Source organism: Hemiscyllium ocellatum, chromosome 45 (genome assembly GCF_020745735.1).
Source record: "Hemiscyllium ocellatum isolate sHemOce1 chromosome 45, sHemOce1.pat.X.cur, whole genome shotgun sequence".
NCBI lineage: Eukaryota > Metazoa > Chordata > Chondrichthyes > Orectolobiformes > Hemiscylliidae > Hemiscyllium > Hemiscyllium ocellatum.
In genome coordinates this window covers 8,675,918-8,782,006 of record NC_083445.1, presented here as the reverse complement: position 1 = coordinate 8,782,006, position 106,089 = coordinate 8,675,918, and the positions used below count along the sequence as shown (strand labels likewise).

Below are 106,089 nucleotides of genomic sequence, written 5' to 3'. Positions count from 1 at the left end.
CACCATCTCTGTCTCCTGCCATTAAACCAATTTTATATCCAATTGGCAAACTCACCCGGAATCCCATGTGATTTAACTTTATTAAATTAGTCTACCAAAGCCTTTGATAAGGTTCTGCACAGTAAAGTCCAAGTAACAACGTCTACTGCTCTGCCCTCATCAATCTTCATGGTTACTTCCTCAAACGCCATAAAGTTTGCGACACGCGATTTCCCTCACATAAAACCATACTGACTATCCATAATAATTCCTTGTCTCTCCAAATGCATATAATTCCTATCTTCCAATAACTTATCACAACTGAAGGCAGACTCACAGGTCTATAGTTCCAAGACTTCTCCCCACATCTCTTCTTAAACAAAGATACATTAGACACTCTCCAGTCATTCGACATATAGATGATGCAAGTATTTCTGCAAGGGGCCCGCAATTTTATCCCTAATTTACCACAAAGTTCTGAGACACACTTGGTCATCTTCTGGAGGTTTATCCACCTTTATATTTTCTAAGACCACTAGCACTACATCTTTTGTAATATGAAGTTTTCAAAACATCAATATTTATTTCCCAGAGTTCGATAGCCTCCGTTTCTTTCTCCATAGTAAAAACTGGTGCAAAATAGTCATTTAATAGTCATTGGCTGTGATTCAACACAAAGATGGCCTCTTTGGGGCCATATTCGCTCTCTAGTTGGTCTCTTGTTCCTAAATGTACTTATACAATCTTTTTGTATTATCCTTAACCTTATTTGCCAAGGCTCTCTCATACCCTTTCTTTTCCTTCCTGACCTCCCTTTTAAGAATGCACTTAAACTCTTTATACTGTTCAAACAATTCATTTAAATGCAGTTGTCCATATCTAATATATAATTGCTTTTTATTCTTGACTAGAACCTTAATATTTTTATTTATCCATTGTTCTCTAATACTATCAGCCTTACCTTTCACTCTAATAGGAATATAATGACTCTGAACTCTCGTTATCATACTTTTGAAGACCTCCCACTTATCAGACATCCCTATACTTGTGAACAATCTACTTCAATCAATTTTTGAAAGTTTTGTCTCATATTATTAAAATTTGCCAAACTTCAATTAAATATTTTAATTTTTATGGAAGTCTCAGGTTTTTCATAATTACTTTAAAAACAGAGTTATGATCACTGGACCCAAAAGTTTGCCTCTACTATCACTTTAGTCAATTGCACTGTCTTATTACCCAAGAGAAGGTAAAGTTTTACTCCTTCTCTTGTAGGAACATCTGCATACTGATCAAGAAAATCTTCTTGAACAAGTTTAACAAACTGAACAAAACGGTTGCTAGGATTAATGTCAAGATTATATGAGGATCAAAACTCACAAGTGCGACCAGCCTAGAAGAAGGAGGGCAGTAGTTACATTGAGAAACCACCAATTATAAGTTATATTCCATCCTCACTTGTGAACTTGCTGCCATTCCATCAACATCATTGGGTCCAAGGCCCAGTACTTTCTATTCAATACCACCTTCACTATGAAGGCTACAGGGGTTCATCTTCCTTAACTGCACAAACCATTTACAATGAAGAACGGGCCATGGGATTTCAGGTTGGCAGCTAAAAAACAAAATCGTTTTGAAACTTTAAAACTTAACCTCTGCTACTCCCAAGTAAAGCAGACTGGCAAAATCAACCTGAATCTACTGACCTAGATGAGGCCATGAAGGAACAGGATGCAGGAGATGATTTAAGGATTTTGGATGAATTCACTCTAATCTCATCCCTGTCCCTTGAAAACCAATGCTGGCCCATTTGTAGCTGAACAAATAATGGCAGCATTGGACACCAAATGAATCAGCAACACCAATTTCTCTCCACATCCATTCCTGAAATCCAACTGGGGTTTGGAGACTTTGGATATTGCTGACCCAGCCTGATCCTCTCCTTCATTTTAAAATCTTTTCAGTAACACATTAGTCTGGCATTTTCTTTGTCACACGTGGAAAGAAACATTGGGCTTGACTATCCAGATTGGAAGTGCACATTAATGTAAAGCTCAGCATTAGAAAGGGCATTCATCCAGAATACCATGGGAAAAAAGGTACATTTAGAACCTAAGCATTTGTACTATAAACTTCTGTACCTCAGATGATTTTATAATTTTTTTTTTCAATTTTCTATTAAATGGGTCTTTGAAAAATGAAAATCAAGCAAGTGAAAGCTTTTGCATGTATAAATGACAGGGATGGATTTTTCAAAGGTGATCAAATACTATATCACTGGAAATGTAATGACACTGGAATGTGGAAGTTGTTCTATCACTTATTGCTTGTGCTTAACTTATCAGTAACGCTCTTGAAATGATAATAAAGGCCGATTACGTTGCTTGGCTGTCCTCGAACAATTTGATTCCAGGTGTGATAGCCTGATTAAGTCTGGCAAATATTGGGAGGGGCTATACTGTTACCAAAAGGAAATATATCACTGGGCATCCCCAGGGGTTTAGTGGTGGCTCTGAAAAGTATAATTTCCCTTCAAGTTGCTTGGCTCCTTTTCTTAGAAAAACATGAACCTACAGTGAACAGTGAAGTTCATTGAACGTATGAATGTTAATGGATCAAAATATTTCAATCCTGATTCTCTGACCACTTCCCTAATCCATCAACTCCCTCTACATCTCCAGCAAGCAACCATTCACACCAGGTTAAGAAAAATAGTTCCGTTCTCGTGCAACCCCGTCTTACAAGAAAATTGCACAATAGCAGCACCATTTAAACAAATAGGGCCGGAATTGTGTTATAACCAACAGACACTTCAAAAATGTGCACTTTGGAAACAGTGTCCCCAGTTTGTCAATAGTGTTATAGTGAATTTGCATTAATGAATCGCATGCTTATAGCAGAAGGACCAGTATTCTATCATAAGTAACTTGAAGAAGAACAGTGAATGCAAATAATTAGTAATTTATGCATCATACACGCCTGTTCAAAATAAACACACACAGACAAAGTCAGATTATGACAGATAAAAGACAAATAGTTTAGAAAATAAGCGACGAATTGAGATTGGGTAAACAAAGTTCCACAGATCAAATTTCAGATCACAAGGTGGAAAGTTACCCTCCTCACTGTCCTCTGATTTTTGTAGATGCTGTTGACTATAGGGTGATGGTCAGCTGATCAGCTGAACTTATGTCTTTGCTTGTGTAAATTCTTTAAGCTTTTTTGGAGTTTCTGTCTTTTTAACCACATGGAAAAGAGAGAGGGCAAGACGGAGACAGATTCTGTCTGTCTGCAGGTTCTGGATGGTTTTCATTTTTTGTTGCTCTTGGCATGTCCTTTAAACATGCTAAAGCTTAACCAGAGGGCTGTTGCCGGGCAGAACTTCTTCAACTTGAAAGACTTTAGATGCAGGAGAAAGTGAGGTCTGCAGATGCTAGAGATCAGAGCTGAAAATGTGTTGCTGGAAAAGCGCAGCAGGTCAGGCAGTATCAAAGGAACAGGAGGTTCGACGTTTTGGGCATAAGCCCTTCTTCAGGAAAGAAGAAGGGCTTATGCCCGAAACATCGAATCTCCTGAAGAAGGGCTTATGCCCGAAACGTCGAATCTCCTGTTCCTTGGATGCTGCCTGACCTGCTGCGCTTTTCCAGCAACACATTTTCAGACTTTAGATGCAATTCAGTTGAGAAGTCTCCTTCTCATTTCTTCCAAAAAGGAAAGTTGTGTTATATACCTCAACAACAGGCAACACTTGATTATCAAGTTGCAAAAACATTTCAGTTATAGCAGTCCAACGTCCACTTCAATTTATTGTCTCAAAAAATAAAAAACATGCGGTCACTTACAATGCGATTCTGAACTTTCACACCAATATCTCTTAGTCTATCCCAGTTTATATCAGCAACGTGGGTGTTCCTACACCATGTGGACAGCATGGTTTCAAGATGGCTCACCATCACCATTTCCTTCTCAAAGGTAAATTTGGGATAGAAATTAACAGTAACAACAAAAACTCAATCAAAATGAAAAGAAACTTGAAATATTATGATCATTTTAACTTCATGCTATTCAACACATTAATTTTTTTTTTACAAAATCAATGCACTAGAATGTTCTATCCCTTTCAACACCTTCCATACACATAGGACAGTACAGTAAAAATTACACAGCATTGTTATTAAGAATTTAAAAAAAAAAGTCAGGCAGCTACATATAAATAAAGGACACAAACTTTATTTAAATTAACAAAATGTAGGACAAAATTATAGAATCTAGACTCCATAATACCTTTCTACGCGCTGTGTTGCGTACAGCGACACATTCCATTCAATTTAAATATACACTAAAGTATTTTCTTAAAGAAGAATTCAGTTTATCTAATGATTTCTGATCACTTTCACAGGACTATCCCAAAGTGCTGAAGATCAGCAAGAAAATCATAAAATTTAATTAGCCATAAACTGAGTAAAATTCAGCTGTCCTAAGTTATCTAGAAACAGAGAACAAAACCTAAATCTGCATTGAGTTCTTCCAGCAACAGGAGACAGAGAATACTGTATCAATCGCGGGGGATCCATGTCCCACTACCTTCATTGAGATGGACAAAACAAACTGTTCCATTTCAACACAAGCTTGAGCTTGCATGTCACCACTCAAATTAATCAGAATCAATTAGCTAAAGTGCAAGTACCTTGGGTATAAATCGTGCCAGTAAGGTTCCAAAATGCAGCAGCCTAGTATTGTCAGTCAGATCTACAACTATCGTAACTAAATAGGATTCAGGACACTTGTCCCAAAGGACACCCCAATTTGAAGGACAGCTCTTAAAAAAATAAACATAACATAAGAAATTATTGCCCGGTGAGGATTAGTATTATCACAGAGGGAAGATCATAACCTCTATTTGCAGACAGTACCTCCATAGCTTCTCGTCAACTTTGATATACCTGGATTTAAGACTGAAACAACCTGTGTGAGCAGGGAGAGCTGACGGGAGCAGGGATAAAGGGGGAGGTGGGTGATAAAACAAAGGGAGAAAAAAAACACTCAGCCAGAAGAAATGAGTGAGAACTCAGCGGAGAGAGCAAATCATTCCCCAGATCCCGGGTAATGGATGGCCCTGCACGCTTTTCAGATTCCCTTGCACAGTCAGCCTCCTATCCCTTTTGTAGTTCTCCTCACAGAGATTATCGACATTTGGGATGGTTTTATGAACAGGTCCTAATGCCAAACCAAAACCTTGCAACTAATTTTTAAAATGGTCAGGAGGAGAAGACACTGACATATTTAAAAAAAATTCTACCAGGTGACTTAAAAACCTCAAGCGAGAAAATAAATGCGAGATAACCATTTGGAAAGGACAGATGTTGCTTGTTTTTTTTGGGCTGTAATGGTGTTGAGGTACTGTAATTGCTCTTGAAGCTTGCAGGGCAGGGTTGGTAGGTTATCTCGTCACAGATTGGTGCAGCCGATTTGGATGTACCCGACGTGCGTTCGTTGCCTGTCTCTGCTGGGCCAGGAATGACTGGGCTTGACCGTGGCCCCGAGACCTTTCCTCTGTTACCTTCTGGTGAAGAGCCATGCCCTGGGAGAGCAAAGCAGAGGTGAGGCAAGCTAAAACTTTTAACACATAAGTCAACAAATTTTGAAAACAACAAAAAAAAAGATAGCTTCCGACAACACTCCCATGTGTTAATTAATCTAGTTTTAAGGATTAGCCTCGATGCAGTTGCCTGTGAGAGAAGAGTGTATGTTCAACCCTCCTTTAGAGAACTTGAGGATTTATCCTAGGTTGCCATTTCAGTCGAGATCAGTGCTAAAAGTGTCAATATTGCTGCCTTTCTGGTGAGGAATTAAATGGAGGTTTTCAGGTGGGTGAGAAACAGCAACTATACAAAGAACAGTTGGGTAGTTCTCTCAGAGTTTGGGCTCCCAGTTAAGCGACAACTGAGATTAAAATTCTCATCCTTGTTTTCAAATCCTTCCGTGGTCTCTCACCCCTACTCAAAATCCATAGTCTCCTCCAGCCCTACAATCTTCCAGGCTCTATATTCCTCGTGATTCTTTGCATGGTTCCAAAGCTGAACACTTGAGCATTCCTGATATGGATTGCACTAGGAGAAAGTGAGGTCTGCAGATGCTGGAGATCAGAGCTGAAAATGTGTTCTGGAAAAGCGCAGCAGGTCAGGCAGCATCCAAGGAACAGGAAATTCGACGTTTCGGGCATAAGCCCTTCTTCAGGAAGGGCTGAATTCCTGAAGAAGGGCTTATGCCCGAAACGTCGAATTTCCTGTTCCTTGGATGCTGCCTGACCTGCTGCGCTTTTCCAATGGATTGCACTACCCTTGGTGACTCCGCCTTTAGGTGCTTGGACCCTAATTTAAGGGATTCCTTCCCTAAATCCCTCCCACTTTTTTTCTCCTTTAAGATATTGTTTAAGAATCTACCTCTCTCACTGAACCTCTAATCACCTGTCCTAATAACTCATGTGGCTCAACATCAATTTTTAGTTGATAATGCACCCAAGCATTGGTTTGGGCTCGGGTACAACAGCTCAAACCTGGCATCCTCGAGACTGATGCCATATTGAATTATTGGACGTTACCGGGTTTTGGATTGTGGGCAGTTCTGGTGAAGCCAAGTAGCACGGGGTTCAGGATCACTTGTATCAACTGATGAAACAGCACATGAAGCTGGTAATTATTCTGGAGGCAGACTGTGCCAATGCAGCACCTAATGAAATTGCCCGGGCAAAATGTTTCTTTTTAGTTTTACTCAATTAATTTGATTCATGGATGATAGTGATAACATCCAGTATTCTGGTAGTCAGATCTGTGGTACCCTATCTGTGTTCTTGTTTGGTTGGCAGGGCTGGGGCAGAGGGTGGGAGGAGTTTATGTTGTTAATAAGGCCACACACTCTACTACAAGTGTAGAGGCAACATCAACATGGACTGGATGGGATGAATGCACTTTTACTTATTAAACCTATCACTAAAGACACTTCAGGAAGTAGTTAGAACATAGAATATAAAACAGTACAGGCCCTTCAGCCCTCGATGGTTCCACAGGTCGGCGCAACAATCTGAAGCCTATCAATCCTACAAGTATTTAATTGGTTGTGAAGCTGAATGCCCTTTTCCTTATTAAACTTACCACTAAAGACACTTCAGGAAATATTTATTTGGAACATGTGAAGGTGTGAAAAGATCACAAGAAAATTCATTGGAACGCAGATGGACCAGCGTTTGAAATTCTTCTCTCGCTTCCTTATCACTTGAAAACTTTGTCTAAAGTCTATGGCTGAGGTGACATTTAACCTTAAAAGCTACCATAGTCCCAATACTGAAGTTATTTTTGAGTTAACTGCCTGACAAATTTAGTCTCAAATGTACCATCACCACCACCTAGTGGCACATTGGGGTGATGCATGGGATCAGGAAACCAGAGATTAAATTTAAACTTTAGCTAGGACATCAGGTTTTAGTCTGCAGAGAGCTGTGGGTAAGAAATTTACTTTATCTGAACTAACTGGCATGTCGTATACTTAAAGTGTTGAAAATAGCGTTTTATTTATTCCCTTTCATTTCTCTGTCACACAGATTTGTCAAGATACTCTTCAAATTCAGTGGATGTAGCTTATTGTGTATAAATGAATACTATATTAAAGAAAACACTTGTTGTGATTTTACTGATTTGAGGAGAAAATAAATAGGGTGTGGCTATTTGAAAATTTCTAGACTTACCATGTTGTACCAGGCACTGATGATCAATTTCTCTTCTTGCTCTCTCTGGGACTTGTTTTTTTCAAAGTCATTCTAACAAGGAACAGGAAATTTCTTTTTTTTAAAAAAAAGGCACATTTGAACAAAGCGAGCCAGTCAGTGGAAGAACAGTGCGCTCGAGCTCTTCCGGACAGCATAATGCATTATCAAACAGAGGGCCACGTGTGCATGCAGCTATTACAGGCAAATTAGGAGTTTGACACAGTCAATATGGGATATTTTGTGTTTTTTTTTAATTGGTTCAAGGGATTTGGGCATTGCAAACTAGGCCAGTTTTTATTGCCCATCCCTAATTACCCTAACTGAATGGCATGCTCTTAATCCTATTTTTTATGTCTATGAAACCCACATCTGCAGAACGAACATCCGCTTAGTTTCTGGGTTACTAGTCCAGTGACAGTACCACCTACAGAACACAGGGAATGTTAACACTAACAACGTAATTTGAGCCACTCCAATGTATTTGCTTAATAAAACTATATTTGCCTGGTGACAAGACATTCTACATTGAAGTTGCAACCTGAGTAATCAGGTACCTTACAGGCCCTAAACAGTAATCTTGAAATAGCATTTTCTCATGGAGACCAAGATAGCCCTCAATAGTTCAGTTACTTAACAGAGTGAGCAGTTAGTTGCTCGATGAAGAACAATGATTCTGAGTTAGGTCCATAATTTGGGACCCATCAACTGCTGTAGCCAGTGAGTGGCTAGGAATAGGTTAGTGTTCAATGTGAACTCCAAACGCTGTTGTGCAAGTAATTTTCTACCAGGCTTCTCATTTGATAATTGTTCACAGTGGGAGCATGAGCCTGTCCAGGACGATCTGCACCTCACACCCCAGTAGAAAAATCCACTGGGTCGCTTCATGGCTGCTGGACACATGTGGAACAAGATCACCAGGATTCTGATCGTGCCCTTAGCACAGTAGGATTTAAAACCAAAAAGTGTTTCACAGACATGGGCATCACTGGCAAGGCCAGCATCTGTTGCCCCATCCCAAACTGCCCTTGTATTGAGCGACAGCCAATAGTCAAACACATTACTGTGGGCCTGGAGTCACATCTAGGATAGTACAGATAAGATGGCAGATTTCCTTCCTGAAACGACATGAACAAATTATATGGGTTTTTAGGACTGTCTACAGTGGCTGCACTTAAGCTAGTTTTCAATTCAAGTGTTTTAAAATTTAATTCAAATTCCACCATCCGCCCTGATGGGATTCAAACCCATGTTCACTACAACATTAGCCTAGGCCTCTAGATGACTAGTGCAGTAACTATGTCACATCTAGATATACAAGACCACTGTCACCCCAACTTCTCTTGGCTTGCAATTGTAATGTCATAACCAATTCCAATGATGCTGCAGGGAATTAAAAGTTTCTAAAAGCTTTTAGAGAAAAAAAAATTGCTCAGTAAAAGATAGCAAACTGTTTAGTTTGTTCTGTTCAAATACAATTTTATACAAGGCAATATGCATTGCAATCTCTTCTCTCTGGTGTGAACATTCCAGCCTCCGCATTTGGCTGCATACCAATAATGACAATAGAGAAACTAAATTAATGCAAAAATAACTAGAGCAAGGAGCTGCTGCTATCCCGAATACAAAAGGCATCGTGCACTCCCTGCATGACCTCTCGATTTGGTGTCACTACTAGGGAGCTTGTGTAACATGACTGTTCTAGTCAAACAATTAAATAGCACTAAATACTTCCAAATCCAAAGCCATAAAAAGAACTGCTTTTTCACATGGATGGTCAGAGGCAAACAAAATCCTAACGGAACATATTTAGGAATGATGTTACATGGTAGTTCATCCATTTGGGAATATCTGAAAAAAAAACAAAAGCTAACATCCGACAACACCCTAACCAAACTAGCTGAATTTTTGCAATTCAGCACTAGCCTGATTACACTTTGCAGGAAAGTATGCCATGAGGCTCCGCTCAATAGCCCCTCCTCGGCTTCTTGCCCTTGCAAACATCACTCCCCCACTGAGTCGCTGACTGGTGAAAATATACAAGTTGATTGAAAATATCCATCCGGTATCCCGCTCCACGATGATCACCATCTCAGTCCACCTCTTGCCTACCTCCCTTTTAATGCTCTATTTGCATGAACATTCCTGAGTAACGTCTATCAGGTGACATTTTTTTGCATCAAGGAAGGAGTCGCTAACAAGCTCCTCCTGACGAACCCCATTTGTTGACAGACAGGCTTTGAACTACTGCTGTAAGAGCAATCCCGACTAAACAGGCTCAGACCAAACCTGAGCCACTGTACAACCAACTTCCACCAGATGCCTCAATTCAAACCCTTAATATACATGGGGAGACAGCCAAACAATGCTCTACGGTATTGAGTGTCCCCTTCACAGAATAAACAATGGACTTAGCAAGTGAGGACGATTTCATTTTGATCGGGGAATTTGCGTTTGCTCAATAAATAATGATTAGTCAGCAAGAACTGTAAGACAAGCTTCTTGAGACACCTCTCAATCTAAAACGAGAGCAATTTGACATTTTGAAGATTCAGCAAGTCGTTCTCTTGCTCTTGTCAGGGCATTTGCAACAGGGAGAAACTAACTCCAGTGGCAGGAGAGATGATCACCACAGGAGACAGATTTAAGGAAAAGCAGCAGGGGGAAAATGAGAATCAAAAACCAGGTATTACTACGTATTACGATACATGAAAAGGGGGGGGAAATGGAGGTAAAAACATTTAATAGTAACTTGCAAAAGCGAATTAAATAACTTTAAAGGTTACATTTGCAGGGACACAGGGAAACAACACAGCAAGTGAGATTAATTGGACAGCTCTTGTTCACTAACTCTTCAGAGACGTTTAATTAAAAGCCTCACCTCTAACAGCTGAATCTTAGCTTCTTTCTCATGCAGCTGGTTTTTCAGGGCTTGAACCTCAGGAGCGGTTGTTGGTGTTTGTTTCGGGTCGAGGGTCTGAATTACCTGAGAGATAAAAAGGAAAATAAAAAAAAACGTTTTGAAGGAACCAGTCAAACATCAGCATTGGAAAATGTTCAAAACGTCACGGTCAGTCTCACTTGTGGAATTTCAGTCACTTTTACCCTGGGTTAATCTGAATCCACCCAAAGTTAATTGAAAAAAATCTTAGGGAACAGAACAGATGCTAAAACTTTTGTCCAACTTAACTTTGTTGCTTTGTCTCTTAAACCATCGGGACAGTAACACTGTCGGCTAGCTAGAAATGTTCAAATTTACTGAAATCTTTTTATTTTAAAACTGGTTTTGATCTGAAAACTATACTTGTTTATTCCTATGAATTATAGGATGACACACAGCAGTGTTCAAAAGACTTACCGTTCTTGCCTTCTCTAGATACCTCTTGTATCTTTCTTCCATGGCCTTCATGTCTTCATCTTTTTTCTTCAAAACTTCTTGAAGTTCGTCAATCTTTCGGGCGGCTATAAAGTTAGTTTAAAAACAAAAAGAACTGTACTTGAAAATGTTTATGTTCAGGGTCCAATGATGCATTTCATAGTAAATAAGTCTTCCGAACATTTTCTGATTTTCCAAATATTGCTTCAATTGGTGGTTAATCATGCTTCATATTTCAAGGGTGCTAAATACACAATGTATCCACTTACACTTTTCTCTCCCACTTCCAAAGTTATCCACTAAGCTAATTTTTGAAAACAAAAAAACTCATGGGAGGTGAATGCCAATGGCAAGGACAGCATTTGTTGCCCTTGAACTGAATGGTTTGCGAGGCCATTTAAGACAATCACATTGCTGTGGGTCTGGAGTCACAATACAACCAGATCAGGCAAGGATGTCAATCTCTCTTACTGGAGGTCATTTGTGAATCAGTTGAGTGTTTACAGAATACATGGTCACCATTACAGAACATTAGCTTTTAACTCCACAGTTCGGAACTGAAACTAAATTTAACTGACTGCTGCAGTGAGAATTTGAACCCATGTCCCATTAGCCTGGGTCTCTGCATTACAAACTCAGTATCATTAAGACTACCGTCTTGCCATATATGGGTACTTTGGTTCAATTTTTCTTTGAAGCATACATACTTCACACAGGGTTCAGCTGGGTAGGTGCAGATGGACCAGAATTGTGCAAATGGTTCACCTGGTCAACATGAGTCTGCAAACAGGGACAGTCCCAGGATAAAGTTTAAGACAGATAAAGAAAAGTTTCTTCACTCGGAATATTGTGAATTTTTGGAATTCTCCCCCAAAAGGATTGTGGAGGTTGTCATTTATTAGATAGATTTCTAGGTATGACAGATAGTGCAGGAAAATGGTGTTCAGGTCAATGATCAGTGATGATTCAGTTGAATAAGGAAGTGGCTTGATGAGCTGAATGTTCTATTCCTGCCCATAATAAAAATGACACCAACTGATGCAGCTTCAATCCCTGTACATATTGCAGTAGCTTATGGAAGCCCTCACTCTTGACCTTATCCCACACTTGCAGAATGAAGGTTTGGTCTGAGCCGGTTTAGTAGGGACTGCTCTTACAGCAGAATGAAGCCCCTCAAACTATAATGTAACCAATGATTTCCTTTCAATGAGGAAAGATGACTCTAGCCCTTATGGACCACGGTTAACTACTTAGTACCAGCCTTCATTCCAGAGACCGTCAAGAGCATGACTTGAAAAGATGACTGTCTACTTAAATCCTAATCTAACAACACAGCCACAATGGAATGAGGATGCGTAATTTAGACTGATACTTAAGTCACTATACTGGCATAGTAGTAACCTGTCAGAGGTTAAATTGACTCTCTTTTGGATCCACAACATAATTTGAAGAGAAGCAGATATTCTCCTGCGTGATTTGGCCAGAGCCATCTCTGAGGTGGTGCATAGTTTGGGGGCAAATCACATTGTGTAGGACCCATCTCCCCCATGGTTCTTCACCTTAGCTTCAAGTTCCTCCCAATTGTTTACGGTCTTATCACAGAGGGGTTGCCCCAATTCGTCCTAACTTAGGAACTGTTCTGGTACTGGCCAACATTGCTCCCATAATTAAAACCTTCAAACCAAACAAGAAACCTGCTCACTCAATCCTTGCTGTATGTAGATTGCAGTTAATGTAAAACACAGTGGTTAGCACTGGTGTCTCACAGCGCCTGAGACCTGGGTTCAATTCCTGACTCAGGCAACTGACTGTGTGGAGTTTGCACGTTCTCCCAGTGTCTGCGTGGGTTTCCTCCGGGTGCTCCAGTTTCCTCCCACAGTCCAAAGATGTGCGGGTCAGGTGAATTGGCCATGCTAAATTGCTCGTAGTGTTAGGTAAGGGGTAAATGTAGGGGTATGGGTGGGTTGCGCTTCGGCGGGTCGGTGTGGACTTGTTGGGCCGAAGGGCCTGTTTCCACACTGTAAGTAATCTAATCCAAAAAAAAACATGACAGTAAACTTATTCCAAAGTTTAAGTGTGCAAAGTGCATCAATATGTTTTAATGCACTGAGGAGATTCACTAGTAAGGATAATTTGCATTTCTTACACAAAAGTCTTACCACATCCAACACTTACTGTGGCTATCAACAGTTGGTTCCAGATCATCAATGTACTCTCTCTTTTTCTGTAGCTCTGTGTGGGCTTCATGAAGCTTCTCTCTGTAGTAACATGAAATGACTCAATTTGGGTTTGCATCACCTTTCTGCACAAGTTAGGCACATAATGAAAGGTGGAAGAAATCAAACTGAGCATCAAAGAGACAATTTTAATAATGTATGCAAGCAGAGGAAAAAGGCCCCAATTTCAGAACCACCTGAGGCAGCTTCAACCAGCTATTTCATTGTTGCCCCAGAGGTGATCACCTTATTTCAAAGAGGACAAGTAGACAATAGGGGGAAATTCTAAAACAACACAAATTGCTGGAAAAGCTCAACAGATCTGGTAGCATCCGTGGAGAGAAATCAGAGTTAACACTGAGTGACTCTCCCTCAGAACTCGACCCAAAACCTTGAGTTCTGAGGAAAGGTCACTTGATCTTAAAAGTTAACTGATTTCTCTCCACAGATGCTGCCAGGTTTGAGCAGGTTTTTTGAGCTTTTCCAGCAATTTTTCTTTTTGTTTCTGATTTATAGTATCTGCAGTTCTTTTGATTTCTATTTAGGGGGAGATTCTTAGGGGGAAGTTTGACCTTAGACTGTTTAAGCACACTCACTATTAATCATCATCACCTGGTGTGAAGAGCAGCCAAGAGCCATTGGAGAAGCAGAATAAAGTCTCGCGGATTGTGTTAGCACCAATGTCAATGGACAAAATTATCAGTCTAAACAACGTAATCACTTTACTACAGGACACTACTTCAGTCTGGGGAGGTGAGAGGAGGTCTAAACTGTACTTGTATTGCACATCACTGTCAGGGGTGTTTGGTCGTTAAAGTCCATTGAGACAAAGGCAAATCAAAACTTACGTCAATGTAGAGATAATAAAGCTTCTCTGCCTTCCAAGTACGCAATACGGCGGAGGCTTTGCAGTTATAAACTGCACTACAATACTAGCAAAGGTTTACCAAACCGGAAAAGGCAGGGCAAGATTTAAGAGCACATCAAAAATAAAATGTATTTGTTTTTAAGGAACATCATTTTTTTACGTTTTCAACTGGATGACTGCAGACATTTTGGGGAAACTATCATTTTCTAAATTCATCTGTGACGGCAAACTTGTGATGAAGACTCTTTTTTTAAACTTACAAGTGTTCATCCAGCTTCCGTTTCAGAAGATTAGACTACAAGGAGAAAACAAAAAGAAGGAGATACAGTTGAGTATATTCCAAAGCAAAGACATACAATTGCCTCCTCTTCAACGATCCACTGAAATAATTCTCATTTCTACATGAATTATTCACATGGGGAGAGAAATGAAAGCATAGTTAAGTACAAAATCAGAAAAATAGTTGATCATCTATATGGACTCCTTGTCCGAAAGCACAACTCTTTCACTTGCCCATCAAGTTACAGTATATCTTTTAACAATGGTTTAAATCTGAGTTCAGTACTTATTCAAATACCACTATCCAATCAGACTGCAGACACAGCTAGTTTGCAGTTTCTAGAATATCTATAACCCAATAATGGACAGATAATATAGTTACCCTACAATCGCTCTTCAACTTCACAACCTCCACTCTGTTGACAACCTCTGAGAGGTGTTTTTTTGACCTCTCCTCTAATTCATTCACAAAACTCTGGAACTTCTTACTTCCCTCGGCCTTGGCCATTCTTGTATAGATACTTTGTATAAAGTCTTGTACAAAACTTACAACACAAATTTAATCTCTCAGTACCACTATTTCTTCTCTTCTCTTTGCACACAAACACTTAACATCCTGTGCTACAGGGCCTTGGATTTTCACCTTGGTTTTCCAATTCAACAGATGTGGAAAAACACATCATTGACTGAACAGCGGTTATGGGGATACCTAAAGTGGCCAGGAGGATTCAAAAGTCACTTAATGCTTTGTTAAGCTGCACCTATGTACTGATATCTTAAAGTGCCTCAAAAGGCAGCTTTCACATCAGAAGAGGAGACAAAGACCTAAAACGAAAGAAAAATGATCCATAATATTGGAAAGGTAGCTTCGATACAACAAATGCTTAGATTTTCAGGAAATGTCTTTAAAGCCTCAAAGTGGATTTGAAATCTCTGATTGCGGGGGTAAAGGGAACATTACTTGTTGCTAGATGCAAGTCAACATTTAGGACAATTGATAATGTTATCCACGATTACCTTCACATTATGCCTGGAGTACACCCCTTATATAGAGTATTAGTCAGGCATTTGACAGGAGTGTGGGCATTACATTTTTGTTATTCTAAAGAAAACTAGTAATCTTATAAAAACAGAAACTGTTTTCCTTCAGATTTCCAGCATCTGCCTTTTGGTTAAAACCATTCAAATTCAGTTCATTACATTCAAAGTATTATTCTACTCAAAGTAGATTTGCACTCAAACTGCGGCCTTTGTAAGCAAAAATGGGATCTCTTGGAAGATTTGCAGATTTCTGCATGCTGTGAATTATTATTTATTTTTAAATCAGCTGTGGTTTAACAATTAATCGTTTTCTGGAATTTAAACACTGTTTAGGCGTGAGCAACAGATAGTCTTTGCAGATGTTTGTTGCTGTTATACAAAACCGGAGTTAGACCACACCTACAGTGCTACGAGCAGATCTGGACATTACTTCTTAGGAAGGGTGTTGTGGCCCTGGAGGGAGTTTACAAGGACTTCAGGGGTTAAGTTGCGAGGGGTGGTTAGACAAATTAGGTCTTTATTGTCTAGTATTTAGAAGGCTAATGGGTGATCCAATTGAGGTCTAGAGGATATTAACAGGGAAACACAGGGTAGATTAGGACAAACTATTTCCACTGACTGAAGATTCTAGAACCAGGGAATATTGTCCAAAATTGGGCTGGGCATTCATGAAGATATTAGAAAGCATTTCTACATGCAAAGAGTAGTGGAGGTTTGTTAATTTGATGTTAGATTTAAATCTGAGATAGACAAACTTTTGTTATGCAAGAGACATGGGCTCAAGGCAGGTAAATGGAGTTAGGCCATAGATCAGACATGACCTTATTGAATAGCAGCGCAGACTCGGGAATTGCATGGCCTATTCCTGTTCCTATTAGGAAATTCTCGGAAGTCTGTCAATATTAATATGAACTTGTCCTTATCCACACATACATACACATAAAACCTAGAAGATTAATGCTGTACTTTGCCAAGGATGCAGTTCCACTGAAAAGTAGCTGACACAAAACAGCCGAAACTCCAGTAGCTCATGAAGGCACTTTCTGAAGTTTGAGATCGTTAGAACTGCAGTTGCTGGAGTTCAGAGTGGATAAAGGTAGAGCTGGATAAAGAACAGCAAGTCAAATAGTATCAGAGGAGGACGACAGTCGACGTTTCAGGTTGGAACGTTTCATCAGTCCTGATGAAATGTTGTGACCTGAAACGTCAATTCCCCTCCTTCTCTGATGCTGCTTGACATGCTGTGCTTTATCCAGATCCACTCTTTATCCACTATCACCTTCTCAAGGGCCATTATGGATGGGTAATAAATACTCCATTGGACAGCAGTTTTATATTCTTTCACATCAGTTAAAATAAGAAAAGTTACACGATTGAAATCAAGGACTATGCTCAGCTTTTCCAGATTACAAAAGTGGCTGCTTTTCAATTTGGCTATATAAACTACTCTGGAATGTCCTCATGTGGAGATAGACAGTATCCAAATTCAAGTTTTTGGTAGCAGGTGTTGACCTTATCTGATTTGACTTACCGGTACAAGCAAAGGAAATCTTAAGTCCATTCACAGAAATTGAAATTCCTGCCACAAAAGGAATTTCCACATCAAAATATCACTGCCTATACAGCACTTTCTGAATATGGATGTAGGTTTGCTCGCTGAGCTGGAAGGTTCACTTCCAGACATTTCATCACCCTACTAGGTAACATCTTCAATGGGCCTCTGGGCAAAGTACTGCTGATAATTCCTGCTTTCTATTTATATGTTTGGGTTTCTTTGGGTTGGTGATGTCATTTCCTGTGGTGACAGCATTTCCTATTTGTTTTCTCAGGGGGTGGTAGATGGGGTCTAATGTGAGACACGCACAATAATTCCCGGAAGCATGGCATTCCAACCAGAACTCTATCAACAAACACATCAAGTTAGACCCAATCTATCACCCCCTGAGGAAAAAAAAACAGGAAATGACATCACCAATCCAAAGAAACCCAAACATATAAATAGAAAGCAGGAATTATCAGCAGTGCTTCGTCCGGAGGCCCACTGAAGATGTTACTTAGTATGATGATGAAACGTTTGGATATGAACCTTCCAGCTCAGCAAACAAACCGATGTCCAGAACCTCAACCTGAACTACAAGTCTTCTCAAAACTTGCTACTTTCTGAACATGCAATTATGACCTCCTATTCCCCCATAAATCCATTTCTAACTCTATGTAATCCACTTTATAGCCAATTGTTTCACTTCGTATTATTCAGCTCGACAGTTTGGATCATTTTTCAAAACTCCAAAACTTTTTGTTCTAACCCTGGATACCAATTTTAACAAATTCTAAATTTGATATCTCTCCCAGCTCTGTCCTTCTGTAATCTGTTGAAGCTTCTCTGCCCTGAATTTGAAGAACTTACTTTGTTATATATCCTTACTGGTGTAAAGTCCATGACAATCCAGCAAGTTCAGAAATCCTAAACAAATACAAAGCATGCCAAACCTTCGATGGAGACTTTACTTAACATGAAGGACTAGTGAAAGAGCTAGGTGATGATTTTACAACCATAATAACCAGGAATGAATATTGTCTACCGCATTTAACCCTTTGAAAAGTTTCAGATATCACACACCTGTACTGAGAAAATTTTTAATTGGGGGCGTTGTTGAGAGTTAAGTAAAACATCCTTGGACTTAATCATTCTATAATTCTATACAAACAGCTTAGTTCTGTGGCATGACCTTATATTCAGTTACTGATAACTGGGACATGGGAATGTACAATAAAGGAAAAATTTACTGTGGGCCACTGGCCAATGCTAGTAACATCAAACATGTGATGTAAAAATCCATAGATTGCAGCAGCAGATGGTGGTGGTGGTGGTGGTGTAATGTTCATTGTTTTAAGCTCCTACTAAAGGATGGGTCAAGAATCAGAAAGACAACATACAGGGTGGACAATGAGGTATGTGAAACAAATTTCTAACATTACCCAAACAAATACAGGAGGAGTTCAAGGAATATCAGTTTTATAATCTGTTAGCGTTGTCAAGTCATCTTCAGCAAGAAAGAAATTGAGTTCTGCATTCATCTTAGTAGGAAAATAACCTTCAGTCTTCAAAGGGTTAAAACCATGCCCAAACCATAAATCAAGGGAAAAAGAATTAGCACTTTAAATGTGAACATTGAACCTTGGAAGATTTCAAAATTAAATGGTGATTCAGCATCAGCAAGCAAAAAATTTGCTCCGTGTTTCAATAGTGCATCAGGCCAAACAGTCCATACAATTTTTCCACTGATTTGCGTTTTTGCTAATTCTGGATGAATGTCTAATGCTGATATACTTACAATGGCCTATTGCAGATGAGAACACAAAAGGGAAAAGAAAGAAATACATTAGACATATACAAAAAGTTATTCCACATTAATCAGTGCCACATTGTTCCCGTTACCCTCTCATTAACAAAGATATGATGTTTGAAACTTTTGACTTGGCTGCCCTGTGAATGCAAGAACTGAAATTGATCTGTATGAAAATTACACATTTTGGTCTTCAATCTTAGATTTCTCTCTCCCTTTGACTGCATGAATGATTCAGATTCCTTTCAAATTAATCCTTCTTCTCTATCACTGTAATCTCCTCCAGTCCGTAATGCTCCTGTCCTATTGAACATATCCGATTTCAATTACTCCACCACCAGTGGCCTAGTCTTTAGCTGTCAGGGGCCTCAGCTTTGGAATTCCAATTTTAAATTTTATCTCCCTGCCTCTATTATTTTCAGCAAGTTTTCAGCTACTATCTGAAAAATTGATGTTTCGGGCAAAAGCCCTTCATCATGTTAAAGGGCCTTTGCCCGAAATGTTGATTTTCCTGCTCCTTGGATGCTGCCTGACCTGCTGTGCTTTTCCAGCATCGCTCTAATCTTGACTCTGATCTCCAGCATCTGTAGTCCTCACTTTCACCTTTCAGCTACTATCAACTAACGTATTGGGTTGTCAAATTTTGCTTCATAACAATGAAGCTTCTTGGGAGGTTTTATTAGGTTACATGTGCTGTGTTAGTATGTGCTTTTGTTTGTTACAACTGATTTCTAAGTGTAGAATGGAGGAAGATAATAATTCAAAGCACAGATTTTCTTCTTTATATTTGTACAAACATCATCAGCAAACTTCTCCAACAACATGCTCCAGCTGCAATCACAGAAGGGAAAATCTGACTGGCTTCAGTATCTTGGCTTTATTTCAAATCCCATCTAGCTCCACAGGCAAAATTAATGCTAATGATGTGGGCCCTTGAGAAGCAGATCAGGCTAAACTTCACTACAGACACGATACAAACAGGAAGACGGGATTGGACGCGGGGGATGGAACAAGCGACAGCAAGAAAGACATACACAGATGAAGGGCAGGGCACTGAATTAAGAGATTTCAGGCTTCACCTGACACTGTTTGCCTCCAATATTTCAAAAGCACAAAGTATACTCATTTTCTTTATTAAAAGGTCACCTGATGCATTTTGTTCTTTCCTGAAGGCTAGGGTAAGATAATTATCCAGCATTTGTACTCACATCTTCAGCCTTGCTTCCCTGCTCCTGTAAAGCCCTTTGGAGTTGTTCCACTTGTGACCGTAACTCAGTGATCTGCTGTTGATTCAACCTAGAGCACATTGGTTACAAGGGTTAAAAATGCACTCTTTAGCAAGTTGCCCAAAATGTTTGTGTTGACGGCCCTTGCTTTTGAGAAAAATAATTTTAAAATTCCATCCCTAAAAACACCAAAATCTGAGTGATCAGCAGAGGAGAGTTTTGCTTCAGAAGGTAGGAGTGAGACTAAGGACAATTAAGACTATCAAACCTGCATCTGTACTAATTGCATGTATACTGAAGTGTCAAAGACCTCGAGGGATTTAATGTATCTCAAGTGATGATTCCAACAAATCTTGCTGATCGTGGTGGCTCAGTGGTTAGCACTGCTGCCTTACAGCACAAGGGTCCAAGGTTCAGTTCCAGCCTCAGGTGACCGTCTGAGTGAAGTTTGCACATTCTCCCTGTGTCTGTGTGGGTTTCCAGCGGGTGGTCCGGTTTCCCCCGACAGTCCAAAGATGTGCAGGTCAGGTGAATTGGCCATGCTAAATTGCCCATAGTGTTAGGTGCATTAGTCAGAGGGAAATGGGTCTGGGTGGGTTACTCTTCAGAGGGTCGGTGTGGACTGGTTGGGCCAAAGGGCCTGGTTCCACACTGTCGGGAATCTAATCTAATCTTCATTGCAGGGATAGCCCATTCCAAACCTCCAGCTTCACAAAGTTCAAATAGGGCAAACAAGAGAACGGAGCTGCCAGAGCTTTTGGGATTGCACCACGAAAGGCTGAAGGGTTATACCCTGGTGCCTAATTTAGATTTGCAGGTCTCTGATGTTGGAAGGGTAAATTGTAATGCAGCATTAAGAGGTACTTAAAAGAGAGCCAGATGATACATCATCTGTACACAGCAGCTTCTTACATTCTCTTATCTTTCACCTGCCCCACAAAACAAAGACAATTCCACTGTAACAAGGAATTGCCATTTAGTCAAATTATTTGTGTTCGACATTCAGATTAAGCCTGGATCATGCTGAACTTCCGTACGGCAAAATCATTCACATGAACACGTACAGTTATATTCGATACTTGAACAGGTGTGTGTATATATGTGCACACTACTAATTACTCCGGTGGGATTTTCAGATTTCCACAGAGATCTCTTTGTGCAATGACATTCAGTTTTCTTGGGGATACTGAGGAAATGCAGAGTTTATTTGCTGCAACACAAAATCCTGCAACCACAGGGCTCAATTCTCCATAGCAAGAAACAACACTATTCAAATACGTGCTTGCATAATTCTTGCAAAGACACACTAACAGGGACGTTACTGTCTTACGCCTGTAACTCCTTCACCCAACCCACCAACGTTTTCCTATTTGCTACTAACCTGTTTTCATTCTCTAGCTTGTTTTTGCTCCTGTTGGCATCATCTAGCATACTCTGGAACTCTGTCAACCGGTTGTTGTACGTCTCCTCTTGTTGTACACGTAGCAGCTTATTCTCACTTTGCAGCTGCATGATCTTTTCCCTGAAAGCATGACAGGCCACACATCGTTATCGTCAAGCTAAGTACTCAGGTGACTCTTCTGGAAATTAGTTTGAATTACAGTTGAGTTCTTTTAAAAAGAACAAACGTGTATTTATATCACAGCCTTCACGTCATCAAGTTGGCCTACTGTGCTTTGTAACTGCAGGTTGGAATCGCCTACGGGCAGTGGGTATGCATCACAGAGGAGCCGAGCGAAGAGTAGGGGGATTAGAAGAGGTCTCTCAGTTGGCAACCCCTGCACCATGTTCACGCGCTCAGTCAGGCACTGATGCTTATGATTGAGCCTCCCCACCCACAGCTGACAAGCAGCTGCACTCACTGTGCATCCAGAATGCCACGTCAGCGAGCTCTTTTGCAGATGGGTTAATCACAGCAGCAGTGGGCTGAGGCCTTTAAGTGGTCCTTAATTTGTAGGTGAAGGGTGTCCACTGGCAGCAGGACAGGAAGATTAACTATGGCTTGTCTGTAACTTAGTTCCAGTGGAGATGGAAAAGTGACAGAAGTTGACTAAGCCAACACCCTGCCTAATTAAGTGGCCTTCTTGTCTCTGATGCTGCCTGGCCTGCTGTGCTTTGACCAGCAACACATTTTCAGCTGTGATCTCCAGCATCTGCAGACCTCATTTTTTACTCTTGCTTTGCTGCTTCCAGGGGTACAAGACTCCACCCAGAGGATCTGACAGTACAGAGGGATTTCATTTGACCCATCATGCCTGTACTAGCTCTTCAAAAGATATGTGTAAATAATCCTAATCCTTGTTATTTTGCTTGCAAAATTCTGATCCCAGTGCACGGTTTGGGAATTGTGCTTCTATAGCACCTTGTCATTGCCTTCCAACAAGTAAAGTGCTTTATTTTTCCTCACTCTTATATAATACTCACTGTTTCTCAGTACAATCATCCCTGTACAGAGGACCCCACAAAGTGTAAATAAATAAATTGTTTCAGCGATATCGATAAATGCCAAGACGGGGGTGTGAGGTGAGGAATACTCTCTCACTTCCAACAGCATCAGGTTAGCCTGCAAAATTTTCCGAGGTGTTATCATTTGCAGTGTAGGGTCCACTTTGTGACCTCTGGGGGTTGGGTCAATCAGGAAAATAAGGTGGCAGAGGAAAGGAAAGCCAAACCACATTTGCAGAGTACGGTCTAAACTGTGACTGAAACCAGGTCTTGAAACCAGTGATGAGTTGTGCTCCTGCAACAGCTAATGTTAACTGCTGAATCACTTATGTAACTTACTAAAAAAAAACCTACAACTAATTTTGTTTTCCATACAAAATCACATCATTGCTATTTTGTCTTGAATCAAAAAAGTGAAAATAGATTTGCACTTCTGCAACTTCAGATTTTTAAAACTATGTTTGCATTCGAGTGAAAGCTAGTTGCATAGAGCAATTTCTATTTAAAACTCAATTATGTTCACTGACCACATCAAAGGCATTAATTTCTCATGGCATACACCACACCAGATACTATTACTGCATTTCGCACTCAGTACTGTACCACAGTTAAGTGAGCATATTTTATAAAAATCAAAAGAATTGCAGATGCTATCCTGAGGAAGGGTCACCGGACCCAAAACATTAACTCTGATTACTCTTCACAGATGCTGCCAGACCTGCTGAGGTTTTGAGAATATGTCATGTCAGTTTGGGTAACAAAGTGTATTTCAAGGTATTTGATGGATGTGTTGCTCTTTACGATCCATCTCCAGTACCTCAGTAGAGAAGTGGAGAAGAGCATGCAACACCAGATCATCGAAATTATCAACTAGAGCAAGTTCAAACAAACCTAGCAGAATACACTGGAATAAAAGCAAAATGCTACGGATGCCGGAGATCTGAAATAAAAACAGGAAGGCGAAGCTTTAACTTCTTTTTCTCTTAAAAGGAAGTGCCACATTGGACTCGAAAGGTAAACTCTTTTTCCCTTTCTGCAGCATGTGATGTCAGACCAGTTGAGTTTCTTTAGCACTTCCTCCTTTTATTTCAAAATACACTGGAAATTTGTTTCAAGTGAACACATGTGCAGAGGTAATCTCTTTACTTCGAGTATGAGGTAATGTTCTTTGTAAAATTTAATGCGTGTTGTAGCTCATTCAATGCAGTGGTATCTTCACAATCTAAGGCCTGTGCATGGTCTTTCACACTGCCGTGTGTGTTGCTAACTGGCTACACTGCACCATTCACAACAGCATATTGCCAAATGGTGAAATTGACATTGACATGGGTGCTAAATATTAAATAAACCAGTAGAGATGTAAACACCGCCATAAGAAACTGTGCACAGACAAGGATGGGTCATAGAGGTAGCAAACATAGACTTACTGTAAACAAAAACAGAAATTGCTGGAAACACTCAGCAAATATGAAGAAGGAACACTGAACCTGAAACATTAACTCTGCTTTCTCTCTTCAAGTGCTGCCAGACCTGCTGAGTCTTTTTTCCAGCAATTTCTGTCTTTATATCTGATTTCCAGTATCCACAATTCTTTTTTTTTTGTTATGGACTTACTGGAGCTCTGCAGGAACCATCTCAGCTGCAAGGTTCCCTACTGACAGATCTTGATCAAGGGCTGTATCTGAACCAAAACAAAAACACACAGATCAAAGAAGTTATATGCAATGCACAAATATCATAGCCTTAGGTATAGATATTTCCTCACATTACAAGTGTATAGGACCAGTGATTTCAAAAATCACATTACTGTACTGCTACATAGTGCTCTTGGCTGTTTAAATACTGATCATACTTTCCAAAAGCAAGGGCAATCTATACAATTTGTGTTTTAATTGAGTTTTTGGTTTGAGAAGCAACAATGACTGTAAAGATGACAGGAAACAGAAAGTAGGAACAATAGTGTGAACAGAAAGGAATAATTTTTTGAAACTAAAGTAGTCAAGGCACAAGGGAAATAAAAGGTTTCATTGATACCAAAGTAAAGTAATTACCAGAAAACACAATTTTGGAGAGATAATATTTTCTAATGAGTACACATTTAATAGGAAACATTTACCTCACGTTAGAGGAAATTTTTGTTGGACTGTAGGAAACAGCATGAAATAAAGTGAATGAAGGTCTAAGATTCCTGAGGAAAAAGGTGGCTTTTCTGGTTTGCACTTGATGTTCCATTCTTATTGAGTGCGGCCGGTTACTCTTTTTTTAAAATGGACTATGCTTCTAATCCAATGAGATCGTACACTACACAACACAAGAACAGGCTATTTGGCACACCCCAAGCCTGCGCCAATTCCTAATCCTTATTGTCTTTACGTGGGTCCTATCCAACTATTTGTCTCCATACGTGTGATACACAAGAAATACCTTAAATGCTGCTAACATGCCTGCCTCCACCACCTTCACTGGCAGTGTATTTCCAGACAACCACCACCCTCTGTGTGAAACATTTTTCCCACACTTCTCCCATAAACTTTCCTGGACCTGTGCCCTCTTTTGACTGACTTTTCCATCTTGGGGAAAAAAAGCTTCTGACTATCCACCCTATCTATGCCTCTCATAATTTTGTAGGCATCCATTATGTTGTCCCTCAGTCTCTATCTTTCCAGTAAAAACAATCCTTTCCTCATAACTAAAACCCTTCACACCAGGCAACATCCCGGTAAACTTTCTCTGCATCCTCTCCAAAGTATCCACATCCTTCTGGTAGTGTGGTGACCAGAACTGCATGCAATATTCCAAATGTGGCCTAATTAAAGTTTTATACAGGAGCATCATAACTTGTCAACTCTTACATTTGATGCCCCAGCCAATGAGGGCAAGTGTGTTGTATGCCTTCTTGACTACTTTATCCACCTGTGTTGCAACTTTCAGGGATATGTGGACATGTATGCCCAGGTCTGTCTATGTCAACACTCCTAAGGATTCTGTCATTTACTGAATGATTTGCAGCTGAACAGCTGATCTTCCAAAACGCATCACTCCATCTGCCATTTCTCTGCCCAAATCTGCAATCTATTTATATGCTACTGTACCCTTTGTCAATCCTCCTCACGATCTACAACTCCATCAATTTTAGTGTCATCCGCAAACTTACAAATCAGATCACCTACATTTTTCTCCAGATCATTTCTACATATATCACGAACAAAGGTCCCTGCGGAACATCACGAATTACTGATCTCCATTCTGTAAAGCACCTTTCCATCATTACTCTGTCTTCTTTGACCAAGCCACTTCTATATCCATCTAGTCAAATACAACTTCTTGATTCTATACAAAAAAAAGTGTTCCAAATGCTAAACAGATTTTGACCCTTACAGTATAATGAGAAGCGTGGGGAGGTTTAATTAATTTACATGCATATGGTCATCAATGACAAGGCCAAAGTCTGTCCTTAAATGTTCCCCGGGTGACAAGCCTCCTATTTGAATGCAACAGAGTTGTTTTGGGCCATTGTAGCAGGAAATAAAGAGTTAATCTGTGGCACCATTTTCAAGCCCAGACCAAATGAAGCTGGCAAATTTACTTCTCTGAACGACACCAGAGAAACAATGTTCTGTAGTTATATTTTCATTATTACCAATAATGTTTAATTGCAGATTTAACTAAGTTGAAGTAAAATACCCAGATTTTAAATCTCTCCCTCAAGATCATTTACCTAGCTAATTGGATTAGTAGACCAGTAACAGAACCACACGCGTGCGCACAACACCAACAGGTTTACCTGCTTTGTTCAGGAACTTCTGCTGCACTTGTGCACACCTCAGCTCTTCGTTGTTTTCCCTGAGGGCATCTCGTTCTACTATCAGCCTCTGAAAAAAACATTCAGTTAAACTCACTAAATGCTGAGTTTAATATTTTGCATTTGAACCACTGCTGTTTAATGGCATTTCAACATGAAATTTTTACAGTGTATTCATTTCATGTTTGCAGCTGTTTCTATAACACTAATGGTATGGGCAAGGCGGCAGTTTGGCTAACAAATTCCTTTGTCTTGCAAAGCTCTTCCCGAAAAGTCCAGCTTCCATTTAAGCTGGTGTTTCTGGTTGGATTCTCCTATTAACAAGTGGTTCCACAGCCAGTCTCTGTATTTGGTCCTCTTCTTATTTGGAGGATGGAACCTAAAGACTGATAATGGAGGCAGAACTTTCTGAACCACAGCTATTCCAAATTCAAACGGTGAAATTAGCCAGTGGTGTTAAAACAAAATCTGCAAGTGCCACAGAGATGTTAATGAAAACATGTTTATGATATGTAATCTCTTTACTTCTGAAGAATAGTCATATTGGACTCGAAACGTTAATTTTGTTTCTCTCTCCACAAGCTGCTGCCAGACCTGCTGAGTGTCTTCAGTACCTTTCAGTAGTTCATTTCATATTCCTCTTCAATGTCTCATTTTCAGCCCATCCTGACCTAACTTTCCTAATCATCTGCTTGTGGAAAAAGTGACTATTTTCATCATTGTTGTTGATGCACTCAACAAATTTACACAATCAGATTCAAATCTAAAATAAAAACAGGAAACGCTCAATATGTTCTGCAGATCAGGCAGAACATCTTTAAAAAAGAAACAGAGTTAATCTTTCAGGTCAAAATCATCCTAAAATGTTAAATTCAGTTGTTCTCTCCACAGAAACTGCATGCCCTCAGCATTTTACCAAGATCCTGGTCTGAACACTTGAAATGCTGGTCCTTCTTTCACTCAGGCTGATGGGCATATTTTGATTTCCATTGTGGCCTGGGTATAAGTTTGGTTTTCAGCATTTACCTCTTTTTCTTTCAGCAGCGCATCATGTTTCTCCTGTAAGTGCTTGAACTCAAACTGCCATTTCTCTGTTTTCATCGACTCTTCTGTCTGTTTGTTGTGAAGCTCATGAACCTTCATAGTTACAGTGAGAAAGTTAAAAAAAAAGGTCAGAGTTTTTAACTCCAGCTTGACAGGAAAGCAAGCTTAAACATGTCAAAAAGTTCAACAGAACTGCTGCAAAACAGTCACAGGCAGTTCCCAATATGGATGGGCCCACATATAATTTAACATCAAGACGGTTTCGGTCAAGTTACTTTGAGGTGATTATTGTGAAAAATGAAATTGCTGTTATTGTTCGGTTGGGAGAGATGGTGCTGGAGCAAGTTTGACATTGGCAGAATTTTCAATGGATTAAAGTGCGATAACAGCATGTTTCACATTACCTGTCTTTTGTAAGCCTCCAGCTGACTACGTACTGAGTTTGCTTTTTTCAATTCTTCCTCCAGGTCAAACGTCTTCTGCATATACACAGTGTTCCTCTCCTCCAGGAGTTTCACTTGTCGACGCAGATCTCCCAAATCCTCAAGCTTCCTCTTGTAAGCCTCCACGGTAGCCTCCAGCTTACTGACTTTGTCCGAAGAATGCCTGTCAACAACATCTGCAAAACTCTCATTTGTTCCGATTTCATCAGTATTTTTTAAAAAACCCTGCTAAAGCCATTTGTATACTTGCAAATAGAAGCCCCTTACATTAGCCAGGAAGTAGAAAGCATATGTTGCTGCAGCAATTTAACAATAACATATTACCTTCAGGTACAAATTATGAATTTTGTTAATCTCCCAGCTAGATGCTGCTGTATTTACTGTGCTATCTTAACATCTTTACTAGGTACTCACATTGGGAGGTTAGGCAATACTACACAGCTGAAACAGAACAAAAGTCTAGAAAACTAGGCAACTCCTAGTGTTAGTTGTAAAGCCAGGAGTTATAGAGTCATAGAGATGTACAGATGGAAACAGGCCCTTCGGTCCCACTCGTCCATGCCAACCAGATATCCCAAACCAATCTAGTCCCACCTGCTAGCACCCGATCCATATCCCTCCAAACCTTTCCTATTCATATACCCATCCAGATGCCTTTTACATGTTGCGATTGTACCAGCCACTACCACTTCTTCTGGCAGCTCATTTCATACACCTACCACCCTCTGTGTGAAAACGTTGCCCCTTAGGTCTCTTTTATATCTTTCCCCTTTCACCCTAAATCTATGCCCTCTAGTTCTGGACTCCCTGACCCCAGGGAAAAGACTTTGCCTATTTATCCTATCAGGTGAAACTTCCTCCCCCTTGTGTGGAAATTCACGGTACCATCCTCTGTGTGAAAAAGTTGTCCCTTAGGTTTCTTTTATATCTTTTCCCTCTCATTCAGGACTCCCCTACCCCATGGAAAAGACTTTGTCTATTTATCCTATCCATGCCCCTCATGATTTTATAAACCTCTATAAGGTCACCCCTCTGACGCTCCAGGGAAAACAGCCCCAGCCTACTCAACCTCTCCCTACAACTCAAATTCTCCAACCCTGGCAACATCCCTGTAAATATTTTCTGAACCCTTTCACAACATCTTTCTGATAGGAAGGAGACCAGAATTGAATGCAATATTCCAACAGTGGCCTAACCAATGTCCTGTACAGCCGCAACATGACCTCCCAAGGTAGTAGTTAAGTGCACAGCAAATTTTTCCAAGAAATGGTACAAGACAGAGTGCAACAGAGGGAGACAAAAATCATGAGAGTTTCAAAGTTGATAAATTGCTTGGGATGGAGAGAGAAAAAGCTTATTTCAAAATGCCTTGTGTATCACTTGAACATTCCCAAGAGGATGTCTGGAATGTATATAGCACAAGAGCTTATACAGTACTTGTTAACTGAATGTTTCATCTTGCTGACTTGGAAAACTTTTGTTTTGAGTATTTAACAGTAGGACTGGTGTGTTCATGAGCAAGTATTTTCCAAAAATCCATCCCTACTAAAATAATTGGTCTATCCCAAGAACTGAAGGTCACAAAGAAAAATAAAACACTGGCGAGGAATTGTGAGATAATGAGGGAACGAAGGGTTTAGATTCCTGAAGATGAACAAAAATAACTCTGACCATTAACAAACAAGCATATCAGCCACAACCCACTACTGTAACAATAGTCTTGTGAACTGTTGTGTCGAATGAACGGCCCTTCAGCTGGTATTCCTGCCAATTGCTGATTGCTACTCTGTAACACAAGCAATGAAGAACTAAGACACAACTTGACTCAAGTTGCAAGTACAAAATGTTGCTATCATGGAATTTAAGTTTGCAAATTAGCAACTAGGAGTTGTAAACTTACCTCAAAACATCCATTTCATCTTTGAGAGACTGGGACTCCTCAGCCAGGCTCGTGAGCTCATCATTCCTGCGCTGCAGATCATACATCTCCTTTTCCATCTCCTCACATCGAATACGAAAATCATCCTTCATTCCTTCCAATCTGGGAAAGGAACAGGAAGGATTTAAACTTTTCTTAAGAATAAAAAATGGGGTAGTAGGCTGGAATCTTGGATGTTCCTTGTCCACCCAGAATTTCCCAATTGACAAGTACAAGGTCTGTGTTAGGTCAAACAGGAGAGCATTAAAATGGAAGGTGAGTGGAGAAGATTGTATCAGTTTTAATCTAAACTACTTTCCTTCTACAATCTTCCGATGTCTCAAGATATTTGGAGTTAATTAGATTTCCATGGAATACAAGCTCTTTAAAAAAAGATGCAACTCTTGATCAGTTTGGCTGCGAGGAATGGTGTCCACTTACAAAGTAATTTCCTGCAGCTGATTTTGAAGTGCAATTTGTCTAAACATTTTCAAAGGCCAGGATTTGCTGGTTTCCACCACCCCCTAGCTGCCTGCGATAATTTAGTAGAATAAGGAGAGCTACCTGAAGTTTTCCTCCTGTAGCTGCTCCAACTGGCTCTGTAGTAAAAGGAGTTTTTTGTTGGTGACACTGGTGGATTCCTCAAAGGAATCAGAGCGGGTCATCCGTTCACGTAGCACTTTGTTCTCAGCCATCAAGCTGTTCTTTTCATCCAGAAGAGTCGCAATCTGAGGGGAAAACTTGAAAGGGTCACGGCCTTGGAAGTGCGAAGAAGTGTGTTAGGAAAATCAGTGCCAATTAGCAAAGGTTAGTGGGCTCATCTGCACCGCTCCAAACCACTTCGATAAAAGCCATTTGATAATGATGGCCTCCTAGACCAGGAATAACAGCTTGTTTTTTGCTTCCCACTAAGTTTGCTTTCAAAATGAAATGAACACATGGCATTAGAAGTGCCTTTATGCACTGGTTGATTCTCAATCTAACATGCTTATCAACTTCTACAGAATGTGGTGTTCCTAAATTAAAGCTGCAGCTGTAGTGTTATTATATCCCTGATGGTATTATAAATAAAGGTTGAAATCGGTTTCTCGGCATAGAATTTACATATATAAAACCTCTTCTCTTCTGTCTTCAGGCTCAGAATAGAAAAGCATAACAGAGTTAGATATCTCTACAAACATTCAAATTATAGTTGCTTTTTCAGTAGCAACAGATTACCTCCCTGTATCCAATGTCTCCCTTGGTATGTATAGTGAGGCTCAAGTTGAAACATCGTTTGTCCAATGCTTTAAAGGAACAGAACAACCACAGGCAATAACATACATGGCACAATGACAGGAAACAGGAACATCAGGACAGTACTGTGATTCGTGGTTCATAAATATTAACTGCACTTAAGCAGCACTAAATCAAGTTAATCATGCACAGCCATTTTCAGGCAAATGACGATTATATGTCAGGTCTGACTCCTGCCAACCTCTTGGCTCCTTTACAGCTAGGAAGGCAGATGAGCTGGGTAGTACTCTTCTCCACAGCAGCTAACAACACTTCTGAATCATACACAACGTCTTTCGTCATTGGTTAAGTATTCTTTTTCAGTCTTCCTCTTTCTTACCCCCAAGCTTTGCCTGAGATATGCTCCTTGACCAATGGCTGACAGACATGTCAGATGCACTGCTTCGTGACTTGTTTTAATTGGGTGTAGGTGTCCAAGACTGCCCATCCCCAAGTGTATTTGAATTGAGAAACTTGCTGGACCGTTTCAGAAGGCAACTAACAGTCAACAATATGTGGAACTGTCCCTAGAGTTCAGCAATCAGGGCCCATAGTGGGACTACAGACTGCTGGGAAGAATCGGATGTCAAGGTGGGAGTGATCTGGACAAATCACAAGCAGAAGTATGGCAGATTTCTTTCCTAAAAGGATATCAGTGAACCAGCTGGACTTAGACAAAATTGTCCATAACCTTGGTAATGGATACCATGAAACTGCATTTCAATTCCAGATTTATTAATTGAATTTAGATTTCATCAGCTGCTGTGACAGGATTTGAACAGGTGTTCCCAGAATTTTAAGTCTCTGGATTACTTGTCCAGTGACATTAGCACTACGTCACCATCTCACCCTAAGTATTGAACAAAGTCATAAGGACCAACTAAATATTCTGGTGATGCCACATTACCCATTTCTAATGGAGTGATAGAAGGGGTGTTACAATTGTCTCAGTAACTCTTGAGCTGAGGAGGGAGACGTGGGAAGGAGGAACGTAAAAACGGAGGAATTTGGTCTTGAAATGACCAAGTTATGAAAGCTTTCACAAATGAAAAATTAGTTTCACCTTATTACACCCTCCTTGAAATGTAGGAGCTTCAAATTAACTTCATACGTTGGAATAATTTGCAGACAACTTATAACTTATGGCATTGCAACAGAACATTTAAGCCACTATGATGATAGCCATGCTAAGGGTAGCATTTAGGTTACACTGTTAATAGGAGTTGTGCTCATGCAGAACTTTGACTCCAAGTAGGTTAATATACTGCACAGCCATGTTGTTAAAACTATATTTTTTAAGAAGGGATCTACTGTTTTTAAAACCTTACCTGAACCTGGCTCCCTTAGAGAGTTTTTTGTCACTTATTCTTTAGCCCTTATGAAGCAAATGTATTAGACAAATTACTGAACTGAATAATTGAAGTAAGATTGCATGGAATGGTACATCGTACTTGTGATGCATACACAAATACTCAAAACTGAAACTGATCTCTACACTAGGATATTTTATCCAGTGGGTGGTTCAGGTGATTTTGGAACCCAACTTATGGGCAAACTTTCATCTTAAAAGATACAGTACCTTGCATTGTCACAAAGATGCTCTCTCCCAACCCCACATACAAGAGGGGTATGATTGCAGAATAAGTATCACTTTTTAATAAAAAGGTGGTTCCCAAGTTCAGGATTGGACAATGTTGGACACTTGATGAGATCCGTATTTTCCCCAAAAGTACTTTGACCTTGAAAGGTCAAATGAATACGGTGCAAAAAAAAACTTGCTGCAACACCAAAGTCCTAAGTTACCTTAAAAAAAACTGGATCATTTTGTTTTTAAGCACCGTCACTGTGCAGATTTATGCCAAGAACCTCACATTGTTGTAGGGAAGACAGGGACATAGTTGGACTGATCATTAAAACCTTAATAGTGATCTCATGTTTTACCATGAGATGTACTGATGATTGGATGAAATAAAAAACACAGTTTGGCCCTTATGGGAAACTGGCCTACTGTCAAATCTTTGCAACATTGATTTAGGTAAACGTTATCTTCCCAAGATCACAAACCAGTTTCTGTCTTTCGGCAAATTTGCTGTTTTATGTTCTTTGCAACCGTAAGTTTACACGTACCAGACTATAGGTACTCAAACCACCTTTATGTGGGCTCTGCCTGGAGGCAGGCTCTTGGATCATAGTTTTCTTGATACCTCTCTGCCCTATCTCAGCCTTCTCATTTCCCAATAAAAGAAGCTAAGCACATGGTGTGCTACAAACAAATTACCTGGGCTTGTTTTATTAGTGCAAGTTTACATGTAAATGAACACAGATTTAAGACACGTATTATTCTTTACTTGTTTCTTTTCTTGAAGATACATGTATAGCAAAGCATTCCAGTAGATCAGTCATCTTTTTGATGAAATTAATTAAATTCGCTGTACTTAAACACCAAGGCCATTAGATGACAAAATTGTTGTGGTTCTGTTCGCCGAGCTGGGAATTTGTGTTGCAGACGTTTCGTCCCCTGTCTAGGTGACATCCTCAGTGCTTGGGAGCCTCCTGTGAAGCGCTTCTGTGATGTTTCCTCTGGCATTTATAATGGTTTGAATCTGCTGCTTCTGGTTGTCAGTTCCAGCTGTCCGTTGCACTGCAACTGACAACCGGAAGCGGCAGATTCAAACCACTATAAATGCCGGAGGAAACATCACAGAAGCGCTTCACAGGAGGCTCCCAAGCACTGAGGATGTCACCTAGACAGGGGACAAAACGTCTGCAACACAAATTCCCAGCTCGGCGAACAGAACCACAACAACGAGCACCCGAGCTACAAATCTTCTCACAAACTTCGATGACAAAATTATCAGTGGAGCACATAGTTTTAAAATCAATGTTACTATGGAATGGCTATGTTAGAAACTTTAAAATTAAGAAATTAGAAAATCACCCCGCTTTAAATAGTTAAATAATTAATTCAACTTTGGAACAGCATCATCATAGCCAGAATTCCAATATTGTTAGATGATCAATGACAATAGTGCATATGCAAAGGAGGCAATCCTACCACTTGGCATGCTTTTCCATCTCCAGAATTAATAAAAAAAAAGCAATTTCCACATCTTCCTACAGTTACATTAATTAGACCTGGCATAATCTTTATGGGGAAATCAGTTCACAATTAACAGTAATCAAATTATTTTTGTTATTACGTTCTTGGTTAAAGGAATGCAATGTCAGTAGCAGCATGTGCATGGTTTCACAAGTAAATAAATCATTGCCGCAGTCATCATAACTACAAGTTGATTAAAGTCTCTCAATAAAGTTAAACTCAATAGTTCAAACTTACCAGTGCCATACTTCATTCATGATCTAGCAAAATATTTTCTTTAAAATACCTTTTTCTTTTAAATCATATTATTTATAAACTTTTTTCCCCATTTGTCCTGACACTTAGTGATAACAGAGAGCAACAGCCTACTACCACAGCAGCATGGGTGTTATAACTCCCTTGGATCTCATGACACCAAGAATTTAGCTTGTTACCCCACCTGGCGTCCCGATCCACACTTTAAGAAACCCTGCCTTAGCCCAATGCGAAATATTGTCAAATTGCTACTGTTTGAAAAATGATAGTGTATAGACTTTTAACTTTGTGCTTTTAAAATAGTGAACTGTAATGCGAAATACCTTCTTTAAAAACAAGGATCGCTAGATGGTTTGAAAGCAAGTAATTTATACTTATTGTGAATACAGTTTGTATAGCTGTGGGCTACAGCAATGTTGGCAGATGAAAGCATTGCTCCTCGAGATGTTTTCTCCTGATGTGTGGACCTCCAAGGTTTGTGTGCAGCAGTGATTTCTGGAACAGAAATCAAAGCTGTGAATGGTGTCAGAGTGCTAACTACAATGCACAGGCCTTCAGAGAGGCTGCACACACAACTTCAAGGAAGCATTGACTGAAGGGTTGCATATAGGTGAAGTTTTATCTGGCAACAAGAAGCTGATTAATCTATAAACCAATGACTAGTTATCTGCCTGCCAACAATCATGTGGCTAGTTCTCAAGTAACCCAACAGCTTAGGGCTGGAAACAAAATACAAACTAGGCATTAGGTCTCTACTGCCAGAAACTCTCACTCCATCCTTCTGAATAAACCACTTTCAACTTGAAGAAAAAGCAATTGCTGTGAGCTATGATTTTTAATTGACAAGTCAGAGGTATTTTTAAAAGTTAGCTAGTGACAGTCTTGAAAATCAGTAAAAGCATCTGGAGAACAACGACTGAGAAGCAGCATCTGATCAGGATAAGAATCATGTCAGCAATCTTTGTGATTAGGAACCACTGAACTGTTCTTCCAGTCCCAGCACTCTCCCAGTCCATATTCTACATTTCATTCCCTGCGTATGTGCATGTAAGGGGGAAATTTATAAGAGGATTAGCATCTTAATTAGTCCTGTTTTATGCCAAAAGTTTATAACTGCTTATCTGTAGCTAGAGTTTAATTACTTTTAATAAATAGCAATTATTGTTAAGTACAGAAACTTGGTCTGTGCTTTCTGTAAACTTGGATCAAACTTGGGAACCTTTGCATAACTCATTTTAAAAACTTTAACTTTTGTGACACCTGTGGGAATAGTTGGGTAGCACACTGGAAGTCCAGCCCAAGTCACCATGACATCAAACAAAGCTGTCTTGCTCATTCAGGAATGAATTATACATTAATGGTTCACCTTATAGATAAACTGGTTTTAAAAAAAATAGAATCCTTGCGAGGTACTTACTATTTTGGAAATCTATTTGCAGGTCTTTGCCAATGTTGCTTTCTTGCTTTTGGAAGAGGGCAGTGGAGAGGTCAGCAAGAAACTGGGACAACCCCACATTTTAACACAAACAAACTCGCCTCTTATTCAGTTAGATTGAGGTTAAATAGGTTTGTTATGATGACATGGATGTCTTTCAACTGAGAGTATGAGTGACAGAAGATATCAACTAGTCCAAACTCGAACCTACTTCTGATAACAAAGACAGTGCTATACATCAGGGTTCTCCTTCCAGCTACTTATTCAATGGTTTTAGTGGGCTCCATTATGAAAACAGTGATGTACAAATCTGCAAAAGGCACAGAGGTTTTAAAAAGTGCCACCTACTGTAATCCATAAGCACTTTTTAAATCCGGTTTAATTTTAAGGAGTTAATCACTGGGTTCTATTAATAGAAATAATCTTGGAGGGGTGACCTTACAGAGGTTTACAAAATTATGAGGGGCATGGATAGGGTAAACAGACAAAGTCTTTTCCCTGGGGTTAGGGAGTCCAGAACTAGAGGGCATAGGTTTAGTGTGAGAGGGGAAAGACATAAAAGAGAACTAAGAGGCAACTTTTTCACACAGAGGGTGGTACGGGTATGGAATGAGCTGCCAGACAAAGTGGTGGAGGCAGGTACAATTGCAATATTTAAGAGGCATTTGGATGGGTATATGAATAGGAAGGGTTTGGAGGGATATGGGCCGGGTGCTGGCAGGTGGGACTAGATTGGTTGGGATAAATGATCGGCATGGACGGGTTGGACATGCTGTACATCTCTATGACTCTATGACGTGTAAATGCAGAAAAATGTATGTAAATTCTCTATACGTGAAAGCAAAAAAACAGAGGTTTGCAACACAGGACAGGCTGAACGAACATCATGTGTAGCATTATCTCTGCAGCCTCAGGAAGTAGTAACAAGAGGAGTTGGGCCAGTCACACAAAATAGCTACTAGAATCACAGTTTTGCTCAGTAAAAATAAACTTCTGGAGGTGTTGCACTTGAAGTGAAATGTTTTGTTAAAGGAGAAACAATCTTTGATTTTATCCCCTGTTCACAAAGCATAATCTGCCTTTCAAATAATGAAGTGTTGAGGAGAAAAAAAAGGTTTAAAAAAAAAGCTACGGCATTTGCCAATTGAAAAGTTTTTTGCCCAGGAATTTAAAGAAATTTGAATCTTCCTTTGTATGAGGTTGTTGCTGATGGGGTAGGTAGACGGTGTGGACTGGGAGGTTGAGAAACACACAGCTCAGTCACAACGTTAAAAGATGCAGAATTATTATCTTATTTGAGCAACGTTGTCAATAGGAGTTACTAGCTCCTTTCAAACATCCTGAGTTCTCTTGAGCGATAGAGACTTTAACAATGCATAATTTATTGATTAGCACATACCTGGAGATCCAATTCATGACAGCGCTGAGAGAGCTCATCCTTCGAATCCACCTCGTCACACAAAGTGAATCTCTTCAACTGGAAGATGAACAATTACTTTAATTCAACAAGCTCAAAATGTATTACTTCATTCACTTTTGGGTATACGAGATTAGCCATGGCGTGAACCAGACAGCAATATCAAAGTCTAAATTAACTATTAACGCAATGTATGAAGTAACTAAACTGTTCAATAATCTCCACTGTAAATGTCTGTCAATAATTTATTTTTGAAACAAAGTAACACTTATTCTCCCACCTCAGGGTATTGGAGGTAGATAAATCACATGATTATGTTCATTTCCATAGCTACATTTTCTGGAGGCTATGGAGCCAGAGGCTATTGTTTGAGATGTATCATTCCAGGGCAAGCACAATTAACCAGCAGACTTTCCCACTCCTGCTGCCTAACATAGGGTATCGGAAGGATTAATAACTGATCACCTTGTTCAGCCATCATTATGTATGCACCTTCCTTGGCCATCAGGTTTTGGGATGGGATTCGAACCTGGAGTTTCTGGCTCAGATGTAGGGACACCAAGGCACCACAAGACCACCATACTTATCAGCACAATCTTTGTAACTAGATTACCATTAGAAATAGCTAAACTTAAAAGTAACTTACCTGGTAATCCAAGTCAGTGTAGCTGCTGCTGTGCACAGATTCACAAGGGTCTCTGGTCAACAACTGAAGGAAAGGAAGATTAATGATTAACAGTGGAGTGTTACATGCAAATTGGCAGCAACAGGAAATCTAAAGTGGATTTAACGAGAGACGGAGACAGAACTGATCAAGGGGTTTATAATCTGTAGGGAGGCCTCGAAGGACTGGATTCGACACATTTAATTAATTGTTGTTAGATTATTCCTAAGTTCCGGTTGCTGAAGTGCACAAAGAAGGGGCAGCATGGTGGCTCAGTGGTTAGCACTGCTACCTTACAGCGCCAGGGTCCCAGGTTCGATTCCAGCCTCGGGCGACTGTCTGTGTGGAGTTTGCACATTCTCCCCGTGTCTGCGTGGGTTTCCTCTGGTTTACTCCCACAGTCGAAAGATGTGCAGGTCAGTTGAATTGGCCATGCTAAATTGCCCATGCTAAATTGCCCATAGTGTTAGGTGCATTAGTCAGAGGGAAATGGGTCTGGGTGGGTTACTCTTCGGAGGGTCGGTGTGGACTTGTTGGGCCGAAGGACCTGTTTCCACACTGTAGGGAATCTAATCTTAAAAAAAAATCAACAACAGGATGACAGGGTAGGAAAATTTTTAAAAATGTAGATGAAGGAATATTACTACAATCTCACAGAAATATAAACATCCTTTATTGACCACTGAACTTCTATTAAATCTGCGGTTCCTAACTATAATATAGGGCAAAAATACTATGAACAAAACCAAGCAGAAACTTAGCTCTTGCCTCAAAGGGTAAAGGTCATGTATTTGAGACCCACTCCAGAATTTGAACGCTTAAAACGATCAATATTCTAATGTAGTTTTCCATTGTTGGACGACTTTCATTTGGAACGAGACTCTAAGACAAGAGCTCTGTCTGTCTGTTCAGGTGATTACAAGAGAATTAATCTAACTATTTGGAAGGATAGAGTGTTCAGCAGGGTCAGAGCGAACATACGTGTCCCATTGCCCCAGAATGAAACGTACTGGTGCCCTGAAGCCTTGCATTACCTAGATGTTCCAATGTTGTACCTATTGCAACACTAGACTGAATGTGAAGCTGAACCAGATACATCTGCTATACAGTGCTCTGCTTGTATGTTTCCATTGGAAACAGATCAGTTAAATGTTACACGGGCTGAAGGCAGTTTGAAAGAAATGCTTTGCTTTCATATATTGCCCAGCGACAGTCAGCTTTAGTCTGCTTACCTCCTGAATGGCCGTCATGACAACATGTTGAACAGACTCCTCCAGGGTCATGATATGCTGGATGTATTCTGAAAGGGAAAAGTGTGTCAGTCGACAAACAGTGTCTCATTCATTGAGCTCAAAACAAGCACCAAATAAATCACTCTGAAGACATCTCAGGGACAAGAATCTCGATTACGAAGTGAACCTTCAGAAAAAACCCAAAGATATCCAGAGCCTGTAACAGAGAATAAAAAGTCTGTCTTCTCAAGGGCAGATTTCTAATTCAAGCTTTGACTGCCATTTGAACTTTACACTCTGTCTGCTGGATTTTGTCAGTGAGCAGCTGGGCTGTTTAATGGAATGCCACATGCCAGCACAGCATTCCATTTGTGGGCTGGGTTACAGGCAGAAAAAGAAAAGATTTTTCAAATGACAAATAACCGGCTTAGTGACCGCTGCAGATAGAGCCATGATCTGGAAAGTACCGCAACCCCGTTGAGGAAGAGGGCAGCAATGAAAAACAGACAAAATTTTCCTGAAAAAAACTATAGCAATTTTTTTTTCAATAAAACAATTAGAGCAAAGAAAAGCGCAACATTGCAGAGAGGCAAGTTTGTAGATTTTTCCCATTACATTTCCCAACTTTCAAATTCATTTGAAGCATCAACTTATAATTGTATTCATTATTTATGCACTTCTTAAACCTTCATCAAGTTGGATGCTATTGAGAGAAGATACCATCATTCAAAGAACTATTAAAAGAACCCAGTCTGCCAGCGTTGAGCAGTCCAGATCCTGTAAAGTGAGAGTTCATGCAGAGTAAAGCCCTATGTCACTCTACTCTTGATTATATGATGACCCTTTTGAAGTTGATTTAGGAGAACATGTTTCATTACCAGCCAATTGTCAACGTGCTATACCCAATGACAGGTAGCTTTGTTTTGGTGAATTCTCTCGGAACTGGACTGGCAGTATCTGATTTCAACTCATCAACAGACTCTTAGTACCAAGATTGGCTGAACAGGCTTTCAATTCAAACATGTCTGAGATGGCATAGATGACAGGGCAGCATTTAACACTGGAGCGTCCAGTTCCACCGGAAGATTGTGGTAAGTGCCCATCAGAAAGCTGAGGTAGCTATCGTCGGAAAGGCGTTAGAATTGATCACAAAGGTGGTTATAGCTGGGCACTTGGGAAAACTCAAGGTAATCAGGGAGGGTCAGTTTTGTTTTGTGTAAGGGGAATCATATTTAAATAATTTATTGGAGTTCAGGCAAATGCAACATTAGCATTCATTTTGAAAGGACTTGAATGCAAGAGGCAGGGTGGTACTACTGAGGCTACTCAAGGATCAAGTATTTGGAATACAGTGAGGGTCCCGTATCTAAGGAATGGTGTGCTAGCCTTAGAGGGTGTCCAGAGGATGTTTGTAAAAATGATCCTGAGGATGAAGGGCTTGTCATATGAGCTGCAGATGGGGACTCTAGGTCTGTACTTAATGGAGTTCAGAAGGATGAGGATTATTCCATTCAAACTTACACCAAGGGGCCTGGATAGAGTGGGCACGGAAAAGATGCCTCTCAGAGGACACAGCCTCAGCTTACTTATGTTCCTGATTCATATGTTGGCATGGCTCACTATAACAACTGGCATCTTACCTTGCTTCTTCTCACAACTGATGGCACAGCCAAGTACAAGCTGCAACATTCGCCCAAGCTCTGCTGCATCAGAGTGCTCTCCTATCAGATTGACCTCTGGCAGATTGTACTCTGAAATCTGGTGACCCAGAACCTGAACAAAGAAAGTTATTTTCAAAACAAAGTTAACTTAAAGGACTCTTTAAAGTTAGAAGATGGTTTCGTAGTGACAACATCACTAGACTAACAATCCAGAGGCCTAGACTAATGGGCTGGAAACAGGGGTTCAAAACCCACCATGCAGCGCTCAGAATTAGTAATTCAACAATATTAAACAATATAACAAAATCTGCAACTGAAAAGCTAGTTATAGGTAATTACAAATCCCAATACAAAACAATTATCATCTGGGTCACTAGCAAACCTGCTATTCTTACCTGTCTCCATACAAATCCAGTAGCATATTAATATGGTTCATTTTCAATTGCCCTATGAAATGGCTTAGCAAGCCACTCAGCTCAGAGGCAATTAGGGAAAGAAATGCTGGCCTTGCCAGTGGTGACCACTTATCCCGTGAAAGAAATCAAAATCAAATTCAATACTTTCAGGGCAACAAACTGCATCAAAATCTAAAATGCTGCTATAAATTGAACATTTGGAGAACATCTTTACAGGTTGGTGTAATGCCTTATTTTTCTCAGGTGGATTTTCAAGGGGGCACTATTCACTTCTAAAGTAAGTTGTTAATGGGGATTGTTAGGTTTAGGGTTACAGGATACCGGAGAACTGATACTTCAAGAGATGAAGTAGCCTTTTCTCCCCAAGTTTAGTGTTCTTTTTTGATCAATTTTCTCATTTAATCTTGCCAATGCAAACTGGCCAGTCTGTTCCAGTTTTCTTTCAATGTTTCCATCATTTTCATCTTCTCTCAAGAAAGAACTCAAGATGCAGTTTTACACAGGGTTCAACTTTAGACTCAGTAGCTTTTTGTTTAAAAAGTCTTTACTGCAAGAATTGGTATGTTATTTAACATTGAAAATTCTACAAGTATTGCAATGATCACTGGTCAGTAAATCAGGAACACTGGATGACTTTCCTAGTCTGAGATAACAATGTCAGATGCAGGGTCACAGTTGAAGCCTTAACTGAAGTGAGCCAATTCAACATTAGGTGTGGTGCTAGAAAAGCACAGCCAGTCAGGCAGCATCAGAGAAGCAGGAGAGTCGACGTTTTGAGCATAAACCCTTTTAATCAGGAATGCTTATACTCGAAATGTTGACTCTCCTGCCCCCGGATGCTGCCTGACTGGCTGTGCTTTTCCAGCACCACACTTTTTGACTCTGATCTCCAGCACCTGCGGTCCTCACTTTCTCCCAATTTAACATTAAGCATACGGTGAATCTGGGACTCTGTTCTATATGTAGTGGAACACCCCACACTCACACTAGTTCCTAGTTAGAGCTCCATATTACTCTTCAAACTGGTAACTTCAGGAAAGGAGGGCATTTACATTACATAGTACCCCATCTTTACAGCAAGGTGCTCTATAACGTAAAAACCACCAGACAATCTGCAATACTGGTTGAAGTATCAGTCAGAAAGTCCAAAGGAACTTCTTGTTCTTACTCGAGTGGTACAATTAGACTTTAAGCTCAAATGAGCAAACAGAGCTTCGGTTTAACTCTCACACACCCAATAATACTGACAGATCAACTGGTAATGTACATTAATATCTACTGTAGGCTCAACACAGGTAGCTCTGAAATACAGAGGGTGCATGGTGCCCAGTGATTCAAGGTAATTGACTACGATCGATGCTCCTTCACAGACTGCCTTCTCACAGTGGTGCCAGGGGAAGGAAGAAAGGGAGCAGAGAGAACCATTAAACTTGTGGCCTTTTGAATTGCTTAACTTATACTTCCATATGCGTAATGCAGCAAGGTAAGTCATTTTTCATGAACTTAAAAGAGTAAAAAAGAAGAATCTGTGCCTTTAATGTGAACAAAGTGGTATTAAATAAACTTGGCATAATTGGTCTAAGGTGGGAGATAATCAATTGGGGTTGATAAATTTAGTCATTTTGCAACCCAAATGGCTCATGGGTTGCAGGCTTTCCTGATAAGGCCAGTATTTATTACCTTTCCTCAGCTGTCTTTGGACTGAGTAGCTTGTTGGGCCACTTCAGAGGACAGTTCAAAGTGTCAATGTATATTAGGGAGAAAATCGCAACTGCTAACTATGTAGAAAGTCACTGAAAGAAAATGTTTATAATCTCTTCAGTTAAGTAAATTAAAGATGCTACACTGGGGTTGAATAGCTGTAAAGAATATTGCCAGGAAAAGGACTGAAATTTTATTTTTGCTGCTCACATTCAGACCTTTTTAAATTGTCACACTTATATTGTGCTCTTTTGTTAAAAGAGCATGAGCAATCCGGTGGAAATATATTTCAGGAAACTAAATACATGACCTATCAAGCTAGGTTTCACTCTGAGATCTGACTTGCCAATTACAACCATCACAATCACAAATACACATTCATAGTTCCTCATTATGTACAGCAACATTGTAACTTCAAATTGTTTATGTACTCTGTAAACAAGCTTTAGGGATACTCACATCATGATAATATTCCATCATGCTCTGAAGGATTTTCTTCAGGTTGCTCACCTGGAATATAAGAAATTTAAACTGTTAGAATCCTTCATAGATGCACAAAGGAAGAGACTAGTCAGGAATTTGGCTCTTCATTTACACAGAATCCCTACACAGTGTGGAAGCAGGCCATTAAGCCCATCTAGTCCACACTGATCCTCTGAAAAGCAGCTAGGTAAAAACAGTGACTGCAGATGCTGGAAACCAGATTCTGGAGTAGTGGTGCTGGAATAGCACAGCAGTTCAGGCAGCATCCGAGAAGCAGTAAAATCGACGTTTCGGGCAAAAGTTCTTCATCAGGAGTACAGGCAGAGTGCCTGAAGGGTGGAGAGATAAATGAGAGGGAGGTGGGGGTGGGGAGAAAGTAGCATAGAGTACAATAGGTGAGTGGGGGAGGGGATGAAGGTGAAGTGGATAGGTGGAAAAGAAGATAGGCAGGTAAGACATGTCATGGGGATAGTGCTGAGCTGGAAGTTTGAAACTGGGGTGAAGTGGGGAAGGGGAAATGAGGAAACTGTTGAAGTCCACATTGATGCCCTGGGGTTGAAGTGTTCTGAGGCAGAAGATGAGGTATTCTTCCTCCAGATGTCGGGTGGTGAGGGAGTTGCGTTGAAGGAGGCCCAGGACCTCCATGTTCTTGACAGAGTGTGTTGGGGAGTTGAAATGTTGGGCCACAGGGCGGTGTGATTAATTGGTGCGGGTGTCCTGGAGATGTTCCCTAAAGCGCTCTGCTAGGAAGCGTCCAATATCCTCAAAGTAGAGGAGACCGCATCAGGAGCAACGGATACAATAAATGATATCGGTGGATGTGCAGGTAAAACTTTGATGGATGCGGAAAGCTCCTATGGGGCCTTGGATTGAGGTGAGGGAGGAGTTGTGGGCGCTGGTTTTGCAATTCCTGCAGTGGCAGGGGAAGGTGCCAGGACAGGAGGATGGGTTGTCGGGGGCGTGGACCTGACCAGGTAGTCATGGAGGGAACAGTCTTTGCGAAAGCCGGAAAGGGGTGGGGAGGGAAATATATCCCTGGTGGTGGGGTCCATTTGGAGGTGGCGGAAATGTCGGTGGATGATTTGGTTTATGCGAAGGTTGGTAGGGTGGAAGGTGAGCACCTTCTATCCTTGTTACGGTTGAAGGGATGGGATCTGAGGGCGGAGGTGCGGGATGTGGACGAGATGTGTTGGAGTGCGTCTTTAACCACATGGGAAGGGAAATTGCGGTCTCTAAAAGGAGGCGGCCATCTGGTGTGTTCTGTGGTGGAACTGGTCCTCCTGGGAGCAGATACAGCGGAGGAATTGGGAATACGGGATGGCATTTTTGCAGGAGGTAGGGTGGGAAGAGGTGTAATCCAGGTAGCTGTGGGAGTCGGTGTGTTTGTAAAAAATGTCGGTGTCAAGTCGGTCGTCATTAATGAAGATGAAGAGGTCCAGGAAGGGGAGAGAAGTATCAGAGATGGTCCAGGTAAATTTAAGGCCAGGGTGGAATGTGTTGGTGAAGTTGATGAATTGCTCAACCTCTTCGTGGGAGCATGAGGTGGCGCCAATGCAGTCATCAATGTAGTGGAGGAAGAGGTGGGGAGTGGTGCTGGTGTAATTCCGGAAGATCAACTGTTCTACGTAGCCAACAAAGAGATAGGCATAGCTGGGGCCCACATGGGTGCCCATGGCTACCCCTTTGGTCTGGAGGAAGTGGGAGGATTCAAAGGAGAAATTGTTAAAAGTGAGGACCAGTTCGGCCAAACGAATGAGAGTGTCGGTGAAAGGGTACTGCTGGGAGAGGAAGAAACGGAGGGCTTGGAGGCCCTGGTCATGGCGGATGGAGGTGTAGAGAGACTGGATATCCATGGTGAGGATGAGACATTGGGGCTCAGGGAAACGGAAGTCTTGGAGGAGGTGGAGAGCATGAGTGGTGTCTCGAACGTATGTGGGGAGTTCCTGGACTAGGGGGGATAGGACAGTGTTGAGGTAGGTAGAAATTAGTTCAGTGGGGCAGGAGCATGCTGAGACAATGGGTCGGCCAAGGTGGTCAGGCTTGTGGATCTTGGGAAAGAGGTAGAACCGGGCCGAGCGGGGTTCCCGGACTATTCGGTTGGAAGCTCTGGGTGGGAGATCTCCTGAGGTGATGAGGTTCTGTATAGTCTGGGAGATGATGGTTTGGTGATGGGGGTGGGGTCATGGTCGAGGGGGCGAGAGGAAGTGGTGTCCTCAAGTTGGTGTCTGGCTTCAGCGGTGTAGAGGTCAGTGCGCCAGACTACCACTGCGCCCCCTTTATCTGTTGGCTTGGTGGTGATGTCGGGATTGGAGGGCTGCGCGTTGTGAGGGTGAGAGGTTGGTATGGGGGAGGGGGTAGACACGTTGAGGTGGTTAATGTCCCGGTGGCAGTTGGAGATGAAGAGGTCAAGGGCGGGTAATAGGCCAGCACGAGGTGTTTTTGCAGGTGGATGCAGTGTGTTGGAGGTGGGCGAAGGGGTCCTTGGAAGGTGGGCAGGAGTCCTGATTGTGAAGGTAAGCTCGGAGGTGGCAGTGCAAGAAAACATCCCAGCCAGACCCACCTCCCAACCATATCCCTGCGTCCGTGTATTTCCCATGGCTAATCCACTTAGACTGCACATCCTTAGATACAACAGGGCAATTTATCATGGCAAATCCACCAAACCTGCACACTTTGGACTATGGGAGGAAACCAGAGCAACCTGAGGAAACCTAAGCAGACACGGGGACAATGTCTGTGTAGAGTCTGCACAGTCACCCAAAGCTGGAATTGAACTTGGGTCCCTGGCGCTGTGAAGTAGCAGTGCTAACTACTGAGCCACTCTGCTGCCTCAATTTTCTCAATCATGTTGTAAGTTCACAAAATTACTGTAATTTCAGAAAAGGAATCTCATGCCAACCAGTTAGAGAATAGAAAATGTATTTTACCTTGTGCATTGCTATGTACTTCAAATTAATTTACTTACAGCATTGATGTATGATTCTGGGTTTTTAGCGCAATTATTAGGAACAGGAACAAAAGATACATTCAGAGATTGCAATTTATCATCACAATTAACATTTGATACCCTTGCTCATTTACGAGAAAATTCTTGAATATAAAGCATGGATCTCTATCCTCTTGAACAATATTAAATTGAGGAAATAATTACTCAGATATACAAGGCTTGAGTTTTGTATTTAAAAATATAAAAAAAACCAAGTCTGAAGTTTACAATTTGTCTGAAAAGAACATTGAAGTACATTCATACTTGCCTTGTTGATAATGAACATAATTATGCTCATTAACTGACTTCTTTTCATAGGCTTGAAGAGACAGGTGAATAGCATCTTGCAAGCTTCTACTTTCAATATTCAAATTTTATAATTACCAGAGCAGATTAACATCCAAAGATGGATTTGAAAGCAAGCAACTGAACTGACTTGAGAGAGTAAAATCTAACAATTACACTGCGGTACTATGTGAAAGACACCAATTTGATTTGGATCCTCAAAATTGAAGTTCATGGTAATAGTTGCAGTTGTCCATTTTTAAAAATATTTATTCACCTAGCCAGCGATGTGCTCATCGCTAGCTAGGTGAGTCCCAAAAACAATTAAGAGTCAATTATATTGCTCTTGGCCCACAGTAGCATATAAGCCAGGCCAAAGATAGTAGATTTCTTCCTGAATGGACATCAATGTACCAGATGGGTTTTTAACAATGATTGACAATGGGCCAGATTTATTTCAGATTTTTACTGAATTCAAATTTCACCACCTGCCATGGTAAAACTTGAACTGATCTTCCCCCTAAATATTGATCTGGGATTCTGGATTACTACTGCAGTGACATTAACAACATGCCATCTCCTCCCCATTTAATGTACCATAGATGTCAGCATCAAACAAAATCCTTTCAAAAAGGGGGTCAGCTTACTGACTAAGCACAAAACTGAACTATTAGCATGGGAGAGCAAGGCAATCATTTTGAAGGGTCATAGGCATCCAATTCAAAGAGTCTTTGAAACACAGGCCGTATTATCTGCTTGATCTCATGTCCAGTTACATGCGGTCTTGTGTCTTTGGAAAAATGAATACAGGCGTGGACTATTTCCTAAACAGCGAAAAAATTCATTAAGCCAAAGTACAAAGGGATCTGGGAGTGCTAGTCCAGGATTCTCTAAAGGTTAACTTGCAGTTTGAGTCTGTGGTTAAGAAAGCAAATGTAATGTTGTCAATTCTCTCAACAAGATTGGAATATAAAAGCAGCGATGTGCTTCTGAGACTTTATAAAGCTCTAGTTAGGCCCCATTTGGAATACTGTGTCCAATTTTGGGCCCCACACCTCAGGAAGGACATATTGGCATTGAAGCGCGTCCAGCAGAGATTCATATGGATGATCCCTGGAATGGTAGGCCTAACATACGATGAACAGTTGAGGATCCTGGGATTGTATTCATTAGAGTTTAGAAGGTTGAGGGGAGATCTAATAGAAACTTACAAGATAATGCATGGCTTAGAAAGGGTGGACGCTGGGAATTTGTTTACGTTCGGGGACAGTGACCACAACTCGGTGACTTTTACTTTAGTGATGGAGAGGGATAATCGTGCACCGCAGGGCAAGAGCTATAGCTGGGGGCAGGGAAATTATGATGCAGTGAGGCATGACTTAGGATGTGTGGATTGGAAAAACAGGCTTCAAGAGAAGAACACTAATGAGATGTGGGGATTGTTCAAGGAGCAGCTACTGCGTGTCCTCGATAGGTATGTACCAGTCAGGCATGGTGTAAAGGGCCTTGTGAGGCAGCCGTGGTTTAGTAAGGAATTGGAGTCCCTTGTGAAAGGGAAGAAGGCGGCATATGTAAAGATGAGGCGTGAAGGTTCAGTTGGGGCGATAGAGAGTTATAAGGTAGCCAGGAAGGAGCTAAAGAGGGAGCTAAGAGAAGCGAGAAGGGGACATGAAAAGTCTTTAGCTGGTAGGATTAGGGAAAACCCAAAGGCTTTCTATAGGTATGTCAAGAATAAAAGGATGACTAGGGTAGGTATCGGTCCAGTCAAGGATAGTAGTGGGAAGTTGTGTGTGGAGGTGGAGGAGATTGGAGAGACATTAAATCAGTACTTTTCATCAGTATTCACTCAGGAACAGGACACTGTTGCTGATGTGAATATGGAATCACAAATAATTAGAATGGATGCCCTGGAAATATGCAGGGAAGAGGTTTTGGGAATATTGGAAAGGATGAATATAGATAAGTCTCCTGGGCCTGATGGCATTTACCCCAGGATCCTATGGGAAGCTAGGGAGGAGATAGCAGAGCCATTGGCCTGGATTTTTATGTCGTCATTGTCAACGGGAATAGTACCAGAGGACTGGAGGATAGCGAATGTGGTCCCATTGTTCAAGAAAGGGAGTAGGGATAGCCCTAGTAACTATAGGCCAGTGAGTCTGACTTCAGTGGTGGGCAAAGTCTTAGAGAGAATGGTAAGGGATAAGATTTATGAACATCTGGGTAGGAATAACGTGATCAGGGATAGCCAGCATGGTTTTGTGAAGGGCAGGTCGTGCCTCACAAACCTTATTGAGTTCTTTGAGAAGGTGACTAAGGAAGTGGATGAGGGTAAAGCAGTAGATGTTGTGTATATGGATTTTAGTAAGGCGTTCGATAAGGTTCCCCATGGTAGGCTAATGCTAAAACTTCGGAGGTATGGCATTGAGGATACATTAGAGGTTTGGATTAGGAATTGGCTGGCTGGAAGGAGACAGAGGGTAGTAGTTGATGGATTATGTTCATCTTGGAGCGCAGTTACTAGCGGTGTACCACAAGGATCTGTTTTGGGACCATTGCTTTTTGTTATCTTTATAAATGATCTAGAGGAAGGACTTGAAAGCTGGGTAAGCAAGTTTGCGGATGACACAAAAGTCGGTGGAGTTGTGGATAGTGAGGAAGGAAGTGGTAGGTTACAGCGGGATATAGATAAGTTGCAGAGCTGGGCGGAAATGTGGCAAATGGAATTCAATGTAGCTAAGTGCGAAGTCGTTCACTTTGGTAGGAATAACAAGATGATGGATTACTGGGCTAATGGTAGGCTACTTGGTAGTGTGGATGAGCAGAGGGATCTTGGTGTCTATGTACACAGATCTCTGAAAGTTGCCACCCAGGTAAATAGTGCTGTGAGGAAGGCATATGGTGTACTGGGCTTTATTGGCAGAGGAATTGAGTTCCGGAGTCCTGAGGTCATGTTGCAGTTGTATAAGACTCTGGTGAGGCCTCATCTGGAGTATTGTGTGCAGTTTTGGTCGCCATACTATAGGAAGGATGTGGAAGCTTTAGAACGAGTGCAGAGGAGGTTTACCAGGATGTTGCCTGGAATGGTAGGAAAATCTTATGAGGAAAGGCTGAGGCACTTGGGGCTGTTCTCATTGGAGAAGAGAAGGTTTAGGGGAGATCTGATAGAAGTGTATAAGATGATTAGGGGTTTAGATAGGGTAGATACTAAGAACCTTTTACCGCTAATGGAGTCAGGTGTTACTAGGGGACATAGCTTTAAATTAAGGGGTGGTAGGTATAGGACAGATGTTAGGGGTAGATTCTTCACACAGCGGGTTGTGAGTTCATGGAATGCCCTGCCCGTATCAGTGGTGAACTCTCCTTCTTTATGGTCATTTAAGCGGGCATTGGATAGGCATTTGGAAGTTATTGGGCTAGTATAGGTTAGGTAGGATTTGGTCGGCGCAACATCGAGGGACGAAGGGCCTGTACTGCGCTGTATCCTTCTATGTTCTATGTTAGGCGGGGAGACTAGGACCCATGGGCACAGCCTTAGAATTAGAGGGGGTCAATTTAGAATGGAAATGAGGAGACATTTCTTCAGCCAGAGAGTGGTGGGCCTGTGGAATTCATTGCCATGGAGCGCAGTGAAGGCCGGGAAGTTGGGTGTCTTCAAGGTAGAGAATGATAAATGAGAATGGAGGGCTACGGGGAGAGCATGGGTAAGTGGAGTTGAAATGGCCATCAGCCATGATTAAGTGGCAGAGTGGACTCGATGGGCCGAATGGCCTTACTTCCACTCTTATGGTCTTATGAGGGGGAAGTGGGTACAACTGCTGTTTAAGTGCAGAATACTGGGGTCACCTACTCAGTGATTTATGGCAACCATTTGACAAGTGCAACATTTCTTCCCGAAGCTATAGGCACTTGCTGGGATATGAGCCGATTAAGAACATTTGGACCATTGTAAACTACTTGTGTCTTGGGTGAATATTAGCATACCAGCATGTGATACAGGTGACACACAGGACATCAAGAACTAACAGGAGGAGGAAACAAATACTAAACAGATTTACAGAAGCAGGAGGCAGGAATGTTACATTAGTCTGATCATTTCCATAGTTTACAATCAGATAATAGAACATAGAACATGGAACATAGAAAGATACAGCGCAGTACAGGCCCTTCGGCCCTCGATGTTGCACCGACCGAATCCTACCTAACCTACACTAGCCCAATAACTTCCAAATGCCTATCCAATGCCCGCTTAAATGACCATAAAGAAGGAGAGTTCACCACTGCTACTGGCAGGGCATTCCACGAACTCACAACCCGCTGTGTAAAGAATCTACCCCTAACATCTGTCCTATACCTACCACCCCTTAATTTAAAGCTGTGTCCCCTAGTAATACCTGACTCCATTAGCGGTAAAAGGTTCTCAGTGTCGACCCTATCTAAACCCCTAATCATCTTATACACCTCTATCAAATCTCCCCTAAACCTTCTCTTCTCCAATGAGAACAGCCCCAAGTGCCTCAGCCTTTCCTCATAAGATTTTCCTACCATTCCAGGCAACATCCTGGTAAACCTCCTCTGCACTCGTTCCAATGCCTCCACATCCTTCCTATAGTATGGCGACCAAAACTGCACACAATACTCCAGATGAGGCCGCACCAGAGTCTTATACAGTTGCAACATGACCTCAGGACTCCGGAACTCAATTCCTCTACCAATAAAGCCCAGTACACCATATGCCTTCCTCACAGCACTATTTACCTGGGTGGCAACTTTCAGAGATCTGTGTACATGGACACCAAGATCCCTCTGCTCATCCACACTACCAAGTAGCCTACCATTAGCCCAGTAATCCATCTTCTTGTTACTCCTACCAAAGTGAATGACTTCACACTTAGCTACATTGAATTCCATTTGCCACATTTCTGCCCAGCTCTGCAACTTATCTATATCCTGCTGTAACCTACCACTTCCTTCCTCACTATCCACACCTCCACCGACTTTTGTGTCATCCGCAAACTTGCTTACCCAGCTTTCAAGCCCTTCCTCTAGATCATTTATAAAGATAACAAAAAGCAATGGTCCCAAAACAGATCCTTGTGGTACACCGCTAGTAACTGCACTCCAAGATGAACATAATCCATCAACTACTACCCTCTGTCTCCTTCCAGCCAGCCAATTCCTAATCCAAACCTCTAATGTATCCTCAATGCCATACCTCCGTAGTTTTAGCATTAGCCTACCATGGGGAACCTTATCGAACGCCTTACTAAAATCCATATACACAACATCTACTGCTTTACCCTCGTCCACTTCCTTAGTCACCTTCTCAAAGAACTCAATAAGGTTTGTGAGGCACGACCTGCCCTTCACAAAACCATGCTGGCTATCCTTGATCACGTTATTCCTATCCAGATGTTCATAAATCTTATCCCTTACCATTCTCTCTAAGACTTTGCCCACCACTGAAGTCAGACTCACTGGCCTATAGTTACTAGGGCTATCCCTACTCCCTTTCTTGAACAAGGGGACCACATTCGCTATCCTCCAGTCCTCTGGTACTATTCCCGTTGACAATGACGACATAAAAATCCAGGCCAATGGCTCTGCTATCTCCTCCCTAGCTTCCCATAGGATCCTAGGGTAAATGCCATCAGGCCCAGGAGACCTATCTATTTTCATCCTCTCCAATATTCCCAGAACCTCTTCCCTGCATATTTCCAGGCCATCCATTCTAATCATTTGTGACTCCATATTCACATCAGCAACAGTGTCCTGTTCCTGAGTGAATACTGATGAAAAGTACTGATTTAATGTCTCTCCAATCTCCTCCGCCTCCACACACAACTTCCCACTACTATCCTTGACTGGACCGATACCTACCCTAGTCATCCTTTTATTCTTGACATACCTATAGAAAGCCTTTGGGTTTTCCCTAATCCTACCAGCTAAAGACTTTTCATGTCCCCTTCTCGCTTCTCTTAGCTCTCTCTTTAGATCCTTCCTGGCTACCTTATAACTCTCTATCGCCCCAACTGAACCTTCACGCCTCATCTTTACATATGCCGCCTTCTTCCCTTTCACAAGGGATTCCAATTCCTTACTAAACCACGGCTGCCTCACAAGGCCCTTTACACCATGCCTGACTGGTACATACTTATCGAGGACACGTAGTAGCTGCTCCTTGAACAATCCCCACATCTCATTAGTGTTCTTCTCTTGAAGCCTGTTTTTCCAATCCATACATCCTAAGTCATGCCTCACTGCATCATAATTTCCCTGCCCCCAGCTATAACTCTTGCCCTGCGGCGCACACTTATCCCTCTCCATCACTAAAGTAAAAGTCACCGAGTTGTGGTCACTGTCCCCGAAGTGCTCACCTACCTCCAAGTCTAACACCTGGCTTGGTTCATTACCTAGAACCAAATCCAGTATAGCCTCACCTCTTGTTGGCCTGTCTACATATTGTGTCAGGAAACCCTCCTGCACACATTGGACAAACACCGACCCATCTAATGAACTCGAGCTATAGCTCTCCCAGTCAATATCTGGGAAGTTAAAGACCCCATAACAACCACCCTGCTACCTTCACTCTTTTCCTGAATCATCCTCGCAATATTATCCTCTACTTCTCTAGGACTATTAGGAGGCCTGTAGAAAACACCTAACAGGGTGACCTCACCTTTCCTATTTCTAACCTCAGCCCAAACTACCTCAGATGGCAAGTCCTCTTCCATCGTCCATTCCACTGCTGTAATACTATCTTTGACAAGTAATGCCACACCTCCCCCTTTTTTACCCCCATGTCTGATCCTACTAAAACATTTAAACCCTGGAACCTGCAACAGCCATTCTTGTCCCTGTTCTACCCACGTCTCTGTAATGGCCACAACATCGAAGTCCCAGGTACCAACCCACGCTGCAAGTTCACCTACCTTATTTCTTATACTTCTGGCATTGAAGTATACACACTTCAATCCACCCTTCTGTTTACAGGCACCCTCCTTCGAGATCGCTGCATTATTCAAAACCTCCCTACACTCAATAATGTGAGTAACAAAATTCTCAAGAGAAAAGAAAGAGTTCTAACCATTGTTGAATAGACTGCTGGGCACTTATGGGCTGTCAATGAGAATCTTGACCAACTTATAACAACTGTTTATTTCAAAGTGAGGCATTGTGTTGCAACCTGTTTAAAGAACAGACCTGTTACATTTGTTATTTGTATACTACAGAATTGAGTGCTATAGAGATCATGCAGAAAGGTGGCATTAATGTAGAAGATTAGCCATAATCTGAATTACCTACTCTTGCTCCTGTTTCTTATATGCTAATCCTGCCCTCAGTGCACCAATCATGTGTAGGTATTTCGATTAACCTGTTCAGATACATAACAACAAATATCTATGGCAGGTGACACTTGAACCTAGACCTTGTGGTCAGAAGTAAGAATACTATCAATGTGCTACAAGACCCTTGTACCCCATGTGTTAACTTCCAATAAAAACCAATGAACAGAGAATATAAGTGGGGACACACGGGAAATTCTCCTTTCTCTATCAAGAACTGTAAAGTAGCTAAGATTCTCTTGGCTTTTTGGGATTTAGGATCTAGAGAAGGGGGCACAATCTCAAAAGGTACAGGACAGGCTATTTAGATCAAGAGGAGGAGAAATGGATGAATCTGTGGAATTCTCTGCTGCGGATGCCAAGTCACTGAATATAGTTAATAAAGAAATAGACATATTTCTCGACACTAAATGCATCAAGGAGCATTGGATGTGTGCAGGAGTGTGGCTCTGAGATAGAAGATCCACCAGGCTCATTTGAATGGTGGAGCAGGCTCAATGGCTTGTGCCTGCTTTGTTTTTATTGTCATTCCAATTGTGATCTGCTAACTCAGTCAAGACTTTGGAAAGAATCTTTCATTATCAGCCAATATGGCATTTCATTGAAATGACAGGGTAAGGTGACAGTTTCTTGTTAATAGTGGTAAGGCATCACCACATAAGAAACCAACACCAATACAAAAAGATCATCTCATATGACATGCAGTCACACTATTTGTCATCCCACTTCGTTCTCAGTATGTATGGAATAAACTATGAATCAATCCTTTATCCAAAGCTTGCTTTGATCTTCCTGCAGCCCTGTGAATTGCTAATACACTGCATGGATCAGAATCTTATTAAGTCATGTAACTCAATAGCAAGCTGTATTTTCTTTAGAATTGATCTGTTGCACAGCTGTGGTACTGTGCAGGAAAATGGGATCGAAACTGCTTCAAGCTCCAGGCTGAGAGAGAGAGAAAACATGATCCAAATAAGTGTCAATGAATGGGCACATATACAATGCAATAGTAAGAAAAAAAAACAAATCCTTTGACATTCTTTGGGATAATTAATGGGCTGTCGAGTCAGTACGAACAAGGGGCATAGAAGTTTCAGGGTAGGACAACGGGAGTTTTGTTCTGCTCTCTCCTCTACTGCTTTGTAGTTAGCATGGGTCCACTGATGTTCAAAGGTCTCCAGAGCACAATCTAAATAGCTGTTTTCCCAGACGGTAAGGCTATTTGATTTTGAGTGAGATTCACAGCCATGGTGGACTCCCTGTTGCGTGAGCAATTTCCAGCAAATGGCTCCAGGTAATGATCCTCAGTAGGAATCAGAGGCAACTGCTGCTTATGTTTGCTGAAGGACTTTGATGACCCAGTGTCCCCAGTTCAGCACAGAATATGCTCTCTATGTAAGTGGAGTCTCCCAATATTCTGGTCCAAAGATGTTCTAACGGACAATCATTTCTACATTATGTAGAAGAGCCACGCAGCACAGAAACAGACCCTTTGGTCCAACTTGTCCACGCCTACCAGACATTCGAAACATCTTCTTTTGCAAACATTTGGTCCTTTGATCCTCTAAACCGTTCCTATTCATATACCCATCCAAATGCCTTTTAAATATTATACCCATCTCCATCATTTCCTCTGGCAGCTCGTTCCATACACACACTACCCTCTGAATGAAAAAGTTACCCCTTATGTCCTTTTTCAATTGCTCCTCTCTCAACTTAAACCTGTGCCCTCTAGTTTTGGATTCCCCTACCCTGGGAAAAAGACCATGGCGATTTACGTCCCTCATGATTTTATAAACATCTATAAGGGTTGCCTCTCAGCCTCTGATGCTCCAAGGAAAAAAAGCCCCAGCCTATTCAGCCTCTCCATATAACTCAAACCCTCCAGTCCTGGCATAATCCTTGTAAATCTCTTCTGCACCCTCTCATGTTTATGAGCAGGTTCCTACAGCCCGGCAACCACAGTATTCTAAAAGTGTTCTCACCAACGTCCTATGCAGCTGCAAAAATAATGCCCCAACTCTTATACTCAATATTCTGACCAATGAAGACAAGTGTGCCAAATGCCTTCGTCGTCACCCTGTCTACCCGCGACTGCATTTTCAAGGAACTTGCCCTGGTGAGTCTTACCGAAATTACACACTTCATATTTATCTAAATTAAACTCCATCAGCCACTCCTCAGGCCATTGGTCCTTCTGATTAAGGTCCCACTGTACTGTGAGATAATTTTCTTAATTGTGCACTGCATCACCTATTTTGGTGTCATCTTACTAGCTCATTAACCATACTTCCTAATTTCACATCCACATAATTTTATATAACTGACAAAAAGCAGTGGATCCAGTACCAATCCTTGTGGCACACTGGTGGGACAGGCCTTCAGTATGAAAAGCAACTCTCTACAATCACCCTCAGTCTCCTAACTTCAAGCCAACTTTGCATCCAATTGGCTAGCTCCCCCAGATCCCATGTGATCTAACCTTACAACCAGTCTATCATGCGGAACCTTGTCAAACATTTCGCTGAAGTCCATATCGACAATGTCTACTGCTCTGCCTTCATCAATCTCATTTGTCAACTTTTCAAAAAACTCAATCAAGTTCGTGAGACCTGATTTCCCACACACAAAGCCATGTTGACTACCCCTAATCAACCCTTGCCTTTCCAAATCCTGTCCCTCAGAATCCCTTCCAACAACTCACCCACCACTGACGTAAGGCTCACCACTCTATAGTTTCCTGAATTTTCCTCTCAACCTTTCTTAAATAATGGCATATTGGCCAACCTTCAGTCTTCCCGTCACCTCAGCTGTGGCTGTCAATAATACAAATACCTCATCAAGGGGGCTCAGCTTCCCAAACCATTCTGGGAAGCACCTGATCAGATCCGAGGGATTTATCTACTTTTATGCCTTTTAACACCTCCAGCATCTACTCTTCTGTAATACGAACTCTTTTCATATTTATTTCCCCAAGTTTCCATGTCCTTCTCCACAGTAAACATTACTTTGCTTATTTTGTATCATTCACATTTCAGAAACAGACTGGATACATTTTAGCACTGTTTGACTGTAAAACACATGCTTGTTTTGAGCAGACTATTAAAAAAGTTGAAAGCATTGTATTCTACCACAATACCTTCAGCCGCCAGTCACTGATATCTTCCTTTATACGCCCTAACCAGGTCTCATTAAACCAGGAAGGATCACTGGAAAAAAGCAATAATTGAAAATTATCACACAAAACAATATAAAAAATTATGTGAATTATTTAAGAAAGTCACGATTAACAAATAACAAACCAACAAACTCAAGAGCGAGTTATGGTTCAGGTTTAATGCTAATGCTTTATGCACAATGATTAATTCTGTATATCTGCAGCAAAGAACAGTAGCATTTTGATTTTGTTAATGAACTAGTCACACAGTCATGGTTCAAATCCCACTATGGCAGCTAAGGAATTTAAATTCAATTAACTAAATAAATCTGGAATAAAGCACCAAATAAAATTTTAAAACTGTCAAAAGTGACAATAACAAATAATTGTCATAAAAACCTCATCTGGTTTGCTAATGCCTCTTCTAGAAAGAAATCTGCCATCCTTACACAGCCTGGCCTATGGGTGACTCCAGCAATGATTGGCTGCTAACCATTATATGAAATGGCCTAACAAGCCACTCAACTTTATTCAAGAGTGCAAGCTCACCCCAACCTTCTCAAAAGCAATTGAAGACTAGCAATAAAATATCAGGGCTGCTTAAGTCCAATGAACGAAGAAATAACAAAGCTTTTAAATGATGCATTGAAAATATCAACCCACTTTTTGCAATACCAAGGAAAACTAATCTCCTTATTCTTATCATAGATAAAGAGTACAAGGTCACCAGCTCCACATAGTAAAGCAGATTTAACATCTCTACATTACACAGGCATAGCACTGCTTTTCAAATGGTCATCTATGGCAGCACAGAGTGAATGCAAGATTGTTAAATATATTTTCATTCATTCCAAATTCGTACTGTGTGTTATGGAGTAGATTAAAGTGAAAATGGAAATAATTGCATGTGCTGGAGATGCCACTGCTCATTCTCACAAATGCTATTGTGGACGAGGTTATTTGATAATATTGGAGGGAGGGGGAAAACAGTACTGCTGTCTGGCATGGGTATGCTGTTTAACCAATCCCTCACCACCATGTTACCTCCTCCCAACTATTTACTGTACCAAAGGAGAAGACCACCTCAAATTGTAGGCAGGATTGACAATTTATCTTTCCCAATGGCAGCAGTCAGCCCTCCTGACAGGACCGAAACAATTTCACAATGTGCTACTTACTGTCCCGCGGAAATTAAAAATATCTCATTTCTATTAGAATATTGACTCCAAGACAAATTAATATGTTAAAAATCTTGTCTGCACAGTTTCTGCTGAAAGCCTCCCCTCTAAATTCCCTTTTGTGCATCCGGTGGTACCTGACTGTGCACAACCATAATCACACTCCCCTGACAATGGAAGTAATATGGCATACATATGGCATACTTCATTTTAAAAATGTAGAAATAGGAACTTATAATATAAGTACAGTGAAGTATAAGGATACAATTACATCTGTGCATCTTAGTTCAACATATATTTTTATTTCTTGAGCAAATGCAAATCTCCAAAAATCAAGTGATAGCCTTCTCATTTGCTGATTTTAATATGATTAGTCTGGAGAGGGAACACTCCTCAATAATGGGGAGCAGTGCTTATGTCTCCCAATAAATGTATAAGAGCTTGTATTGAGGCCTCAGCAGTGGATGCTGGCTGCATGGGGGCCTGTGTTTGTTTTGAACTTGTTTAGTAAGGACCACTTGCAGTGTAGTTCAATGCCTGCCATGTGACAGGCATCACATGAACTTTATTGATATTTGCAAAGATGTATTGAAACTGTTGAATCAAGCACAAGTGTCCCCATTGTTCAGGTGCCAATTATAAAGCCATTATTAGCTTTGTCCAAATCTAACTCAATTCTGTAACTCATTTACAAAAAACTGCACAATATTACATATTAATATCAACGTATGCAAAAACATTTCACATCAGCAATTCACAATTCCAAATGTTAAATTTGAAACACACCCAAATCTTCTTTTACAACTTACATATGATTAAGGACTTGAGCAATTGCAACTCCGCTGGTCAGCTGCTCTTTGGTAGTGCAGGGTGATGGAACGTGAAATGTCTGGAGCTGAAATATGACGGAGATATAATTTTATATCAAATAGAGAAAAAAAATCAATAGAAAGTAAAAAAAAGTCTATATTTTTGAACGCAGATTCACTTAATACTGCAAATTCTGTGAGGGTTGAGTTTCAAATTATATAGGAGAAAGTGAGGACTGCAGATGCTGGAGATCAGAGCTGAAAAATGTGTTGCTGAAAAACACAGCAGGTCAGGCAGCATCAAAGGAGCAGGAGAATCGATGTTTCGGGCATAAGCCCTTCTTTAGGAATCAGGATTCCTGAAGAAGGGCTTATGCCCGAAACGTCGATTCTCCTGCTCCTTTGATGCTGCCTGACCTGCTGCGCTTTTCCAGCAATACATTTTTCAGCTTCAAATTATATTCCAGCACTTGAGCACAGAAGAGAGGAGGATACTAAATTGCAACAGTGATGCTACAATTTTGACAAATGCTGTCTCAAGGTTAGAGTCTCAGTGTCCTACAACACAGAGACAGGCCCTTTGGCCCAAACTGGTCCATGACGATCAAAATGTCCATCCATGCTAACCCCATTTCCCTGCACTTGGCCCACCTCCTTCAAAACCTCTCTTATCCATGTATTTGTCCAAATGCCTTTTAAAATGTTGTTAATGTACCCACCTTGACCACTTCTGCTGGCAGCTAATTTCACATACATTCTACCCTGTAAAAAGGTTGCCCCTCAGGTTCCCTTTTATTCTTTCCCCTGTAATCTTAAATTGATGCCCTCGAGTCCTTGATTCCCCAACCCTGGGAAAAAGACTGAGCGCATTCACCCTATCCATGCCTCTCAAGAGCTTAATACATTTCTATAAGATTCCTCTTTGGTCTCCTATGTGCCAAAACAAAATGCTCTAGCTTGTCCCACCTCTCCCTATAACTCAGACTGTTGAGTCCAGGCGACATCCTTGTAAATTTCTTCTGCACTCTTTCCAGCTTAATAACATCCTTCCAAGAGCAAGGTGGCTAAAACTGAACACAATACTCCAAGTACAGTCTCATTAATGGCCTGTAAAACTGCAACATAACTTTCCAACTTCTATACTCTGTACCCTGACTGTTGCAGGCCAGTGTGCCAAAAGCCTTTCTCACTGCCCTGTCTACCTGTGCCTCCACTTTCAGAGAGCCAAGCACCTGAACTCCAAGTTCCCTCTGTTCCACTACGCTCCTTAAGGTTCTATCATACACCATGAAACTCCTACCTTGATTTGACTTTCCAAAATGGAACACCTCACACTTATCTATACTAAACTCTATTTGTCATTTCTTGGCCCACTTCCCCAGCTGTTCTTATGCACTTATTTGGACAGCCATGTTCTATATTGAATAGGCAGTTTTTAAAAAATTCACATTAAAAATAATAGTAACCACATCAGGAACAACAACCATTTCTCCCCCACGCTGTGCAGGGAAGAAAATGGTTGTGGAAATCTGAAGTGAAAGCTGCTGGGAGAGGTGTCCCACTATCTCTTTATAAAAGAACATAAGAAATTTGAGCAGGAGTAGGCGATTCTGTCACTTGAGCCCACTCCACCACTGAACAAGTGCATTGCTGATTTGATTACGGTCTAACGCTTCTCTCCTGCTTGGTCCCATTCACCCTCGCCTCCCTTGTACACTATAAATCTGCCCGACGTAGCCCTGAAGATATTAGATGACACAGCCTCCACTGCTCAGAGGAAGAGAATTCCAAATAGTCACAGAGTCATAGAGATGTACAGCATGAAACAGACCCTTCAGTCCAATTGTCCAGAGATCCTAACCCAATCTAGTCCCACCTACCAGCACCTGGCCCATATGCTTCCAAACCCTTCCTATTCATATACCAATTTCATCATCTCTGCTTTAAATGGGAGAACCTTTATTTTGAAACTGTTCTCTAGTTCTCGATTCCCCCACGAAGGGAAACATTTTCTCAGCATCTATCCCAAAGCTTCCCAAACTTTCTCCCACTATGACAGCTTGAAAATTATCACAACCCTTCTATGAGAGTGAAGGTCTGTTGGAGTAGGTGCACTGCTTTTGTAACTTGCTTCAAACTCCACAACAGCCATTATTGCCTCAGATTTCATGTATTCAAAATTTTAGCTTTTCATTCAACTTGGGGTCCCAATACCTACTTCGGAAAGTCCCAATCTAATGTGACAAGCTACCCCAGAATCTTGTATGTTTCAATAAGATCACCTTTTATTCTTACAACTTACCAGTACACTGAGACCAAAGTTAAACAAATAAACAATAATAGAAGACAGATCTTCAACTAACTTCAACTGGACAGTTATAATGCTCAATATGGATATGACCATGTTAATTTATTATGGTCATTTCGTGATTTAAGAAAAAACAGATAATATCTCAATCTTAACCATGAGTTTGATGGTTTAATCATAGAAATTGTTACTGCTTTAAAAATAAAATGTGTCATTATTACAGACCAATGATCAATTACTTGAGTGCAAATGCTGTAAAAGAGAGAAACAAATTGCACATGGTAATATCATATAACAGTAAGGATACTTGTTGAAGGAAGAACACCAGTGTGATAGGATTGCGAAGATCCTTAGGTACAGGCAAATGGGGCCTTGTCAGACCAGTATTCCTGACAAGGTGGTACTTTCTCAATGTCAAACTGAAATGTGAGAACTTGAGCTTACAGACAAGGCTTACAGGCAGTTTGAATCCAGAACCTAACTCAGAGGTAAAAGTACAACTAACAGAGTGAAGCTGATACTCAGAGCTCACAAAACAAGCTACTCAGCCAGACAAATCTAGGTCAGTGTTTATACACTGCGCAAGGCTCCTCTGCCATACTTTCTCACAATAGAACACCTTCTCTTCCTTTCATCTTAATGTAATTATCCAACTACCTCTTAAATACATGCATGCCATATACCTCAAATATTCAACGTGGTAGCAAACTTATGGAAGTTTTTATTTATCTATCTTTTCTACATAGCAGAATTCTGTAGTGCTGCTTTCCACAAACTTGATAAGACAAGCCACTTATTTTCTATGTGTGGCATTAGTTGATGAGAAACTTAAGCTAAACCCCTGCTCTAGTTCATTGGCATCTTTAATATTCACTTAATATTAATTCAAAGCCACGGTTTAGTATTTCATCCGAAGGTTTGCATCTGCGATGATGCAATAGAGTAAAAGCCTGACTTGTCAGCCCAGGTTATGCTCAAGAATACCCACAACTCCCCAGTAACTTTTGGCTCCTCATGCACGGTGAAAGTTCCCTTAACTAGAATGCTCAACACCAGGATTTACTTCAAACTTAAAATTTATTACCAAATTGCAAATTCTGTAAGTAAAATTCACTCTACAATGTTCCAACACTTTCAAAATCTCACATTTCAATAATGAAATAGTTAAATTGTCTGTTTCAAACACAATCAAATGCCTTATATATCAAGCGTAGTTATAGAATCAGATATTATCACAGTCAGGAAGAAGTAGCTGTAACATGTCAAAACCTGTATTATTTTCTCGACCTTGCACACTAACTAGCCTTTTTAAATCACTCCACTTTAACAAGAAGGAATTTCATATATATTAGAGAAACTAAAAAACTCATTTTTAAAGATCTAAACAAACTTTTAATATTTAATCAGATACTGATTTTCAGAGAAAACACAAAAGGGCAATGTTACAATTTTCCAGGTATAAGAAGCTTATCTAGGAATATTTACAGCAATCAAGGGGAAACAAAGTTAGGAGTGGACTGAGGGGAAGACCACATGAACAGAAAACAGAAAAGAAAAACTTTACAGTTTTTAGCAGAGCAGGGAAGACATATATGATGGCAGGATCATGATAGAAGTAGGACAATTGGCAGAAGCTGATCAATTGAATACAGAAGGTTTTCACAGAGGATTGGTGGCCCTTGTCTTCAGGCAAAGAGGGTGAAGGTTGAGAGCCTCAATGGATGGAGGTCATTTCCTAAGCTCAGGTGCAAGGTGGCACTATAAAGACCAGAGGAAAACTGCAAGAAGCACCATCGGGAGAAGAATAATCCAGGTAGCTCTGAAAGTTGGATTTATAACAGATTAAAAACAAATTATCCCCAGAGGAAAAAGGGAGACCACAAAGACATAACAATAGAATAATTATAGCACAAAAGGAGGCCATTCAGCCCTACAAGTCAGTGCCAGCTGAATAAACTAGCTGCCCATTCTCATCTGACTTTCCAACCCTTAGTCTGTAGCCTTGTAAGTTACAGCACTTCAAGTGCAGATTCACATGTTTTCAACAATGTGAAGGTTTACTGCTTCAGTCACCAAACTGGGCAACAAATTCCCAACACCCATCATGCTCTGGTGTCCTCCATAATCCTTGTATGATTTGGAGATGCCGTGTTGGAATGGGGTGTACAAAGTTAAAAATCACACAACACGAGGTTATAGTCCAACAGGTTTATTTGGAAGTACTAGCTTTCAGAAGGAGCAGCACTCTGAAAGCAAGTACTTCCAAATAAATCTGAAGGAGCAGCGTTCCAAAAGCTAGTGCTCCCAAATAAACCTGCTGGACTATAACCTTGTGTTGTGATTTTTAACTTTATAATCAATCTATCTATATTTTTTTTCGCTACACTGGCTTTGCTGCTTTAACTATTCATACAATATGCCACTCAGTTCAGCATCAAGAAAGTCTGAGGGGCCTTCTTTCAGATTATACAGTAAACCTAGACTGCATCATGAGGTCACTAAAGATCACAAGGCCGCTAACCCGAAGAATTAACCCTAACATCCTGACCAACAGTAACTCTTCAATCAGCAACAGTTTTTTAAAAATAGGAATAGATTCATCTGTGTCATAGAACATAGAAGATTACAGCACAGTACAGGCCCTTTGGCCCTCAATGTTGCACCACCCCGTCCAATCAATCTGAAGCCCATCTAATCTACACTATTCCATTCTTGTCCATATGCCTATGTTTTCGTTAGAGAGAAGAAGGTTGAGAATGACTTAATTGAAACATATAAGATAATCAGGGGCTTAGATTATTTCGAGAGAGAGCCTTTTTCCTCAGATGATGATGGATAGCCCACGAGGGGGCATAGCTTCAACTTGAGGGGTGACAGATATAGGACAGATAGCAGAGGTAGTTTCTTTACTCAGAGAGCAATAGGAGCTTGGAACGCACTGCCTGCAACAGTTGTAGGCTCGACAACCGTCATGATCACATTGTTGTTTCTGGGAGGTTGCTGCACGTAAATTGGCTCTCCGGTTTCTCCTAACAGTGACTGCTCTTCAAAATGCTTCATATCCATAAATTGTTTTGGGCTATCGAGAGGTTGTGACAGGTGCTAGGCAAATGCAACTTTTGATTCACTTCATCACTCTGGACCCCTCAATTACTCTCAGCCTCTTTTCTTAAAATAACTTTTCAGGTCATATGCAACTTGCTGTTGGTTTTCACCCAAATTTCTTTGGGACTCAGAATCCAGCCCCTTTAAACCCACTCCACCTCTGATGTCTTCAGGCTCCGCTGGAGAAAGGATGGCACCTGAAAAAAAAGATTGACTTTCTTCCTGAAAACACCTTATTTCTTTATTTTCTGGGTTCCCACTTGAAGCGTTAGCTCTAGGAGTTGTTGCAGTGAGTGGAAGGCAGGTTGTGGGGAAGGGAGGAGGGGGCAGGAAGGGCAAGGGGTACGGTTGAGAATCTCACCCATAGTAAGAGGCTATCGCAGAGCTCAGCTTTATCCAAGCTCATCCTTTTTCCTTTCCCGTAACGAGCGGGGCTTAAACGACGACGCCACCTCCGCTGCCTCCTCGGTGCCAGCTCACCCTCTGTCTCTCCCTCCCCCCCGCCCTCCCCCTTTTCGTTTCGCCTTCGCTCAATCCGTTCCACTCCTCCCCCACCCCCCCCAGGCTTCCGTACCAACCGCCAGCCACCTCCAATGCGCCTGCGCCCACCACCCCGAACCTACCAACCCCGCCCCTTTACCAGCGCGCCCGCACTAACCCACCACCTCAGCCCGCCCACTATCCCGGGCCCCAAACTGCCGGTGCGCACGCGCCGACCAACAACCACCCGCCCATCTCAGGCCTCTGCGTCAGCCGCAAGACTACACGCTAATGCGCTTGCGCAGTCGTGACCCTGCGTCCCCCTCCCCCACTTTTGCGCCTGCGCTGTCCGCGCTGAACGCCTGCTGCTAATTTCTGAGGTAATGGAGGTGTCAGCCAGAGGCCTGAACGGTTCTTAACCTTAGGAAGAGTGAAATAACTTGTAATTCCAATTTTTAATAAGAGCAGAAGAAAGCTCTTAATGAGGGGTATGGAGGGGGGACTGGAGGTAGTTTGACCTCAAAGCTACACAGGTAAGATGCTTCCAGAAAGTTCTGTTTATTATTATTCTCTCCTTATAACTACATTTACTTCGGTCCATTTAAGGCCCATTTCGCTCTGCATTCTTGCTTAACAGGTGTGCCTACGTTTTGTAATGTTTTATTGAATCAAGTTGCCCCCTTTTTTCTGTTAATTGCAGTGCCCTGTTTACCATTTGTTTTTAAAAGGAACAGTTTTCTGTTTATCCTTTGTCCACAGTGCAAACTGGGTTAAGGCTGTAGTCTGAGGAAGGGTAACATAACTGTCTTGTTGCCGACCCTCCCTTTCTCCCAACTTCCAAAATATTTAATTCAACTGATAATGTGCTAAAATAGCTGTTACCAATCCCTTGTCCCATGTTTTACGATCTAGACTAAAATCTGCATTTCTGTGTGTTTGAGTTTGATGTATGTCTGGCAAGCTTTGTCCAATTCTAAATGATCTCTTTATCAGCATGTCATAATTATTCCCTCCCTACTTAAACACAAACAATGTTTGAAAGATTAGAAGGAAATTGGTGTAAAATATATCAGGTATTTAGCTCTATAAGACTGTTGTTTCCACTCATTGATCAGGACTTGGTATATTCTTTCAGGGAGATTTACAGTAACAACTTTTGGAATCATTTAAGAAATGGCTGGCCCGACCACATTTGGTGTGTAGTTTTGGGCCTCATATCTCAGGAAGGATGTACTGGCTGAGGAGCACGTTCAGAGAAGATTCATGGGAATGGTCCTAGGAATGAAGAGCTTAATTTATGAGGAATGTTTGAGGGCTCTGGGTTTATACTTGATGGAGTTTAGAAGGATGAGAGGGGAATCTAATTGAAACATACAGAATACTGAATGGCTTGGACATTGGGAGGATCTTTCACTTGGTAGGAGAGACAAGGCGCTGAGGGCACTGTCTTAAAGGGAATACCTTTTAGAACAGAGATAAGGAGAAACTTCTTCAGCCAGAGGGTGGTGAATCTATGGAATTCATTGCCAGAGAAAGCTGTGGAAGCAAGGTCATTGAGTACAGTTAAGAAGGAGATAGCTTTTTGAGGATCAATGGTTATGGGGAGAATGGGGTTGAGAAACGTATCTGCCATGTTTGAATGATGGAGCAGACTTGATGGGCTGAATGGCCTAATTTCTGCTCCTGTGTCTTATAGCTGCATACCATGAGTATTTTTGAGAATCTTTCTGAATGGTTTGCCTTATCAATTTCCTTTTTTTACTTTCAAGGATTAATGACTAGAATATTTCAGTAACATCTGTGAATTTTCAATCACAGATCCATTCGGTAACAACAATTATAACTTGCTTTCTGACTGAAAAGAAACAACTATAGATTTACTTGGAGAAGGCAGGAGTTTGATATTAATAGAAGTTGCTCATTTAGTGCATGAGTTTCATGAGCTAATGGCTTTTTTTTTCTGTGCTACTACTATTCTGTGCACTGCAAACTGGTGTTTTCACTTACATAATATTTATATAAAACAAACCTTTTTGAGTTAAAGTGTGGTGCTGGAAAAGCACAGCCAGTCAAGCAGCATCTGAGGAGCAGGGGAATTGAAGTTTCAGGCATAATTCCTGATGAAGGGCTGATGCCTGCAATGTCGATTCTTCTGCTCCTCGGATGCTGCCTGACCGGTTGTGCTTTTCCAGCACTACGCTGTTCAACTCTGATCTCCAGCATCTGCAGTCCTCACTTTCTCCTAGTTGATTAAAACCTTTTAGAGTGACTTAATGAAAGGGTCAGAAGGCCAGGGAAGTTATTTGGGTGGAACTAAGAAATACAAAAGCGATGATTACCTTATTGGGATTGTACGTCCCTGCCCCACACAATAGTCAACAGAAAACTGAGAAGCAAGTTTTAAGGAGATTTCAGTTATCTGTAGGAATAATAGGGTGGAAATGGTAGGGGATTTTAATTTTCCAAACATAGTGTTAAAGGATCGGATGGAAAAGATTTTAAATGTGTATGAGACAATTTTCTTATTCAGTATGTGGATGTACCTACTGGAGAAAGAGCAAAACCTGACCAAGTCTTGGGAAATAAAACAGGGCAAGTGACTGGGGTGTCAGTGGGGGAGCACTTTGGGACAAATAATCATAATTCTATTGATTTTAAAATAGTTAAGGAAGAGGATAAATTGATCTAAAAGTCAGTTCTAAATTGGAGAAAGACCAATTTTGATGGTATTTAGCAAGAGCTTTCAAAAGTTGAAGGGGGCAGATATTTGCTGGTGTCTGAGTTGGCCGGAAAGTGGGCAGCCTTCAAAAATGAGATAACGAGTGTCCAGGGACAATATGTCCCTTTTAGGGTGAAGGGCATACTGGGTGTCTAGAGAAATTGAGGTTCTGGTCAAACATAAGGAAGCATATGTCAGATATATACAGCAGGGATTGAGTGAGTTCCTATGGGAATATAAAGGTAGGATTCCACTTATGAGGGAAATCAGGAATGCAAAAAGGGGACATATTTAGGCAGATAGGCTTCAGGAGAATCCAAAAGGTTTCTACAAGTACATTAAGATCAAAAGAGTAACCAAGAGAAGAGAGCCCCTTAATGATCAACAAGGTTGCTACTGACTGACTAACTGCATGTTAACCATAAGGAGTTTGTACCTTTTATTCAAGTTACATAAAAGTGTAATGTGGATCTAACTTGCCATGAGTAATGCCACTGAGTGCCCCACAAGTAAAAAAGATACATATACATGCACTTTGGTCTTCAGCTAAATTTGTTTCCCAGAATTAAATCCATCTTGGCTTATGAAAAACGAATCACTTAATCCTTCTGACTTGGACCCCTGAATTCAGAACCATATCCACTAGGTTTCCTTGTCAATAGTAATTACCAAATTTCTGCTTTTATTCCCAATGTGAGGATCTGTTGCTTTCCCAGCCAGGGTCAGTTGATTTAGCACAGATTTAGAAATAATCAACACTAACTTTAATTTTTAATTCATGTGTGGTATTCCACATATTACAAAAATAGTCTTAAAATAAAACTTGCCAATGCAGCAAGTGATGCTGAATCCACTCCTTCGTGTGGAGTTCCCATGCTGTATGGCCTATAGGGACTTACAAAGTTTTGTCCTAATGTTAATGAAAGGACTTCAATAAATTGTGCCATATTATGTTTTGGATATGAATGGGAAGTTGGGAATTTTGCTGTTGTATGAACCATGTTGCTCATATTATTTGTATCAGAGGTAGTGGATTTTGATCATAGATGAGAAGTTTTTCCTTTTTGAAAATGTTTTTTAAAAAGTATACCAAATTGGTTGACTTCTCAGGAATAGCCAAGAAATGGTGCCTGATGTAGGAAATATGGTGCAAATGGGAGGAAATAGATGAAGAAGGTTTATAAAATCATGAGGGGCATGGATAGGGTGAATAGCCAAGGTCTTTTTCTTAGGGTGGGGGAGTCCAAAATAGAGGACATAGAGGGGAATGATTTTAAAAAGGACTTGAGGGGTAACATTTTTCACTTGCAGGGTGGTGCATTTGGAATGAGCTGCCAGAGGAAGTGGTGGAGGCTGGTACAATTACAATATTTAAAAGGACTCTGGGGATGTGAATAGGAAGGGTTTAAAAGAATATGGGCAAAGTGCTGACAAAGGAGACTAGATCAGATGTCTGGTTGCTGCGGATGAGTTGGACTGAGGGTCTGTTTCCATGCTGCATGACTCTGACTCTTAAGAATGAAAATTTTATCAAACTTAAAACTATGGGCCCTATTCAGTGACAGTTAAAGTATTCATGATAATGTGTAAGGAGTTCTCTTTTCAGAATGGTTTTTTGTATTTTCTAATACTTGATATAGTTGTCCTTCACAGACTGTGACCTTGAAAGTGTGCTAGACTATTTGATTACATTGGCATCACAGCTGAGCACCATGTTGTCCTAATATTAAACCCGTGGTACTTTTTAACTGGAGTTGTGGCACATTGAGCAGGAGTAGAAACTGTGTCTGGTGGTGCCTCTTCTCTACCTCATCCAAAAAACACTGTCAAATGCTGACATTATTGTTAGCCCTAAGATGAGGCAACTCCATAAAGATAGAAAGGATACCTATGACTGAGTCTGTAAGATTCAGATTACGAAGGGAGTATGGATTAGTTAGTTAAACTAAATATAAGGTAAGGTACAACATTATCCTATTCTGGGGTCTTTGGTGCTACTTTGCAATGCAGATCTCCACAGCATTTAACGAATTCTCATCCTAAGTACATGAATCTAATGCTGGTCCAACTTCTAATGCTAGAAGTTGCTGATATCCTGAAACATAACTGCTAAACATTCCTGGTGAAAGTGTTTTTTCTTATGTTAATCTGTTTCTTTTTATGTTAACCTGTGAAGATTTTGAAAGTTTGAGTGAAATTAATTAAAAGTCTAACATGGGTCTGACTTGTAGTGGATAGCTCATTATTAATATGCTTATTAGGCCAAATTATTGTCCTACATTTAAATCAATCTTATACAAAAAAATAATCATTTACTCCTTCTGACTTCAAACCCCGAATTCAACTACTATCCAATGGGTTTCCTTGTCAAATAATATTTCCACTCTATCCCAAATTTAAAGTTTGCTATAAAATTAATTTGACTTTATGGCCTTAAAATGAAAATCTGCATTGTATTAGAGTAGTACATCATGCATTATAACTTTTATCTATCATGGCTTCTCGTTTAGATGTTTCTTGATGACATTGTACAATCTTAGAGATCTAGAAATAGGACAGCACAACATGTTTTCATATATATGGTCACCCAGCTTAACATCACCATCATCCTGTTCCCCTCTGCTGTCTCTAAATTGTCCCAACGACATCTGCTGGATGTACAGATATTTCCTCCAACTAATTATTGGTGAGATCAATGCCATTGTCTTTGGTCCCTGCTTCAAAACCCAAAGTCCCCTGGTATGCTGTGACATCTTCTCTAAGGCTGAACCTGACTGTTCACAACTTAGATGCCATATTAATTCCTAAGATGAACTTCTGACCATGTGCTGCGTGACTGCCCTTGCTGAGGTCATCTGCTGCTGAAATCCTCCTCCAGATCTATCTTGCTTCTCAGCCTGATTATTCGATTACGCTCTGACTGGCTTCCTGTCTTATACTCTCCATAAATTTGAAGTTATTTAAACCTCTATCCTAACTGTCACTAAGTTCACCCATTGCCCAGAAATCACTGACCTACATTGACTTCTTGTTAACCAGTGTTTCGATTTTTAAATTCTCGTTTTTTGGTTTCAAACCTTTCCATTGCCTTGTCCCTCCATAACGTCTTCAGCTGTGAGAACTCTACATTCCACCAATTCTGGCACTTTGAGATTCCTGATTTTAATTGCTCTCATTTTTAATTTGGCCATATATTCAGCTGCTAAATTCTATCTCTAAAGCTGTCTGCTCTCCCTCATTTAAAAAGTTATTTCTAAAAGATATTTCTAAGTTTTGATCATTGACTCTAAAATCTTCTGATATGGTTCAGTTTCAAATTTTGTTTGATAATTCTGCTGTGAACTGTATCTTACAATTAAAAATATTATTTTTAAAAGCACTGTTTGCACAAGCTCTAGATGTTTTTAAATGAGTTTGCATTTACATGATGACTTTCAGAACTTTATTATATCTTTTTAAATTTTTTTACCTTGTCAACTTGAGTAATTTCTGATTTGTGGGCAAAAGTTGTTCTGGTATTTCATCCTGAGGCATCAGCATGAGCAGAATTTCATAGCAATTTAGGATTGAGCAGCAGAGTCAGCCATTCATCCCTTTGAGTTAACTCTGCCATTCGATCAGGTCTTGACTGATCCGATAGTAGTCTTCACTTCCTTTAGCTGACTGACAATGCTCCCACCACAACCACCACCACACGCACGCATTCTCACAACAAATACATAGCCCTTGAAGGTCTTGGCTAATAAAAGTCTGTCCAACATAGTTTTGAATAAAATCCGTCAATCAGCTTGCATTTCTTTTCTGGGATAGAAAATTGCACGTACTAACAACCCTTCAGAAAGAAATAAACATACTATTTTATAACAGAGAGCTCTTGTTTTTAAAATCTCTATTTTGTTACAATTTAAAATGCATTATTTTAGAGTAGAGACAATTACGATACAGGAGGTAATATTTAAGGGCTTCTCTTTGTAGAGACAGGATTATCCCTGAAGAACTATGAATGAACTGTCTTCGAATGGGCGTCCTTTTCTTTGTGGTAAGACTTTAAAAATCTCTAACAACTGTGGACAGTATGTCTATGGATACTTAGTTAAAATAATCAGTTCTGCTTCAGTGCCATGTCTAACGTCTGTAGTTTTCTTTGCAAATAAAAACAGGTTCACTTGCAAATGTTAAAATCTTTAGAATCTGTGCTAGCTATACAAAGCGAATGCTGCCTTTGAGAAACAATGTTTTTATGTATTCGTAGTGAACAAATAGAGGACAGAGTTCTTGGGATACTGGGATTAGAATGCATACTTAGCTTAACAGTTTAATGAAAAAATACTTTAAGGGAGTCTCTAACGTGAATATGGAAATCTGCAGTGTAGACCAAATCTTATTCAATGACCTTGATCAGATATCAGTGAAATAATTGAATTTTTAATTAATTTATGACAGCACAAAATTGATTTGGAAAAACAATCACTGTGAAAAAGTATATCATTCAGTAAATACGTTTTTGATGATTTTAAAAATATATTTGAGGAGCAAAATATAAGAATACATAGTTTCTGTTTCAGACTTTTTCAATCTATTTGTGATGGGAATTTGTATTATTCTGCACTTAAAGGAATTTTGCCTCTTTAAAGAAACCATCCCTAAATTATGTAGCACAGGAAGATGCTTTGTTCAGTCTTCATTGAATGAGGTGATTTCAGACCAAGTTGCTGCACTTATTCCTGGAAGTTAGAGTTTGGGAGTGGGAAAACAGCCAGGCTTCTGACTCCAGATTGCTGAGAGATGATGCCCTGTAGAGGATGGGAAGTATGTTTGGAGATTCGATGAAGCCAACGTTGGGTTGATAGTGATGTTCTCTGCAGTCAAATAGCCTGCTGACGCTTGTGAAATCACATTCGTGATAAGTAGCTATAGTTAAAAATCACAACACCAGGTTATAGTCCAACAGGTTTAATTGGAAGCACACTAGCTTTCAGAGCGACGCTCCTTCATAAGTGACTGTTTAGGTGCTAATGGAAAGATGTTACCTTTTGAGACTTCAGCCTAGCAGGAATTGTAGAAGGGAGTACAGGACCTTTAGGCTGTTGATGCTCTCCTGGAATCTGGAGAGGAAAATGAAGAATATTATGGAGGAGGAAGGGAATGTCCAGGTCATTGTGTGACAGTGCTTTGGAAAGTAGTTAATAGAATTAAATCAAGGGACTGCACAATATAGTCACAGGATCCCACAAGTGGAATACATGTAGAAAACCAAGCAACAACCTCAAATAAAGTAATAGGGTGATTCAAAATGAGTTACAGTCCACCTGCAGAGTTCTGAGATTACAGCAGGAGTTTAGATGCAAAATACTGGTTTGATTTCTGACACTTATGGTTCTTTGGTACTGATATAACAGGTGATTTTATGTAATTGATACCAATATTACGTTTGACTTGATCTACAATAGAAGTATTAAATTTTATTCAGCCAGCTATAGCCATGTGACATCTCAATCCTGCTTTGGCATTCACTGAGACCACGTCTGATCTGATTCACTTCACATTCCTGACCACCCCAATTAGATATCTTCCATATCTCTCCAATCTCCTTCCTCTTTCACCACCCTGGCTTGTGAAGAATTTGCCTTAATATTCAAAGACATTTCTAAGAAAGAGAGTTCTACAGACACTCAACCATTATATTTTAAACAATGATCATCTCATTCTAGGTTCTCCAACAAGAGGAAGCCTCCTTTCTGTATCCAACCTGTCGAGACTTGTATATTTCAATCAAAACACTTGCCACTCTTCTAAACTCCAGTGGAGACAAACCTAAATATGTTTGATGTTTCCTCATAAAACAGCAATAAGAAAGATGCAGTACGTGAAGTTGGGAGCAGTAGAAATTGACAGCTTTTTGGAGAGTGCTAAATTATACATGTGTTTTTCAACTCTGTGCCCTCAATTTTCTCCCTCCCTTTCCTGTAGGTGCTGACTCATGCTGGGGTATGGCTCCACAAGTGCCTGTTGCTCTTCAGTGCTTCACCCAAGGTACAGAACACTGGACAGGGCATAATTAGGTTCACCTGTGATGCTTCCCCCATTGATTGTCTAGCTGACAAAGAATTAGTCTTTTGGGTGGAGTATTGGAGAACTACCAGCAAGCCTAGAACCATACCCAGCAAGAGCTGTGAAAGTTAAGGGCAGGGGTAACGTTCTTTTCTTAAAAGAAAACTGAAGTTTTTATTTTGCAGGAAATGCAGGTTTTTAAGATTAGGAAGAACATCCAATATTCTGTCATTGAAATTACTTTTTATTAAAAGTTTGCAACTTTTTTTAAAGTAGAAGACTCTCCATTAAGAGCCATTTTGCAATTTGGTGATTACAAGAGTTAGAAACAAAACATAAAAAAGACTTCTAGGTGCACGAGTATGCAAGTTAGTTCCTCGAGCTTTCTCTGCCATTGTAGATTATGGCTGACCATCTATCCAAATGTAACTTTTCCTACCTTATCCCCATATCTATTGATGTCATTAATATCTGTAAAACCTTCCACTTGTTTCTATATTGCCTTCACTTAAATAGTGCGCTGATGACCACAGAAATGTTGGTGGCTTCAGCTGTTGCCTTGAAAAGATTTGCAATGAGAGGCTGGGAATTAATATGCAGAATGAGTGCTAAATCTTTCAAGCACTATTAATCGTTTGCAGTTCGCCTTATCAGAGGTCTGGCCCTAAATCAACTGCTGTTAACAATGACTCCTGGTCTAAGAAAGCAATAGGACATTATTGGTTGAGCTGTGTCCTTCATAGTGAAAGTCTCTTGGAGTGCCTTGCTATTTTATGGCTGTGTTGGTTCCTCAAAAATGGCAGAATTTTGTTAGGAATTTGGCAGTTATATTTTAATTTATTTTTGTCATTATAGATTGGGATCATCTCAGAAGAACTATGACTGAGCTGTCTTTAAAAGGTCTTCCACTTATGCATGGTAGGTTGTTTTATATGTCAGCAATATTTAAATTGCAAAGTAATCCGTAATAATTTTTAAAACTTTTAAGTTCCTTTTTAGTTTGTCATAATTGTGACACTTACTACATTGGTGAACAATATGACTAGTTCATCTTCTGTGTTACAGCACAGAAGGGAGCCATTCAGCCATCTTGTCTGCACCAACACTGCAAATAAACAATTCATTTTGTGCCATTTGCCTGCATTCTCCCTATAACCCTGTGCATTCTTCCTTTTCAGAACAATCTAGTCCCTTTGAATGCTTCAATTGAGCATGCCTCCACTACATTCCAAGGAATATTGCATAACGTAACCACCTGCTGTTTGTAAAAGTCTTTCCTCTTGTCATTTTGTTTATTACTTCAAATCTGTGCCCTATTGTTACTAGTTCTTACGTGAGTCGGAACAGTTTCTCCCTATTCACTCTGTGCAGAACTGTCATGACTTTGATTAAGTATCGATCAGATCTCCTGTTAGTTTTCTGTTCCCTCAAGAAAAATAGTCCGAACATCTGCAAACTATTTTCATAATTGAAATTCCTCATCTACAGAACCATTCCTGCGTATCTTTTCTTCACTCTCTCCAGCGCCTTCATATCCCTCTTGTAAAACTATGTCCAGAACTGGACACCGCTTTTTTAATATGAATTATCATATGCCTATTCTTATTTGCTCCAGTGGTGGCGCTATTGTAAGTAAAATGTGTCCCTTTTTTATACATTAACTGTAAGCACAGACTGAGAAGGTTGTCCAACAATGAACTAAAAATCTAACCACTAATGAACATTTTGTATGTGTCCAGGTTGCTGCCTCTTCAAATCATGGATTCACAGGGTCTCATTGTGTCTGTCAGCTCTTGAACAGAACTCGCCAATTATTCCACTATTCTGTTCTTTACCTATATCCGTACAGTTTTTTTTCTGTTTGATTATATATCCAGCCCCTCCTTTTAAGACACCTGGTAAAACCTCCCTCTTTGGCTAAGCTTTCGGTCATTTGAAATAACTTTCTATGTGACTGTCAATTTTTTTGCATTATAATACTAATGAAGTATGTTAGGATAGTTATTTTAAGTGTCGTATTGCTTCATATTGCTTGAAATATTACTGCTAAATTTGCCTGTTGTGTTGATTTCCTTGTCAACATAGTTGATTCTACCCATTTGACGTAGAATAAGCTACTGTTGCTCACTTTAAGCATCGTGTAGAAAATCAACCAGCTTATTAATGTTTCTAGTTTTCTTAATTTTAACAAGTAAATTACGTGCCTCCAAATACTTGAAAAAAAATTATTCTTCATTGGCCGAATTGTTATTTATGGATGGATGGACAATATCTTTGTTTTAACTTCAGAATTATTTGGACCATACCACGGATTGGCACTAACTTGTGGCAGAGTTTGGCCCCGCAGCTCAGAGCTAGTACAATTTCTATGATTGTTTTGAGGAGTTCCCCAGAGGATCAGTATGAATGATCAGTATATTAGTAATCTCCAGTTCATACTGCTGATCACCGAATTTCACATGCATGTTCACATTGCTTATGCTGACAAAGGCTTTAAGCATGCAGCCTTAGGATAGGCAGATCAATATTGTAAAAAGAATATTATTACTTGAAAGTCTGCTCAGGTTTTCAACCCTACATTAAGGTTCATCTGCTAAAGCTCTCAAACATTTTTGATTTCAGATTTAGCACAATGAGCAAAGTCAATATCTGATTTACCTGTTTTTCTTTTAGTTGTCCTGTCCCTTTGGAATAACTCCTAACATTAACTTGCTGCCTCTTGCTGCCCCTGGCAAAGAGTATGAGTGGACTAAGTATCAAATTTACTTCCCACTGCATCAAAGCTCCCTTCTTCGAAGAAAATGATAGCTTGCAACTAACATTTTTAATCTGTCTCTAAGCTTGTTAAAACTTGCACGAGCTGAAAATGTTTAATACACTTTTCATTACTTCCTATGCTACTCTGTTCGATACTTGCTTTTCTCCAAGTTCCATTTACTTTAGAGCACTTCATCCAGCTGCTATTGTTTGTGACAACAATGACTTAGGTTCAGCTCTGATGTACCTGTAATCAGTCATATTTTCTTCTGATGTTCACGTGTGACTAATAGCAAAAAGGAATGAAAAGCCTCGCTAGTTCATTTTAAAAAATATTTAATGTTTTCTTTAACCCCTCCCAGAGTATCTCATTAGCTGTGGGTCTAGCATATCATTTCTGGTTTGAAGAAGTGATTACTGCAGCAGACATTCCTTTTACTCAAAATATTGGAGGAAATATTTAATCGAAATCTTAAAAGGATTAACCAAATCCTGAAAGTAAATATAAATTGCACCCCCTTTGTGTAAGCGTGCTGGTCAGTACAGTAGAGAACTGGAAAATCCCTCAAACATTGGGCCCTGAGTAGTGTTGTAAAACAGAAACCTAGGGTTTTCGGTACATGGTTCTTTGAAGTTTGTCACAGGTAGGCAGGGTGTTGAGAAGGCATTTGGCATGTCTGCCTTCATTGCTCAGACCTTTGAGCATGAGGGTTGGGACATCATGTTGAAGTTGTACAGGATGTTGGTGAGGCCTCTTCTGGAGTACTGTATGCAGTTCTGGTTGCCCTGTTAGAGGAAGGACATTATTAAACTGGAGAGGGTTCAGAAGAGATTTACCAAGTTGTCACCGGGAATGGAGAGTTTGAGTTATAAAAATAGGCTGGGACTTTTTTCGCTGGAGGTTGAGAGTGGTCTTCTCGAGGTTTATAAAATCATCAGGCTATTGATAAAGTGAATAGCAAAGATCTTTTTCCAAGGGTGGGGGGAGTCCAAAACTAGGGGGCATATTTTTAAGGTGAGAGGAGAAAGATTTAAAAAGGATGTGAGGGGCGCAATGGTTAGTGTATAGAATGATGTGGACATGCCATGTTGGGCTGGGGTGGACAAAGTTTAAAAACTGACACGACACTAGGTTATAGGCCAAGAGGTTTATTTGGAAGTACAAGCTTTGAGTGCTGCTTCTTTGTAATACTTAGTTACCTGACGAAGGAGCTGCGCTCAAAGCTTGTACTTGCAAATAAACCTGTTTGAATATAAACTGGTCAGAGTCAGAGATGTACAGCACGGAAACAGACCCTTTGGTCCAACTTGTCCAAGTCAACCAGATATTTCAACCCAATCTAGTCCCAACTGCCAGCCCATATCCCTCCAAACCCTTCCTATTCATATTAAATGCTGTAATTGTACTAGCCTCTACCACTTCCTCTGGCAGCTCATTCCATACAGTTACCACCCTCTGCATGAAAAGTTGCCCCTTAGGTCTCTTTAATATCTTTCCCCTCTCACCCTAAACCTGTGTCCTCTAATTTTTGGACTCCCCCCTACCCCAGGGAAGAGACTCTGATATTTATCCTATCCATGCCCTTCATGATTTTATAAGCCTCTATGAGGTCACCTCTCAACCTCCGATGTTGCAGGGAAAAACAGCCCTAGCCTATTCAACCTCTCCTATAGCTCAAATCCTCCAAACCTTGCAAACATCCTTCTTTTAACTCTACTACTATCTCCAGGACAGAAGGCCCTCAAACATTTGTGTACTATAGATAAAAGAAAGTAACACCATAGTAATGGCATTTTAGTATATATAAGAACTGTGTATAAAAGGGCTAACGTAAGAACTGTATTTCGGGATTCTACTGCTGCCTCAAACTTGTGCTGTGCTACTGAATAAGAGGCTATTTTCGCCAATCACCACTTCCGGTCATTATTTGGACACAATTCCACATACCCATCCAGATGCCTTTTAAATGTTGTAAATATACTAGCCTCCACTACTCCCTCTAGCATGTCACTTCTTACATGCACCACCCTCTACGTGAAAAAGTTACTCCAGCAACATCCGCACCACACATTTATCTAAATTAAACTCCCATCTGCCACTCCTTAGCCCATTGGTCTATCTGATCTAGATCCTATTGCACTCAGGTAACCTTCTTTGCTATATTTATGCCTCCAACTTTAGTGGCATCTGCAAACTTCCTAACCATACCTCCTACGTTCACATCATCTAGGTTTAAATGCTTCAATCCAGCAGGGAACCAGTAGTCAAAACCAGCTAAATGAAAAGAAACAATGAAGGTAATGTTCCTTCTATTACACAATAGAGATGGGAGGTGGTTACGCTAATTGGACAGCTAGCTTGGCAATGTAGAGTGACACCAACAATGTAAGGCCGATTGGCTGGTTCCCTGTTGGATTCCAGATATAGATCAGGCACACATCCACTTAGCGTTTGAAGCATCCACTTGCAGCGATGCCTTCAAAACTCTCTACAACTCAAATTTTAATATGCTGTCACATCAGAATTAAATCATTATGTATATCAAAAGAGCTGAATTTAATGTCAGGAACTTGTAATATCACATAGCTACTAAGTGGATTCAATTTTTATTTAATATGTAATTTCTATATACTGTATTTTAATAATGTGTTTCCTCAAAAGAAGATGAACCTTGATCCTAGTTGATCGAAATCCCCAAACTGATTCTAACATTCCCCCATATACAGGAGGATTTGAGTTTAAAATGTTGACGTTTTAGGCTTCATGGTAGCTGGAATGTGTAAATGGAGGCAAATGTAATTTGAAGTATTGAAACTTGCATAGCTGAAAGATTATAATTAACAACAAAATTTTAAAATTAGGAGTTTGGAGGTATTGCAGTCGTAATAATGTAAAAGTTAAAAAGGAGAAACATGCTAACTAGTTATTCAAGCCAGTTCTGCCAGGCATCGAGATCACAGCTCATTAATTTGTCCTCTCCTTTATCGTTATAATCACAAATTCCTCAAGGACCTAGAAATCTGCAGGCTTGTCTTGAATATATTCATTAACTGATAACTCAGTTCTTTGGAGTAAAGAATTTCAAAGAATCACAATATTTAGAATGAAGAAATTTCTCCTCATCTTTGTCCTAAATAGACGAACCTTACTGAGAATGTGAATCCTAGACACGGCTGCCAGAGGAAATATCCCCACCCGGTCTCTACCCTGTCAAGCTCCCCAAGAGTTTCACAAGGTTTGCAAGTTTCATTCTTCTGAGGTCAATGGCTTTTAAGTTATGACTTTAGAGCTCATTCCCTCACCCCAGTCCCTTCTTAGGTTATTGTCAAGAACTAACCCATTGTAAATCGAACGTTGGTGTTGTGATTTTTAACAATGTACAGAGTGACATTGGCAGAGGAAGTGGTGGATGCAGGTGCAGTTACAACATTTAAATGGCATTTGGCTAATTGGAGAATAGGAAAGGTTTGGAGAGATATGGGACAATCACAGTCAGGTGGGACGAAGTTAGTTTGGGAACGTGGTTAGCGTTGACTAGTTGGACCGATGTGACTGTTTGCCAGAAAAAGAGGAAGAGCCAAGAATTTGAAATTGGGGAATAAACAAAGTTATCTCAATCACTAATTACCTTGCTTTAATTGTTATCAGTGCATTTTGCACTAATTTCTTTCTAAAACCCAATGTATTTCTTTGTAAGTGGCCAGCCTAAGTGAAGAGAGAGGAGGAAATAGCATCTTGGTGAATCAGTGTGAGATCTGCTAATAAGATCCTGGAATGTTTGGCAGAAAAAATGTAGGTCTTCAACCTGGCAGATGTTTAGTGGCTCTGGAAGCACTCGAGTTTTGATACATAAGGAGCTTGGTCTCCGTGTTTGTGATACAAATTGTCCACAACAATTTGGCCATTAACAAATTGGCCATAAACAAATTGGATCATGTTAGAAAGGTGGAATACTGTATGAAGAATACAAGTAATAATAGGTAGGAAATCCTTCTCAAATAAAATTTTAGTTTAAAGTCAAAGTTTGGACCCTTATAAGTATGATTTCTGACAGTGGAGTCTTGTCGACATTAGTCAGCACGTCCTGTTGGTTCGGTTTTGCTTTGTGCTTCTCCACTGGCCCAAAGGGATATGATCTCTCGAATAGACCTGTGTTGTATCATTGAGTGCTGCGTATTCTTTTTTTTGTCAATTGTAGACCAGAGCAAAGCAAATTGACCTTCTGCATGAGCACAAGACAATAATGTCAAATTACTACAAATTATAGCAGCAAGAAAATGTGAAAAATGCCTGTCAGATTGAGCAGCTTCTAAAAGTAATGTTCAGCTTTAATGTTTAAAGTGCAGATTGATTCATCAAAGCAAAAAGAATAGTTGTATGAAAAATAAAGGTAATGGAAAAATGTGTCTCATTGGTGGTTGAGTAGGTAATCTACAGGCAGGACGTTAAAATTATTCAATAGTAGAATTAAGGGAGTGCTCTGGAAAACATTGTTTCAACAGGAAGGGTGAAAACCACATGCTGGACTAGAAACAGTAGTGGAGACATGATAGCACTTAAAAAGGAAGTGGATGACCATTTGAAAAAGTGTAAAAGGCTTTTGGAAAAGTGAAGTGAAATTGATCAACTGGCAAGCTGTTTGAGTGTTAGCACAGGTGTTTTAGACAAAACGGCTTTCCTTTGCTTTGGTTCTAACTTTTATGCTTCCTTTTCTCATTCTTTTCTGTTTGTGGTATTTGCAATTTTTACTTCATCCTTGTCCTATTTGTCAACTTGTTTGCAATATACTATAGTGACTTTTATTGAAGGTTTTATAAAAATAACTAGTTGTGATTGTTTCCTAATAAGTTGTCTTTTTCGTTCTCGTCATGATAAAATAAACAATTAAAATTGCCTGTTGATAAACTTCCAAAAAAACTGAATGGCTGTGGTTGGCAATCATTACTCTCTCCAGCTGAGTGAGGGGGCTGAATTGACGTCAGTAGATAAATAGTCAAACTCGTTCAGAGAGAGTTATTTCAACTGTAAATGTTATAATTTAGCTTTCCATACCACTGGGCTCAGTAACCATCTTCAACCTGTGACCCTGATATTTGAACAAATTTCATTAAATGATTAGGGATAGACCATGGGGAAAAACAAATTGCTCTCTTCAACTGATTTTTACCTCTTTTGTTATTTTTGCTCTATTTAAAGGTTTTCTGCATCCCCCATTGACTTTGCAACTTGCCAGTGCTCCACGGGCAAGTTTGTATCTGCATTTGCTAATATTACCCTTGAGCAGCCCAGTGTGAAGTTCAATCAAGCAACCTTAATGGTGACCTCCCAATATGCGTGTGCACCCGTACTTTTCCCATATCCTCTTTTTGAGTGAGCATCTAGCACCTCCTTATCGTGTTCCAATATTTGGACAAAAATGGTAACTGGGGAAATTGTTGCTATGACCTCATTTTTCTAATTTGTGACATTGATCACTGCTTCCCTAGCTCTTAGCAGTGGAATCTTGTCTTGAAAATGAGTGGCATTAAGCTCTCATCAAATTTATTTTTTTAAAAAGCTGCAGTCACACAATGTCTTTTGACGCAACAATTATTAGCAAAATGCTATTATTTGAAAACATTGTCTCAGGACATCAATGTTGGTCACCAATGTGTGAGCCATCACCGTTTTAAGTGCTCTTAGCTGTGTTTGTCTGTCTTTTCAAGATCCAGTGATTGGAGAGCTGTTAGCTGAGAAACAGGCTGTGGACTTGAAGAAAGAAGAAAAGCTGAGGAAGAATAGAGAAGCCATGAAAAAGCATCGGGAAGAAGAGACGGCAGAACAGAGGGAAGATAGACTGCGCAAAAACAGAGAAGCGATGAGAGTGCGCCGTCAAATGGAATCAGAGGAGCAGCGAGATGATAGACTGCGCAAGAATCGTGAGGCCATGAAAAGGTTCCGTGAAAGAGAGACTGAAGCACAGCGACATGAACGATTGCGCAAAAACAGGGAATCCATCAAAAGCCGACGGCAGCAGGAATCACAGGAGCAGAGAGAGGAGAGGCTGCGCAAAAATTGGGAATCAACCAAAGTTCGCCGGCAGGAAGAAACTGAGGAAGAGCGAGAGCAAAGGTTACGTAGGAACTGGGATGGAATTAAAAGACGCCGTGAACAGGAAACGGAGGAGCAGCGACAAAAACGGTTGCGCAAAAATTGGGAAGGAATAAAGAACCGGCGGCAGCAGAAGAACGAGGGTGAGAAAGAAGATATGTTGTGCAGAATTTGGGAAGCAATGAGACAATTTACCCAGCAGGAAATGCAGGAGGATAGAGACAAACGATGTCACTTGCTTTTTGACAGGGGACTCGTAGAAGGAGCACAGGAGGGCAAGGATGAGAGGTTGCAGAACAGAGAGACACCGAGATGCTGTTTCCAACAAGAAATGGAGCAAAGAAAATGAAGAGAAGGAGAATTTTGAAAATTGTGTTGCTTCAGTGCCATGGTATCTCCAGCATCTCCTTAAATTGAAATCTTTGACTAATAATACTCTCCTGATTTAGTTATTGAACATTGTTATGCCATGGAACATATCAAGCCATGCAGGTGGTGGATAAGGTCATCTTAATTCATGGTGGTCAGTGATTCACTAAACTTAAAATACATACTGATCAAATATGACAATGTGGTGATCACTGCACCCACTTAACATTGTAGAAACAATTTTTTTTGTTAGTTGCAACTAATTGCTTTTCAAAAAGAAATGCAAGAAATGCTTCAATATATTGTATGTTACAGGTAATTATGTCCTTCATAAACATTGTGGTTCATTTCAGTTAGAATGCAACTGCATTTGTCACCAAGCCTTTGGAGTTCTTGTATAGACACTGATAACACAGATTCAATTTGCAAAGGAAATTAAATACACTGATTAAGGACCAGAAGCCTTTGCTCTAAAATGTTGGTGATGAAATTTAATAAATTGTCAGCCCTTTCTAATGTTTTTCAAAGTCACTCTTCTAATTTGTATGGAATGGGTTTGGAAGTTATAACGAAGGCTAGCTATGTATCCCTCAAATAGACTGCACTGAAAGCTTTACTATATTTGTTGCTAGCAGTTTTCTATTGTAACAAAAGATCTTGTGAAATACAAAGTTTGTGGTTTAACTGTTAATTTGGAGAGTCATTACCTCCATTTTTATTGAAAATAGTACTGTATCCACAATGTCTTTCTTTCATTCCTGTTTGGCTGAAATATCTGGTAATGAATGCTGAACTCCTTCCCAAATGTAATTTTTAAGTTTCCTCTTCCAAGAAAGGAGAGGGAAAACTGATTTCATTGGGATTCTTGGTGGGGGGTGGTTAGGACCACTGTGTTTTCTCTTTTATTTAGGTAAATAACAGTAGAGCTTTAATTCCATTTTTGACAAATCATTACCTGTGGTGTTCTGAAGTTTATCATTGATTCACTTTGCAATGTTCATTGCAATAAAATGTTTACCTCTTGCCCAAAATTTATTGACAAATTACACTTGAGGTTAACATACAGGGGGAGAAAAATTTGAGTACCTAATCATGTCCCACAGATGTTTTACAACCACGCAATTTATGAAATGTCATTGCTACAATTATGTAGATGTATGTGGGAGCCAATTTTTAATCTCTTAGGTTCCATGAGGCACAAATAAAAACTAATTAGGTAAGTTATTTATAGTGGTGTTGGTTCAAGGAGAAATGTTGTCTAGTATAGCTGTTGTTTGTTTGAAATCCATCTCATATTAAAGACCAAAATGTAAGGAAGGGAATAGTTTAGAGACGTAGAGGTCTATGCTGTAGAAAAAGGCCCTTCAGCCATTGAGTCTGCATTGACCAAAATCAACCACTTAACTATACCAATCCCATTTTCTGTCAGTTGTCATATTGTTTTGTATGTCTTGACATCACAGGTATACATTTAAATACTACTAAAGTGTTATGAGGGTTTATCTACACCCTTACAGGCACCAAGTTCCAGATTCCTTTCACCTTCTAAGTGAAAAAAATATTCTTCTCATCCCCTTTAAACCTCCTGGCCCTTATCTTAAATCTATGCCTCCTGGTCATGATCCCTACATTTATGTCTGTTACCCTGTCTATGCCCGTCATAATTTTATACGTTTTAATCATGCCCCACCTCCGTCTCCTCTACTCCTAAGAAAACAGACTGAGTCTATCCAATCCCTCTTTGTAACTGAAACTCTTCTGCCCTTGCAACATCATGGTAAATCACCTCTGCACCATCTCCACTGCAATTACATCCCTTCTGTGTTGTGAATTTCCAACTGTACATAATACTGTAGCTGTGGCTTAACCAACTCTCCATACAGTTCCAGCATCACCTCCCTGCTCTTAAACTCTACATCTCAACTAATAAAGGCAAATATCCCATCTGTCTCCTTAATTGTTTTAGTTAGCTGTTCTGCTACTTTAAGGGACTGGTGGGCATGCACACCCTATGGTTCTTGGTGGTGCTTAAGGTCCTACCATTCATTGTGTTCCCTCGTATTGTTTGTCTTGCCCAAGTGTGTAGCCACTTGCTTACCAGGATTAAATTATATTTGCCGTTGAGCTGATCTGACCAGCCTGTCTATATCCTCCAATAATTGTATGACTATCATCCTTACTATTGTATTATATCTACTAAAGAGGCTTGTATTCCTTCCAGATGTATCTAGTATAAGTGCCAATATGTATGTATTATATATAACATCTTAAGAAAAATAATTGGCGGGGTAAAATTTTAACTGATGTCCTGGATTTTATGTTAATGACCAGTTAAACTCTGAATTGGTTGTCAATGCATCTTCTGAAAGTGACAGCAAAGTCTGTGATTTTCCAGATTGCACCCAATTCCTCCCCCCCCCCAAACAAAGTAGCAATGAACTGGCGAAAGCTTGTCCTTTTACTGTGATTCATTTATTATGAAACTCCTTGAAAATGTACCTTGTTGAACAAGATAGGGTTTTACTGACAATCTTACTACCCCTGGAAAAGCTTGCTTTCTTTTTGTGAAACGTCAAGTGTCTCCATTTCAATAATGCACGTTTTTGAGATTCTGAATTTGTTATTTCTTAATACCATGTGCGTGTTCAATCACATTTTTGCTTTGTAAAAATTTTACTTCTGCATCCTGATGTGTTGTTCGAGATAATGTGTCAGTATGTACTGCTACTTCTACATAATGACTTCATTGTTGAACGATCCTTAGAGATTCTGTATACCTGGCACCAGATTACCAAAGACAGTTTGAAAGGGGGAATCTGCCATGGAGTTCATTAGTTGTTAGGGGAGCTTTCTTTGTTATTGATTCCCCATTGACTGACTCTTAAATCCTGACTGTTTTTAGAACTATTTTAGTTGGAGTTTAATACTAACCATTCAGTACATCAGCTCATTCAATTAGATTAGATAAATTGTTTGTGAGAAATAATCTTATGCTTTGTTTTGTATGAAAACTGTGTACAACTGAATTGTACATTAATGACATCAGACCAAGAAGTTTCAAAAGACTGGTGAAATGACAGTTTCTGAAGTGAAATAAACCTGTGCTGTACAGTTGACACTAACTCTGCATATTTGAGACAATAGCTTTGTTTTAAACATAAATTGCATATTCATAAGCCTGTTATTAATTTGACCCTGAAGCCCTGTACTGCATCACGAAACAAAATCTGGCATGGGAAAATATTTTGTTTTGATTTAAACAGTTTTTCTTTATTCTTTCACCAAATTGGGTGCTGTTGGCAAGACCAGCATTTGTTGACCATCCCAAATGAGTGGCTTGCTCGGTCACTTCAGATGGTGGTCAAGAGGCAATCACATTGCTGTGGGTCTGGAATCACTTACAAAAGAACATTAAAGTGGAGAAGGAGTAGGCTGTTCAGGCTCTTAAGCCTTAGCTGCCATTCTAAAAATCATGGTTGATCTAACCCAGGCCTCAACCCTTCAATTCAAACATGCAGACGCATCCATTTTAAGTACTTTCGGTGATTCATCCTCCACAACTCCAGTGTAGAGAATTCCAAGCATTCACCTTTATCAGAAGAAAATCCTTTGCACCTCAATTTTGAATGAGTGCCCCATGTTTTGTAACTATGTCCCCTAGTTTGAGGTTTTCCCCATTAGTGCAAAAATCTTCTCAACCTCTAACCTGTCAGGCCCCCTCAGAATGTAATATGTGTCATTTAAGATCACTTCTCCATTCTTCTAACCCTAATGAATAAAGGCCCAGCTTGATAAGTTGTTTTCGTGAGTCAACCCCTTATTCCCAAGAATCAGCCTATTCAATCTCTCTTGTTGAAGTGCCTCCAATGACAGAATATTCTTTCTTAAATAAAGAGACATTCCTGTAAGACGATATTCCAGGTGTAGCCTCACCAAGACCCTGTACAATTGTAACAAGGCTTTCCTATTTTTAAACCCCAACCTCCTAGCAATAAAAGCCAGAGCCAGCATTAGTCAGCCAGATCTTTTAATAACGATAATCAAAGGTGGTCATGGGAGGATATCCTAATTGAGACTAACTTCCAATTCCAGATTGTTGTATTTAATTTAAATTCCACTATTTACAATGATGGATCAGAGCCTGTGTCCTCCAGCTCATTAGGCTGGGCCTCTGAACAACTTGTACAGTTTCATTAACGTTACCTCATCTCCCATGTTACACTAAATGACCCAGTGAAACTGCCAGAAGGTCCTGAACTGCTAAATTAAATTTGTTCACATTCCAACCTTTACAACTTCCCCACTGCCTCTCGGTGCCAGGGGCCCAGGTTTGATTCCTCCCTTGGGAACTGTCTGTGTAGGTCTCCACCTGGTACTCCGGTTTCCTCCCACAGTCCAAAGATGTGCAGGTCAGGTGGATTGGCTGTACTAAATTGCCAAGCGCTAGTGTTCAGGAATAAGCAGGCTAAATGGGTTAGCCAATGGAAGTGCAGAGTAGGGGGATGGGTCTGGATGGGATGCATTTCAGAAGGTTGCTGTGAACTACTTAGACCAAATGGTCTATTTCCACACTTGTTGGGATCCTAAGATTGTTTTGGGAGAACTTGTTTCTGCATTAACAAGTTTGTAACTAAGAGTTGTTCAACCAACTGGACAGATTTAACATTGAAAAAAATTTTAATAATCAGAAGGTGTGGTGAATAATGCCACCGCTGAATTATTAGAAGGCTGGGGTCAAAGACTCATTTCAAAACTTGAACTAGTGCACTGTAGAATCTGTTGACATTACATTTGGGGGTAGCAGCTTTGTTTTGGATGTGACATTAAACTGAAACTTGCCTATCTGTTGGCTGAGATGCACGTTAAGTCTGTAATAGGAAGATGGAAAGGTCAGCTTTGTGGAATAACGAAGTGAAATACTTGTCCAAACATGTGTTACAAGATTACATTCTTTCAAGATAACTGTTTAGCAGTTCATGCCACATGCTGTAGTTTCACCAGCACAAAAAAAGTCTAATTCAGAAAATAGTCACCAGCTGCTTATCCTTCGCAGGAAGCTTTTATTACAATGAAGGCAAAGACAGGTGGTTTTGCGTTTGGGTAGGATTCAAACTTCCTGTCAGGGAGTTGGTAACTCTGAAAGTCCTAGATTGCTGGCTAAATAAAGAACTACTTTTTAGCTGTATTTGTCTGGCATTTTATTTAAGTGCAATTTTTCCATAATTTGCAGCAGCTGATTAAAATGTCTTCATGGAGATTTAAAGGGATCAAGATTTGAAACTGGAATAGAGCTTTGTTTTAAAACAGTACAGCACAGGACAGGCCCTTCAGCCCACGATTGATGTGATGACTGAATTGCCTTCTTTTATATGTTCTAAGTCTTTCTGGTTTCATGTGGAGCCAAGAGAGGCATTACATTTACGATTCATTTCTGCCTTCAACTTGCATTTTAATCACAATGCAGTTTTTAAATTTGGGCTGCATTTTAAATAAATACTACTCAGTGCAGAGCCAGCATTTGTTGTTCATCCCTATCGCCCTTGAATGGTGTGGCTTGCTAGGCCATTTCTGAGTGCACTAAAGAGTCAATTATATTGCCATGGGCCTGGAGTCATGTAGACCAGAGTAGGTAGGGACGGTAGATTTCAATCGCTAAAAGGATATTAATGAAGCAGATGAATTTTTATGGCCACCCCTTAACTGTGACCAACTTTCAAATATATATTTATTAATTGAATTTAAATTCCATCAGCTGCCAAGAATGGATTTGAAACCGTGCCTTCAGTGAATTAACTGGGTCCTCTGGCTACTAGTGCAATGACATGATGTAGTGGTAATCTATATTATTTGTTCCTGATTGTGACATGCTTTCATGACTGCTAACTGTCATGACCACCTGCTTTTGATTTATGTAACAAGGCTGGAGCAAGTAGTTACAGTGCTAAAGGAGGGTGGCTTCTTCTAGCGATTGTTTAATTCACAAATATTGTTGCCTTTTTGCTCCCTTGATTGGTTTCATTTTTGGGATTACTCAAATAGTGACTTGATATTGAGTTTTGAATGTCCTTGTGTTCACTGTCAAACATAGTTCTATTTATTGGCGAAAAATTATTGAGATGTAGCCATTAGATCTCACTAGTGTATTCGTTTACCAACAAGTTCCATTTAATATCGTGCTTTTCCTGCCTTTTCTCCTTTCCCCCCCACCAAACAAAATGTGATTTGTCATAAGACCACCTTAGATTTTATCGCTCCTAGTTATGATTTTACCTCTGCTTGAACTTTTGCAAAGTGTATAGATTAATTTTAAACCTGCCATGTTGGTGGAAACTCAAATGTTTGATCTGATCCAAAAGAGCTCAATGAATCATGCTAATATGATATGTGATCTGTGTAAACAGCACATTTTCTACCCATGTTCCTAGTCTATTCTTTACCTTCAGTTTCTGCTAGTAGGTAAAATTCTGCATTAATCAGAAATGGAGAACTGCTTAGGGGTAGTATATCATATGCTGCTGAGAGCTCTGTGAGACTTTTAAATTCATTCTTCCTTTATTTCACTTTCCTTCAACTTCCTTCCAACCTGCCCCCAAAACCCATTTCTGAGACACTCTTTTAGGTTTCTGCTCTGGTTTGTGTGGATCACCGTTAATAGAGAGTTCTCAGTTCTGCTTTTCCCCTCCTTTTTCTCCTTTTCCATTTGGTGTTATCACCCAGTCAGAAGCAAAGTAGATTAAACTGGTGACAGTTCGCAGCAGAACAGTTGAGTCTCCCTGACAGTGGCCCAAACCAATTTGGAGCTTTGCATTATTCTAGCAAGAAAGCAAGGTTGCGTCTGGTGACATTTACGATTGGGGCAGAATGGATTTGACCGACTAATGTTTCTATCAATCAGAGCTAAAGATGTCTGTAAGTGATTTTTATGTATGTAATTTACATAATGGTCCTTGTTCTTTCGCAGAAATAACCCTGCATTACAATAAGAAACAGTTTCAATGATGGAATAAAAGTTGCTTGTGGTGATTTTTTTTAAACAAGCTCCATAAACTACTGTGGTTCACTCTTTAGATAAAATGACTTTTGTTTTTCATCCTCTCGGTGCTGCTGTGCATTCTAGCTGTTTTTATCAGGGCATTCTGTTGTAAGTACTTCTAGTGTACTGTCTTAGGTACTGTTGCTATGACGATGTCTGGATTTGACTCTGATGATATTAAAGACCAGTGTTAATCCCAACTGGGGACACATTTGATTGTTTGTTTCTAATTTGGGGCATTGACAGTTTTTTTTTCCCAAATGGGGAAAGTCCACATCAGGCAGCGGGATGCAGGTCTGTTTTTGGGACAAATTTCCCATCTTTCTGTAACACGAAGAAAGCCAACAGCAAGATCTTCTGTCTCTGTATGAAGTAGGGCTGGTTCTTGCCTCAGATGAGTCTGTAGAAATGACCTCATTCCTAGGCTGTTGCTGTGCTGCTGCTGAAAAGAACAGCCAATGTCAGTAGTGAGGTAAAACAAATGAGCTAGGAATTTAAGTTAACTCTGGGTATGATATATAGCTGTTTTAAAACAGTTCTCACACATTAGGACCACTTGTTTAATATTGAATGCAGTTTAATTAGGCATTCATGTGTTCATCAAATGATTATTTGGTAGCAACATTACCCTGTATGTTTCTTTTGTTGTTCTGACCCAAATTATATATGCCGGCCTCTAAAATTAAGTAGAACACAAAATCTGGAAACCGTACCACTTGAGTTGGGGATTGAAGTTATTTGGGGCTCAACATACTCAGATGCATTCATACTTGTCCCCTTCACAGGTCGGTCTGAAGAAGAGCAACAGCAGGAATGGTTTGCATCAGAGGGGAGGCTGGACAAGACAAGGGAGGGACACGATAGTGGGAAGAGAATGCATTGGTCAGGTGAAGGTGGATTTTGGCCAGAGGGGAGTGATTTTAATACAGGTGTAGAGTCATACAGATGTCACCATGAAAACAGACCCTTCGGTCCAACTCATCCATCCCAACCCAATCTAGCCCCACCTGCCAGTACCCGGCCCATATTCCTCTAAACCTTCCTACTCATAAATCCATTCAGATGCCTTTTAAATGTTGCAATTGTACGAACCTCCACCTCTGGCAGCTCATTCCATACCCCTACCACCCTGTGCGTGAAAAAGTCGTTCCTTAGGTCCCTTTTATGTCTTTCCCCTCTCACCCTCTAGTTCTGGACTCCTCCATTCCAGGGAAGAGACTCTGTCTATTTAGCCTATCCATGCTCCTCTGATTTTATAAACCTCTATAAGGTCACCCCTCAGCCTCCAACGCTCCAGGGAAAACAGCCCTAGCCTTTTCAACCACTCCTTATAGCACAAATCATCCAACTGTGGCAAAATCGTTGTAAATCTTTTCTGAACCCTTTCAAGTTTCAGAACATCCTTCCGATAGGAAAGAAACCAAAATTGCATGCAATATTCCAAAAGTGGCCTAACCAGTGTCCTGTATAGCTGCAACATGACCTCCCAACTTCTGTACTCAATACTCTGACCAATAAAGGAATGCATACCAAACGTCATCTTCACTATCTTATCTACCTGCGACTCCACTTTCAAGGACCTATGAACCTGCACTCCAAGCCCGGTGATGGGAGGGAGAGTTTGGGGGGAAACGATAAATCATTGGTGGTGCTCAGTCACTAAGTTCATCCAGATATTAATCAACATAAGATTTTCAGGGTAAGTATTCAGGAAAGGCCTTTGTGTCTGTTTCTGAGCTCCGTGTTAAAGGGCACTGCAATAGGCCCTCTGCCAATCAGCCCATTGAAAGTTTGAACTTTCCAGGGAATTCCAGTGTGTATGTGGGCCAGGACTTAGAGTCCCAGATTTCACTGCTGGTATTTCAGAAGATTTGGCCTGATAAAGCTCTCCAGATTCTCTTGACCAAACCAATTACTAGGAAGATAATGCTCAAGTGGATTGGGTCAGTGCCATGTCGATTATTGGAAAGTGGAGTTGGAAATGGGAAGGAGAAATCTGGTGTTGTGAGATTGCTGCAGTATGTTTCATGGCTGCAGTTGGTTTCTCTGAACATTTAATGTTACTGTTTTCCCACGCTGAAGGATGCCTATTGTGAGTTAATGTAACTTACTGCTGAGTAGGAGTTTTGTGAAAATAGGCTAGTTCACTGCTTTTCTGTTGTGATAAGTCTTTTTGTCAAAGTTAGTGCATTTTTGTTCTTAAATTCTTCAGAACTGTGATTGTATTCTCAGAGCCCAACATGTGAACTTTGCTTAAAAGATAAGGGATTTTGGTGTAACTCCCTGCACTAATATCTGTAATAAATACTCTCAAGTCAGCTCGGCCCGTGATCTTTCCAAGGCAAACATTAATAGAACTACAGAGAGGTTAGTTTACATATCTATAGTGCCTTTAATGTAATAAAATGTCTGAAGGTGCTTTGCAGGAAAATGATGGCTAGATATTTTGGTCAGTAGGAATGCCCACATATGTATGTGCATCATGACTTCCACAGGACTTTGGTACGAATTGCTTGGCATACACATGCCCATCCCAAATTTCCTCATAGTCATCTACCTCCTAGGCAAGATATCAGCTTTTACATGTCCACTGATGTTGGCTCTCCTCAAACATTTCACCATATCTTGGTCATTGCCTTTTGATCACCAACTTTTCAGAGTTACCACTCCCTGCTGCTACATATTGGGATGGCTCAAACCTATTTCATTTTTGGTTCTTTTCAGCCTGGAGTCTAATATCTGGAATTCCCTTTCGCATCTCCCTCACCTTCCTTTTTTTTATGAGCCTCTTCAAAACCCACCCTAACTGAGTTTCTGGTCACGTTCCATGAATAGTGGGCTTGAGACATTCATTTTTTGTTTAATTTTCGCTGATTTGTACTTTATTAATTTTTGTTAAAATGATGCTTTATCAATGAAAGTTGTTTTTGTTGTTCTGAATGATTCTTGACCTATCAGTGTGAAATGTGGTTCAACTTGATTTCTCTAATATTTCCTCTGAATTTGACTCATCTATTCTTTGCTCTGATGACCAACTTTCATCGCTGGGTTACTGGCAACACCCATGACTTGCACGAGTGAATTGAAGATTTACTGTTTTGACATAAATTCAAGAGATTACATGATAAGGGCACTGATATATTTGCCATTCTCATTTCTGTGCTTGCCTTGTATCTTGCCTCACTAAACTGCCTCCTCATGAAACATTTCCAATTCTCAGTAAAACCACCACCTATGTAAAGGGTAACGATTTGCATTTTTAATACTCATCCTCTCTTGAGTTTAAGTTTGAAACCCAGGCCTTTTATAGGTTATGATGCTGAAGGATAAGACGAATTAGTGTCTAGATTAGAGTGATGCTGGAAAAACACAGGTCAGGCAGCATCTGAGGAGCAGGAAAATCGACGTTTCGGGCAAAAGCCAGCACCATTCTAATCTAGACTCTGATCATCAGCATCTGCAGTCCTTACGTTCTCCCAGTAAGAGGAATTTGTCTAGCGGTTTGTGAATTAAACTAGAATCCAAAAAAAAATATTGGATTCAAAATGTTAACTTTTTCTCTCAGTACATGCTGCCAGAACTGATGTTTCTCCTGCAGTCTTTCTTTCAGAGCTGTTTGCTTTTCCAATAGATTATTATGTACATTTGTATAGTTGTTCATAATAGGTTGCACAATAGAACAGAAAGTGAAATAGTATTGTCACTGGAATCTACCGGTAATCTAGCAATCCACATAATGTTCTGGAACCTGGGTTCATATCCTGCCATGGCAGATGGTGGAATTTGAATTCGGTAAAAATCTGTAATTAAAAGTCGAATGAAGCAATTTGTCTATTGTAGTTTCCATTTTTAAAAAACCAAAATTCCAGCTGGTCCTTTAGGGAAGAGAATCTGCTGTCCTTGCCTGTATTGGCCAAAATGTCACTCCAGACCCACGGCAATTTGGCAAAAGTCAGGACTGCAGATGCTGGAAACCAGAGTTTAGTTTAGAGTGGTCCTGGAAAAGCTCAGCAGGTCAGGCAGCATCTGAGGAACAGGAAAATCGACGTTTCGGGCAAAAGCCCTTCATCAGGAATGGAGCCTCTATTTTCCTGCTCCTTGGATACTGCCTGACCTGCTGTGCTTTTCCAGCATCATCTAATCTAAACCCACAGCTATTTGGTTGACTCTTAACTGCCCTCTGAAATGACCTAGTAAGGCTCTTCAAGGGTAACTTGGAATGGGCCAGTGACACCCACATCCCAGAAATGAACTTTTAAAATAGTCAAATGCACTGAATGTCTTGAATTGGAAGTTCACCCCCAATGGGGTGCATGCAAACGTTGAGACATTTTGGATCCAGTTGAGTTCTAAGGTGCGATGGATGAAATCTGAGGATTTCAAGACAGAAGGTACTCAAGTCAGAGGTTTTCTTGCACAGTGGACAACACAGTTAATCTAAATTATTACTCTATATTGATCTAAAATAAGACGAGGAATGAACGCAGTGAAAATGTTATAAAAAGTAAAAAAAAAATTAATGCTGATCAGCAAAATCTTCGCAAACTGATATGCAGTTGAAAAGATCTTGCAGATTAGATAGTGGAGCCAATTAATCCTTTTAAGCTATAATGAACAGTGGAGAGAAGTTCAGGATCTTTCTAAAACTGGCATTCCACATCTGTAGTAGGATCACAAAGATAATTATTTTTCAAAAATGGTCTTGGGGTCTACTACTCAATGAATGGGAGCTCCTTTCATTCTTGTGCACGTTATTTTCTGTATCTTTCCATTGGAACCTATTAGTAGGTAATTTACAGATCAGTGAGTGTTAATCTCTTGGGTTGTTTGCATATCTAAGGAACCATCTAACTTTGTTTGAGTAGGTGGTTGTGGAAAGAAAGTAAAGTGCTGATGACACCGATCTCGACCACTCCTCTGCTTTTTTTTCAATACCTACAGTGTCTCCAAACCGCCAAAGTATTGGATGATTTTAAACTAAATATTGGGAAGCAGGCAGTGCGTTTCATTGGCAGGAGATCTCAGACCCATGTTATGCTCCTCTTGCTCATTGTGGGAGATCAGGGCTGAAGTCCCTGACTCCTTCATGTGCAAGAAGTGTGTCCAGCTGCAGCTCTTGTTAGACTGCATGGTGGCCTGGGAGCTGTGGATGTACTCACGTTGGTGCATCTGTGATGCTGAGGAGGTAGTGGATAGCACGTTTAGTGAATTGGTCACACCACAGATTAGGATTGCTGAGGGGGAAAGGGAATGCGTGACCAAAAAGCAGAGAAGGAGCAGGAAGGCAGTGCAGGTTGTCCCCTGCTGTCATCTCCCTCCAAAACAGGTTTACCATTTTGCATACTGTTGGGGGGTGGGATAGCTCACCAGGGTAAGGCAGCAGTAGCCAGGATCGTGGCACCATGACTGGCTCTGCTGTACAGAGGGTGGGGAAAAAGTGGCAAGGCTACAGTCATAGGGATTCAATTGTAAGGGGAGTAGATAGTCAGTTCTGTGGTCGAAAATGAGGCTCCCAAATGATATGTTGTTTCCCAGTTGCCTGGGTCAGGGATGTTGCAGATTGGCTGCAGAACATTGTGAAAAGGGAGGGTGAACAGCCAATTGTTGTGATGCATATAGACACCAATGATACAGGTAAAAAACAGGATGAAATCCTACAAGTAGAATTTTTAGTGAGTTAGGAGCCAAGTTAAAAAGTAGTACCTCAGAGGTAATAACCTCAGGATTGCTCCCAGTGCCATGTGCTAGTCAGAGTAGAAATGAAAATAAAATAGGCAGGATGAATGCGTAGTTTGAGAGATGATGCAGGAAGGAGGGGTTCAATTTTTGGGACATTGGGACCAGTTCTGGGGGAAATGGGACTATTACAAATTGGACAGTTTACACCTGGGCCAGACTGGAACCAATGTCCTTGGGGTGCTTTTGCTAACACTGTAAGGGAGGATTTAAACTAATGTTGTAGGGGGATAGGAGCCAAATGAGGAAGTTAGTGGACAGTAACGAGGTAGTAATTAAAGCCTGTAAGGAACGAAAGCCTGATCATGAAGTCAGCATGACTAAGGGTAAGAGTAAGCAGGGAACAGATTATGAACGCAAAGGGACTGGTGGTCTGAGGTGCATTTGTTTTAATGCAGGAGCATAGGTAAGGCAGATGAATTCAGGGCTTGGATTAGTGCCTGGGAGTATGATGTTATTGCTATTACTGACACTTATTTGAGGGAAGGGCATGATTGGTAACAAAATATTCCAGGGTATTGATGCTTGAGGCATAGAGAAGGATGTAAAAGGGATGGAAGAGTTGCAGTACTGGCCAGAGAGGATATCACAACTGTGCTGAAGGAGCGCACTATGGAGGACTCGAGCAGTGAGGCAATATGGACAGAGCACAGAAATAGGAAGGGTGCGATAATAATGTTGGGGCTGTACTACAGGCCTCCCAACAGCGAGCGTGAGATAAAGGTACAAATATGTAAACAGATTATGGAAAGATATAGGAGCAACAGGGTAATGGTGATAGGAGATTTTAAGCTTCTCAACATTGACTGGAATTCACAAAGTGTTAGAGATTTAGATGGAGCAGAATTTGTAAGGAGCATCCAGGAGGGTTTTCTAGAGCAGTATGTAAATAGTCCAACTCGGGAAGGGGCTGTACTGGACTTGGTGTTGGGGAGTGAGCCTGGCCAGGTAGTTGAAGCTTCAGTAGGGTTTTACTTTGGGAATAATGAGCGCAACTCTGCAAGTTTTAGAATATTCATGGACAAAGATGAGAGTGGTCCTAAAGGAAGAGTGCTAAATTGGGGGCAAGGCCAACTCTACCAAAATTTGGCAGGAGCTGGGGAACGTAGATTGGGAGCAGCTGTTTGAAGGTAAACCCACATTTGATATTTGGGAGGCTTTTAAAGAGAGGTTGATTAGAGTGCAGGAGAGACATGTTCCTATGAAAATAAGGGATAGAAATGGCAAGACTAAGGAACCATGGATGGCAGGTGAAAATGTGAGACTAGCTAAGAGGAAAAAGGAAGCAGGCATAAGGTCTAGGCAACTGAAGACAGACAAAGCTTTGGAAGAATATCGGAAATGTAGGACCAATCTGAAATGAGGAATTACAAGGGCTAAAAGGGGTCATGAAAAATCTTTAGCAAACAGCATTAAGGAAAATCCCAAAGCCTTTTATTAATTATATAAAGAGCAAGAGAATAACTAGGGAAAGGGTTCGCCCACTCAAGGACAAAGGAAGAAATTATGCGTGGAGTCAGAGAAAATGGATGAGATTCTTAACTAGTATTTTGTATCAGTATTCACCGGTAGAGGGACATGATGGATGTTGAGGTTAGGGATTGATCTTTGAGTACTCTTGGTCAAGTCAGCATAAGGAGGGAGTAAGTGTTGGGTATTCTAAAAAGAGTTAAGGTGGACAAGTCCCCAGGTCTGTATGGGATCTATCCCAGCTTACTGAGGGAAGCAAGAAAGGAAATAGCTGAGGCCTCAACAGATATCCTTGCAGCATCCTTGAACATGAGTGAGGTCCCAGAGACCTGGAGAATTGCTAATATTGTCCCTTTGTTTAAGAAGTATAGCAGGGATAATCCAGGTAATTAAAGACCAGTGAACCTGATATCAGTGGTAGGGAAGCTGCTGGAGAAGATACTGAGGGATAGGATCTATTCCCTTTTGGAAGAAAATGAGCTTATCTGTAATAAGTAATGTGTTTTTGTGCAGGGAAGGTCATGTACTACCAACTTAGTAGAATTCTTTGAGGAAGGGATACAGTTGATTTGATGAGGAAAGGGCTGTAGATGTTATACACCTGGACTTCACTAAGGCATTTGATAAGGTTCCTCATGATAGGCTGATGGAGAAAGTGAAATCACATAAGGTCCAGGGTGTACTAGCTAGATTGACAAAGAACTGGCTGGGCAACAGGAGATGGAGAGGAGTAGTGGAAGGGAGTTTCTAAAAATGGAGACCTGTGACCAGTGGTGTTCCACAGGGATCTGTGCTGGGACCACTGTTGTTTGTGATATACATAAATGATGTATAAGGTATAGGTGGTCTGATTCGCAAGTTTGCAGATAGTGAAGAGGGATTGCCAGAGAATGCAGCAGAATATAGATAAATTGGAGAATTGGGCAGAGAAATGGCAGATGGAGTTCAATCTGGGCAAATGCCAAGTGTTTTGGAAGGTCCAATTCAAGTGCAAAATATACAGTGAATGGAAAAGTCCTGGGGAATATTGATATACAGAGGGATCTGGGTGTTCAGGTCCATTTACCCTGAAAGTGGCAACACATGTTAAGTGGAATGGACAAGAAGGCATATGGCTTCCCTTCATTCGACGGGGCATTGAGTACAAGAGTTGGCAGATCACATTACAGTTGTATAAGACTTTCGTTTAAAAAATGAGGTCTGCAGATGCTGAAGATCACAGTTGAAAATGTGTTGCTGGTTAAAGCACAGCAGGTTAGGCAGCATCCAAGGAATAGGAAATTCGACGTTTCGGGCATAAGCCCTTCGGCCACATTTAGAATACTGTGTACAGTTCTGGTTGCCACATTCATAAAAGGATGTGGATTCTTAGGAGAGGGTGCAGTGGAGGTTCACCAGGATGTTGCCTGTTATGGAGGGTGCTAGCTATGGAGAGAGGTTGAGTAGATTAAGGTTATTTTCATATGAAAGATTGACGTCTACAAAATCATGAGAGTTATAGACAGGGTGAATAGCAAGAAGCTTTTTCCCCAGAGTGGGAACTCAATTACTAGGGGTCATGAGTTCAAAGTGAGAGGGGAAAAGTTTAAGGGAAATATGTACAGAAAGATATTTATGCAGAGGGTGATGGATGCCTGGAATGCGTTGCCAGAGGTAGCAGTAGGGGCGGGCACGAAAGCATCATTTAAGATGTATTTAGATAGGTACGTGATCTGTGTCCCTCTGTTTCCACGGGCAGGGAACAGAGGGATACAGATCCTTAGAAAATAGGTGACAGGTTTAGATAGAGGATCTGGGTCAGCGCAGGCTTGGAGGGTCAAAGGGCCTGTTCCTGTGCTGCTGTAATTTTCTTTGTTCTTTGTTCCTGTCCTCTAAAGCAACACCATTCCTCTTCCTTTTCCTGAGGCTGTGTCAAACTCTCAATCTTGGTGTTATTTGACCCTAAGATGAGCTTCTGACCCTTCTAATGCGCTCTTGACTGGCCTCCACTTTTTAATCTTCTGTAAAAACGGAGGTCATTTAAAATTCTGAACTCTGTGTTGTACCATATTCTCCTCACCCCTTACCTTGTATCTGCTGACCATTTGGTTAAAAATACACCAGTTTTAAAATTCTAATGCTGTTCAAATCAGTAAATGCTGTAATTTGCTCCGTGTAACAATCAGAGAGAGCTACAAACTGCCTCCTTGACCAAGCTTTCAGTCATCTATTCTAATGTCACTTTATGTGCCTTGGTGTTGAGTTTTGTTTGATAATATTCACATATGTTCCTTGGGGCATTTTACTAAGGTAACACGGGTTATATGAACAGTCTAAAATGCAAGGAGAAAGTGAGGTCTGCAGATGCTGGAGATCAGAGCTGAAAATGTGTTGCTGGAAAAGCGCAGCAGGTCAGGCAACATCCAAGGAACAGGAGAATCGACGTTTCTGGCATAAGCCCTTCAGGAACGAGGAGGGTGTGCCAAGAAGGGGGGATAAAAGGTAGGGAGGAGGGACTTCTATCTTAGCCTGCTTTGCACGCCCTCATTCCTGAAGAAAGGCTTATGCCCGAAATGTCGAATTTCCTGTTCCTTGAATGCTGCCTGATCTGCTGCGCATTTCCAGCAACACATTTTCAGTCTAAAATGCAAACCCATCTACTGCAGACTGGTAGATGGTGAATATAAATCATGGCTCTTGTTAACAACTTTATCAGTTTGTCTTTATCAGGACAGAAAGGAAAAAGAGAAGCAGGTTTGCTACAGTGGTTTATCTGTTGAACTGTTAGAACATAGAACAGTACAGTACGGCACAGTACAGGTCTCCTTCAGCCCTCAAAATTGTGCTGACCTTTAATCCTACTTTAAGATCAAACCAACCCACATATCCTTCATTGTACTACCTTCCATGTGCCTATCCAAGAGTTGCTTAAATGTATCTGAATTAGTCACTTATATAAGATAATAAAGCTTCCCATTCCTGAGCATTGTACAATGGCTCATGCTGTCAGTGCACATTCTAGTTGCCTGCTAAGCCAAATAGGCTGAAGGGTGAAGAATTGCTGCTTGTGTAAATCATCACAAAGCGTGGCTCATTTTTATTCTGAGTTTTGACTCAGCAGATTGTGGGATTACACACTTACCAAATCCCCATCAACATCCAGAGACTTGATCACGCACCAGGCTGACATACCCAGTGCAGTCCTGAGGGAAATTCAGATCAGTGCTTAAACTGATACTTCCTCAGGATGTAAAATAACCCATGTTAGTTTTTGAAAGAGGGCAGGGAAGTTCACCCCCATTGCCCTAACTAATATTTAACCCTCAAGCAACACCCAAATTAGATTACTTGTTCTCCAGAATTTCTGTTCTGAAGTCACAGATTTGAAGTGTTATCTCTAATGAATGAACGAATGAATTGAATTTATTGTCACGTGTACCAAGGCACAGTGAAAAGCTTTGTCTTGTGAGCAATACAGGCAGATCACGGAGTTAAGTAACATAGGTAGTAAATAATAGGGAAACAGCAGCAAAAACAAAAACACAGGTACAGAGAATGTTAAGAGTTTGAGTCCATTCAGTATTCTAATAACAGTAGGGCAGAAACTGTTACGAAACCAGCTGGTGTGTGTGTTCAGGCTTCTGTCTTCACAGATGCAGCCAACCCTATACAGAAATTCTAGCATTTTGTTTTGAGTTCAGATTTCCAGCATTTGCAGTATTTCCCTTTAAGCATCAGCTTCATTGTTTATGGAATCTTGCTATGCAATTTGCTGTATGTTAAAATATACCACCTTACTTGTGACTGCATTTAATTGATTATAAAGTACTTAATTGATTATAAAATGTTTTGGGATGTTATGAAAAACTGTAGATAAATAAAAGTTACCTCTTGCTCCCACCATGTTCTCTCTTATTTCGTCTGATTCAAAATCTTGAACTTTTCACAAGAGCGCATCTCATTTTAGATGTATTAGACTTTTCCTTACTGCTGTTGGACAGATAGGGCAAAAAACCATACTACAGATGTTTCCTCTTTAATCTAATCATCGATTTCCATAACATTTTTTGCTGCTTTTGTATTGAGTCCTGCTGCCTGACCAATTGGGATATGGGCTGAAAATGTGTTGCTGGAAAAGCGCAGCAGGTCAGGCAGCATGCAAGGAGCAGGAGAGTCGATGTTTCGGGCATAAGCCCTTCATCAGGAATGACCCTCATTCCTGAAGAAGGGCTCATGCCCGAAACATCGACTCTCCTGCTCCTTGGATGTTGCCTGACCTGCTGCGCTTTTCCAGCAACACATTTTTAGCTCTGATCTCCAGCATCTGCAGTCCTCACTTTCTCCAATTGGGATATGGGTTCAGCAGAATTGTTGGCATATGCTTTCTCAGCCAAGCATGAGTTGTGTTCACGAGCAATTCTTTGGGAGCTTTGTGGTTGAATCCATAGCTACTTTTATCTGACATCCTCATGAGCATAGTTTCTATCAATGGTCATTAGATCGGTGTTTGGACTGTACTCATTCAAACATTCCTCCTGCATTTGCAATTGATGTTTAGTTAACTTACCCTAAGGTACTGTAACGCTAGGAACAAATTACTGCGGACTGAAAACAATAAATGTTGGCAACCACAGCAGGTTAGGCAGTATTATGGGTGGCACGGTGGCACAGTGGTTAGCACTGCTGCCTCACAGCGCCAGAGACCCGGGTTCAGTTCCCGCCTCAGGCGACTGTGCAAACTCCACACAGTCATTCTCCCCGTGTCTGCGTGGGTTTCCTCCGGGTGCTCTGGTTTCCTCCCACAATCCAAAAATGCGCAGGTTAGGTGAATTGGCCATGCTAAATTGTCCATAGTGTTAGGTGACGGGGTAAGTGTAGAGGAATGGGTCTAGGTGGGTTGCGCTTCAGCGGGTCGGTGTGGACTTGTTGGGCCGAAGGGCCTGTCTCCACACTGCAAGTAATATAATCTAATCATCCACGGAGAGAGAGCAAGCTCCCATTTCGAGTCAAGACAACACTTCATCAGGGCTGAAGCGAAGTGTGGAGGGACAACATTTATGCTATAGTTCGGCCGGGGGAGTTTTGGTGGAGACGAGATGTTAGTTGTAGTAGATGTTTTCAGAGCGATGATACAACAATTTTCCAGTTAGTTAACCAGTAACACACGGTATTGACAACCTACTCCTAAACTGGGAGAATGTACAGCAAACCGAAGGTTCTAGTTTGGTGGGATGGTTTGGTACTGAAAGTGAATGGGGTAGAATTACATTACAGACCTGTTTACTTGAAATTGAGTTCTGCTGTCAATGATTCGGAGGTAATTGAATACCACATAATTTGTGTTACTGTTCACAAAATTAGTACCTCAGTTTGTCAGTCTTTCTTTTGAGCTGGCATCTGAGGTGCTTTAGTTGAGTTAGAAGACAAGGAACTGAAAGATGGTGCAGTGTTTGTGTCTGTACTGCTGAGCCAGAAAGGCTGGGTTCAAGTCCCACTTGCCCCAGATAACATCCCTGGAGATGGGGATTAGAAAATACACAACGTATTCTGTATTTAACCCTGGTGGGCAATCGATACATGAGCACCAAAAAAACAAACTTGATTGGTTGTCTTATTTATTTGCTAATCTGTCCCTGTGGACTTGTGTGAGGTATAATTTTGTTTGTTTGCCTACATACCGAAACACATTTTCATCTTTAGCCACATGATGGTGCTGTTTTCAATAATAAATTTTATAAAATAACCACTTCAGCTTTTGGTAAAAAAGTAATTTCCAAGACAGTTTTTGCCAAATTCATTCCAAATAAAATAAAAGCAAAGCAACATATTTACAATATTCGTAAGCAGCAAGTCTATCAATACCTCAACTTACAAAAATTCTCATCCTTGTTTTCAAATCAGTCCACAGCCTCTTGTAATCATCAGCTCTACTATCCTCAGTTCTCTTTTAGACTAGTCTAGATTTCCAAAAGTGTGGAAACAGACTGAACAGACCCCAACCCTCTGAAGAACAACCCACCACTTCCATATTTACCTCTGCCCAATGCACCTAACATTATGGGCAATTTTCCATGGCCAATTCACTTACCTGAACACTATGGGACAATTTTGCCTGGCCAATTCACCCTAACCTACACATCTTTGGATTGTGGGAGGAAACCCATGCAGACACAGGGAGAATGTATAAACTCTACACAGACAGTCACCCAAGGTTGGAATCAAAACCAAGTCCCTGGCACTGTGAGGCAGCAGTGCTAACCACTGACCCACTATCTCTTCCAGTACTGACCTTGCATGCCAATTTTCTCCACTGTGCCATTATGGCCATACCTTCATCTACCAGGGCTCCAAAGTCTGGAATGCCTCTCCAAATCTCTCTAGTTCCCTGACACTCCTAAAATCAACCACGTGAACAGGCTTTTTTTGGTCTATCCTAAAACTACCTTCGACTCCATGTCAAATCTTGTGTAATAACGCTTTAAGGAATGGAGAAACTGACTGATTTAGAAGCAGAATTCCAGAGTTTGTGGAGTTGACAGCTGGAAGCATGGCTGCTCATGGTCGTGGGCGAGAGAGATTGGGATGCTCAAAGGTCTTACTAAGGGTATGCAGAGATCTGAGTGTAGCACTGGAAATAGGGAAGGGTAAGACAACAAGTGGAGTTGAATCGTGGTTGCAAATTTTAAAATTAAGGCAGAGCAGGAGTCGAGCCAGGTCAATGGGTGAATGGGATTTCATCCATGTTAGAACATGAGAAGTGGCAGCTTTTTTTGCATTAACAGAGTGGAAGATCAGCGCTTGACCAGGGTAGCTTTAGAATGGACAGGTCTAGAGGTAATAGAGATATGACTGGACATTTCAACAGAAGAAATATTGAGGAAATTAAAAGTAGCTGAAGGTATGGATCAAAAGCTCTGTTTGTGGTAATGTTGGATGCAAAAGCAATGAACAGCCTGATTCACCCTCAGGAAGGGGGCCTGGGTAGGGAATAATTTGTGATGACAAAGGCTTTGTTCTCTCCAATATTTAATTGGAGGAAGTATGCTCTCTTCCAGTACTGCATACCAACAAGGCTGAAATGAGTTGGAAGGAAATTGTGGTTGATTGATCCCATAAATAGGTTTAAATGTCTGTAGGAGAACTCATGAATTCTACCTTTTTGAAAGAGTGAACGGAACCAAGAGTATATACATTAGGATATATGAAAGAAGCTCAAGTAAAGTTTTAAAAATTCCCTCCCTCAAAACTCCATGTTATTGCAGTTTTTAAGATTCATATACCTGAATTTTTCAAGACCAGCACCTAGAAAGTAGGGGGGTTGCGTGTATATAGGACCATCACACGCAGGTTCCCCTCCAAGCTTCATACCATCCTCACTTGGAACTAATAACATTGCTGCTCTTTTGCTATGTTTTATAGAATTCCCTACTTAACAGCACTCTGGGTGTAGCTACAGCAGCTGGACTTCAGAGCTTCAAGAAGATGCTCACCACCATCATCACGAGGGCGGTTAGGGATGGGGCTTGATCCTTATATTACATACAATAACGTCCCATTCATTGTGCTGCTGGAGACACAACGTGCTGCTCTGTCATTGGGCTGCTGAAAGTAGGTCCATTCTTATTCTTCGAGGAGAAAGTGAGGACTGCAGATGCTGGAGATCAGAGCTGAAAATGTGTTGCTGGAAAAGCGCAGCAGGTCAGGCAGCATCCAAAGAGCAGGAGAATCGACGTTTCGGGCATGAGCCCTTCTTCAGGAATGAAGGGCTGTTCATTCCTGAAGAAGGGCTCATGCCTGAAACGTCGAATCTCCTGCTCTTTGGATGCTGCCTGACCTGCTGTGCTTTTCCAGCAACACATTTTCAGCCCCATTCTTATTCTTGCTTACCCAACTTCAAGTATAAGAAGTTGGGCTGTGTTGAGTAGGGAATTTGACCCTGGAAACAGCATGATATATAGTCTGGGATCTCCAAGATTAAGCCCCTCCTACTACCTGGTTCACCTTCATACCTTAAAATGTCAAAACAGGAACATTTGTTGCCACGGATTCACTTGTTGATTTTAGAAGTCATGGTTGGGACCATGTAAGTGTGACACCAGTCAGAATATTTTATGATTGCTGTTCTATGGAAGGACTCTCAAGTGATCTGAACTTAACTGTCTTTGTCTTCCAATTATTGTGATGTTCAGAGCTGGGGGCGAGGACCCCTAATTTCAAACAGGACACCCTAAATTGTTAAGCTTCTGAGTAAGGATGGATAAGCTGGTTATGACCTTACTCTCACTTGGTTGGTCACAACAAGGCTAATTTAAGAAGGATCCCTTTCCCTCTGGATATCTTTCTCCCAGACCCGAATGGACTTACATTTTAAAATAACGCCATTAAATCCAGTTTTCTTGAGTTAGCAATGAGTGAGTTTTTTTAACTAAAGTAAGTAGCAGCCAATACACACATTAGAAATAAGCGTCAAAAAGGACAACATTATTTAAAAAACACAATCTGATTAGTCTCTGAATTTTTCACGAAGAGCAGATATTGAATGCATTGGCCATTGTAACAGAGGTTATCAGTAGCGCTGACATTGATAATTGAACAATTGGTTCAACAATAGTCTTGCAGATTGGTTGAGATTCTGTAGTTTCGATTTCTTTTGCCTGTGATTGAGTTCCGACGCAGTCCATTTGTTTGTCCTATTTCCCTTTTATTTCCTGACTGCTAGCCAGCTGGCTTCTAGCACTCAGAGTTAGAGGGACTCTTTCCTTCAAACACAGGGGTGATTCAGGATAATTCTTTGTCCATAACCTGCACAGCTTGCTAATGCTGGAATCGAACTAGTACATGTGAGAAAGTT

The 106,089-nt window shown here is 40.6% G+C and overlaps 2 protein-coding genes across 7 annotated transcripts; one reads left to right on the top strand and one right to left on the bottom strand.

Moving 5' to 3' along the window:
- Positions 1–4,193: 4,193 nt before the first annotated feature.
- On the bottom strand, positions 4,194–65,045 carry LOC132835927 (protein Hook homolog 3-like). Its single transcript, XM_060855038.1, has 22 exons — positions 64,915–65,045; positions 59,141–59,226; positions 57,136–57,205; positions 43,359–43,409; positions 40,762–40,894; positions 39,122–39,189; positions 37,872–37,934; positions 37,208–37,285; positions 30,308–30,471; positions 29,726–29,866; positions 27,787–27,988; positions 27,365–27,475; positions 26,321–26,408; positions 24,151–24,217; positions 21,473–21,613; positions 20,074–20,161; positions 14,459–14,493; positions 13,290–13,372; positions 11,097–11,200; positions 10,620–10,724; positions 7,721–7,792; positions 4,194–5,560 (listed from the first exon to the last, which is right to left on the bottom strand). Exons 1-22 carry the CDS (start codon positions 64,957–64,959, stop codon positions 5,420–5,422), a joined length of 2,136 nt encoding a protein of 711 aa, XP_060711021.1. The 5' UTR covers positions 64,960–65,045; the 3' UTR covers positions 4,194–5,419.
- A 354-nt stretch (positions 65,046–65,399) lies between these two features.
- Positions 65,400–90,406, top strand: LOC132835942 (trichohyalin-like). 6 transcript variants are annotated; one of them, XM_060855076.1, is made up of 5 exons: positions 65,400–65,566; positions 71,728–71,791; positions 74,659–74,721; positions 79,700–79,796; positions 82,267–90,406. In XM_060855076.1, exons 3-5 carry the CDS (start codon positions 74,719–74,721, stop codon positions 82,998–83,000), a joined length of 834 nt encoding a protein of 277 aa, XP_060711059.1. In that variant the 5' UTR covers positions 65,400–65,566; positions 71,728–71,791; positions 74,659–74,718; the 3' UTR covers positions 83,001–90,406. The 6 variants fall into 6 exon arrangements, with proteins under 6 accessions (XP_060711059.1, XP_060711057.1, XP_060711060.1 ...); XM_060855074.1 differs by lacking the exon at positions 79,700–79,796 and adding an exon at positions 73,723–73,785; XM_060855077.1 differs by lacking the exon at positions 71,728–71,791.
- Positions 90,407–106,089: the final 15,683 nt, after the last annotated feature.

Excerpts from the sequence above, each read along its gene's own strand:
- LOC132835942 (XM_060855074.1), top strand. The coding sequence starts at position 71,752 with ATGAATGAACTGTCTTCGAATGGGCGTCCTTTTCTTTGTG. Across the intron at positions 71,792-73,722 it reads TGGGCGTCCTTTTCTTTGTG|GTGCTGACTCATGCTGGGGT; the intron begins GTAAGACTTTAA and ends CCTTTCCTGTAG. Across the intron at positions 74,722-82,266 it reads AGGTCTTCCACTTATGCATG|ATCCAGTGATTGGAGAGCTG; the intron begins GTAGGTTGTTTT and ends TGTCTTTTCAAG.
- LOC132835927 (XM_060855038.1), bottom strand. The coding sequence starts at position 64,959 with ATGAGCTTGGATAAAGCTGAGCTCTGCGATAGCCTCTTACTATGG. Across the intron at positions 20,162-21,472 it reads AAGCTAGAGAATGAAAACAG|GTTGAATCAACAGCAGATCA; the intron begins GTTAGTAGCAAA and ends AATGTGCTCTAG. Across the intron at positions 5,561-7,720 it reads TCAGTGCCTGGTACAACATG|GGCATGGCTCTTCACCAGAA; the intron begins GTAAGTCTAGAA and ends TTGCTCTCCCAG.